Below are 144,179 nucleotides of genomic sequence, written 5' to 3'. Positions count from 1 at the left end.
CTGAATTCAACACAACCGTCCGCGGCATGCTATGGTTCGAGTATAGCCAACCTTCAGCACTCTCACAAAACTTACGCTACCATCTTCACATATCCGGATCTTGGACAAGCAACATCACTTTGTCAATCGTGTGTCCTCCACGGCACCTCCATGGCATTCATGGATCTCGCCTACTTATCTCTTCAATGCACCCTCACGTCAACGTACCTCTAAAGTGAAGCTCTACAATACTTAGGCCTTCACAATTCACCAAGGTTTGACATCATCCCTACTAAGAGTAGAACCACCTAACCAACGCCCAAATTTGGACTTGGTAGAACCTACTTCTGTAGCATCTACACAGGAACAAGTAAGACATCTACACCCAGGTTACTCAAACTTTTGCCTGCCATTAAGTGCGGACATACTACGTCCTTTAGCAACCATCCTTGCAAGAAAGACTCCGGAATCCACCTTTGGAACCCTCCATCATTCCGAATATTAATTAGCAACCTTATGTCAAACATTGTGCATCACACACACGTACTCCACAATTGTAAGAGCAACCACTCAAAGTGACTCCTTCAATAAAGCCTAGTCTGTCAGCAACTTACTCCCTCAATGGAGCCTAGCCCATTAGTGACTTATTCTTTTTGAAGATTTCACCCTTTCGGTCATTTGCCCTCACAAGTCTTCCCTGAACAAAGGTCTTGCACCATTTGTTCAACACTTGTCACCAACTGAGTTTGACACAACCGTCAATGGTATGCCATGGTTCGAGTGTTAGAAATGTGCCCTAAGAGCCAATACATTTGATGTAATCTCCTTAGAATACATTTCGTATATGATATATAAAGGGCAAACTTATTTGTTATCTTTTACATCGTGTAAAGAAACAAATGTCCCGGGTATGCTAAATAAGAGATAAAGTAATCTAAAGAAGATTAGATTCGGGAGACCTTTAATCTCTAACTGTAGCATCCCAAAATGTTCCTAATCATAGGTTATCAAATGGGCATTGATAAACCGTCAAGATTAGCACATATTATGTATGCTTAATTGGGAGGATGGTTAGTCTCAAACCATTTGTGTAGTTGACACTAATACAAGTATGTGGGTGCTCATTAGTGAATGAGTACACTGAACGCGATCAACCGTAGTTCTCATATGGAGTATTTATCTACATGCCAAATGAGAACTCATAGTTGCAATAATGCAAATTAGTCCTTAGACCTGAGGCATCATGGTTGTCTTGTGATGCGTTATTGATCTTTGATAGCTCTTAAAGGCAAGCCGTAAAAGATTTGTCTTAAGTGTTGTTGGGATCTCTTAATCCATCATAGGGGCATGTGAATGTACAATAAGGAATCTCTACTTTCGATAAAGAAGGAGAATGTTTCAAGATGTGATTCAGTAAATCTTTGGCCAAAGTATTTTGAGCTTGATTTAGAAAGTTGTTCTTAATCATGTTCTTTTGAATCACATGAGGTTATAAATCATATTAGGGGTTTGACATAAACAATCCGTACCCTAATAATATGATTTGAAACATTGTATAAGAGAAGGACCGTATTGCATTGCAATTCCAACTGAATAGGTTCTTCATCTATTCTGGTTAGCTTGGGTAGCCTTGATATATTGCTAGATGTCACTCTTGGCTTGTGGAAGTCCTAGGATTGATTGTGATCGATCCAAATAAAGGAAGAATTAAAAAGAGGGTTTTAATTCCAGTTGGTTAGAAAGAGTTCTAATATTTTCCCACTGCCTTGCTAATTAGAACCTAATGGATCGCACACCTTAAATGGTTAACTTTGAGTAATACAAATGAGAATGAGGAAATCAATTTGATTGATTTGATGTGGATGATTTACTACGTGTAAAAACGTATTTGGGCCTCGGTAATAGTTAAGGAAAGTCCAAATGGTTGGGTATCAAGCCCAAGGGCTTAAGACAACTAAATATTATGGTTTAAGTGTCATAAGGCCCAATTTTGGAAGCCCAATGGGTTTTGGCCGAAAATGCTTAAGTGAATGTGTATGGGAATTGTTTCCATAAGCTCATTAACACACAAACACAATCCAACATCAACCAAATGGGTTTGGGAGATCAAAGAGAGAAAAATGATAGTTTTCAAGAGTGAAACACTTTCATCTTTCAAAGTGGTTTAGATTGAAACCAATCTTGAGAATCTTGCACTAGCATCCAAGTATTGTCAAGATACTTATTCTCATCTCAAGGTTCCATTAGTGTGGAGACTTAGAGGCCATATACTTTTGTGGCTCACATGGAGGAGAAAGATCAAGGAGCAAAGAGGAGATCAACAAAGAGGAAATCATCAAGAGAAGACCAAACACAAATTGGTTCATATAATTGCTTCAAGGGTAATTAGATCTTATCCTTTCTCTTGAATTTTCATTTATGAAAAACATATCAATGTTCATGGCTTAAGATACTTGGAAGAAGTTTTGTTTTTGGATTTAAACAACCACCTTAGACTTCCGCTGCGATTAATTTGATTAAATGCATGTTTAATATTCAAATGAACTTTGGAAAAATATTTTGAAAATCCTACATCGAGTGTAAGCCAATCTTCAACACTCTCACCAAACTCGCGCTCCCATCCTCCCCACATCCTGAATTGAACAAGCAACATCACTTCGTCACAAGTCAGAACCCCTGCCTACTCAACTTTTGGGGGCTTGGTGCACGGCAACCAAACAGGAAAACCAACCATCATCCCACATGTCATCCTGCTTGATGTCTTCTCAAAACTTCAAGTCAAACTTTTGGATAACTTCACCCATTAATAGGATCTAGCACCAAGACAGGTTTGCATCAACCGTCACACAACCTGATTCCAACAATCATCTACAGTGACATTGGGGTCTTCATCCAACTTCACAGGACCACTACCCATCTCAGGCAATGACTTGCTACATAATTTCCTCCATCACCAATCCCTCCTAGGTGCGAATCCCTCACACAAAAACCACTTTATGGATTGATCGGTTCTGATACGATATGTCATGGGATGAGCGAGCAGTGCGGGGCGGCGAAAACAAAACACACATTTCACTCGCTAAAGCACAACTCGTGCGGTTCAGGATCCCTTCGAATCCCAGTCAGCCTTCTCCCATCTTCATGATATTCATTACTCTCATAACTCCGTGAGAGGTTCACCATTAAGTGTCACCGCCCATGGGCACCACGCCCCATGGTTAGACAACATATCACACTACCTTGTGACAATACAATCACCCCGCATCCGGCAACGAACCCTCGATGCCCATACATCAAGCATTGCACTTGTGGCTCGCTCATGTCCAAGTCAAGACATAGCGATCCAACACACCATCGGTTTACCCACACTTTTGTCGGTCATTCCGTTAGCAACCAAGATAGGTGTAACAGGGGTGAAAAACGCCTCTAATTTTTCGACCCTTGTTCGACACTTAGACTCCTCCTAAGTCAGCCTTCTCTTCACCTCCAAACTTGTGAGGCTTCAGAGTACAAGCAATGGAGCAAGTGACACCAACACTCACACAAGCAAGACTTGCTTCACGCAAGAAATTCTAACACACACACATATACGGGAAAGTTTCCAACCTTCTATTCACAAATAGCAAAGGATTACAAGCTCTCACTTTCAGTTGGATTACCACATCACTTGGTATCTCAACCACACCATCACAAGGTATTTATAGGCCTACACTATGTAGATGACACCCCCATCTACTTAGGACACCATGCCAACAGTTAGATTAGGCACCTAGACATGTTTCCTTACTCAAAAACCTGTGTAGCATTCACAAGCCACCACCTTGCAGCCCACTCTTATCATGGAACATATTTTTCTCCTTAAAAATCTCCCCCACTCCCTGGAACATGCTGTCACTCTCTAGTAACCGCCCACTCTTACTCTAAGATCAGCCACAACTCGAGTTTTAAGCATACAACAACTCTAGCCACATCCAACTACCCATGGATTGCTCAAAAACCGTTTTGCCACATCCTAGACCCACTCCAGCACGTTTTCAGCCAACTGCCACGAACTGCCTACGATCTGCCTACGTGCGTTGCGCATCCTGCGCGCACACTGCGCACCAGCGTAACTGCCTTTCGCTTCCAGACTTGTGCCAGTTTCTATCAACCATCGTTGCGCAGCGTCTGTCGACAGCTTCTTTCGGCATTTGTTGCGCAGTCTGCGTGCATTGCTTGTCGATAGCTCCTGTCCCAATCTGTCAACAGTACCAATGCCAATCTCTCGACAACGTCAATGCTAATGTCACCAAGTCTGCTGTGCTGCCATGTCTTAGCTGCCAACTCTCAGCCCAAAACACTTGTCTTCTGATGTTGCCTTGCTTCACGAGTGCACCTCCCATGCACCTTTGGCTTGCTTTGGCATGGTGCAAAACATCAAAACCATGCCATGGCCTATGCCAACTTGTAAGGGTCTTACAATAGGCCACTTCCTCAAGCTGTCACACTCGCATGTCGTCCAAGCCTTAGCGACATATGTATTCCTAATTGTTGCGTCGATTCAGCTGCACCAAAATGGATTCAACTGCATCTTCAACTTGTGATACTCGCAAGTGCACAAGCCGTTCGGTAGTATAACATATGTAAGTGCGAGGTCGATTCCACAGGGATTGGTGATTGAATAATCCAATTCAGTTTTCCTACACAAAACAGAAGAACAAGAAAGGAAATAAATAAAACAATAAAGAAAGAAAATAACTCAAGCAAATAAGTTCCCAAGTTCAATTAGATTAACGGATTGATTCTAGCTAAAGTATGATTAAGCCATGGTGTTTGGTCATAACCTTGTGTTCATAATTCCCTAATTTGATCATTTGTTGTCTAACCTAAAATTAAGCATTAGGAACCCATTAAGCATAGAAGAACAATTTAAACAACCAAGTATGTATCTAATCCCTGTTGTCGAATGTCCATACATACTCTTCCTATCCATAGTTCAATTCGAATTAAAGCATGGTGTCTACTCTTAATTCAAACCAAGATAGCTAACATGCAAGCCTAAATGGTGATCAATCATTCAAACTAGCATATTAACTTATAAGCATAATGAATAAGAACAAAAACCATAATTGAAACTTGGAAACTAATTAAACTTGAATACTTAAGAAAGAATGTACATTACAAATAAAAGTAAAGTGGAACTAAGAAAACTTGAAGGAAAATTTAGTAAACTCATTTTGTTACAACAATTGACAACTTGAAAGGAAACTAAGAGAATTTGAGGGAGAGAAGGGAAGGGAGCTCTAGAGAAGTGTTTGAGAGCTCCCCCCCCTTGGGGTGTGTTTTGAAGCTTGAAGGCTTCTCTATTTATAGGGCTAAGAGGGAGGAACAGCATGATGAAATCCAACACCACCATTCCTCTTTTAATACAACCCATAACTCACACTTCATCTTGTCTATGTTAGTGTGGTTGGAATCAATCTCATCCCATACTTCTTTTGCTGCACCTCAAGCTTTCTTCACATGGGATCAAAGGTGATCAATTGTGGCTGCCTTTTGCTGCCAACCCATGTGGTCTTCTTTTGGTTGTTGAACAAAAACGAGTCTTCTGAACCAGACTTGGTGTAGGAAGGCCAGAGGTTTCAAAACTTATCCAATGGGGCTCAAATTTGGATATGTTATAGTAGACACTCATTGGAACAACTTCTATGAAGAAAGTATTCCCATCGGAGCAGTAGAAGTGTGCGTTTTGGGCCTTATAAGTTGGCTGCCGAACAGAGACTGGAATTGACTTCATTTCATTTCATTTCTTTCTTTTTGCTTCACATGCATGCACATGCTTTCTCTATAATAACTCCAGCATGTACCAACTTGATCCTTTAGACTTTCATAGCTGGAATGCCTCCCCACTTCACTCATTATGTTGGATCCAAAGTCAGTTGCAGCATGGGTGAGGCACATGGCTTAAAGGAGGAGACAAGGCTCAAAGCTGGCAGCTGCAAATCCTCCTGAGCATGGTTCAGTGTTGGATGGGCTAAGGACTCCAAATATGTTCAATTGGGCTGAATTGTGGATATGTTATACTAGAAACCCAATTGAACAACTTCTATGAAGAATGTCTCCTCATCCGAGTTGTGCAGATTGCTGAAATGAGACCTGCAAGGTGACTTACGAAACTGGACTGACAAGAAGTGTGGCCCAACTTTGGTTTTGTCTTTAAGCTCTTGCTCTTATCCCAATCAGCCCTTAACATGCATGGATTGCATCAAATGTGATATCTTGCTATCTTAACCTACAAAACACACAAACAGAGGTAAGTGACTCAAAATAAAGAGAAACTAAGCAAAATAACCAAGTAAAGAAGGCAAGCAAGTGTATGAAATTATGGACTTATCAAAACAGAAAATGGATTAAAAGCACAAGTTTAACTCAATAACATAACCAAATCATAAGCTAGAAGGGTACAAAATGATATACAATTATGAACCGATCACTAATGTCCCACTTGCCGGCCGCATAGTGAATGCCTCACTTGCCGGCAGCATAGCGAATGCCAACCTTACTCTTCACAACGATGTGAAATATAAATGGCCTCGCGTGTTCGTATTGTCCTCGGGAAGTCTTTTCCCTCGGAGATAGGGACTGTCCTTCAACAATCTTATGTCCGCCCCTATGACTACCTCCAATGTTGTAAAGATGCTCGCTTAGTGTCACAAGGGTGAAAGCACCAGGGGTGGTGGAGAGCATGACACCATGTCACCCCCTATATAGCATTTTATGCATTTTAGCCTTCTATCAAGAGGAAACATCACCTATGCACGAGGAGTCATAATTTGGCATAACTCCTTCGTACGAACTTTGAATGTTGAACCATCAGTTGCATTGCATGCGTCTCCATATCACAAACGTCTCAGTATTCTTAGCTTCCTCATATTCCTCCCGTAACCTTTCAAAATACCCTTCACAAGTGCAACCCGGCCAACACAAACCATTCTAGCTCTTAAGCTCTCGCCCTTCCACATTTAGACTACCTTATAAGCGCATAAATGTCCCAATGGAGTCACGATTGCACTCACTAATGTGCGATCCGTGACACTAGGCATAGCGAGGCACCAACACTCACTCTTATTAGGTTATGGGACGGACAATCCTCTCTCCTTAATAAGAAGGATTTGTTCTTTTCAAACCCTCTATAAATACCCTTCACCAATACTAGGATCAAGATTATAAATGCTTATACCTAGACACCCTCCTCAAATACTCTCCAATCTCTCCCAACTTTGGTTTAATTTTGGCATCATAGAGGGCTTGGACGGTAGGTGGAATCAGGAATTTTTCAACAGGTGGGCTAGCTAAAGTTATTAACTTAAAATCTAATGATCAATTTTTTTTGTACTTACCTTTTTTATATTCGTTCTATAAATAAAAGTATACATTTGAAATTGGTAAATAGGTGAGGGGCTAAATTAAAACCCCAATTGGAAAGATCAATGACAACAATGATCGAATAATCTTGGAGACAATATGACTAGTCAAATACTAGTCATAGACTTATGAATAAACAAGCAAAGTAAAAATTCATCACAAATCAAATATAAAAACATGCAAGCCTAGAAGATAACTACGTGACAACATAGGCACTCAAAAGCACCCGTCAAAGTTTGGCTAGTAACAACTAGAGTGATAGGTGTGTGAATATTCATAAACCTTCCAGAGATAATAGATACAGTATGGCTAGTCATAAAATCAAGAACACCACACCAGAAATGTCTACCCAGAAACCCACTATTGGGAAAAACTGGGTGTCATCACTCTAACTAGGCAATCCACCAAGTCAAGAAGATTCTTACAGAAAAAGTAATCACAAGCTTAACCAATCATAGGTCTTTTAGGAAAAGAGTACTACCTCCCTGTGCAACCTTATCCAAACTTAGTTATTCAAAATGTACGAGAAAATTTGGGAATATTTCCAATATTCGTCCACATTATAGAGGTTTTGCAGCATCTCGAGATATCCTCACTGGTTCCTTTGGAACAATAAACAACGTGGTGTACTCCATCAATGCACGTGAAGGTGAAGACTTATTGCTCCCTAATGAGTATCGCGGCTTATTAGCGGATGAGCTTGTCTCAATTCACGTTGTAGCTTGTTGGCAATTGGCAAACGCGTGGTGTCTATTATCAGTAATGTGCAATTCAAAATATGTTCTTGAACCAAAGCTCATACATAAAGTTGACAATGGATAGATATTGGTGTTCACTCGTAGTGTTGACTGTTCATTAGAACAGTGGTGGGATGATAATGGTCCCTTGGTGGATTCCCTGGGATTTATAATTCCTCAGCTATGATTCGTTTGTAGGTGAGAGTGTAACTAAATATTTTTTCTAAATAGTTGTTTTTTATGTCCTTATTTTGTTTTTGTGTGCTTTTTTCAGGGATATTTCTGCAACTTTGCTGCATGTGGTGGATCATATAGGAAGGTGTCATGGTAACGTAACCTGTCATTCTATCAAAACGATTGATGGGAACGCTTTTGTCGTGTCCTTTGGCTGATTGGATGAGCACGAGTATAGGGACACCAGAACAATCTGAAGAGGTGACCTATTTCATCCAAGGCCTCAATCCAAAGAGACGATTTCTTGGAAAAAGTTTTAGTCCAGTATCGAGCTGTGCCAACAAATGTCTGGTAGTCTTTAAGATACTGCAATATCGACACAAGGAAACTAACTTAGAATGAGAGAAAATTTTGATAAATAAATACATAAAGGCATCATGAAGACAAGACTAGCAGCAATCAGTTGTAAGTCTGATACTCACTAAGTACAGCACATTCACAAAACATAATCGAACATCAATTGAAAGACAAAATTTTTGCTAAAGCAGAATCATTGGATAAAGGACAAAAGCAGGTTTAGACCTGTTGTGCCACCATAGCATCTTGAGGATCATATGGTTGAGGAGCAGAAAGTAATGCTTATACAGAAAGAGGTGTTGTTTTCAATGTGAGAACTGGGCTCCATTGGTCCTTCAAAATATCCAGACAAATTTCCCCGCTTTGACTGCTGATATTAGGATGTCTTTAACAGGTGACATACATACACAGTAGAAAATTCTACATTAATGATCCCAATGCATATCATTTCTTCAAGTATACAAATTCATCTGCCCCCAGCTTCTTAGACACTGTCACCGATTTATTTTATCTCTATTTTACAAACTATTATTACTAACAATATAAAGTTCAAGAAACAGGGTATAGTAAGAACCAAATTATCGACCTCTAAGCCAAATCAAGAAAGTTCCATCAATGTCTCGATCTTGCAGTCCACGATGATCAAGGACTACTAAATACTTGAATTCAACCCACGGTACATGCAATGGGTTGTCAGTTTACTTCAATCTCCCTTGACTACATAAAGACTTAAAAGGAAGAAAATTCTAATTCCCAATGGTGCTAAAATACTCTTATATGCAATATAATCGAAACTACTATGTATGACAACATCCCATAATATGCCTCATTGTATGGTCAATGAACCAGCAGAGTCCAAAAAAAAAAAACAAGAGGAAGAGATATGAACAGAAATTCGCCCTACCAAACTTTGGTCGTAAACCGCATTTTGGGAGGATCAAAGGGGTATTCATCTGCACGAAGAAATCCAACAGTTGACAGCCATGTCAGTAGGAATTTTAACATACTCCATCAGCTTCTTCACCACATGGCACCGCAACTCAGCTCCGGATCATCACTGATGAATGAAATATAGATTCTAGAATGAAATGGTCGATTTCTTCAAGAAACCATCCTCTTGAAGAAATCAACAGAGAATCTGCTCTAGCTAGGAAGATGAAGTGTTTAAACTAAACCCTAGATGCAGATTTCGAAAACCAATTTTCAAAATCTCATAATGAAAATCCAAATCTCACCAAGTCGAAATTGCAAAGTAAAAGTTTTGCTCTAAAAAATTCTCAATGGGTGAAGTGGATTTCGAAGATCAAAGCAGATTTTAAAAACCAATTTTAAAACCTCATAATGAAAAATGGAGACTTTCCTCAGAGAAGAAGATGCAAAGTAAAAACAAAACTATCATAATCCACATGGCGGCTAATAATTGAAGCTATAATGAGACAAAAATCATTAGGACAAAAACCCTACACCTGGCCAAGTGTGAGTCTCTCGTGAGAATTTAAATGAGTTGGCAATGAGCTAGTAGTAACGGATGACTAGTCATCACGTTGACTCGATATGTCCTAATATATATGCAATGCATGATTTACCTTTGAAGATCTTAATTGAATCGTGTCATTGTTGATCTCAGCCAGGGAGCCACCTTAGGGCCTGCCATGGCTAGGGCCCTGTATTGGATTATATAGTTGCAGCTCATATTTTGAAGAATAAGATACCATATAACCATTGTAGTGGCCTCCCAAATGCAATTACTATTGGGTGGTTGAATGCAAACCCTATACTTCATAATAATTTCATTGACAATTATATATCACATGTTTATAGTCACAATTAATATAGAGTAAAGAAAGGAAAGTAACGCCATATTAGCCGATTAATCCTCCAATAATACTCTAAATCAATGCCCTTTCCATAGTCTATTATTTATTGTTGCTTGTTGCAGGATTGAATTTTTCTTTTAAAAAACTTGTGTTATGGTTTCTCCCCCCCCCCCCCCCCCCCCCCCCCAACACATACAATTCTAGCTCTATCTCTGATCTCAGCCACAGTAATCATCTTCAACTAGACTATCCTAGTCTAATTAACCTAGAGCTTGATGAATTATATGTGCAACTACAAAGTTGTCAAGGAAAGCTAAAAACCTTAGCTAAACAGAACCTAGCAACATTAAATCATACAAACCACGCTAGTTTATAACTTCATTTTGACAAATTTTTAATAAACTTTAAATATAAAACAAATACATATTAAATGCGACAAAAAAATAAATATTGTCAAAATTAAAATATGCTCAACAACATAATTAAAGTGTACATATTCAAGTTGTGGCTTGCAATTCTTTGCGAGAATTGATATTTGGGAGATTCACTATTATTCGCAATATATGGGCTCAAATTATAAAAAAACCATATATAAAATATATTTTAGAAACACACCCAAAGCCCATTTACAACATAACAAAGAGGCTTCAAAATTCCTATAAATTACAAAACTGCCATCAATTTCTTAAAACAAACCCAATCCCAAAACCTCATAAATAAAAAACTCAAAACATTCTATAGGGCATCAAAGTAATTTAATAATCAAAATTAAATTCAATAGGACCAGCTGTCATTTTTTGGGTTTGTTAATAAAAATTAAATGTTGTAGAGTTTATCTATATCACTAATGCTAAAATTGGGTATATAACTAAATATCTCTTGATATTTTTTATTATTGCTTCTAAATCAGTAAGCAATTTTTTGTAAATATAGACAATCATATAATTCACTAGAAACTTGTTCACCATCTTGTTGCCAAGACTGTTTTAACAAGTGGGTGAGTTAGGGCTAAGGACTTTACCATTTAGTTGAAGTCGAAGGGCTTGTTTGGTACACCGTGCAAGCTTGGACTGGATTGGCTAAAGTTTTATCCCATGTTTGTTTCACCCGGTTCTAATTTTAAGTGGGATTAACTAATACTGGGCCCACCAAAAACACCTTCTTAGGTGTTCTTAGCTAAACCCGTCTGGAGAGGAGGGACTAACAGTCCCGACCAAGCAACCAACCAACAACCACACCCAATCGCCCCACAACCAACGACCCACCAAGCGTCAGCCACAACCACAATCCCCAACCACCAGACACGACCACCCGCCACCCACAGCCACCACCCACAGCCACCCAAGAAGGAGAAGACAGAATAGAAGAGGAAGAGGAGAGAACAGAAAATTTTCGAAAAACAAAACAGAGAAGAGGAGAGAAAATGGAGAAGAAGAGATGAGAGAAATTTTTCGCAAAAAACAGAGAAGAAGAAAGAAAATGGAGAATAAGAGGAAAGAAATTGGAGAAGAAGAAGAGAGAAAATTTTAGAAAAAAAAAAGGGGGAGAAGAAGAGAGAAAATTTTTGAAAAAAAAGAAAAGAAAAGAGAAGTAGACAGAAGAAGAAGAAAGAGATGCAGAGAGGAAGAAAGAGATGGAGAGAGAAGAAAAGTCAAAAAAAATATAAAAAAATCTTACTTTTCAAAAAAAAAAAAAAAGTCATAGTCCAATCAAACATACACCAAACGCTGTACAAGTGTTATCCAACTTATGCCAGGCCAAGCCAATCCAAGACAGTACCAATATTTAATCCAGTCCATGACAGTCCCCCGTACCAAACGAGCCCGAAGTGTTTTGGTTGGGATTGAGAAAACAAAGTCGTGATCTCTGTAAGGGGAGAGGGTTGTCAAACTGATAAGTTCTTTTATTCTAATGTGTATATTTATTGTTGCCCTACAACTACATTCATAAAGAATTAGACTTTTTTTAACTTTAATAGGTTAATACATATTGGACTATATTTAAAATAACTCATTTATAGGCTATATTTTTTTCCCCCAAAAACTTCCGTGGGCTGTAGCCCACCACAGCCATTGAAGTAGTTAATTTAATCGACATGCAGTGCAGCCTCCGTAATATTATATACTGTGTAGATATATATATATATATATATATATATAGGGGGCGGATCCGTGGCACTACGTTTTTGACACAAGTTTTGACACAATTTTTGGGCCATTAGATTACTCCACTTTCAATGGTTGAGATTAAATGTTACATGGCAAGCAGTTTTAATTTTTTTAAATAGACAATCATTAATTTTATTTTCTCTCTCTTAAAAATAAAAGAAAATCTTTCTCTCTCCAACCTTTTTGCTGGAAGACGTGATATCTCTTACCTTTTTAATCTCAAATATTTATTAGGGTCTATCCCCAAATAGATAATCCATCAATTCTCTCTCTCTCTCTCTCTCTCTCTCTCTCTCTCAATTTTTGCCTTCTTCGCTGGGAAGAAAGCTTTGCTCCACAGGTACATATTTCAATTTTCGATTTTCATCAGATTTGGTTTATCTTTATTTTATTTTTTGTTGGAATTAAACTAGGATCTTTAGATTAGGAATTTAAAGAATTAATAGTGTCCAAGGGGATTAAGTGTATTTCTTAGGTATCTATGATTAAGCTATTCATTTCAATTTGTTTCAAACTGTTGGTAGGATTTCTTACTGTTTTTTTTTTCTTTCCGATTAATAGGGACAGAATACAAGGAGAAAATTTGATGGCACACCACTTGCTTCAACCTCCTCCCTCTTTGGGGTTGGTTCTAGAAATTGATGGATTATGGAATTACAGTTTATGAATTGTTTTTTTTCTTTCTTCTAGCTAGTGTCTTTGCTGGGCTGTCCAAAATGAATGTTTCTTCAAATGGCCTCAACACCTTGGTTCTACTCTGCTCCCCTGTGGTCCTATGTATTATGTTTGGTTGTTAGTTTTGGGATTTTTGCCCACGGGTGGCTTTTATGAAAGTTTGTTTTTCTGATTTTGCTGTGGTTGCCACTGGGAAGAAAGAGTTGCTTGTGTTTACAACCCAAGCTTTTTTCCTGATGTGATTTCACCTATGGAAGGTGATATGCTGTAGAACATTATTTGATGAGGAAGATTTCATTGGTCTACGTGTTATATGTGTATGAAAAACAAAAATTATTTATTCACTATAATAAAGTGATTAATTTCATTAATTAGAATAAAATGTTTTACACAAGTTCATTGCAAAGTCCATCCATTGATTTTTTGCCCTTTTTTTCCTGAACACAAAGAATGTCATCTGAAATCATTTAAGTGGGCATCTACAATATTTTCCTATCATGAAACACCCATAAACAACGGATTAAGAACAATTTTGAAACACATTATGTATCATATAGTACGTAAATATTCCTGATACAAGATATCATAATCCAAAAAGCGTAGATTCATATCATTTGTCTATGTAATGCCACATATATGGAGATAACAAGACCAATGATCACCACTGAGACAAGAGCTTCCCCCTAATGAACATAATAGACTATTCCTGATGCAAGACAATGTCAAAGATACACAAGAGCTTCCCCCTGATTAACAATATTCTTGGTCATCACTCTCCATATCTTGGCACAAGTCTTCTGACTCTTCATTGCCTGAATTTAGATTCATAATAATCAAATTAAACATAAGCTTTTGACCTTACTATTAGAAATATAAAAAAATAAAATAAAAACAAAGTGAACCAACTTACATAGATTCGTTGATTCATTCTTTCTTCTTTTCAGATTTGATGGACAATTTCTTTTGTCATGTTGTGCTATCTTTTTGCATAATGCACACTTTCTTTTCTTCTTGTTTTGAGCCAACTCAATACCACTTTTTATCCTTTTTGAACCGCTAATATTGTCCTTCTTTCTACCCTTAGTTTGTGAGATATTAGGGTCCAAAAGCAACAATTGAGAGGAATCAATATTAGTACTACATGGATCACCTATTGTTGAGGAAGGAATTGTTGCATGCTGAGTAGAATTGTCTGACAGTTTCTTGGACAATTCATTTATAGCTTCCATAAACGTTGTGTATGCCTCATTTGAAGATGCTGCAATGCAAGCCAACTTTGTTGCTTGATGACACATATGGCTAAGTCGTAAAGCCTCTGATTCTTCTTTACCATCATTTGTCACCAAACTTTTAAAATCCATTATCCTAAATTTGTTTGCTTCTTGTCTCCATCTTGGAAGAATAAAATGGTCAGGTAGTGTATCTATATCAAGGCGAACAAATACTTTCAACAAATGTCGACAAAGTATTCCAACAAACTCAAAATTTTGGCATTCACACATACCTTTGTATGTTTGTAAATTTAACTTCACCACAAACTCTTCATGCTCTCCAAGTTTTGTTTTCACTAGGTATGCATGATATTCGTTGTCACATGGAATTTCTTCAACTTTGTAGAGAGTAACTTTACTCCATTCATCCTTAAACTTGTTGAAAACATTTCTAGTGTAAAACTTCGCTGCGTGTTTCAAAAGGAATTCTCCTTCATTCACAATGCGATACTTGTGTTCTGATTCAAAATCTTCATCACTTTCTCTATCCATGATCCTCTTTAATGCTTGCTCATATTTGACAACAAACTCTCTAAGATTTATTGTCGGTGTAACGAATCCATCAAAAAAAGAATTAATACCCTCACTACGTCCAGTAGTGTTCATTCCTGCAAAAAATATGTCACGATTATAAACAGGAACCCAAGAAGAACGTATATCATATAAACTATTCAACCAGTCATCATTAGCCAATTCACATTCTTTCATCAATTCCTTCCACTTTTCTTCAAATTCCTCTATCTTGTATGTTGACCGAATACATTCCTTCCACTTTTACCCGTTCTCTTCATATTCTCAATCTCACTTAAGTTTCTCTCATCATTCTCTTCTGAAGCCTTCTGTGATGTATTTTTGGGCACGTATTTTCCTTCATGTGCACAAACAAATTGTCTACTCGTTACCTCATCTAAACGCCTTCTTGTCTTGGAGGAAGATCGAGTTCTAATCCAGAATCCTTCTTGCCGGCCATACTCTTCATAATAGTTTCTTGCTTCTTCCATTGTGTTAAATACCATCCCTGCATATGGTGCTTTTAATTGTGTCACTTTCTTTTTTGGAGTACTTGTTTCACCATTCTCCACTTGAATTATCTCCTCTACCTATTGAACATATCGATCATTCTTAACGATGCAACTTAATAAGATATATATGAAAATAAAGAATATGATTCTCTCTGTATCAGAATATTAACGCAAGATGAAATATAATGGAATAAAATTTCATACTGATTTTAAAAAATAATTCTTACGTTAAAAGATTATTGTTTGTCAATCATATAACACCATATTTATAAAACAAAAAAAAAAAATTCAGCAATCCTAATTGTCTACAGGAAGAGCTACAACAAAGATAAACAAAAAGAAAAAAGAATAAAAATCTTAGATGAAGGTAACATACCAAAGATACGCACTGAGAGTTGGAGGAAATGTCTTGTGTGTGCTCCAACATTTTGATGAGGCAATATTGTATTAAGATATGAGAAATTGCTTTGACATAAAAAAACTATACTGAAGATGAATTCATGGTTGCGTATATGCTGTGCGCTGTGCATGAAGAAGGATAAACTGAAAAGAGTCCTTATTAGACTTTAATAAATATTTGAGATTAAAGAGGAGAGAGAGAGAGAGAGAGGCGTGCGAATGTGGGATTGTATTTGGGCATTTAGTTTTTGGTGATCAGATTCTTTATTTATTAGACCATAATATAAATATTTGAGATTAAAAAGGCAAGAGATATCACGTCTTCCAGCAAAAAGGTTGGAGAGAGAAAGATTTTCTTTTATTTTTAAGAGAGAGAAAATAAAATGAATGATTGTCTATTTAAAAAAATTAAAACTACTTGCCATGTAATATTTAATCTCAACCATTGAAAGTGGAGTAATCTAACGGCCCAAAAATTGTGTCAAAACTTGTGTCAAAAATATAGTGCCACGGATCCGCCCCCATATATATATATATATATATATATATGGTGGACTGTAAAGTCGTCAAGACTTTGCCTCCTAACGCATATTAAATTTGTCATTGCTGTCCTATTTCTAGATCTGTTTTACATACTTCATTAAGGCTCCTATATATATCATCATTAATGCTCCTATGCAACAGCCTGAAAAGAAGAAATTAGACGTATATGGCTAAGCCACAAAGCTCCTACCTTGTGTGCCTAGCATTTTCTTTAGTTTTCAATCTATTATTGATCTCTAAACTATATGTGGGTAGAGAGTGGGAACTGAGTTGGAGCAGAAGGGCAGCAGAAGAAGCTGAGTATGTGGCAGCCATCTCTTGCTCAGGGCATGGAAGAGCCTACTTGGATGGGTTAACTCTTGATGGCAAGGAGCCTGTTTGTGAATGCAATTCTTGCTATGGAGGCCCTCACTGCTCTGAGTTTTTGACTGGTTGTGCAGCAAATGCTGACAGGTCTCTCTCTCTCTCTCTCACACACACACACAATAAACACACTATTCTTAGCTAGTTTGGGAGCTTGGGAAATTCGGAGGGCAGAAAGGTTGTACTGAAAAGAAAAAAATTAGCCTAGAAGTTGTTAATTCAGAAAATTTGAACTAGGAAGCTTAGGAAAGTCCAGCAATAAAAATAAAAATAAAAACAATACATAACTGAAAAGTCTAGGGGATGTGAAAAGCAATGTTTAGTTTAATTATTAACATATTTAGTGCATTTCTAGGGACTTGGTTTTTTCCTTTTATTATGGAATTTGGAGCCGTAAAAGATTCCAAAAACAAAATTCACATGACATATATTAGTAATGTAATGTTTTAAAATAAGGGTCTTTTAGATCATCACGAGGGTTATTCCTAATAAACTCTAATACTTTTGGATTTATATCTAATTTTCTAATTTATATTTAGGATAAAATATTCCCTCATATATACAATGGACAAAGAGTAGTGGATGGTAGCTATACGTATTTCTCTAAAAAGAATTATACCATTCATCAACAAGGGATCTTTTTTGGCACCATCTCCTCGTCATGCTTCTTAGGGCTAGTTTCTAGATATGAGTAAATAGTCCATGTCAGTTGTTTAGTATCAACTTGTATTATTTAATTACCTGACTATTTTAAATGGGTTGGGCTTTTAATACTCTCCTTACCTGACTAACTAATACAACTCACACACTCCAGTTTAGATAATACACACTTAATTATACGGTTAGGATAAAAAAACACACACGTTCACGTGAAAAATTCTATTTTCATCTTCTTCTCCCTAGGGTTCTTCTCTACTATCTTCTCCACATGTTATTCTTTTCACTCCTCTCCAGGTGTCCATCTCTCTCTCTGTCTCTCTCTCCAACTTGCTTCTTCTCTCTTATCATGTGTTCATCTTCTCTTTCTTTATATATTTCCTCTTTTATTAAATCTTGTGGAAATTAGGTTATGAGTTTTTATTTTTGTGGAAATTAGGTTAGGAATGTAATTGCATCATGGAATTATTTATTTGTCTATGTTTTGCATTGAATTGAAACTCAATGTTTCAGAGAGCAACCAAAAAGCTTGGGTTTGTTTGCTGGGGAGTGGATGAGTTTGGATGAGTTTGGTTCATAATCAGTTTTCCAAAATTCAAACTTCAGTTTGGTGGATGAGTGGATTGTTCGATTTAATTTGGTGAATGCTGGAAATTAAATTTTAGTTAACTAAAACGTATTTAGGCAAATTCATGATTATGGATGGATATATGGGATTAATGGCAAGAAGCAGTGAGTAAATTAAAAGCCCTTTTAACTTCCCATTAAATTACTTCATTTCCCTATGAATTTAAATTTTCATTAAATTATCAAAGAATTTTTTTTAAAAAATAGTCTTATCTGATGCTATCCGGAACAGCACCAAACACAATATAACTTAGTTAGACTATTTATCCGGAACAACACCAAAAGCCTTATAATATTATGGATAAACAGTTAGTACTCTCCGGAAAATATTAATACTATCCTACAGAAATTAGTTAGTACAGTCCGACGTACCAAACGAGCCCTTAAATGCTTCTACTAGCTTTCAAATGAACTATTGCTCTTCAGTCTATGTCAAGTCAGTCATACAACACTACGTACTGTGTAAGGATAATGTTTCAGTGTAGTATTTTTTTCTTTATACAAATGATATCGAGGGAAAGGAATTCAAACACAAAATCTCACATGCAAAGGACTATGGAGCCAAAAAAATTTGGTAGGACGGGTTCATATTTCTTTTTTCTTTTTACTGGATATATTAGTTACTTCCATAAGTGACCACCAAGATTTCTGTCACCATGTCAAGAATAGGGTAATACAAACTTTATGATCATCATCATCAGCTCATGTGTGTTGTTGGATGCAGTGGGGATCCATATTTCTTGGAGCCATTTTGGATGCAACATGCATCAAAAAGTGCACTTGTAGTAGCAGGTTGGCATCGAATGAGCTATACCTTTGCTGATCAATCTTACATCTCAGCAGAGCTTGAGAGGCACATTCGCAAACTTCATGCCATCGTTGGAAATGCCGTGACTGGAGGAAAATACATTGTTTTTGGTGCTGGCTCAACCCAACTTCTCAATGCTGCAGTTCATGCACTTTCTTCCCATAATTCAAGCTCCTCCTCCTCGCCTGCAAGTGTTGTAGCTTCAATTCCTTATTATAATGTGGGATCCTAACCTACTGCTTACATATTTTACGTACAAAGAATAAATAAATAAACTTGTATCATCTCAAGAAATCATCTTCTGTATTATCTCTCTATAGTATATAGATAGTATTAACATGTGTAAGTGTGTGTACCTACTACATACAAATATACTGCTGACTGATATATACGGTTTTGATGTTGGATTTTCCCAGCTTTACCAAATGCAAACGGAGTTTTTTCGATCGACGGACTATGTATTTCGTGGAGATGCATCCTTGTTGCAGAACATCTCAGATGCTACTAATGTTATTGAGTTTGTTACCTCACCAAACAATCCTGATGGCCAGCTGAATAAGGCAAATGTTCAAGGTCCAAATGCCAAAGCAATCTATGATCGTGTCTATTACTGGCCACATTTTACAGCAATTCCTACTCCAGCAAATGATGATATCATGATATTTTCAATTTCTAAGCTCACTGGCCATGCTGGCAGCAGATTCGGGTACGTAACGACCTAACCATCATTTTCTTGCATATCTTTTCACTTCTATTTATTTTATTTTATTTATTAACTTTATCACCTTGCTATTATTGGGGACTTCTTTCCCTTCTATATCACATATATCCAGAACGAAAAATACAGAAAATGCACTACATCTACGACGCTTTTTGACATTTTTATTGAGTTACTATAGCATAGAGTCGGCTTCATCCAAAAAGACTGAAAACACGGACACCATTAAAAGGAGAAATATCATTAGTCCAAGAGCTACTTGGTACAATTTTTCCAACTACATATGTAAATTTAGTTACAAAAGTTGAAATGCACTACTAACAAGCTATCTCAAAGTACATGTTACAAAAACTTGCACATTAAATAACGTTGATTATTGTGCAACTTAAAGGATAATTAGTAAGAAAAATAAATATGTTTTTTTTTTTTGGTGACCTTTTCTATTGATTGGGGTCATATATAATATACTAAACTTACACACACTACACGGATGTCAGGACTCGAACCCATGACCTTTCGTGGAGGGAGCAATTGCTCCAAACCACTACGCTAGTGGGTCCTTTGCTAGTATATGTTCTATACAAAAAGACAAAGCCCCTATTCAATTTTCCATTTAGTCATCGAGTTGAAAATAAAACCCTTTGCGGTAGCTATATTTGTTCTTGTGGCTCTTGCGTACAGGTGGGCAGTGGTAAAGGATGAGTCTGTGTTCCAAAAGATGACCATGTATACGCTCATAAATAGCATGGGTATTTCTCGAGATGCTCAGCTGAGAGCTTTGAAGGTTTTGAACGTAGTCCTTGAAGGGGGAGGAAAGGATATTTTTGAATTCGGATATAACACTTTGAGAAAGCGTTGGGAAAAATTGAGCAACATCCTCTCTGTATCAAATCGCTTTAGTCTGCAAAAATTTGCACCCAAATACTGCACCTTTTTCAAGAAAACCAGAGGACCTTCACCAGGTAACATCCTCATCACTATTATTGTTGTGTATTTTTTGTAACATACATTTCTTTCATCATGGAATAATTGTTAACCCTTTTGTTCACTTACGACCTAGATTTGCAAGGTCGTGTATTTAGGTGGTATTTTTGTCATTTTTGTGAGATTACGGGCGTGCCACTATTTTTACAATATTACAAACATAGAGAGAGTGGCAGAGCTAGAAGCTAATTAATATGTGGGGGGCCCAGTACTATAAATTCAAAATTATATAGAGTTATATTTTAACTAATATTGCATATAATACTTCAGAAATAATGGGATTTGTTGAGAATTAATGACTAACTCACTGCCCTTTTAAGATCTTGTTGTTGATGGACTTTGGACAAAGAACTCAATGATGGATGAGTCTTACACACACACACAGAAATTAACCAAGCACAAATGACACAAGTGTTTATAGAGGTTCAGCAAATTGCCTACATCCTCTTTGGTGATCACCTTGAGAAATTTCACTAATGAAGATAGGTTACAACTTTGGTTTACAAAGGAAACCCCCTTAGAACACTACCCTCACAATCTGTTTCTCTCACACCCTTGCTCAACACCTTGATACACTTAGAGAACTCTCTTGCTCTCACCTTGGTTTTTCTGAACAAAGCTCTCTCAAGAAACTCTAACTTGTTTCCAGCTTTTGCCACTACATTTGTTCAACATTCTTTCTCCCTTGTGTTATCTTACTTCATCCCATTACCTACACAGGCCAATGGACAAGAGATAGGATATCTGATTGTCCTCCACGTTCTTTCCTTTTAGTCACCACTTAGACTAAGGGTCAGATTAGGTAGGTAATACAATCCCACTCAGCCACCTCCATTAAACCAGAAAATGGAGAGGAGATTAATCAAAATAGGATAACCAATTAGCCATGAGTGCTCTCCCAACTATCCAGCAGGTAGTCAACCCTCTTTTACCTCAGAAGTGATCCATTAAGCACCTGCAAACTCGTGGAAAGCGATAGCCATTGAAAAGACAGTTGAAAATACGTAAGCAAAGCATCACAGCACGACTGGAGCGACCGGTCGTCAGGAATGGGCGACCGGTCGCCAGAATTTTTCCCTCCAGACTTTGAATCTGCTTCTAAGCGACCGGTCGCAAATGTCCAGCGACCGGTCGCTCGTGTGCCTGCGACCGGTCGCAAAGAACTAGCGACCGGTCGCTCTTCAGTTTTGCTTCCAGACTTCGAATCTGCTTCAAAACGACCGGTCGCAAATGTCCAGCGACCGGTCGCTTTTAGGCAGATTCAAAATCATCCTTTGAGCGCCAAAAAACTTTGTATCCTTTTAGGTGAGCCATTTTTTCCAACAATCTCCACCATGGCGAGCCTAATACTCCTTGTGGACATCATTGCCTTCCAGGACATCTGTAATGTCTTGAGAATCGCCCTGATAACTCTCAAGAACTCCACCTCAATCTTTAGCATGTAACAAGATTGAGCAAGCTCAAACAATGCTTGAACTTTGCTGCTGTGACTGGCTTTGTTAGGCAATCTGAAGCGTTCTCATTTGTATGAACCTTCATTATTGTGATGTCTCCATCATTCACCCAATCCCTTATCCGGTGGTATCTCACATCAATGTGTTTGGACCTCCCATGGAACACTTGATTCTTCACTAAGCAAATAGCACTTTGACTGTCACTTAGAATCACCACCAAGTCTTGAGCTATCCCGAATTCCTTTGCCAATCTCTTCAGCCATACCACTTCTTTTGAAGCTTCCGTTAACGCCATATACTCCGCTTCCGTAGTAGACAAGGCACTAACCGATTGTAACACTGCTCTCCAACTAATCGGTCCTCCACCACAAGTGAAGACATATCCTGTGGTGGATCTCCTCTTGTCTAAATCTCCTGCATAATCAGAATCTACATACCCCGACACACATGCATTTCCTTGTTGTCTTTCAAACAATATCCCAAGCCTTTTGGTGCCCTTCAAGTACCTGAGAATCCATTTTGCTGCTGTCCAATGTTGCCTTCCAGGATTCGCCATATACCTTGACACCACACTAACGGCTTGGGCTAAGTCGGGGCGTGTGCACACCATTGCATACATGAGACACCCTACCAAGCTTGCATATGGAACTTTACTCATTTCTTCCTTCTCCACATTCGTAGAAGGACATTCTTTTGCACTTAACTTAAAATGCTCCGCCAAAGGAGTAGACACCGGTTTGCAATCCATCATATTAAACCTTTCAAGTACCTTGGAAATGTACTTGCTTTGTGACAGCCACAACTTGCCTTCCTTTCTGTCTCTCCTTATCTCCATTCCTAGGATCTTTTGTGCAGCACCAAGATCCTTCATGTCAAACTCCCTTCCAAGCAATGTCTTCAAATTCTGGATTTTTGACATGTCCTTACATGCAATTAGCATGTCATCAACATAAAGAAGCAAAAGGATGAAGTTACCATCCTTGAATGCATGAGAGTAAACACAACAATCAGATTCACATCTTCTATACCCAATCTTCATCATGAAAGAATCAAAGCACTTGTTCCACTGCCTTGGAGATTGCTTCAGCCCATACAAAGACTTCTTCAACCTGCAAACCAGATTTTCCTTCCCTGCTTCAATGAACCCTTGAGGTTGGCTCATGTAGATGTCTTCCTCCAATTCACCATGAAGGAAAGCAGTCTTCACATCCATTTGCTCCACCTCCATGTCCTCTTGTGCTACTATGGAGAGTAGTAGTCGTATAGAAGTATGTTTCACCACCGGAGAGAAGATTTCATCATAATCAACTCCCTCCTTTTGTAAGAATCCTTTTGCCACCAACCGAGCTTTGAATAAGGTGGCACCCTTCTCATGCATTTCTTCTTTCTTCCTAAACACCCATTTGCAGCCAATAACCTTGCGACCTTTGGGTTTAGGAACTAACTCCCAAACTGAGTTTTGGTGTAGAGATTCCATCTCTTGCATCATAGCTTCCATCCAACTTTCCCGTTCCTTGTTCTCAACAGCTTCTTGGAACGTGGTTGGTTCTTCTTCACTAGCATTTAGGGCATAGTGAACTGCATCCGTCTCCCAACCAAACCTTTGAGGTGGTTTGATGGTTCTCTTGGGCCTGGACCGAGCTATAGATGATGGCTCCACCTGTTCTTGAGCCTCTTCTTCTTCTTGAGTGTGTTGTTGATGCTGCCCAGCTTCTTCCTCTTCAATGTCAGACTCCACCTCCTCCTGAACGTCTTCAGTTGGCTGTTTCCGTGAAGTCTTTCTTGACACCTTCTTGAGTGGAACTTCAATGGTTGTTTCTTTCTCAACAACATCCTCCTTTGCCTCTGAATTCTTGACTTTGTTCATAGGTATGGTCTTCTCATCAAACACAACATTTCTGCTGAGTATCTTCTTGTGGTTCACTGGATCCCACAGCTTGTAGCCCTTCACACCACTCTCAAATCCAATGAAAATACATTCAAGAGACTTTGGCTTCAACTTGGATCTTTCATCACTAGGAATAAGTGCATATGCACTGCACCCAAACACCTTAAGATTCGAATAATCGATTGACCTTTTAGACCATACCTCCTCTGCACACTTGAACTCAAGATTTCTTGAAGGCGATCGGTTAACCAAATAGGCAGCGTGGTTAACCGTTTCTGCCCAAAAAGATTCGGGCAACCCTGCATGAATTCTCATACATCTCTCACGCTCCATGAGAGTTCGGTTCATCCTCTCCGCAGCTCCATTTTGTTGGGGTGTCTTCTTCACGGTAAAGTGCCTCTTAATGCCTTCACTTTTGCAAAACTCAAGGAACTTGCTGTCCTTATATTCACCACCATTGTCACTCTTTAGGATCTTGATCTTTCTTCCGGTTAGGTTCTCTACTTCCGCCTTCCACTCTTTGAATTTGGTGAAGACCTCAGATTTCTCCTTCATGAAGTAGACCCAAACCTTCCTGGAAAAATCATCCAAGAAAGTCACAAAATAGCGAGCTCCACCCTTCGATTTAACCGGTGATGGCCCCCATACATCCGTGTGAATATAATCTAGCACACCCGTGCTTTCTTCCTCTTTGTTTCGCTGCTTGAAAGCTATTTTTGATTGCTTTCCCATGGTACAAAATCTGCAGAACTCAAGCTTGCAACTTTGAACACCTTTCAACAATTTTCTGTTGTGTAGTTCCTGCATGCCCCTCTCACTCATGTGCCCTAGCCTCAAATGCCAAAGCTGAGTTTCATCTTCCGAGTCCTTGCTTGTAGATACAGCTGCTCCACCTATGATTGTTGTACCACACAACCTATATAGACAATTAGGTTGAATCTCTCCCTTCATAATCACAAGTGAACCTTTTGAGACTATGAGTTTCCCTCCATTTGCTTTGAATGAATAACCATTCTTATCAAGAGTTCCAAGGGAAATGAGATTCTTACGCAACTTTGGAATGTGCCTTACCATTCCAAGCGTCCTAACAGCCCCATCATGCATCTTTACCTTGATTGTACCGGTTCCTTTGACTCTACACATTGAGCCATCCCCCATCATCACTTCACTGCTATCTTCTTTCTCATACGTGTCAAACCACTCCTTGTTTGAGCACATATGATATGAGCATCCGGAATCCAAAATCCAATCGGAAGAGGAACACCTTGAAGAATTAGCCAATGCATTTGTTTTAACATTGCTATTAACACACAAAAGCTCACCATCACTTTCCGTGACATCCTCCGCTGTGTTTGCTGCATTCTTCCCTTTGTTCTTCTTCTCCTTCCATATGGGGCAATTCTTTTTCCAATGCTCCTTTGACCCACACTCGAAACAACCATCTTTCGCCTTGGATTTGGACCTTCCTCTATTGCCTTTCTTGCCTTCACGCCTCTTTGAACGACCTCTCTCTCCGGTCTTTGCAACTAGACCTTCACCTTGAGAGTTTTCTCCCGAACGTTGAGTCATCCTATGGTGTGTCATGATGTCTTGCACCACAGGCTCAAAATCAAGAGTAACCTTTCCGAACATAAGAGTGGTTCGGAAGTGTTTATAGGACGAAGGTAAGGATGTCAACAACATGAGAGCCTTATCCTCCGGACTATAATTCACATCCATTCTCTGCAAGTCAGCAACACATCTATTGAAACTACTTAGATGTTCCATTAGATTTCCTCCCTCCTCCATCTTAAGATTCAGGAGTTCTTCCTTGAGGAAGAGTTTGTTGGACAACGATTTCCCTGCAAACATCTCTTCGAGCTTCTCCCATGTTTGCTTCGCTGTATCCTTTATCACGTTGATGAGCACCTCATCGGAGAGATAGTTTTCGATAGCTCCTCTGGCTAACTCGTCAAGAACTCCCCACTCATCATCCGTCATGCTTGCTGGCTTCTTCTCCTTGCCAACCAACACTACATGGAGCTGTTGTTGTGTAAGAGCTGACTTCATCCTTCGTTGCCAAAGAGTGAAGTTCTCCTTCCCTGTGAAAGGCTTTAACTCCACCTTCATACTTGCTGCCTGTGGTGGCTTCATATGCTGTGAACTGCTACCACTCTCAGCTTCCATGTCACTTGCCATCTTCAACACACTAGCACTCCAAGAGAAGAACTAGCTCCAGCTGCCAAACACAGCTCTGATACCACTTGTTGAGAATTAATGACTAACTCACTGCCCTTTTAAGATCTTGTTGTTGATGGACTTTGGACAAAGAACTCAATGATGGATGAGTCTTACACACACACACAGAAATTAACCAAGCACAAATGACACAAGTGTTTATAGAGGTTCAGCAAATTGCCTACATCCTCTTTGGTGATCACCTTGAGAAATTTCACTAATGAAGATAGGTTACAACTTTGGTTTACAAAGGAAACCCCCTTAGAACACTACCCTCACAATCTGTTTCTCTCACACCCTTGCTCAACACCTTGATACACTTAGAGAACTCTCTTGCTCTCACCTTGGTTTTTCTGAACAAAGCTCTCTCAAGAAACTCTAACTTGTTTCCAGCTTTTGCCACTACATTTGTTCAACATTCTTTCTCCCTTGTGTTATCTTACTTCATCCCATTACCTACACAGGCCAATGGACAAGAGATAGGATATCTGATTGTCCTCCACGTTCTTTCCTTTTAGTCACCACTTAGACTAAGGGTCAGATTAGGTAGGTAATACAATCCCACTCAGCCACCTCCATTAAACCAGAAAATGGAGAGGAGATTAATCAAAATAGGATAACCAATTAGCCATGAGTGCTCTCCCAACTATCCAGCAGGTAGTCAACCCTCTTTTACCTCAGAAGTGATCCATTAAGCACCTGCAAACTCGTGGAAAGCGATAGCCATTGAAAAGACAGTTGAAAATACGTAAGCAAAGCATCACAGCACGACTGGAGCGACCGGTCGTCAGGAATGGGCGACCGGTCGCCAGAATTTTTCCCTCCAGACTTTGAATCTGCTTCTAAGCGACCGGTCGCAAATGTCCAGCGACCGGTCGCTCGTGTGCTTGCGACCGGTCGCAAAGAACTAGCGACCGGTCGCTCTTCAGTTTTGCTTCCAGACTTCGAATCTGCTTCAAAACGACCGGTCGCAAATGTCCAGCGACCGGTCGCTTTTAGGCAGATTCAAAATCATCCTTTGAGCGCCAAAAAACTTTGTATCCTTTTAGGTGAGCCATTTTTTCCAACAGGATTTTCATGGAGTTTTGGGGGGCCACGGCCATAGCAAGCTTGCATGTGACTCAATACGACTATTGATTAATTGAATGCGTCAAATACTAACTGTAATCAAACAATTGAACAACTACTTGTGTATGTTCTTTTATCAAAATAAAGCAATCAAGAACAACATAAAAAAATTAAATTAGTTTCAGTCGTCAAAGGACTTCACCACTCAAAGCCTTATCGTTGGGGGATCTTCACGGTTGCAAGCATATATATCATTTACCAGTGAAGCATTTTTCTCTCCTTGATCTAAATTTCATTGCTCATTTCATGTTGAAGCATTTATAATTTCCTTTTAGCTAATATATATTCATACTATTCAACACTACTATGATTCTGACCAATTGTGGCTGTTGGATGCTCCCATGATCACATAATTCTGATAATATTATTACCTCTGAAAATTAAATTAATTAAGTGATCAAAAGAGCTCATTTATGAAAAATTAATAAATTTCCTCACTGCAGCTTATGCATGGGTGAAGTGCGAGAGGGAAGAGGATAAAGATTGCTATGCAGTCCTCCAAGAAGAAGCCAACGTTTACGGGCGTAGAGGTTCTCATTTTGGTGCTGAAGATCGATTTGTGCGTCTCACCCTCTTAAGGAGCCAAGATGATTTTGATTTATTGCTTCAACGACTCAACCAATTAGTCTTGGAAGAAAGTCATCGCAACGCTATTTTGTCCACGATTTGAAGACAAATTAGCCACATGTTTATTAGAAGCCAATTATATTCAACACTTCTCTTCAAGTACGGACAATATATATGTATTTGAACTACTACAGAAAATAAATAATAATAAAAATCTAAAAATTGGGAAGCGCTACTCATGCAATCCCTTAGGATTTCTCCAACTATAATGGGGCTAAAACTAAATTTACAAGTTCTAAAAATACAACTATTAATGTATTCCCCGAGTTCAATCGGTTTCACTTGAGCTCTAATAGTTCTCCTTCCAATAAGCAAGGAGTTTCTCCAATAGAGACATTCTTCGCATGGTTGGATGGACTAGAAGGTTGCACTTGCACACAATATATAGGACATGAGCATGACACATTCTTCAGAATAGGACATTCTTCATTGGATTTCTTTATCCTCCTTCAATTATTTTTTGAACCCTTACCCATCATCACTTGTCTTCTTCAATTATTTTCTAAACCATTACTCATCTCCTATTGTCTTGATTCAATCATGTTCTGAACTCTTGTCCATCTATCTTTATATCTTTATTGGATTCCCTCACTTTTCCCTATTTTTTCTTATCTTCATTCAATTATGATAAGACATATAGGCCATCTCATTTTTTCATCTTAAGGAAGAAGCCGTGAAGCAGAGAGAGAAGTGAAGAATACCATCTGACAAGCCATCAGCAATTCCACTCTAATATTGTGAGAGTGAGAGAGAGTTAATTGTGTACCACTCTAAGTGTGTGAGTGAGGTAAAAGAGGGAGAGTATAGTGTGGTGTCATTGTACTTTCTCTGTGTGTATCATCAAGCCCTAGGCATTGGCTTGGTAAGATCTTTCCTGTTGTACCCATTATTTTGTTATAGTGGAAGAAGTTTATACTGCTGCCCCGTGGACGTAGGCATTGCCGAACCACGTTAATTCCTGGTGTTCTTTATTTTTCTGCTTATATTTGTTGTTTGAGTTGTGAAGATTTTCATTCTAGCACTAATCGATCCTAACAGGAGGAACCTGTTGGGTTTATATAAAACCTAAACATCATTCTTAAAACAAACCGTCGTGACTGTTTCCAATATATGCAACTTCTTATCATAATTATATGGTATTTTCTGAAAATACCAAACGGTGGCTTGTTCAAATGACAACCAACACTTGCAATGGCTTGGTTACAATAACCACAACGCAACCTAAGATTTTTCATTCAATAATAAAATTAAATATTATAATATAAACTATTATATTATTAAATTTCCAACACACTTCACTAGCTTTATATTGGAAGAGATGGATATTTGGTGGGTAGCCGCACAGTTGGAGACAAGGTTTCCTTCTGATCAGCAAGGAGAGATAATTTTGATACAGTTGATTAAATTTCCAACACACTTCACTAGCTTTGTATTTGGTGTGCTAGCAATTTTGTGAGCAACAAGAAGAGTTTGTAAGTTTCTCCTTTTCTGTTATAGTTTGCTATTTTGTTTATGAGTTGCTTCACATGATTTGTATGTGAAGCAAAGAAAAGAAAATGGAAAACCAAATCCCATGTGAAAAGAAAATTAAATTACATAAACATGGGTGGATGAACACAAATCCCATATCAATCTGGTATCAGAGCATGTTGCGGGTGATTTGAGTATGATTCTTCCTTCTTCGATGTTTGCTTACCAATTCTGAACTAAGTTAATTTTTTTTGGGTAGAAATGTACTTATATTTTGTCATACATCACTATTCCAAATAGGTACGTGGAACTTATTAGAAGTCAAATAAAACGTTTCTAATAAACTTTAATCCCTTCTATCCCAATACTACATTAACTTTAATACCCCCTTATCTACATCAGCTAGCCTCAATTGTTTTGGGGAGGCAGGGCGACAGTGTAAACTTTCTAACAAAGTTTATAGGGAGTACTGCTGAAAGCTTGGGTGCCACGACAACTTCAAGTGTACCTCAGCCAGTAGATTTATTAATTGTCATTATCCCCACCAAAAGCAACCATAAGTAGCATGAGCCATTTTAGATATTAATTCATCAACAAGTAAATATAAAACAAAATTAGACAAAAGATTCACAGAATCAGCAATGTCTTTTAGCTTGCTTTGTCAACAAAAAGATATTTTGAATTTGCTGGGCATCCTCTTGCCAAAAATCCTAGCTCAGCAATTGGCTTCAATCATTGGCTATTTAAAACAAAGTGGTATATAAATGTAATATGACTAGCATTTTTGAAGAATTTAAGGTATGATCACACGAGCGAGAGATTAATTGAATTCCAAAAAAATACCCTACCATATATTTTATTTATCCTTATATTGAAAAGCCCTAAATTAAAATGAGAAATAACCTAAGAAGCACGGACACGGATACGGATACGGCGATACGATACGACACGATACGGGGATACGGCAAATTTCCAAAAACTAGGATACGATACGTCATGGATACGGCAATTAAAAATTTATATTAAAATATAATAATAACAATATATATAATTTAAAACATATTTTAATTAATATAAAAATTCAAATTCATATACCAAATTCAAATTTAAACTCTAGAAAAATAAAAAAACAAAAGTTTCAATCAACTACAATATCTGTAATGTCTTCTCCGGTAAATAAAGCAACCTCCAATGATGGTTCATCTAGAGAAAGGTTAGCAATTTCAAGCATCCCAACACCATCTTCACCCAAGCTATCAAATCCATCTCCTCCAATATCCCACATTTGAGTAACACCTTCTTTGTAGCTTGGGCTCTTCCTTGATAAAAGACGAAGATTATTATGCACAAATACCAAGTCTTCAGCTCTTTGGGGTGTTAACTTGTTTCTTCAGATTATTATGTAATAGATGACATGACATGTTTCACATGTGATAGCTACAAGTTCACATACAAGGTATCAGACATGAAATATAATAATATATATGTGTTGGTTAACTTACATATAATATAATAATATATGTCTGTATGTGATAAGGACAAAAAAAAAGCTGTACCAAAACACATAGAGAGAGAACCGTGAACATACCGATGGACAAACCAGAAACACAGATCAGAGAGAGAAGCTTGACTTGAGAAACAGAACCAAAATTCGCTACAAATCCCACCACCACGACCACACCAGACTTGAATTCGAACCTGGGCTTTGTTATTTATATATGCGTGAAGAAGAAGAAGAAGAATTGATGAAGAAGAAGAAGAAGAATTGATGGGTGGCTGGCTGTCGGCTTTGCTTGTTTATTTATATGAAGAAGAAGAAGATCTACAGGAAAAGATCTTCCAAGTTTCAAAAGAGGTAAGGCGATCCCGTGTTGTTCAAGACTTCGAATTCTTGTCGAATTCTAATTTATCCCGCAATTTTTTCCTAAAACGTGTCCAAAAATTGGGATACTCGTATCTGTCTTATCAGATACGCGTATCCTTTCATCCAAAACCGTATCCTTTGACTCGGATACGTATCCCGAGCGTATCCGCGCGTATCTTATGCGTATCGTATCCTGGACCGTATCAGACACGGGATACGCTGGTCATGCTGCGTATCCGTGCTTCCCAGGAAATAACTCAGATCCTAAAGGAAATATGATTATAAATTTCTCAATTACGAAGAAACTGAGCAATACCAAAATGCACCCACCATATGGTATAGTGCACACAGGCAAACTTTTTATTCAGTTACACACATTGACAAACATTATTGCTTCGGCTTACACAAATTGACACACTTTTTTTATATTTTTCATACAAGCGATTCTGGAGAGCGAGAAATCAAACACAAGACTTCGGATTCAGGGATATATACCCTTAATTACTTAAGCTACAGCCTCCATGAACTCTGCATCGTCCATCATAGTTTGTATAGTCTCAGGCAAAAGGCAAGCTTCAAAGTCTATGCTTCCTTCTTCAGCCCCAGGAAACACTGTTAACTTCCCATCCATTTTGTTGCCAGCTCCACTTCGAACAGCAAGTGGTCTCCCCGACCCAAAATCATTACCATACACATTGAACCGAGGAGAGCTTCCTGTAAATAATCTGGCCAACAATGTTGGGTTCCTCATATTCGGAATAAGTGTAGGTTTTTTAACCCAATCCACCAAGTGATTCCTCGCTTGTTCAGGTGTCAGGGAGGAAATTTTTTTGTTTATTTGGGAAGCTGCCCAGCCAAGTCCATTTTGTAGCAGCTCACTTGCAATGGCGGTCACATTAACGCCTATAACCGCAGTCCCGAGGTACTCTTTTGGCAACGGTTCAGGCTCCCATCTTTGCCTCAACCCTATTGCAAACCGATAGTTAACCTGCTGATCAGGTTGGAGATGCCTGGCACGTGTCGTCGCTTGCCAAAGATGAGCCATGAGTGCCTGAAGAGATGAGATGTTACTGGTTGTGCCCATCTCAGCATTGGCCTTTGCTTTGAGCTTTGCTATTTTTTCTTTGGGAAAGTGAAACACTACCCTTCGTAAGAACAACTCGGATCAGGTGAGAACGCTTATGTGAGAACATTATATAAGAATAAATCGCAGCCATTGAAATGCATCTGAACGGTTGAAGAGAAAAGCGAGCTTACGGTGCATTAGCGTAGGCTGCAGTTTCCCCTTAGCAGAGGTGTCAGGTCGCGCCTGGTTCGAAAAAATCGCGCCTTTCTTATTCCTGACAGTGGCGCCTTTCTTGTCAATGGAGTTATGAATGAACCCTAGTCATAACACCCAAATACCTACCAGACATCAAGTTCTCTATTCCTCATCTCTTCTCACAGAAACTCCTTTGTGTACTGTTTCTTTTTGACTTGCTCTTCTGTCGTGGCAGAACCTCCGTGATCGAGTAATTCTCATCTGAACGTCTGAATCGGTACGTTTCTGTCGAATTTCCTCCCTCTCTTTGATATTAAAGTTTGCATGTTATACTGCATTCACTTAATTGAAATTGCATTAGGACTTTAGGGAGGATTTGAGGGCTTTGATTTTCTGGGTAAGAGTAGTCTGTCTCTGTACGGAGTGTTTGCAAAAATATAAATTGGCCTGAGTAATTTGTGTTGTGTGTTGTAGTTCGTATTTTTGTTTGCATTCTGGTTGTTTGTTGTGTTTTCGTAAAATTCGAGGAATCTTCATCTGTTCCTCATTGTAATCCTGCTTTGGGCATGTAGTGGTGTGAGTGTTGGGCATAATTTTAGGGATTTAATGGGGCTTGGCAAACAAATAATAATAAGTACCAGTTGAAGTAGAACGCATAAGAGAAAATTGAATCTTAACTCTAAATATGAGATGATTTGGGATGCATAAGGAGTAATGCATCTTGTAGTAGGTATCAATTTTGTATCTGAATTTGTTGAAATTAGTGTTTGTAGGTGACATTATGTATCTTAATGTGTTGAAAATAGTGTATCAGTTTTGTAACTTGATATGTTGAAGATTCTGTTAGTAGGTATCAATTATGTAATGTGTTGAAAATAGTGTTTGTAGGTTTAAAAATGTGTAGATAATATTGTGAGTAGGTATCACTTCTGTATGTTAATGTGGTCATAATATTGTCAGCACGTATCAGTTCTATTTCTTAAGCAAAAGGTGTCTTTTGGAGGTATAAAATGGATTGTGGGTTTGAGCTTTGTTTCCCGGAGTCAGAGGTCTATTCTGCGCGGGTGAATAATCTGTGTGTGGCGCAAACAGTCCTGTGTAATTTTGGGGCGCATTTCAGTGAGTCGCTTATGGAAAGATTTAGAGAGAGCTGTTTTGGCCACCTGTTGGGACTCCATAAAATTGCATTTAGTGGTCAAATTGTGCATGGTCTGGCACTCCGGCGAGTCGGAGGACTTGGTATGAAGGACATGATGGGCCTTAGTTATGCAATAGGGTCCAATGTTGCTCAATTCAGTGTAAAGGATTTTTGTTTGATAAGTGGTCTAAAATGTGGAAGCGAGCCTAACATAACGTCTGCTGGGGAAGATCATGAGCGATTTATGAAAGCGCATTTTACCAACAGGAATCACATTACTGGCCAGGACTTAGAAAATGCATTCCGAAAGTCTGAAAGAGGAAGCGAGGACTCGTTCAAATTGGGACTGCTGTATTTTGTGGAGTCTGTGATAATGGGCAGACCCCAAAATGTAAAGATAAATGAGGACTAATTACATTTGGTTCATAAAATGGATGAATTCAACAAATATCCGTGGGGATCTATATCGTTTGAGTGTCTGCAAGATTCTCTGATGTTTGTCCCGGGAAGAAAGAGAGAGATGAAGACAAGGATGGGCAGGGGAAAGGGGAGAAAAAGCGAAAAAAGGCGGTGCGGAGTTCAGTGAGAAAAGGGAAGAAAAACGTGGAGGATGAGAAGCCTAAAAGAATTAACAGACCTGCATGGAATATAAAGGGATTGAGCTATGCTTTCCAGGTATGATTTAGTTCAAAATTAGTGTTTGTAAAATTTAAGTTCGTAACTAAGTACTGACTTTGATAATCTATTTGTTGCAGATTTGGGCGTATGAATTAATTGCTAAATTGGGAATTCCCCCCCTTAGATATTGTAGGCGGATCGAGGAAACTGCATTAGTCCCTCGAATTTGCCGGTGGGAATCCACAGATAAAGTGCCTGAGTTTAGAAAGCTGAACGCTTATATATTTCAAAGCAAACAGGTGTGTAGTTAATAATTGATTTCAATAGTATGTTGGTTTCATGAGGAAAGCTGTTTACTATTGTATATGACCTGTTAACTGTATATGTTTGACAGCCTGTTATACTGCGGCTCTTACGACCACGTGAATTGGAGATGAGGCAACCATATTGGAGTTGGGGATCAGTTGTTCCTGAATATGATGCACCTAGTGCAGGCCCGCGGGTATGTAAGGACCTTGATGAATTAAACTCTGTTGTGCAGTAGTTGAGGAATGAGGTTGCACTATTGCACCGTGAGAAGGGTGAGCTGGAGGAGAGAGTTTTACGCTTGGAAAAGTGTACCAGTCATGCAGACGCCAAGAAGAGTGAGGATGATGGAGAGGAGAGACTTAAGACTGAGGATGCTGGAGAGGAGAGACATAAGACTGAGGATGCTGGAGAGGAAAGTGATAAAACCGAGGAAGGTGGAGTACCCGAATCGAGAGAGGAGAGTGATAAAACCGAGGAAGGTGGAGTAGCCGAATCGAGAGAGGAGTGTGTACAAAATGCGAAAGAAGAGGTGCAATATACAACCCCGGATATAAATTGGGATGATCCAGATGTGGTGTGTGTCACCCTTGTTAAATTCCTTACGAATCCTCCTCGAAAGATTGACATGTCCACTGCGGAGAGTGAATGTGGCGAAGATGTTATAGTTGGGGTGGGGCGAAAGAGGGGTCGGGGAAGGAGTCGGACGGTTGGTCCTGTGACGAAGAGGTCAAGGGCAGTGGTAAGGGAAACTCCATGGCAAGGTCGGGAGATTCCCAATATTTCGAAGGACCCAATTGCTAACCCCCTAAGGCCTGTTCCTCGTGATTCCCTTCTGGAGGTGGCAAAATTCTGCTGGGAATGGGGACAAGAAGTAAAGTAAGTTCCCTTTGCCCGTCCTTAGTGAAATGTAAATGGTTTATTATGATTACCTATTGAGTCACTGGTGAAACGGAATTGCTAATAACAATAATTGACAAATATAGTTCACATGTGCGGTTATGTGGAGACGAAGCTATGGAAGGTTCGCATAACTTCTTTGTTCGGTTGTTGACCAAGGACGGTTGGTTGGATGACTCGGTAAGCATTGATTGATTTGGGATTTTGTCGATAAGCCCTTGCTATGTAGTAATTGATTGATTTAATAATGGAAACAACCCTTTTATGTAGAACATTGACATGGCCTTGCATTTGCTACGGGAGCGGCACAACAGGTCTGGCAAGTGGGCGAGTTTTGACTGGACGATACTGGACACCACTTTTCAGGTCTGTATTATTTCATAAGCATTGTTTGTTTTGAAATTCCGTATCCATTATGATGCATAACTGGTGTGCCACTATGCAGAAATATGCTGCCTTAGATTACACGCAAATGAAGTCGTATATTGGAAAGGAGGAGAGGAAGCACAGCAACGGTCTAGTGGGAATGGTGAAGGGCGAAGGGCATAAGTTGGCTAAATCATGGGAGTTTGTGAATCAAGTTTTTTTGCCCTTCAACCTAGAAAGGCAGAAGCACTGGATCTTACTTGTTCTCGATTTAAAAGAGTGTGAGATAAGGGTATATAATTCAAAAGTAGATCTGTGCAGAACTCAAGCCATCCAACGGGCTGTGCAGTCGGTGTCCAAAATACTGCCCCGGTTGTTACTCAAAGCTGGATATACTGGCGACGGTCTACTTAAAACTGAGTGGTCAGTTAGTCGCGTTTTGGATGCACCCCCCAACAAGTAGGCGGGTGAGTCATATTCGACCTAAACACATTGTGTTATGAAAGTGCGCTTTTGTTGTACAATGAATGTCAGCTGCTTCGCTATGTTTCAGGGGCGACTGTGGGATGTACATTTTAAAATACTGCGAGTTTCTGACCTCCAATGTAGAACTAGCCAATATTTCCCATCATGCCATGCCCTTGTATCAGTTGAAGCTCGCTGTGCAGTTGTTGCAGGGATATTAACGCGTGTGCTTAATTAGGAGAGGCAATATGACATAACTGGGTGGGTGTAGTATAAAAAACTTGCAAACTTCTTTTCACTGGGTGGGCGGTTTGTAATTATGTAGGTGACTGTAGTTTAACTGAAGAAATTCATATAGCTTGGTATTGGCTCAATTCGCGAGATAGAGAACTAACCTTTCTATCATATAAGGGAAGCTCGAAGAGCTTTCTTCGCATGCTTGAGGGCATCCTTCCCGTTTGTACGAAGGTTTTGAAAAGGAAGTTTTGAGTCTTACTTGTTAATGAACAAACTCTTCTTTATGATCCAACTACCCCTTTTGACTTAAAATTAAAGAATAAGTTATTTTTATTGGGTTCAAATACAACCTGTACGAAACCGTCAACACATGTTGTTGATACTATGTTGAACCATAAACCGTAGGACCTGCGACACTGTGTTTTCAAATGTGGAATAAATAGGAATGTTTCTTGTTTCCGGCAAACAAGATTGTGAAGGTCAAGATGCAGGCATATCAAACGTTCAAAAATTCATTTCCTAATTATGCTCAATGATTAATTCATAATAGTAGATTTGCAAACACTTCTTCATATTTCATAGCTATCCGGATTAGAAAATTACAAAATATATACTTGAAAAGCCAAAACAGAACACAATTTATAAATATATACTTGAAATTGCTTGAAGATTTCCAGACGCAAAAAGTTTCTTACTTCTTCATCACTTGAACTGCCAAATTCAGAAATGATAGAACTAACAACAGTAGAAGGATGTTTTTAATGCCATTCACCATACAGATGACTTCAGCATATGCATTAAGTTCCTTCACATCCAGTTGGTTTTCAATTTGAGATTCAGTTGGCATGTTGCCTCCAGTCACCCATTCATAGCCACTACACCTTGTAGCTCCCTAAAAAAACATAAGAAAGTTACATTTTTCATTTTCGGATTACAATGTCAGACCCAATTCTTCTACTTTGTAGCAGTTTTCGTTGGCTTAGGCAATGGCCGATCTGTGGCTTAGGGAAGATAATACTTACATACGTTGTGAAGCACTTCCAATACGGTCTGCCCATATTCCTTTCAGATTTGGAAATTAGCATAACCATCTCAGCATTGCAGTGCCGACACCACTTTCCTTGAGTGTTTGTTGAAGAATTCGACATGGCTTTGGCCAGAAGGGAAAATGAAGATAACAGAAGATGACAACCCCTCCAAAAATTTGCTCAAAACCCCCAATTAATTTTCCTTAAAATCAGAAAAGGAATGGTATTTTGTTTTTTGGGGAGAACTAATATGGAGTTTCAAGTTTCAATTGTCCTGTTTTGGTCGTAACAATCCGTGACTATGAGCGGCAAATTCAAAATTTACAAGAATGTTTTTTTTTTGTTAACCCTAACCCATGAGCGGGAAAGAAAAGCATTGGTTTAATATTTTTTAACCCTAAGCATTCGACAGTAAACCCTAAACCGTAGGCGAAAAGCCCCTACACCCTTGAAGTCGTTTAAAAATTGAATATTTAAGTGGAAACGATTAGAAAATAGAAAAACTAGCGAGTGGCGGCATGGGATTGGGCCGCGTGGCGGTCAGGCTTGCAGCTCCGCACTCCAGCGCCTCCACTTGGCATTTCTTGTATATTTTATTCAGTTTTTTTCCCAAAAATCGTTAAAAACACAGGAAAATTAAGGAAAAAATTGGGAAATTTCCTAACTCTGTGTGGGGATGAATACTTCATACGGAAAGTACAAACCCTGGTTTAGGAGGGAGTGTAAAAAAATATTTGGGAACCAACCCTACATTCGGATGACGCAAATGAAAACCCTAATACACTTTGTAAACCCCACACTCTCATATGTTCGATCACATTAATCCCGTATCCAAATTTGTTTGTCCCACCCTTTTTCCGGATATGTCATCGAAGGAAATCCCGTCCCGATCGCTGAGGAATTTTTCGGGATTTTTTCACATTCAATTTCGATTTTTAATTGAATATTTAAGTGGAAACGATTAAAAAATATTAAAACTGGCGTGTGGCAAAATGGGAGCGCGCCGTGTGGCGGTCAGGCTTGCAGCTCCCCACTCCAGCGCCTCCACTTGGCATTTCTTGTATATTTTATTCAGTTTTTTTCCCAAAAATCGTTAAAAATGCAGGAAAATTAAGGAAAAAATTGGGAAATTTCCTAACTCTGTGTGGGGATGAATACTTCATACGGAAAGTACAAACCCTGGTTTAGGAGGGAGTGAAAAAAAAAATTTGGGAACCAACCCTACATTCGGATGATGCAAATGAAAACCCTTTGTAAACCCCACACTCTCATATGTTCGATCACATTAATCCCGTATCCAAATTTGTTTGTCCTACCCTTTTTCCGGATATGTCATCAAAGGAAATCCCGTCCCGATCGCTGAGGAATTTTTCGGGATTTTTTCACCTTGAATTTCGATTTTTAATTGAATATTTACGTGGAAACGATTAGAAAATACTAAAACTGGCATGTGGCGGCATGGGATTGCGCCGCGTGGCGGTCAGGCTTGCAGCTCCCCACTCCAGCGCCTCCACTTGGCATTTCTTGTATATTTTATTCAGTTTTTTTCCCAAAAATCGTTAAAAATGCAGGAAAATTAAGGAAAAAATTGAGAAATTTCCTAACTCTGTGTGGGGATGAATACTTCATACGGGATCATCAGAGTTCGGGTATTTATGGGATCATCAGAGTATCTTAGATGATCAAGGATGTGTCAGACATCCACTTGTCAACGAAGTGAGTGAAAGGATAATCCCTTTCCGGGTTGACAACACACAACCTCCCTGCCATATGCCTGTCTGTCATCTTTAGCGAATGACTCTTTGGGGGATATGAACCAATAATTCCACATGTGAGACCACTTCCTGAAACGATATAGGACCCAAACCATAAACAGACTTCAAATAAAAACAATACAAAGTTCACACAGTTTCACCTTTACATAAAAACACTAAAAACCAAAACAACAATTTATTAATAAAACACATATCATACCATGTATATACACCTTAAACCCACCCAGTGATCAACTGGAGTTCGCGCTGGATGCAGAACAGCTCCCTCTTCCATTTGCAGGGTTCACAGCAGTTCCAAGCATCTACGTTGTGCCAGTCGTCGCCCCAACGGGCCCATAACTGATACTACTCCCGATTACCCTCACAGTGAATGCAGTCTTGTAAAAATCATTTGTCTGCAGTAAATTTTTGAAGCATAGGAGGAGTCACGGTGCCACACATTGTATACCGACGCAGTCGATTGCTTATTGAACCCCTGCAAGCTTGCCTATTCAGTTTCTTCGTTTTGCTGAGATGGCACAAAAACTCCATCACATTCTCCTTGCCCTCGCTAGGGTTCAACAGCCCTAGCAAGCCAACAAGGTAGGAGGCTTCCTTATGCCCTGCCATAGCTGCCACCCGCAGGTTCTTCAGCGCCTCATCATCATTCTTCACGAAGAACTCCTGAATAGCTTCTCTGTAAATGATTTCTGGATTGTTATGTTCTTTGCACTTTTGCAAGAACTCAACAATTTCCCCTTCATCTTTACCGTACCAGTCCTGATGCCACTGGTACTTATCCACTGACACGGTTGTCTAAACCTTAGGACCATTCAGTATTTATTGAAATAACTTGCATGTTCCCGCAATGCTATACAGATCTTCAGAGGAGTTCTTTGCAACCGCGAGCAGCACCTTAAACCATGCCAAATGTGGAATATCCATCTTGGTTGTTGGAGAAGAGGACTGAAAAGGGTCTGTGGAGAAGAGGACTGAAAAGGGTGTGTGGAGAAGAGGGACTGAAAAGGGTGTGTGGAGGTTTTAAAAATCAAGGTGTCGTTTGGGGACGAAGAAGGAAGTGCCGCATATAAACCCAACCGGCGTGACCCACTTGACAATTGACGAAGACAAGGGTTTAGATCAGTTTCAATTATATTATTCGTTTCCCAAGCGCTGTGACTGAAACGACAATTGACACTTATCGCTGAAGCTGGAGGGACTCAATTGGTTTCGCGCGCTCCCATATTGAGAGCATTTATGATACCATTTGTCACCGGCAGCAGTCACAAAATTATAAATGCTTTTCGTCATAATTATTATGCTAAAATCACATCACCACTTTTGAAGCAAATGTGATACTTAATTTGTCTGCTTATCACCTGTAAAGAAAATGAAACAACTGTGTCTGATACTAATAATGCAAATATGACATCACCACGGAAATTAGGTATCTCAAGTGGCGGCTCCCCAGTCCAAGTGAACAAATTCATGTTGGCGGGAAAATTAGTAAGGGGACTGCTGTATAAATAACAAAGTTATATATTCTACCTCACATTGCACCACCAGTTGGTCCAAACAACCCTCAACTCACCATGGGTTCACCTACGAAAATCCCCCCCCATACTTATAACAACTCCACCCAAAAATGCAGACCCTATCTCACAGAAGAATAAGAACGCTGAAGATGTTCCTGTTGGACTTGCGAAATCCATCAACTTTTCATCTGAGGACCACGATGATGCAGGTCGTATCGGCCAGAAGCGGTACGATGCGTTGTTGACCGAAATAAAACGTCAGAAGAGACGTCTAAGATGGTATGAAGAAACATTGGGGAAGGAGAAAAGTCAAGCGAAATTACACCTTCGATCAGTCAAAGTAATGAAACTGAGGGTTAGGCTTGCGAAAGGTAAAGGTTGTCGAAGGTTCAGGGGGTCGAATGAGGCAGTGCAGATGAGGGAAGCAGAAGCACGTAAAGGATTTAACCTGTTCCGAGAGTATGCAAAATGTGTTGTCCCAAGCTACAACTGGGACGGAATCACCATGGAGTAAACCGTCGCTGGACAACGTTCATTTTCGTTATTTTCAGTAAGTTTGTTTGGAAAAAATGCGTAAACGTTCATTTTGACTGCTTTTGTTCCAAGTTTGTGTGCGCTCCTGAAGGTGTAACCATTTTGCTTTGGACACTTCAGATGGTATCTTGTATGTATCCAAGCTGTAAGACATGAAGAAAGAGCGAGTGAAAAATATGGGAAACTGCTTTTGGTTGATTATGGGTACTTTTGTAAAGCTAAATGGGTATGCTTTAATTGAAGTATGTTTACATTATTTTCTGTCAACATATTTAATTTCTCTTTACAAAATGCCTAAAAGGAATGGGATAGTTTTTAGCATTGATTGGATCTCCCTCACAGGAGTTGTTGTTCCTAAAATGGTAATATGAGGTTTGCTTATTCGTGTGAAATATATAATTTGACCAAGGAAATAACAATAATAATATTTTGTGTGTCATTTGAAAGGATAAAATAAGACTAATTTTTCCCAAAATTTAGATACGAAAAGTGAATTTTCCCAGTGAACAAACTCTTGTTTATGATGCAACTCCCCCTTTTGACTTAAAATTAAAGAAAAAGTTATTTTTAGTGGGCAACCTGTACGCAACCGTCAACATATGTTGTTGATACTATGCTGAACCATAAACCGTAAATGGTGCCACACTGTGTTTTCAAATGTGGTATAGGTACCATTTAATTAGTTATTTCATGATATATTGTTATTTTCTTATTTAGGTAGTTTTAGGATATCTTTTATTATTTATGTGTGATTTTATAATTAATGAGTTTACTTTTGGACCAAGTCACGATGGTGCCCAAGTCTTGTAAAGCCTATAAATAAGGCTAATGTAATAGTTGTAGGGGAGTTTATGTTGATGATTAATGAAATAGTTTATTTGTGGCATGGATTTGCTACGATATATGTGAGTTCGCACTAGCCCTAGATTTCGGTGCTCGTGTCGTGTGTGTGGTTGGTGACCTATGTCCCGACCCCGATTCCCATCAGTATGGGGGGGATTTTCGTAGGTGACCCCACGGTGAGTGAGGGTTGTTTGGACCAACTGGTGGTGCAATGTGAGGTTAAATATATCACTTTGTTATTTATACAGCAATCCCCTTACTAATTTACCCGCCAAAATTAATTTGTTCACTTTGACTGGGTAGCGGCCACTTTAGATACCTACTTTCCGTGGTGATGTCATATTTGCATTATTAGTATCAGATACACTAGTTTCATTTTCTTTATAGGTGATAATCAGACAAATTAAGTATCATATTTGCGGAGATTTAAGTGTTCGCGCAGCGTGGTTGAAATGTAAGTTACCTTGAGAACGTGTGCTGTCAAATTTGCATTATCAGTATCATAAACACAGTTTTCTTTTTCTGTACTGGTGATACGCGTTCATATTTAGTTCCATATTTGGCAAGAAGCAACTGCTTAGTTGTTAATGTTAAAATGCAAGTTACCTTCACTCGTTCTAATGTCATTTTTGCATTATTAGTATCATATACAATGTGATCATTTACTTTATTGTTAATGGTGCGTTGATATTTAGTTTCAAGGTTGGCAAAATGAAACTGATTACTTGGTCATGTTCAAATGTAACTAAGTCATTTGCTTCAAAAGTGGTGATGTGATTTTAGCATAATAATTATGACGAAAAGCATTTATAATTTTGTGACTGCTGCCGGTGACAACTGGTATCATAAATGCTCTCAATATGGGAGCGCGCGAAACCAATTGAGTCCCTCCAGCTACAGCGATAAGTGTCAATTGTCGTTTCAGTCACAGCGCTTGGGAAACGAATAATATAATTGAAACTGATAAACCCTTGTCTTCGTCCATTGTCAAGTGGGTCACGCCATTTGGGTTTATATGCAGCACTTCCTTCTTCGTCCCCAAACGACACATTGATTATTAAAACCTCCACACACCCTTTTCAGTCCTCTTCTCCACAGACCCTTTTCAGTCCTGTACTCCACAGACCCTTTTCAGTCCTCTTCTCCACAGACCATTTTCAGTCCCTCTTCTCCAACAACCAAGATGGATATTCCACATTTGGCATGGTTTAAGGTGCTGCTCGTGGTTGCAAAGAAGTCCTCTGAAGATCTGTACAACATGGCGGCAACCTGCAAGTTATTTAAAGAAATGCTCAACGATCCTGAGGTTTGGACAACGGTGTCAGTGGATAAGTACCAGTGGCATCAGGACCAGTACCCAAGTGAGGAAGGCAAAATTGTTGAGTTCTTGCAAAAGTGCAAAGAACATAACAATCCAGAAATGATTTACAGATAAGCTATTCATGACTTCTTCCTATTGAAAGATGATGACGGCATGAAGAACCTGCGGGTGGCGGCTACGGCAGGGCATGAGGAAGCCTCCTACCTTGTTGGCTTGCTAGGGCTGTTGAACCCTAGCGAGGGCAAGGAGAATGCGCTGGAGTTTTTGTGCCATCTCAGCAAAACGAAGAAACTGAACATAAAAGCTTGCAGGGATTCAATAAGCTTGCGACTGGGTCGATATACAATGTCTGGCACCAAAACTCCTCCTCTGCTTGAAAAGTTTACTACAGACCAAAATGTTTTTGAAGACTGCATTGACTGTGAGGGTAATCGGAAGTGGTATGAGTTCGGGGACTGCAGTGCCGACGACTGGGACAACGTAGATGCTTGGAACTGCTGTGAACCCTGCAAATGGAAGAGGGAGCTGTACTGCATCCAGCGCAAACTCCACTTCATGACTGCGTTTGATATATAAGTCTATATACATGGTATGATAGGTGTTTTATTAATCAATTGTTGTTTTGGTTTTTTGTGTTTTTATGTAAAGGTGAAACTGTGTGTGTCTGTGCCTAATAAATCACGGCCATGAGCTGGCCGAAGGAGCCCCTTTTCTCGGCCCTGGCACTTGCTCGTAAAACTGAAACGCAGCGTTTCAACAGGGTGCTTCGCCTTCCTGAAGACAAAAGAGAAATACTAAGGCATGATCATCTCGGCCTCGAGTGCAGGCCGAGACCGAGGCCGAGCAAAATCACGACCAAAGGCATTAAATACGAATCATCACGTGACAGCAGGGCCCCTTGCTTCATTTAATGAAGTAGTGCCTGTTTAATGCAGCAAACCCACTGGCAACGAATAAGCATTTAATGCATGAGGGAAGGTGGGAAGTGACTGAAGTCAGGTTCTGGCGACAGAGGGCAGAGTGATTAGACGTAGACATTCTCACAAGAATTCTTGCAGCTTGAGAGATTAGGTCACCAGCTATCAGAGCAATAAATGCGTCTCCACGGCCAGAAGCTCAGAACCTACGATCAAGAGCGGCGGCCGAGATTCACCAGGATTTCAGGGGGTCACAACACCATACTTCACGATCCCAAATGTCAATTAGATTGCCCACTTGCTCTAATCAGGCTCCACCATGCAGATTTTCAGCCTCGATTACTCCTCCAAGAACTCTTCCTATAAATACAAGGCTCAAACTACATTCAAAGGGTTCAAACACCAAACAAAAGCCTCCCACGGAGCAACTTATATTTTCCTGTAATGCACTTTCAATATTTTACTTGCTTTCCTAGGAGTAGTGATAGTTTGTAAGGAAGATTCATCCATCAATATATCATACGACCCTTGATTTTCAAGGCGCCGGAGCACCATCCTTGTTATTCGCTCACTCACCCCATATATCATACGACCGTCGCTCCCTGAGCAGCGCGCCGGAGCACCGGCCAAAAACCCACCAACACCACCACTCAACGGCCTTGTAGTTCAGGCCGTGAACCTAAACAGCCGAGACTAGTTCCTCTCTCGGCTACAATCGTTTGATTAGAAGACGAGTTCAAACAAGCGCACCACTTAACCATTCTATCCCCGTCAACCAAACTCGACGCACGGTAGACCGTGCTGGCACGCCCGCGCACAACCGCACCGCACCCAAAAGCAGGAAACCGCGTGTCAACGCATATCCCCTCGTCCCGGAACTCCAGGCCGTGAGATTTGCGCGGCAGACAGTGTGAACTTTGTATTGTTTTTATTTGAAGTATGTTTATGGTTTTGGGTCCTATATCGTTTCAATAACTGGTCTCAAATGTGGAATTGCTGGTTCATATCCCCCAAAGAGTCATTCGTTAAAGATGACAGACAGGCATATGGCAGGGAGGTTGCATGTTGTCAATCCGGAAAGGGATTATCCTTTCACTCACTTCGTTGACAAGTGGATGTCTGACACATCCTTGATCTTCTAAGATACTCTGATGATCCCATAAATACCCCAAAAAAATCCCCCTAATTTCCTGATTTGTCCTGCATTTGAAACTATATTTGCAACAAAACAGAAGTGTAATTAAGTCATCTGGTAATCCCTTTTCACTAACATAATTATTTCAATATCGCAAAGTGGATCTACGAATTAAGTGGAGGGTTTTTCCCAATTTGATTATAACCATGTACGACACTTCCCCATTATTTTCGGATTTGTCCAGCAATTTTTAGGATTTCTGCACCCAAAAAAAAATATATTGAATCCCATAGTACGGAAATCCCTCTTCACTAACATCAAGAATTACATATCAATTTTCACAAAAAACATTTTGCCAAATATTAACCCAAAACTCCTGACGAAGCATTCATCCCCACACAGAGTCAGGAAATTTCCCAAGTTTTTCCTTAATTTTCCTGCATTTTTAACGATTTTTGGGAAAAAAAACTGAATAAAATATACAAGAAATGCCAAGTGGAGGCGCTGGAGTGGGGAGCTGCAAGCCTGACCGCCACGCAGCGCAATCCCATGCCGCCACACGCCAGTTTTAGCATTTTCTAATCGTTTACACGTAAATATTCAATTAAAAATCGAAATTGAAGGTGACAAAATCCTGAAAAATTCCTCAGCGATCAGGACGGGATTTCCTTCAATGACATATCCAGAAAAAGGGCAAGACAAACAAATTTGGATACGGGATTAATGTGATCGAACATATGAGAGTGTGGGGTTTACAAAGTGTATTAGGGTTTTCATTTGCATCATCCGAATGTAGGGTTGGTTCCCAAATTTTTTTTTTCACTCCCTCCTAAACCAAGGTTTGTACTTTCTGTATGAAGTATTCATCCCCACACAGAGTTAGGAAATTTCCCAATTTTTTCCTTAATTTTCCTGCATTTTTAACGATTTTTAGGAAAAAAAAACTGAATAAAATATGCAAGAAATGCCAAGTGGAGGCGCTGGAGTGGGGAGCTGCAAGCCTGACCGCCACGCGGTGCGCTCCCATTTTGCCACACGCCAGTTTTAATATTTTCTAATCGTTTCCACTTAAATATTCAATTAAAAATCGAAATTGAAGGTGAAAAAATCCCGAAAAATTCCTCAGCGATCGGGACGGGATTTCCTTCGATGACATATCCGGAAAAAGGGCAGGACAAACAAATTTGGATACGGGATTAATGTGATCGAACATATGAGAGTGTGGGGTTTACAAAGTGTATTAGGGTTTTCATTAGCATCATCCGAATGTAGGGTTGGTTCCCAAATTTTTTTTTTAAACTCCCTCCTAAACCAGGGTTTGTACTTTCCGTATGAAGTATTCATCCCCACACAGAGTTAGGAAATTTCCCAATTTTTTCCTTCATTTTCCTGTAATTTTAACGATTTTTGGGAAAAAAATGAATAAAATATACAAGAAATGCCAAGTGGAGGCGCTGGAGTGGGGAGCTGCAAGCCTGACTGCCACGCGGCGCAATCCCATGCCGCCACTCGCCAGTTTTTCTATTTTCTAATCGTTGCCACTTAAATATTCAATTTTTAAACGACTTCAAGGGTGTAGGGGCTTGCCGCCTACGGTTTAGGGTTTACTGTCGAATGCTTAGGGTTAAAAAATATTAAACCAATGCTTTTCTTTCCCGCTCATGGGTTAGGGTTAACAAAATAAAAAACATTCCTGCAAATTTTGAATTTGCCGCTCACAGACACGGATTGTTACGACCAAAACAGGACAATTCAAACTTGAAACTCCATATTAGTTCTCCCCAAAAAATAAATTACAATTCCTTTTCAGATTTTAAGGAAAATGAATTGGGGGTTTTGAGCAAATTTTTGGCAGGGTTGTCATCTTCTGTTATCTTCATTTTCCCTTCTGGCCAAAGCCATGTCGAATTCTTCAACAAATACTCAAGGAAAGAGGTGTCGGCACTGCAATGCTGAGATGGTTATGCTAATTTCCAAATCTGAAAGGAATATGGGCAGACCGTATTGGAAGTGCTTCACAACATATGTAAGTATTATCTTCCCTAAGCCAATAACACTAACTCAGATCGGCCATTGCCTAAGCCAACGAAAACTGCTACAGAGTAGAAGAATTGGGTCTGACATTGTAATCCGAAAATGAAAAATGTAACTTTCTTATGTTTTTTTAGGGAGCTACAAGGTGTAGTGGCTATGAATGGGTGACTGGAGGCAACATGCCAACTGAATCTCAAATTGAAAACCAGCTGGATGTGAAGGAACTTAATGTATATGCTAAAGTCATCCGTATAGTGAAGGGCATTAAAAACATCCTCCTACTGTTGTTAGTTCTATCATTTCTGAATTTGGCAGTTCAAGTGATGAAGAAGTAAGAAACTTTTTGCGTCTGGAAATCTTCCAGCTATTTCAAGTATATATTTATAAATTGTGTTCTGTTTTGGCTTTTCAAGTATATATTTTGTAATTTTCTAATCCGGACAGCTATGAAATATGAAGAAGTGTTTGCAAATCTACTATAATGAATTAATCATTGAGCATAAACCCTGAACCCTAAACCCATAAACCGTAAATGGTGCCACACAAGAATAAGAACGCTGAAGATGTTCCTGTAGGACCTGCGAAATCCATCAACTTTTCATCTGAGGACCACGATGATGCAGGTCGTATCGGCCAGATGCCGTACGATGCGTTGAAGACTGAAATAAAACGTCAGAAGATACGTCTAAGATGGTATGAAGAAACATTGGGGATGGGTAAAAGTTAAGCGAAATTACACCTTCGATCAGTCAAACTAATGAAACTGAGGGTTAGACTTGCGAAAGGAAAAGGTTGTCGAAGGTTCTGGGGGTCGAATGAGGCAGTGCAGATGAGGGAAGCAGAAGCACGTAAAGGATTTGACCTGTTCCGAGAGTATGCAAAATGTGTTGTCCCAAGCTACAACTGGGACGGAATCACCATGGAGTAAACCGTCGCTGGACAACGTTCATTTTCGTTATTTTCAGTAAGTTTGTTTGGAAAAAATGCGTAAACGTTCATTTTGACTGCTTTTGTTCCAAGTTTGTGTGCGCTCCTGAAGGTGTAACCATTTTTCTTTGGACACTTCAGATGGTATCTTATATGTATCCAAGCTGTAAGACGTGAAGAAAGAGCGAGTGAAAAATATGGGAAACTGCTTTTGGTTGATTATGGGTACTTTTGTAAAGCTAAATGGGTATGCTTTAATTGAAGTATGTTTACATTATTTTTTGCCAACATATTTAATTTCTCTTTACAAAATGCCTAAAAGGAATGGGATAGTTTTTAGCATTGATTGGATCTCCCTCACAGGAGTTGTTGTTCCTAAAATGGTAATATGAGGTGTGCTTATTCGTGTGAAATATATAATATATGACCAATGAAATAACAATAATAATATTGTGTGTCATTTGAAAGGAGAAAATAAGACTAATTTTTCCCAAAAATTACATACGAAGCAAATGTAACTGATAGTTGTGTTATTTTAAATTAGATAATGAACATGAAGGAAATAGACGGAAAAGGTTTGCAAAACATAATGTTACGGTTGAAACGAAAGCGAGTTCAAACCATATTCCGAAGATGAAGTGTACACTCTGTATTATCACATCTTATGAAATTGAGTACGAAAGTGAGTTGAAAAAATACTTTCGACGATTTATACCTTCCCCCAGTTGTGTAATGCCACAAGGAGCTGGTATCAATTTTGGGGCATTTTTTCCGATTTTTCTCCTTGTTATTACCATGTCTTCAATAATTTTCCCCTAGTTGTGTAATGAAAATAACGAAATACAACACATGGCGGGACCTGACCGCATCAACCTTGGGTAGGTGCACACGTGCCATCAATGACCATTCTCTCACCCTTCCTTTGCAAACATCGGGATAATAATTCGACAAATGCTACCACCTCATTGAAAGTTGAAAATTCAAAATTCATGTGTATGCTATCTGTGATTAATACGAGGCTTTAATCCGAACTCAACCTAAATCAAATACTCTCATTACTGAACCAAAAAACAAAACTGATGTGATAGATGGGGAAAACAGATAAAACAAACTGCGGAATACTCCAGGACATTATATATAAACGGTGTCGTATGGCTATGGGATACTCATTGCCGTACATCAACATCTTGTTTTCTTCCAGACTCTTCTTTGGAGTTGTGTTTTGTGCATACAACGAATCCCCCAATCTGAAGAAACTGAAGATTTGTCAACATGTCAACCAGTTCAGACGGCAATGCAAATCAGGGGGACTCCGATGGGTCATGGGAATATGCCCCCAATTATCTCAGGTCCCCTCTACCACCGCTGCCACTTCCAACCTCCTCGGCAAGCGAGGGCGACTCCGATGATCCTGCTCTGGAAATAAATGATATGAAGAACAAACTGGAACACGACTCCTCCTTGGTCCATTATTGGACTCAAAAGTGTGTCGGAGCTGAGCAGAAGTTGGCGTATTTGACGCGCCAAGTGAACAAAGCGCGTTACAGAAAAGAGAAGCACAGAATTCGTGGCCAAAGAAGAAAGCTCAAAGTAGAGGATTTGCAAATGACCCTGGAGGATGCTACGTACGAATCTTTGAGCATCCACAAAGGAGGCGACAAGCATGGGCAGGCAATGTCTGTGGCTTTCAACGAAGGTTTTGAGCAATTCCGACGGTTCGCTGCAGATGTCCACAAACATATTGACTGGGACGCCATAACTCCGTCTGCTGCACAGCAAATCATCTCCGACGGTGTACACCCACCAGAGCTAGGCCACCAACCAGCAAAAGCCAATGATAATGACGGCTGGTAGCCATATCAATCGCTAGGCAATCGTTATTCACTTGTTTGTTTTTTGTTAATGCCAGATCTGGGTTTGTGTTTACATGTTTATGCCTGATCTGACTTACGTGCAGCTTATTAAGGTTTAAATCTGCTATCACAGCCTTGGGTTCTATGTTCTTACCAGAGTTCAATCTTATTTCTTCGATCACTAACTACTGGATTAGTAGAGTTCAGTTACTAATAGTGCTCAAATTTTTGGTTTAAAAAATTGTCGGTGGGTCGATAAATTTTTTCAAGATTATCTGACATAGATATTCGGTTCTTTGACACATTACTGGCACATAGTGATGGTTTCAAGATTCCCTTGCTGACACACAGTGATGGTTTCAAGATTCCCTTACCTACATATTTCATTTTCCTTGCAACCGTTGCAAAGGTGTATAAAACGTTACCCACATTGCATGAATCCCAAACGAATCCTTTCAAACACTAGCTCCATGTTCTGAAAACACCAAAGCCCCAGGATGGACATCCACCTTCAACCAAAGATGGATCCGAAAGTTCGAGTTGCGCATAATTATTGCAAGCATGGTGACGTTCACGACCATCCTTGTGGGACGTGCAGGGATCTATTCGACGTAGGTCCAGACAATGTTCAATACTATCGGTCCCCGACCCCTTCTCCCCCAAAGCCCCCATCTCCCATTGTTTGCATTACTCTCAGAGTGGTGAGAGGATTGCTACAAGGACAAACGCATTCTAGATTGGGAGGAACGTGGCCGCTTTGAGTCAAGTGATGACTTTGATGCTGATAACTAAGTGGCTCTTCAAATAACTTATTGTTGACTTTAATGTACTTTTTTTTATTTTATTTTTCCAGGGGGTCGAATGTAAGTCATGCGATACGTGTGTGACACTTAATAATTATCGAATACAAAAGTTACTTTGTTTTTGGGCAGTTTCACTGTTGCTTTTCACATACCTTAGTTCAGTATCAACATGAGGCACTTACATAAGATTCACTAACGGTTCCAGATGGTTTCTGATCGGTGCATATTTACATATCATTTTGTACCCTTCTAGCTTATGATTTGGTTATGTTTTTGAGTTAAACTTGTGCTTTTAATCCTTTTTGTGTTTATCTTTCAGTTCATTGAGCTTTAGGTAATAATGAGGGCTTTGGATAGTAAATGATGCAATCCATGCATGTTAGGGCCTAATTTGGATGAATGGATGAAGAGCTTAAAGACAAACTCAATTTTGGCTACAGTCCCCTGCCAGCCCAGTTTCTTAGGTCATATTGCAAGCTTTGTTTCAGCAACCTACATAGCTCGGATGAGGCCACATTCTTCATGAACGTTGTTCCAATGGGTGTATACTATAACATATCCGAAATTCAGCCCCATTGGATAATTGTGGAGTCTGTTACCTAGCAAACACAGAGCCATGCTCAGGATGGATTTTATCAGCGCGCAAAATGAGTTAGCAATTTGTTTTGGCCTTAACTTCCTCCTCCGACCTTGGATTGGCCCAAATGATATATGGCTGGAAAGAAGACATTCTGAACTTCAAGTTTGAGTGCTTAAAGTCATAATTTGCTTAAGGGAAGCCCAATTCGTAAGCCCTTGAAGTTGCTGGTCATGCTGACCTCAGGATGAGCTATTATTTCTGGTTGGAAGCTTGGTCATGGTGACATGAAGATGAGCTAGGGCTGCTGGTGGGATTTATTAGTGAAGTGCATCAACCATTTCAGATTTTATAATGGAAGTGTTGTATGCATTAGTGAAGTGCATCAACCATTTCAGATTTTATAAAACAAAGTGTTGTATGCATTAGCCATACTTAATTCAGATTTTCAGCTTCCTTAGGCCTATATATAGTGAGGTTTCCCAAGCTTGTAAACACACCCCAAGGGGGGGAGCTCTCAAACACTTCTCTAGAGCTCCCTTCCCTTCTCTCCCTCAAATTCTCTTAGTTTCTCTTTCTAGTTTTCAATTGTTATAATGAGATCTTTGTGCTGAAATTCTCCTTAAGTTTTTCCAAGTTCTACTTAATTTTCATTGTTATGTAAATTCTTTTCTTTAGTTTCAAGTTTGATTAGTTTCCAAGTTTCAATTATGATTTTTGTTCTTATTCATTATGCTTATAAGTTAATATGCTAGTTTGAATGATTGATCACCATTTAGGCTTGCATGTTAGCTATCTTGGTTTGAATTAAGAGTAGACACCATGCTTTAATTCGAATTGAACTATGAATAGGAAGAGTATGTATGGACATTCGACAACAGGGATTAGATACATGCTTGGTTGTTTAAAATGTTCTTCTATGCTTAATGGGTTCCTAATGCTTAATTTTAGGTTAGACAACAAATGATCAAATTAGGGAATTAGGAACACAAGGTTATGACCAAACACCATGGCTTAATCATACATTAGCTAGAATCAATCCGTTAATCTAATTGAACTTGGGAACTTATCTACTTGAGTTAGTTATTTTCTTTCTTCCTTGTTTTATTTATTTCCTTTCTTTTTCATTTCTGTTTTGTATAGGGAAACTAAATTGGATCATTCAATCACCAATCCCTGTGGAATCGACCTCGCACTTACATACGCTAAACTACCAACGGTTCGTGCACTTGCGAGTATCACAAGTTGAGGATGCAGCTTAATCCATTTTGGTGCAGCTGTATCTACACAACAAGTTTTTGGCGCCGTTGCCGGGGATTGGCAACATAGTTTGGTTCTATTTCTTTTCCCTACTTGTTTTATTTTTATTTTTCATTTTCATGTTTTTCTAGACAATTTCAAGTTTTAAAGTTAATGACGTTAATGGACAAGTTGTGTTTGTAGTCCAACAGAAAAGGACAATTGCCCAACAAGCAAGAGAACTGGGTTTAAGTCCCAGCTTACACAACCCATTGGTGCTTGTTGCTTTGAAGCATGGAATTGGATGTGTGTTGATTTTCCTTTTCATTTTAGTTTTTATTTCCTAATCCTTTTAATTCCATTTCAAGTTTGTGTGTTTGTTTTAGCAATTTATGATAGCTTAATAAAAATGGAGAGAGATGGCAACCTCAATCATAAGAATGGGAAGTGTGGAGCAATGGGAGAAGTCGCGACCTCCAAGTGCATCACATTCGACCTAATCGCTTCAAGGGGGAGCATTTCAATCCTTTCTCTTCTTTGAATTATGTTTATTTCCGTCATTGTTTTTACCTTTTGGTCCGCGTTGAGTTCTTTGTTTTTCTGTGCTGAATCCAACCATATAAAGAACGTGAAATTTGGACTTACGGTTGGAAAGTTATAGCCTAAACACTGAACACAGGTCGAAGCTGAAAAATAGAGAAACGAATCTGTCCAAATGGTGATAAACGGGTGATAGAAAGTGCTGTTTGTGTTTTTCTTTGGTTTATTGGTTTGTTTCTTTTAGTACAACAATTTATGTTGTTTGTTTGAATTTGTTTAGAGTACTTAGTTCATTTTCATTTATGGTTTGTTGTTCCATTTTATCTTAATTTTTTTTTGTTTCTTATCTTAAAAATTTTAAAAAGATTTTTCATATGAGCTGACTTATGGTAACTCCAGTGAGCACTTCCGTCAATACAGTGTCTAGGAGTTCTATAGGCGACACCTTCGGTGTCTAAGAAGTTTGGGTTTTAAGCGGGACCATTGTGACCCCTCCAACCTTCCCGGATCCCCTGGCTGTGTTTTCTGAGGCCCTTAACTGGTCATCCGTGAGTTGCTTGTATATTGTGTGTTTTTAAATTAAGTTTTTTTTATTTTCTTTGTTTTCTTTTTTGTTGAGTCTTTGTTTTTGTTTTGTTTTTGTTTTTGTGTTGTTATGTTAGTTTATTTATTTATTTACGTGGTATGGTTAGTTAGTTTATTTCTGAGTGTTAAAACACATTTTTATTTCAAACATTGCATAAAAACAAAACAAAAAAAAACAAAACAAAACAAAACAAAAAAAAAAACAATAAATAAAAAAAAACATCATCATCATCATCTTCTTCATCTTCTTCATCATCTTCATCTTCATGGCATGCCTCTGTTTTCTCTTACTTGCAGAATCTGCAGCAACTCCACATGGTCCTCATTTTTTCTCTGCAGTGCTTCCACGTGCTGATTGGCACAATAGAGCCGCTTCTGCAAGTCCGCCACCATAGCCTTCAAGGAAGCTATTTCCTCGCTCATCGCGGCACACTCCCTTGTCCTCGCCAGTAATCGCATGCCCAAATTGGTAGCAGAGACTGCGTGGAGCACAGTTAAATTGTGGGACTCCTCTACCGCTGCCTTATCAGACCTCTGTGCCACATGCAGATGATCTGTCGGAGTGAGCTTGTTGCTAATCATGCCTCCTAGCAGCACTGCTCTGTTCGACAGTGCCTCAGAAAAGTTCGGTATTGCCTCAGCAAAGTTTGAGGCCGTGCCATGATGATATGAAGAGTTTGGAAAGACAGTGTTTGAAGGAGCCCTTGTCTGGGCATTCGGTGGTGCAAGTGAGAGCTCAAGGTTGAGATCATCAAGGTGAGTGCATGAGGATGCCATTTTTTTTTTCTGTTTCTGGATTTTTTGATGTTTTTCCTTGAGTTTGCAGGAAGAAATGCTGGGTATCATCCGCTTGTAGAGGCGTGCTTTAAATAGACATATGCTGATGAAGGTGCCAACACCATTTCGGATTTCCCGAGCATGCTCGACCTAATCGCTTCAAGGGGGAGCACCTTTACTTTTACTTTACTTTTCTTTTTTCCATGTTTTCTGGTGTTTAATGTTTTTGCCCGTTACTTTCATTTTCTAGAGCTTTGTGTTTTTGCTTTTCCCTTTCGGCTATCATCTTTATCTTATTTTAGTTAGGGAAATGTGTTTTCTTTTCCGTTTGTCGTCTTTATTTTATTTAAGTTTGGGAAGTGTGCTTTCTTTTCCGTTTTTTTTTTCTTCTGCAACTTTACTATTTTATTTCCGAAACAAAATAACGAAAATACAAAAACAACAATAATGCAGTAGGAAATCATTTCTTCTCGGTGCTTGGTGTCTCGACCATTGGAGCTTTGAGTTTGGCCCTCTGGCTGTCCTCTTCCGGGGCTTCACGCACAGCTTCTTGGGGCTCATCACTTGAGCTCCCAAAGATCGCAATCTTAGCTTGAGCGTAACTACTCTCGCGATCTGCTTGTTTGCGTTTACCCGGTCGGTCTAGGTCTTCCAGCTGTTTTCGCATGTCGCGAGAGTACAACTCTACCATCTTTGATAGGTTTCTATTCTCGTCCCGCAATACTTCTAGCTGGTGTCGATTCACCTCCACTATCCTTGACCTCTCCCTTTTCAAGCTTTTTATAGCAGTCTGACACTCCTCAACCATACTTCGCTCCGCCGCCAACTGACCTTTCAGCACCTCTACCTCATGGGACTTCGCAAGTAGGCGATGACCCAAACTTGCGACTGTTGCCGTACTCTGCACGCTCAGTGCTAGGGCATCGCTCACGACCCGGTTGTCATCCCTTGTCCCCAGAACACGTATATCTTTAGGAGTCACTAAATTTCTAGCCACTCCAATAGCAACATCGTTGTCCAGGAGTATTGAGTCAGTTACTGTCACAGGCCCCCGTGCGGAAGCAAAGTAGGGCATCCATACTGGTGCCGCTGCTTGGCCTCGTGTCTGAGTCGGTGGAGCTAGGTTGAGATCCAACGAAAATGGGTAGTTAGAGGCCATTTGATTTCTCACTCTCTTTTCTTCTTTCTTTCTTTTCTCTTTTGTGTGTTTCTGAGTTTGTGTTTTTTTTTACCCTTTCTTTTTACCTTTTATAGACTTAGTCTGCTAACCCTAGCCGCTGCGGTTCTGAGTTCTGTGCGGCCCTTATGGCTTCTCTCTATATGTCGCCGCACCCGTTTCCCAACCCCCCTTAATTGCATTTTCACCTTTCACCACCTTCTAGTGAAAAAGTCGTCCCGCTTCACCCAAGAAGCCAATAATTCTGGCTTGGGGGATGTGACAGCTGCTTCTGCGCGGCGACACGTCCCTCACCCCTTTCACCCGTGACTTCCCAGGAACCAAGGCATCAGGGACCACACACTTTCTTTTCAGAAATCCCGCCTTTGCGCTCCCAATTCAAGTTTCATTTTATTTAAAAAAAAATAATAATAATAATAATAACAAACGTGTGGGCTTCAGATTTCATTGTGGGTTAGGTTTTCACCGTTGTTAGGTTTCAAGGTGGGTTAACTTTCTTTTGGGTTGGGCTTTCAATCGTTTGGGTTTTAGTTTGCGTAAGACTGTCTGTTTAGGGCTTACTGTTTTGAGTGTTTTACTGTTTCGTTATTTATTTATTTGTTTGTTTGTTTGTTTTGTAATTTTTATTTTTATTTATTTTATTTTATTTTATTTGTGTATTTTAATTCAAGTGTGTTTTGTGATTTATATTTACTTTAGTACCTTTCATTTCTTGTTATGACATTGTTTGTGGCTAATTTTTAAACATTGAGGACAATGCTCATTTCTAGGTTTGGGGGTATTGGAGTTTAGCAAGTAAACTTGGTTTTTCTTAAAATTAAAAAAAAAATTAATAATAAATTTTAAATTTCTTTCTTATTTTGAATCTTGTTTTGTTTAGTCACTTTCCGAACACATTTGATGAGATTGTGATAAATGTTTGCATGACTTAAATGAAAATTGAATTTTATTTATTATTTATTTTTTTTCCTTGTAAATTTTTATTGTAAAAAAAAATTAATTAATTGATTAATTTGGCATCGTTCTAGCATGATATGTTCGAAACCTTCTTTGCACTTGCCATTTGTTTCATAATTCTCCAATTAAAGGATTTGCATGACCCAAAGAATTGTATCAAGCATAAATTAGACTTATATAACCATAAATGTGAGCTTTTGAGCCTTGTGCTTCATTTCATGAGTGTTATACACATACTCTTATTTTCTTGTCATCAAAGTTGTTGTTTGATCTCATTATTCATTGATTTGGTTGAATACTTAAAAGTCATTCATTCTTTTGCAATTCGATTTCATGACATTTAAGAAATGATATTAGGCCCTCTTTGGATCGTTTGTACCTTTCAAGCTAACCTTATGCATGCTTAAAGCATGATTTTCCATTGTTAACCATATTGAGCCTACATGTAAACCTTTTCTTTCATTTACCAATTATATTTCCTCGCCTTAGCCCGAAAAACAAATATTTACCTTTCTAAGGAACTCATAGGGAATGGGTGTTACATTTTGAAAGAAAAATATATATATATATATATATATATATATATATATATATATATATATATCACACAATTGGTGAAAGAAAAGAGAAAAGTTGTGATTAAGTGGTGGTTGAATGAAATTTCATTTTTGGGTTTCATTTTTGGGCCTTCAAAATAAATTGGTGGTTGTTCAGGAAAGGAGTGAATCAATGTAAATGAAGGTATAAGGAGTTTTGATCATGTAAAAGAAAAATAAATTCTCATTGTGATGATTCGAAGTCTTGTAAACAATTGTTTTATGCTCTTATATTTTGAGTTCCTTGGACTTTGTTTTATCCATACCTTTCATTTCTTACTCACCTTACACCCTTGGCCCCATTACAACCTATGTTAAAGACCTAAATTGATCTTAAATGTCATGTGGTTGAATTGCATTCATTTTTCTACTTTTAAGTGTTTGGCATCCTTCTTGAGATCATATTAATGCAAGTTCTTCATCTTTCTATTTCGAGTTAAGTCTTTATGGTTTAACTCTAATCTCATGTTTATAACTGAGTGTTGCATTATAGCCCTCTTCCGAGTGATTCATTTGTGAGAGGACAACTTTGGTGAGATTTGAAGTTGAACTTGTGCTTTGTATGATTTTTGAAATTGTGTGAAAACTAAGATTGGGGAATTTGTTGCATTTGGCTATCACACTACCACACTTTGAGCATATTATGTTTTGAACTTTGCCGCTTTGTGAATAATGTTTAAAATTGAGCTTTTATTGTTAAAACTTTTGAGTCATGTGCATGAGTCATTTCTCTTCAGAAAATGTTCGGAAAGATTGTTTTGAGTTCTTTTTTTTTTTGTAATTTTAATTTTTTTTTTTTTTTGGTTTTGTTTTGTTTTGTTCTGTTTTTGTTAATGTAATTATTTTTTTTTTTTTTTTTGTTTTTTATTTTGCTTAAGGACTAACAATCTTTTAAGTTTTCTAATTACCTTGTTTTACAGAGTCAGTAAAACGTTTGTGGGTATCGTATCTGTTAAACCCTCAGGAGACACAACTCCTCCTACTAGGGATGCCTAGAGGTTTAAAGGCTTGTTGCATATGCTCAATGCAATCGAGTTACCTACGAAAGTGGTCTAGTTAACTTCTTGTTTGTTTTTATCTTTGTTTTCCTTTTGTTTTGCTTGAGGACTAGCAAAATCTAGGTTTGGGGGTATTTGATCGGTGCATATTTACATATCATTTTGTACCCTTCTAGCTTATGATTTGGTTATGTTTTTGAGTTAAACTTGTGCTTTTAATCCTTTTTGTGTTTATCTTTCAGTTCATTGAGCTTTAGGTAATAATGAGGGCTTTGGATAGTAAATGATGCAATCCATGCATGTTAGGGCCTAATTTGGATGAATGGATGAAGAGCTTAAAGACAAACTCAATTTTGGCTACAGTCCCCTGCCAGCCCAGTTTCTTAGGTCATATTACAAGCTTAGTTTCAGCAACCTACATAGCTCAGATGAGGCCACATTCTTCATGAAAGTTGTTCCAATGGGTGTATACTATAACATATCCGAAATTCAGCCCCATTGGATAATTGTGGAGTCTGTTACCTAGCAAACACAGAGCCATGCTCAGGATGGATTTTATCAGCGCGCAAAATGAGTTAGCAATTTGTTTTGGCCTTAACTTCCTCCTCCGACCTTGGATTGGCCCAAATGATATATGGCTGGAAAGAAGACATTCTGAACTTCAAGTTTGAGTGCTTAAAGTCTTAATTTGCTTAAGGGAAGCCCAATTCGTAAGCCCTTGAAGTTGCTGGTCATGCTGACCTCAGGATGAGCTATTATTTCTGGTTGGAAGCTTGGTCATGGTGACATGAAGATGAGCTAGGGCTGTGTTGCGTAGATTTAGCTCCACCAAAATGGATTAAGCTGCATCCTCAACTTGTGATACTCGCAAGTGCACGAACCGTTGGTAGTATAGCATATGTAAGTGCGAGGTCGATTCCACAGGGATTGGTGATTGAATGATCCAATTTAGTTTCCCTACACAAAATAGAAACAAAAACAAAGAACATAAAACAAGGAAGAAAGAAATAAGTAACTCAAGCAAATAAGTTCCCAAGTTCAATTTAGATTAATGGATTGATTCTAGCTAAAGTATGATTAAGCCATGGTGTGTGGTCATAACCTTGTGTTCCTAATTCCCTAATTTGATCATTTGTTGTCTAACCTAAAATTAAGCATTAGGAACCCATTAAGCATAGAAGAACATTTTAAACAACCAAGTATGTATCTAATCCCTGTTGTCGAATGTCCATACATACTCTTCCTATTCATAGTTCAATTCGAATTAAAGCATGGTGTATACTCTTAATTCAAACCAAGATAGCTAACATGCAAGCCTAAATGGTGATCAATCATTCAAACTAGCATATTAACTTATAAGCATAATGAATAAGAACAAAAACCATAATTGAAACTTGGAAACTAATTCAACTTGAAAACTTAAGAAAAGAATTTACATAACAAAGAAAAATAAATTACAACTAAGAAAACATTAAGGAAACTAAGAGAACTTTGAGGAAGAAAGGAAGTGTTTGAGAACTTTGAGGAAGGAGAAGAAAGTGTTTGGGAACTTTAGAGAATTTGGAAGAGAGTGGTTGAGAACTTGGAGGGTGTTTGTGAACTTGGAGAATTTGAGAACTTAGGGAAGGAAGAGAAATGTGTTTGTGAAGTGTTTGAGACATGGAGACTTTTGGAAGAGAAGGGAAGTAGAGAGATGTTTGAGAACTTTGAGGATTTTGGAAGAACATGTGTTTGAAAGCTTTAGAGAATTAGAAGAAGAGAAAGGAAAAGTGTTTGATATTTAGTACAAAGAAAATTTAATAGAATGATCTTATTACAACAATTGAGAACTACAAAGGGAAACTAAGAGAATTTGAGGGAGAGAAGGGAAGGGAGCTCTAGAGAAGTGCTTGAGAGCTCCCCCCCTTGGGGTGTTTTTACAAGCTTGGGAAACCTCACTATATATAGGCCTAAGGAAGCTGAAAATCTGAATTAAGTATGGCTAATGCATACAACACTTGTTTTATAAAATCTGAAATGGTTGATGCACTTCACTAATGCATACAACACTTCCATTATAAAATCTGAAATGGTTGATGCACTTCACTAATAAATCCCACCAGCAGCCCTAGCTCATCTTCATGTCACCATGACCAAGCTTCCAACCAGAAATAATAGCTCATCCTGAGGTCAGCATGACCAGCAACTTCAAGGGCTTACGAATTGGGCTTCCCTTAAGCAAATTAAGACTTTAAGCACTCAACCTTGAAGTTCAGAATGTCTTCTTTCCAGCCATATATCATTTGGGCCAATCCAAGGTCGGAGGAGGAAGTTAAGGCCAAAACAAATTGCTAACTCATTTTGCGCGCTGATAAAATCCATCCTGAGCATGGCTCTGTGTTTGCTAGGTAACAGACTCCATATTTATCCAATGGGGCTGAATTTGGAATATGTTATAGTACACACCCATTGGAACAACTTTCATGAAGAATGTGGCCTTATCCGAGCTATGTAGGTTGCTGAAACAAAGCTTGCAATATGACCTACGAAACTGAGCTGGCAGGGGACTGTAGCCAAAATTGAGTTTGTCTTTAAGCTCTTCATCCATTCATCCAAATTAGGCCCTAACATGCATGGATTGCATCATTTACTATCCAAAGCCCTCATTATTACCTAAAGCTCAATGAACTGAAAGATAAACACAAAAAGGATTAAAAGCACAAGTTTAACTCAAAAACATAACCAAATCATAAGCTAGAAGGGTACAAAATGATATGTAAATATGCACCGATCAAATACCCCCAAACCTAGATTTTGCTAGTCCTCGAGCAAAACAACACAAAACAAAGTTTAAAACAAAACAAGAAGTTAACTAGACCACTTTCGTAGGTAACTCGATTGCATTGAGCGAATGCAACAAGCCTTTAAACCTCTAGGCATCCCTAGTAGGAGGAGTTGTGTCTCCTGAGGGTTTAACAGATACGATACCCACAAACGTTTTTCTAACTCTACAAAACAAAATGGTTAGAAAACTTAATAGATTTGTTAGTCCTTAAGCAAAAACAAAAACAAAAACCAAAACAAAAATAATTACAAAAACAAAAACAAAAATAAAAGAAATAAAAATACAACTCAAAACAATCTTTCCGAACATTTTCTGAAGAGAAATGACTCATGCACATGACTCAAAAATTTTAACAATAAAAACTCAATTTTAGAAATTATTTACAAGGCGGCAAAGTTCAAAACACAACATGCTCAAAGTGTGGTAGTGTGATAGCCAAATGTAACAAATTCCCCAATCTTAGTTTTCACACAATTTCAAAAATCATACAAAGCACAAATTCAACTTCAAATCTCACCAAAGTTGTCCTCTCACAAATGAATCACTCAGAAGAGGGCTATAATGCAACACTCAGTTATAAACATGAGATTAGAGTTAAACCATAAAGACTTAACTCGAAATAGAAAGATGAAGAACTTGCATTAATATGATCTCAAGAAGGATGCCAAACACTTAAAAGTAAGAAAATGCATGCAATTCAACCATATGACATTTAAGATCAATTTAGGTCTTTAGCATAGGTTGTAATGGGGCCAAGGGTGTAAGGTGAGTAAGAAATGAAGGGTATGGATAAAACAAAGTCCAAGAAACTCAAAATATAAGAGCATAAAACAATTGTTTACAAGACTTCGAATCATCACAATGAGAATTTATTTTTCTTTTACATGATCAAAACTCCTTATACCTTCATTTACATTGATTCACTCCTTTCCTTAAACACCAATTTATTTTGAAGGCCCAAAAATGAAACCCAAAAATGAAATTTCATTCAACCACCACTTAATCACAACTTTTCTCTTTTCTTTCACCAATTGTGTGATTTTTTTTTTTTTCCTTCAAAATGTAACACCAATTCCTAAACTTAGTATGAAAAACACATCCCAATTAAAGCTCATGAGTTCCTTAGAAAGGTAAATATTTGTTTTTCAGGCTAAGGCGAGGAAATATAATTGGTAAATGAAAGAAAAGGTTTACATGTAGGCTCAAAATGGTTAACAATGGAAAATCATGCTTAAGCATGCATAAGGTTAGCTTGAAAGGTACAAACGATCCAAAGAGGGCCTAATATCATTTCTTAAATGTCATGAAATCGAATTGCAAAAGAATGAATGACTTTTAAGTATTCAACCAAATCAATGAATAATGAGATCAAACAACAACTTTGATGACAAGAAAATAAGAGTATGTGTATAACACTCATGAAATGAAGCACAAGGCTCAAAAGCTCACATTTATGGTTATATAAGTCTAATTTATGCTTGATACAATTCTTTGGGTCATGCAAATCCTTTAATTGGAGAATTATGAAACAAATGGCAAGTGCAAAGAAGGTTTCGAACATATCATGCTAGAACGATGCCAAATTAATCAATTAATTAAATATTTTTTTTTTTTTACAATAAAAATTTACAAGGAAAAAAAATAAATAATAAATAAAATTCAATTTTCATTTAAGTCATGCAAACATTTATCACAATCTCATCAAATGTGTTCGGAAAGTGAATAAAATCAAAATCAAAATAAAAGCAAGACTTAACAAAATAAAATAAAAATAAAAACAAGCAAATAAAAAAAAAATTAAATAAAATTAAGGAAAAACCAATTTTACATGCTAAACTCCAATACCCCCAAACCTAGAAATGAACATTGTCCTCAATGTTTAAAAATTAGGAACAAGCAATGTCATAATAAGAAATGAAAGGTACTAAAGTAAATATAAACCACACCAAAAAAAAAAAAAAAAAACACAAATAAAATAATTACAAAAATAAAAATTACAAAACAAACAAACAAATAAACAAAAAAGAAAAAAAATGAAACAGTAAAACACTCGAAACAGAAAGCCCTAAACAGACAAAACAGTAAGCCCTAAACAGACAGTCTTACGCAAACCAAAACCCAACCCAAAAGAAAGTTAACCCACCTTGAAACCTAAACAACGGTGAAAACCCGACCCACAATGAAATCCGAAGCCCACACGTTTTTTTATTATTATTTTTTATTTTTAAGAGAACATGGGTCATGATGTCTCGGTTCAGTGTAAGGGACCAACTGACAGGGCGAGACACGTGTTGACGCGTAGAGGCGCCGCAGACTCCACAAGCAAAAATTACGGGCTCATGGAAAGGCGCGAAGACTTTACTGAACGCGTTCGTACAGAAAAGACACGTCGTGATAAATGAGTTGGGTATGGTTGGAAGGCGAGAAGGTTGTGGGACTCAAGGAATGCTGGAGATTCAGAAAATGCTCAGATGCTGTAATGGCTAGGGTTTGTCAAAGACTAAGTCTATAAGAAAGGGTGAAAAAAAACGCAAACTCAGAAACACACAAAAGAGAAAAGAAAGAAAGAAGAAAAGAGAGTGAGAAATCAAATGGCCTCTAACTACCCATTTTCGTTGGATCTCAACCTAGCTCCACCGACTCAGACACGAGGCCAAGCAGCGGCACCAGTATGGATGCCCTACTTTGCTTCCGCACGGGGGCCTGTGACAGTAACTGACTCAATACTCCTGGACAACGATGTTGCCATTGGAGTGGGCAGAAATCTGGTGACTCCTAAAGATATACATGTTCTGGGGACAAGGGATGACAACCGGGTTGTGAGCGATGCCCTGGCACTGAGCGTGCAGAGTACGGCAACAGTTGCAAGTTTGGGTCATCGCCTACTTGCGAAGTCCCATGAGGTAGAGGTGCTGAAAGGTCAGTTGGCGGCGGAGCGAAGTATGGTTGAGGAGTGTCAGACTGCTATAAAAAGCTTGAAAAGGGAGAGGTCAAGGATAGTGGAGGTGAATCGACACCAGCTAGAAGTATTGCGGGACGAGAATAGAAACCTATCAAAGATGGTAGAGTTGTACTCTCGCGACATGCGAAAACAGCTGGAAGACCTAGACCGACCGGGTAAACGCAAGCAAGCAGATCGTGAGAGTAGTTACGCTCAAGCTAAGATTGCGATCTTTGGGAGCTCAAGTGGTGAGCCCCAAGAGGCTGTGCATGAAGCCCAGGAACAGGACAGCCAGAGGGCCAAACTCAAAGCTCCAATGGTCGAGACACCGAGCACTGTGAAGAAATGACTTCTACTGCATTATTGATGTTTTTATTTTAATTTATTTTATTTTTTTGGTTGTTTTTGTCTTTATTTTGTTTTGGAAATAAAAGAGTAAATTTGCAGAAGGAAAAAGAAAACGAAAAAGAAAGCACACTTTCCAAACTTAAATCAAACGAAGACGACAAATGGAAATGGAAGCACAGTTCCCTAACTAAAATAAGATAAAGATGATAGCCGAAAGGGAAAAGCAAAAACACAAAGCTCTAGAAAATGAAAGTAACGGGCAAAAACATTAAACACCAGAAAACACGGAAAAAAGAAAAGTAAAGTAAAAGTAAAGGTGCTCCCCCTTGAAGCGATTAGGTCGAGCATGCCCGGGAAATCCGAAATGGTGTTGGCTCTCTCTCATCAGCATATGTCTATTTAAACCACACCTCTGCAAGCGGATGATACCCAGCATTTCTTCCTGCAAACTCAAGGAAAAACATCAAAAAATTCAGAAGCAAAACAAATGGCATCCTCATGCACTCACCTTGATGATCTCAACCTTGAGCTCTCACTTGCACCACCGAATGCCCAGACAAGGGCTCCTCCAAACACTGTCTTTCCAAACTCTACATATCATCACGGCACGGCCTCAAACTTTGCTGAGGCAATACCGAACTTTTCTGAGGCAATGCCGAATAGAGCAGCGCTGCTGGGAGGCATGATTGGCAGCAAGCTCACACCGACAGATCATCTGCATGTGGCACAGAGGTCTGACAAGGCAGCGGTGGAGGAGTCCCACAATTTAACTGTGCTCCATGCGGTCTCCGCTACCAATTTGGGCATGCGCCTACTAGCGAGGACAAGGGAGTGTGCCGCGATGAGCGAGGAAATAGCTTCCTTGAAGGCTATGGTGGCGGACTTGCAGAAGCGGCTCTATTGTGCCAATCAGCACATGGAAGCACTGCAGAGAAAAAATGAGGACCATGTGGAGCTGCTGCAGATTCTGCAAGTAAGAGAAAACAGAGGCATGCCATGAAGATGAAGATGAAGATGAAGAAGTTGTTTTTATTTTTAATTTACTTGAATGTTTTTTTTTTTTTGTTTTTTTTGTTTTTTTTAAACTTTTTATCTTTTTGAATGCAATGTTTGAATAAAAATGTGTTTTTAACACTCAGAAATAAACTAATTAACCACACCACGTAAATAAATAAACTAACCTAATAAAACAACAAAAAAACATAAAAGAAAACAAAGAAGTTCCAAATTGCAATTTACAAGGAAAAATAAAAACCCAATTTTCAATTTTCAATTTTTTTTTTTTTATATTTATTATTATTGTTTTTAAAACACACAAATATACAAGCAACTCACGGATGACCAGTTAAGGGCCTCAGAAAACACAGCCAGGGGATCCGGGAAGGTTGGAGGGGTCACAATGGTCCCGCTTAAAACCCAAACTTCTTAGACACCGAAGGTGTCGCCTATAGAACTCCTAGACACTGTATTGACGGAAGTGCTCACTGGAGTTACCATAAGTCAGCTCATATGAAAAATCTTTTTAAAATTTTTAAGATAAGAAACAAAAACAAATTAAGATAAAATGGAACAACAAACCATAAACGAAAATGAACTAAGTACTCTAAACAAATTCAAACAAACAACATAAATTGTTGTACTAAAAGAAACAAACCAAGAAACCAAAGAAAAAAAAAACAAACAGCACTTGCTATCACCCGTTTATCACCATTTGGACAGATTCGTTTCTATGTTTTTCAGCTTCGACCTCTGTTCAGTGTTTAGGCTATAACTTTCCAACCGTAAGTCCAAATTTTACGTTCTTTATATAGTTGGATTCAGCATAGAAAAACAAAGAACTCAACGCGGACCAAAAGGCAAAAACAACTACGAAAATAAACAGAATTCAAAGAAGAGAAAGGATTGAAATGCTCCCCCTTGAAGCGATTAGCTGGAGAGTGGTTGGCCATAGCAGCTGGAGGTCGACTTCTCCGCTACTCCATACTCCATGTCTCTATGGATTGGGTTGTCTCCTCTCTCTCCCTCTATCTTATTGAGCTACTTCAGAAATGCTTAAAGAAAGACAAGGAAACTTGAAACAGATTTTTAGATTTATTGGATTAGGAAACCATAACTTAAATGAAAAGGATAAACTAAACTAAAACATCAAGATTAGGGATCTTGACCACAAACATCTAATTCCATGCTTCAAAGTAATAAGCACCAATGGGTTGTGTAAGCTGGGACTTAAACCCAGTTCTCTTGCTTGTTGGGCAATTGTCCTTTTCTGTTGGACTACAAACACAACTTGTCCATCAATGGCATTAACTTTAAAACAAGAAATTGTCTAGAAAAACATGAAACTGAAAAATAAAAATAAAACAAGGGAAAAGAAATAGAACCAAACTATGTTGCCAATCCCCGGCAACGGCGCCAAAAACTTGTTGTGTAGATACAGCTGCACCAAAATGGATTCAGTTGCATCCTCAACTTGTGATACTCGCAAGTGCACGAGCCGTTGGTAGTTTAGCATATGTAAGTGCGAGGTCGATCCCACGAGGATTGGTGATTGAATGATTCAATTCATTTTCCCTACACAAAACAGAAATGAAAAAGAAATGAAATAAATAAAACAAGGAAGAAAGAAATAACTAACTCAAGCAGATTAGTTTCCAAGTTTCAATTATGGTTTTTGTTCTTATTCATTATGCTTATAAGTTAATATGCTAGTTTGAATGATTGATCACCATTTAGGCTTGCATGTTAGCTATCTTGGTTTGAATTAAGAGTAGACACCATGCTTTAATTCGAATTGAACTATGAATAGGAAGAGTATGTATGGACATTCGACAACAGGGATTAGATACATGCTTGGTTGTTTAATGTGAAAGCATACAAAAGATGATTGAGAACAAACAAATGATAAAGGGAAAAGTTTAGAAGAAGGTTTAGGAAAAATAAAAAATAAAAAAAATGAATATATAAGCAACTCATGGATGACCAGTTAAGGGCCTCAGAAAACACAGCCAGGGGATCCGGGAAGGTTGGAGGGGTCACAATGGTCCCGCTTAAAACCCAAACTTCTTAGACACCGAAGGTGTCGCCTAAAGAACTCCTAGACACTGTATTGACGGAAGTGCTCACTGGAGTTACCATAAGTTAGCTCATATGAAAAATCTTTTTAAATTTTTAATTTTTAAATTTTTTTTTAAATTTTTATAAAAAAAAAAACAGAAATTTAAAATAATAACAAGTAAAGAGAAAGGATTGAAATGCTCCCCCTTGATGCGATTAGGTCGATTGCTACCAAGCACCTTCTTCTTGAACACATGGGTTGCCTCCCAAGAAGCGCCTTAGTTACTGTCTTGGCAAGACATTGTGCAATCAGCTAAGTTGATGGTACGAAGGGAAGTTGATCTACCACATGGCCAGTTTGGATGCCAGCTGAAACTCCCTCATAGAATGGCTTTAAACGTTGTCCATTTACTTTGAAAGTCGAGCCATCTTTAGGGTTTTGAATCTCCACAGCTCCATAGGGAGAAACATTGACCACGGTGAATGGGCCTTGCCATCTAGACTTCAATTTTCCTGGAAAGAGACGCAAACGTGAGTTAAACAAAAGAACTGACATACCTTTGGAGAACTCTTTCCGTTGAATGTTTCTGTCATGGTAACTCTTGGTTCGTTCTTTGTAAAGCTTTGCATTCTCATAAGACTCATGTCTAATTTCTTCCAATTCATTCAGCTGAAACTTTCTTGCATGGCCTGCCTTGTCTAGATCAAAATTTAACTTCTTGATGGCCCAAAAAGCATTGTGTTCAAGCTCCATTGGCAGGTGACAAGCTTTCCCAAACACAAGACGATAAGGGCTCATTCCAATGGGAGTCTTATATGATGTCCTATAAGCCCATAATGCATCATTGAGCTTGGCTGCCCAATCTTTCCTTGTATTGTTCACCACCTTCTCCAGGATGTGCTTAATTTCTCTATTGCTTATTTCCACTTGACCAGAAGTTTGCGGATGATATGGTGTAGAGACTCGATGGGTGATGTTGTACTTCTTCATGAGTGCTTCGAATGGCTTGTTACAGAAGTGGCTGCCTCCATCACTAATGACAGCCCTTGGAGTACCAAACCTTGTGAAAATATTATCCTTCAAGAACTTCAGCACCACCTTATAATCATTGGTTTTGGTGGCTATGGCTTCCACCCATTTAGACACATAATCAACAGCAACAAGTATGTAAGTATAACCAAAGGAAGATGGGAATGGTCCCATGAAATCAATACCCCACACATCGAAGAGCTCCACAACAAGTATGTTATTCAATGGCATTTCATTCCTGCGACTTATGTTCCCCATCCTTTGGCACCTATCACACTTAACACAAAAATTAAATGCATCTTTAAATAGAGTGGGCCAAAAGAAACCAGATTGCAGAATTTTAAGTGCTGTTTTCTTAGCTCCAAAGTGACCTCCACAGGCCAATTCGTGGCTATGCCTAAGTATGCTTTCTTGCTCTTCTTCTGGAACACATCTTCTGATGAGTTGATCCGGGCAATGCTTGAATAAGAAAGGTTCATCCCATACATAATGTTTCACCATGGAAAAGAACTTCTTCTTATCCTGAGAAGTTAGATCATTTCTAAGAACACCACAAGCAAGATAATTAACAAAATCAGCATACCATGGCTCTTTGACTTGGGCAGCATATAGTTGTTCATCAGGGAAAGTCTCATTCAAGGGTAGCATAGCTCCTCCTTTTTCTTCAACCACAATTCTGCTCAAATGATCAGCTACCACATTCTCACATCCCTTCTTATCTCGAATCTCCAAATCGAATTCTTGCAGCAAGAGAATCCATCTAATCAAGCGTGGTTTGGCATCCTTCTTAGTGAGCAAGTATCTAAGGGCTGCATGGTCAGAATAAACAATTACTTTAGAACCAACAAGGTAAGAACGAAATTTTTCTAAAGCAAAAACCACAGCAAGCAACTCCTTCTCTGTTGTGGAGTAGTTGATTTGAGCATCATTCAAGGTCCGGCTAGCATAATGAATCACATGGGGCAGCTTGTTCTTTTTTTGACCTAAAACTGCACCAATAGCAAAGTCAGAGGCATCACACATTATTTCAAATGGTAAAGACCAATCCGGAGCTATGATAATAGGGGCTGAAGTTAGCTCCCTCTTCAAGGTAGAAAAAGCTTCCATGCAAGCTTCATTAAACTCAAAAACAGCATCCTTAGCAAGGAGATTACACAATGGCCTTGTAATGCTTGAGAAATTTTTGATGAACCTTCTATAGAATCCAGCATGACCTAGAAAGCTTCTAATTCCTTTAACAGAGGTAGGGGGTGGAAGATTTGAGATGAGGTCGATCTTGGCTTTATCCACTTCGATTCCCTTGCTTGAAATCACATGGCCTAGTACAATGCCTTGTCTCACCATGAAGTGACACTTCTCCCAATTCAAAATCAGATTTGTTTCCTGGCATCTTTTAAGCACTAGAGACAAGTGGTGAAGACAATTATCAAAAGAGGAACCAAAAACTGAAAAATCATCCATAAATACCTCAATGAATCGTTCCACCATATCTGAAAAGATTGACATCATGCATCTTTGGAAAGTTGCTGGGGCATTGCATAAACCGAATGGCATCTGGTTGGAAGCTTGGTCATGGTGACATGAAGATGAGCTAGGGCTGCTGGTGGGATTTATTAGTGAAGTGCATCAACCATTTCAGATTTTATAATGGAAGTGTTGTATGCATTAGTGAAGTGCATCAACCATTTCAGATTTTATAAAACAAGTGTTGTATGCATTAGCCATACTTAATTCAGATTTTCAGCTTCCTTAGGCCTATATATAGTGAGGTTTCCCAAGCTTGTAAACACACCCCAAGGGGGGGAGCTCTCAAACACTTCTCTAGAGCTCCCTTCCCTTCTCTCCCTCAAATTCTCTTAGTTTTCCTTTCTAGTTTTCAATTGTTATAATGAGATCTTTGTGCTGAAATTCTCCTTAAGTTTTTCTTAGTTCCACTTTACTTTTCATTATGTAAATTCTTTTCTTTAGTTTCAAGTTTGATTAGTTTCCAAGTTTCAATTATGGTTTTTGTTCTTATTCATTATGCTTATAAGTTAATATGCTAGTTTGAATGATTGATCACCATTTAGGCTTGCATGTTAGCTATCTTGGTTTGAATTAAGAGTAGACACCATGCTTTAATTCGAATTGAACTATGAATAGGAAGAGTATGTATGGACATTCGACAACAGGGATTAGATACATGCTTGGTTGTTTAAATTGTTCTTCTATGCTTAATGGGTTCCTAATGCTTAATTTTAGGTTAGACAACAAATGATCAAATTAGGGAATTAGGAACACAAGGTTATGACCACCCACCATGGCTTGAATGATCCAATTTAGTTTCCCTACACAAAATAGAAACAAAAACAAAGAACATAAAACAAGGAAGAAAGAAATAAGTAACTCAAGCAAATAAGTTCCCAAGTTCAATTTAGATTAATGGATTGATTCTAGCTAAAGTATGATTAAGCCATGGTGTGTGGTCATAACCTTGTGTTCCTAATTCCCTAATTTGATCATTTGTTGTCTAACCTAAAATTAAGCATTAGGAACCCATTAAGCATAGAAGAACATTTTAAACAACCAAGTATGTATCTAATCCCTGTTGTCGAATGTCCATACATACTCTTCCTATTCATAGTTCAATTCGAATTAAAGCATGGTGTATACTCTTAATTCAAACCAAGATAGCTAACATGCAAGCCTAAATGGTGATCAATCATTCAAACTAGCATATTAACTTATAAGCATAATGAATAAGAACAAAAACCATAATTGAAACTTGGAAACTAATTCAACTTGAAAACTTAAGAAAAGAATTTACATAACAAAGAAAAATAAATTACAACTAAGAAAACATTAAGGAAACTAAGAGAACTTTGAGGAAGAAAGGAAGTGTTTGAGAACTTTGAGGAAGGAGAAGAAAGTGTTTGGGAACTTTAGAGAATTTGGAAGAGAGTGGTTGAGAACTTGGAGGGTGTTTGTGAACTTGGAGAATTTGAGAACTTAGGGAAGGAAGAGAAATGTGTTTGTGAAGTGTTTGAGACATGGAGACTTTTGGAAGAGAAGGGAAGTAGAGAGATGTTTGAGAACTTTGAGGATTTTGGAAGAACATGTGTTTGAAAGCTTTAGAGAATTAGAAGAAGAGAAAGGAAAAGTGTTTGATATTTAGTACAAAGAAAATTTAATAGAATGATCTTATTACAACAATTGAGAACTACAAAGGGAAACTAAGAGAATTTGAGGGAGAGAAGGGAAGGGAGCTCTAGAGAAGTGCTTGAGAGCTCCCCCCCCTTGGGGTGTTTTTACAAGCTTGGGAAACCTCACTATATATAGGCCTAAGGAAGCTGAAAATCTGAATTAAGTATGGCTAATGCATACAACACTTGTTTTATAAAATCTGAAATGGTTGATGCACTTCACTAATGCATACAACACTTCCATTATAAAATCTGAAATGGTTGATGCACTTCACTAATAAATCCCACCAGCAGCCCTAGCTCATCTTCATGTCACCATGACCAAGCTTCCAACCAGAAATAATAGCTCATCCTGAGGTCAGCATGACCAGCAACTTCAAGGGCTTACGAATTGGACTTCCCTTAAGCAAATTAAGACTTTAAGCACTCAACCTTGAAGTTCAGAATGTCTTCTTTCCAGCCATATATCATTTGGGCCAATCCAAGGTCGGAGGAGGAAGTTAAGGCCAAAACAAATTGCTAACTCATTTTGCGCGCTGATAAAATCCATCCTGAGCATGGCTCTGTGTTTGCTAGGTAACAGACTCCATATTTATCCAATGGGGCTGAATTTGGAATATGTTATAGTACACACCCATTGGAAAAACTTTCATGAAGAATGTGGCCTCATCCGAGCTATGTAGGTTGCTGAAACAAAGCTTGCAATATGACCTACGAAACTGAGCTGGCAGGGGACTGTAGCCAAAATTGAGTTTGTCTTTAAGCTCTTCATCCATTCATCCAAATTAGGCCCTAACATGCATGGATTGCATCATTTACTATCCAAAGCCCTCATTATTACCTAAAGCTCAATGAACTGAAAGATAAACACAAAAAGGATTAAAAGCACAAGTTTAACTCAAAAACATAACCAAATCATAAGCTAGAAGGGTACAAAATGATATGTAAATATGCACCGATCAGGCTGCTGGTGGGATTTATTAGTGAAGTGCATCAACCATTTCAGATTTTATAATGGAAGTGTTGTATGCATTAGTGAAGTGCATCAACCATTTCAGATTTTATAAAACAAAGTGTTGTATGCATTAGCCATACTTAATTCAGATTTTCAGCTTCCTTAGGCCTATATATAGTGAGGTTTCCCAAGCTTGTAAACACACCCCAAGGGGGGGAGCTCTCAAACACTTCTCTAGAGCTCCCTTCCCTTCTCTCCCTCAAATTCTCTTAGTTTCTCTTTCTAGTTTTCAATTGTTATAATGAGATCTTTGTGCTGAAATTCTCCTTAAGTTTTTCCAAGTTCTACTTAATTTTCATTGTTATGTAAATTCTTTTCTTTAGTTTCAAGTTTGATTAGTTTCCAAGTTTCAATTATGATTTTTGTTCTTATTCATTATGCTTATAAGTTAATATGCTAGTTTGAATGATTGATCACCATTTAGGCTTGCATGTTAGCTATCTTGGTTTGAATTAAGAGTAGACACCATGCTTTAATTCGAATTGAACTATGAATAGGAAGAGTATGTATGGACATTCGACAACAGGGATTAGATACATGCTTGGTTGTTTAAAATGTTCTTCTATGCTTAATGGGTTCCTAATGCTTAATTTTAGGTTAGACAACAAATGATCAAATTAGGGAATTAGGAACACAAGGTTATGACCAAACACCATGGCTTAATCATACATTAGCTAGAATCAATCCGTTAATCTAATTGAACTTGGGAACTTATCTACTTGAGTTAGTTATTTTCTTTCTTCCTTGTTTTATTTATTTCCTTTCTTTTTCATTTCTGTTTTGTGTAGGGAAACTAAATTGGATCATTCAATCACCAATCCCTGTGGAATCGACCTCGCACTTACATACGCTAAACTACCAACGGTTCGTGCACTTGCGAGTATCACAAGTTGAGGATGCAGCTTAATCCATTTTGGTGCAGCTGTATCTACACAACAGTTTCCAAAAAGACGCAAATTGGTATCAACAAATATTCAAACTCCGGGACCATAAATGAAATCAAACTCTTGCAGAAATGACTCTGTCATAGTAGGTTCCCTGTCCTGCGTGCTCTGACTGGGCTGCAAATTCTCATCAACTGCAGCACCAACTTCTGCGTCAGAAGATGAAAAGCTGCAACATCGAAACAAAGAAACAAGTCAACAGCATTTCTTGTACAAAATTCAAACCCAGACAATTACATATTCACTTACCCGCTCACAAGTTTTGGACAACTCCGTCTATCATGATCAGTCTTCCTACATTCACTGCACCGCCGTTTATGTCCTTCCACTGCCTTCTCTTTTTGTCCTTTCACTCTTCTCGCACGCCCTTTTGCTTTTACTCGATGGGGATCCTTAATTCTGACTTGGGAAGAACTAGTTCCGACCTCTCCATTGGGTTCTTCTTCGACACGAGCTCTTGATGACAACAACCTTGTAAGCTTCCCACGAATGTCGTCAAATGAATTTTCCAGCAACTCAAAACCTTCATCACACAACAAAGCAGAATCTATCAACTCACCTGCAACTTTGCCAAGTTTCGATCTCTTAACCAAAACCAAACCGTCCACGCAATCTTTAACTTCTTTGTCATTCTTATCATATACTACACCGCACTTTGCACTTTGAAGCCATCGTTTCACTATGTAATTGTCTAGCAAGTGCTCCACCTGCTTCATTCTTAAAAATGCTAGGATGTGTCGGCACGGAATACCCCAAAATTCAAATCCTTTGCAGCTGCAATAAGCTTTATCGGCATCTTTATCATGCACAAGCTCCTTCATCCGTGTCACCCCCGGATTTACCCGCTCACTTACTTTGTACCTGCACTGGGTCTCATCTTGCTCTACAAGTTCGAACAAGCATAAAAGGCTTCGGAAGTCTTCCCTTTCAAACATATCAAGAATTTCCCGAGTGTAAATGCGTGCCATTTGATGTAAATGCGTGTTCGAAATGGCAGTGGAGGTTTTTCATTGGTATCAACATGATCAGCCATTAACTCCTTGTGCCTCTATGAACCCAGAGCTTTTTCAAAACATACAATGAATTCCATCAATGTGTTTTTCCGGTTAATATATTGTTTGAAAAATGCATGACAGCTTTCAGCATGTTGACTACTTGACATCCAAGCCGAAAACACATGTTTTACATATGATGGAACCCAATTTTCCCGCAAAGCATGAATCGAGCTCAGCCACGGATGGTCTTTCAGCCCATTGCTTGTGACGATTTCATCCCATTTCGCATCAAATTCATCTTTCGTGTCCATACCCCATATGCATTTGCACATTTCCGAAAAACATTCCCCAATGCCGGGTTTCTCCATAAACTTATTCAAGATATGCCATATGCAATATCTATGGAATGTTGTTGGGAGAGTTAAAGCAATTGCCTTTGATATGGCTGCATCTTGATCAGTGATGATCATTTTGGGTGGCTCACCTGGCATGGCTTTCTTGAATTCTTCCAACAACCATACAAATGAATCCGTGGTTTCACTAGTTAGGAATGCACAACCAAACAACACTGTCTGCCTATGGTTATTAACGCCTAACAAAGGCGCAAAGACCATCCCATAGCAGTTTGTGTTGAACGTCGTATCAAATACCACCACATCCCCAAAAAACTCATAAGCTCGTCTTGATCTTGCATCTGCCCAGAAAATATTTCTCATCCTTCCTTCCGAATCTACCTCCATATTGAAATAAAATGATTCATTTTTTCCTTGCTCAACCAAAAAATGCTCCTTCAGCAGCTCTGCATCATGCCCAATCACCTCCCCACGCACGTCCCTTGCATAATTATACACATCTCTCCTAACAAACCCAACATTTTCCAATCCCCCTACTTGCACCTCAAGAAGGCTTACCTATTTATGTACAGGGATATTAACTTTGCTCATATGTGCACTATAGGCCTTTGTAGACTCTGTTAAGTTATGGTGAGATCTCAATAGATGGACTTTATCAACTGTGGTCATGTCATGGTTGTGTACCTCATTGAATCCTACAACAATGTACTTATTCTTCTCGTTTACCTTCAAAATCGCAAGTTTAGCCTTGCACCCAGTTCGAGTACAACCTCATTGTCTTCTCTTACGACTAACAGTGCTTGTCAACGCATACCCTTGTTTACAGCATACATATTCTTTCCTTGTTACCTCTCCTGTGAATGTGCAAGTTCTCGTTGTAGAACACCAAATGCCGAATCCAGCTTTCGTGGCATACATATTATAGAAATTGAACACATCCTCATAGCAATCAAATTCAAGTCCCAATTTTGGTTTCAATTCCGAACTAACTTCCGGTGTCACCTGTCCTTCGCACTCCATTTCACAGTTCTTGCAATTTAACCCTGAATATCACATCACCACCATCATATATGACATTAAAATCACTATCTGTGAAACATTAAAGACCTACATATACACTAACGTAACTCGTGCTGATGCCCAATATTTGGCACAGGCTTTCAAAGAGCTTTAAAATATATATCAACTAACATATGACATCCAAATGACTCTCTGGTGAAACATTAAAGACATACATACAACCTAATCTGACTCATGCTGATGCCCAATATTTGGCACATGCTTTCAAACAGAAGGACAATATATATTAACTAACATATGACATGCAAATGACTCTCCGCTGAAACATTAAAGACATACATACAACCTAATCTGACTCATGCTGATGCCCAATAATGAAATTCACAAATACACTATATGGCTTACCTCGTAACTGATTTCCAACTTCAAATTTTCAACAACTATGACAACGTAACGTAGCCCTTTTAGATATGGACGTCAACCCCAAAAACTTTTCTTCTTCCTCAACCCCTGTTTCGCCCCCGCTCAAGGATTTCAAAACCAACAGAGCAGAACCACAACGGTACGGTCAGCACTTTCCAACTCAACGCCAGTTTCGACGTTGCTCAAGGATTGACGTATGTCCCGACCCCAAAAACCCAACCACAAAGATGAAATTTTAAAATCCAAGACTCCTTTGTTTCTTTCGCCTGAATGGGAAACCCAAAAAAATGAGGGTGCTCTCTCTTCAATGTTACAGTTCTTCCTCAATCAAAGCTGATAAAAAAATGGCCTCCTCATTGAACTGAGCGAACAGCTGGTTTGGAGGGGACTTCTATTTTGGAGGGGACGTTTTGGAGGGAGAAGAGAGAAGAAGGCCTCGTTCTAATACAACACTTACACTTACAATTGCTTTTCATACAGCCGTTAGATTGGATCCAACGGTGTTCTCATGTTATGTTCTCACATAAGCGTTCTCACTAGATCCTGACCCTCGTAAGAAAGCATCGAAAGAAGACGATTTGATTATAGGCTTACCAATGATTTCACTGTAGGAGTGTTTGTACCCAATTTTGGTCAATGGACCAAAAGTGGTTACCTCCCCAAAAAAGGAGCACGGCAAGGGCCCAAGCCCAATAGTTGTCTATGGATTATATTTTTCAGGAAGACTTTTCTTGTTTAAAATAAACACCAAGACAAAAACCAAAGCCCAAGAGCAGAGGGCCCAAAGCGATTGGACTACTGAAAAATGGGAAATCAGAAGTTGTTCCAAACCCACGCGAAGGTGAAAAGGACCATCAACATTTAATGACGATTTGACTTTTCCCTCTTCCATTAAGAAAAGCCAGCCGCCTAAGGAAGCCACCAAACCAAGTAAGAAGCCAACTTGCACATCAAATCGCCAAGTACGAAAACGCTTCAAACCAGGAAACTGATTCGAGGGACTCGCGGTTCTCATCAGAAAGATCAATCTCCCCCTCTATGGACCAATTCAGGACGTCAAGTCAGCAAGCTGACTTTGGGCAATAGCCAAATATCCTTGCTCAATCATCATCACTTAAGACCTCTTCTGCTCCTATAAATAGAGAGCTTCCAGCACAGAAGAAGGGGACACTCTCTCCAAAACCAGACGCAACGTCTTGTAAAACACTCAAAAAAGCACTCAAGGCATTCCAATTATCTCGTTCCGACTTCAGATAGCCAGACGATCTTTGTGTTCATCTTTTTATTTCTCTGCCATTTCCATGGTATGATTAACTTCTGAAAATGTTCAGTTTGAATTTGTATAATTTAGTCGGCTATGAACCTTAGATCATCGTGATAATGTATTTCATAGTTTGGAACTAATAAGCATGGATCTCTACTGTTTCTGTCATTAATTTAAGAATTGAGTAAATGAGAAAGATGGAAACCATATCTAAAGAGCTCTGTTATGCTTATGTCTGTTTCCATTTCCATATCTGCAATATTTAAGCCATTTCCCGCTTTCATTTTATTTGAACTGAAAATATCACGAAAGGTTTCTAGCCCGAATCGGGCCACATAGGCTTGAGGGATACAAACCAAGTGGGCCCGAAAGTCACACAGTTGGGCCCGAAATTGTGGTTAAATTATATATATATATTTAAATTCAGATTTAGGTCTGTAAACCCGCACGAGGTGTTTGCTGACCAAGAACTTTGTCTTTTTCCCCTGCTTGGATAGGTGTTGCTCGCACCAACCATAGCCGACATATACACGAGAGAAAGAATTTTGAAGTCCTCTTAACTGGGGCATAGAAAAGAACCAAGCCAGGCCAGTACCCCACCTGGTGCATAATGGCTTGAACAGAGGTTCAGGAAGAAGGCGCAGACTCCACGAAATACTAACCACACTCGCTCATACCAGGTCTGTTGGACTGGTCATACATCCAACAGTGGCACGCCTATAAAGCAGAACTCATGAACCAGAAGAAGTTCAGAGGCTAGGCCCAAGATAGGGCTGGACTGGATTTCTTATCAACCTGATTCAACTTTCAATCTCGCTGAATATTGAAATAACATCTGCGTGGGCCAAAAAGAGACAATCGGGGCATTGGTGTAGGTCTAACAGTTCCTGTGTTCTTCCGAGCAGGCCTACTACGACATTAGGCGAAAAGAATACTCAACAGGAAAAGGGACCAACAAGGAGAAGGGTAAGTGAACTGGGATATCAATTACCCCGCTAAGAAATTGTCGCCAAAAATGGGACGAGGTTGCAAAATTTTATGGGAGCCAGAACAAGAGATTTCTGCCCAAGTATTAAAGAAATGCCAAAAAGAAGTACCGTCGGCAACCACGTGGTTTAGGCTGCAACCGATAAAGATGCCATCAACAAGCTCAGTCACTTTTGCTGATAGAAGTGGTTTCGAAACTCCTTCGTAGTTTTGAACTTCATTTAAGGAAAAGAGGTTGAAGACGACGTGATCAGGAATGTAAGGGTTAAGGATATCAGCCACCTTGACGCCGTCAGCAACTGCAACTCGGCTCCTGCATCGTTACACTTGATGGAGATAGAAACAGTGATGTCTTCAGCATTTTCAGATACAACCAGGCGGCCAGCAAGCAGGTAAAAGATGTTCAAGGTGCGGGAAAGAGAGTCTTTTAGGCGTTGTACCAAGCTGACATTGCTGTCTTCTGTCTCTGCTGATTTGTGGAAGAGAATCCCCTTTTGAATGTAATCAACTTGAATTAGTCTCAGATCCCATGGAGTTAACTCAATTTTAGGAGCTGTTAATTGATCGTTCTGAGTTGTTGGTCTGACCGTGGTTGTGGAGATATGCAAGATCTGAGTCATTTTTCCCTGATTGATTGAAGTTGATGGAACAAAGTTATATAGACTGTGCATTATCTTTATCTTTTTTATGGAATACAACTAAACATTTTCTTTTTTAATTCTAAAATAAATTTAAATTTTAAAAAGAAAAAACCTCTCGCTTGCGCGAAAACGCATGCGAAAATACTAATACAAATGAAGGAAGTAAAGGAGGTGTTTAATAATTCCCTTGCAGCTTGCAACAATCACATAATATCTCTCGTGCATGAATAAGAACAATATTTTCCGACAATTATTTCATTTTGTGTTCACTGCGACACGGTAATTAAGCTATCGCTATCCACCGCATGTGCAAAGCATATCGCAGGTCCTAATTTAGTTGGGCAAACAGTTTGGACCTAATTTAGTTGGACGTATACATCTGCTCTGCGTGTTTTAGTTTACTCGGCCTTTAGGAAGCCACGTGGGTCAAATTGTAATGGCTGTTTTAAGCCTTTCCTTTATTTTGGAAGGTGAGCAGCAGACCAGGGCATTAAAACCCTTTACTAAAAAAGGAAAGTGTTGCTCTCTCTAGTCGAATCAATCAAAAACAAAGGAAACAAGTCAGCTTCAAAAACAGTTGTATTTGTAGAGACGTTGGCCGGGCTTCTTTAAAACCAAAACAAGTTGGCTCTCCTTTAGACCATCTCCAACCCGGGGCTAAACCCAAATTTTCCCCCTCCAAAAAGTGATTATTTGGGTTTTGCCCGGACTCAAATCGTTTTTTCTCCCAACCCTCCGAACCCAAATTTTAAGTCCGCAACTTTATTAAATTGTTTAAAAATGGTTTAAGTCTAATTTTTTTTTTATTTTATGGATAACTTTTCTTCATTCAATCTTTTTAAATAACTTCATAATTAAATTTTTTGAACAATTTGACCTAAAAAAATTAAAATTCCACAAATATAATTTTATTTCAAAAGAAAACACACAACATAATTCTAAAAGAAAACACACAATACTTCAAATTCACCATACATGAATGCCAATAGGAATAAACTAATAACCACCATCGTGGGGGCTTGGATAATAGTCCCCTGAGTTGTTTTCAGGATTAACGGTAGACTGTTGACCCTCTGCATATTCTTGCATAATTTCATCTTGTTTATCCCCCTAATACTTCTTCTTTCTTGGAGTAAATTTGGACACGTCCATGGACATTATTTTTTGTTCTTGGGCTTCCTTATCTTGTTGCTTCTGATACGCATAAGCTTCAGCTTGATCTTGGACAAACTTGTCCAATGTGTTGAGCTTTCATCTCCTATCCTCCTCGAAAGCAGTACCTTGCTCCACCAATGTTTCCAAGTACTTATCCCTTTTTTGTTGAGAAGTGTCAGCCATCTTCCCTTTTTTTTTTGCAGTCTTTTGTTTATCTCGCCCCTCAAGCCTTGGACTAGGCATGGTGATTTCATCTGCATCGTTATCCAAATTCACCATACTTGCACTAGCTCCAAAAGAACGTTGCGTGGGAGGCTCATTTATATCGTTCTACTTTGGGCAATCTTTTAAGATTTCCCAAGCATAGTACAACTTGAAAGGCCTATTTGGAGGCTTATTATCATTAAGATTCCCCATCTTCACAGACAGAAACCCACCCTTTGCACAATGCCTCATCTTCTTCAGGCCTCCAATTCACACCTCTTTAAGATTTTGTGGACATCTTCAACAAGAATGAAAAGAGATTGATGAGATTGACAAAGGAAAAATAAATTGAGAAATAGAAAAAATGTTTTTGGTAGATTAATTGAGAAATGGATGGGTATTTATAGAGTTTGGAGTGAGTTTTGGGGTTGGATTTGATTTGGATTAATTTAAAATATTATTTTGACCGTTGGATTTAAATTTTAGCCGTTGGATCTTTTTTTTTTTGCCGTTAAAATAACTTAGATTTAATCTAGATCATTAATTTAAAGTTACTATTAGAATTTAAATATAAAAAAAAAGGGAATAGTTGATTTGCAACGGCACTTTTAAGGTTGGAATGAGCCAACAGCGGGCCCAACCTTTTTAAAGTTACTTCAGATTTGTTTATAAATAAAAAATAAAAAAAAGTAGCCATTTGAATTGCAACGGCTACAAAACCAGGCGCCGACACGTGGCATGGGCAGCAGACAAACCCATTAGAGCTTGCCCCAGCGCGGGTCCCACCAATTTTCAGAATCACATGGCCTCAGCCACCTCAGCGTGGGGTCCAGCAAACAGTATTGGGTCCAGGCAATACTTGGACTCATATTTGGGTCCAAATTTGGGTTTTCCCAAATTTTGGGTCCTTCATTTTGTTGGGTTGGGAGAGATTTTGGGGGATAATTTGGGTTTGAGTCCTTGCATTGGAGATGGCCTTATGGAGCTGAACTAGTAGGGGTCATCTGGTATGGCGGACTGTTATGGACTGGACTAAATCTTGTGACTATCTTAGATGAGCTCGGATTGGCTTAAACTGGATTAAGTACTGACCTACATTTGGTGCTGCGTCGGACTAAGAAGTTGGGTTGTAAAAATAGAGAAGGCCTATGTTTGGTGCTGTGTCGGATTAAAAAATAATAATTTTAATGTTTAAAAATAATAATTTTTAAATAATTAAATGTAAGTTTTTTTGTTATTATAATTACCAAATTGACATGTATATTTATTTTCCCCCAAAACCAAAGGCTTTTTGTTGTTGTTAAAGTTATAAATTCCACTGAGTTTATGTATAATTGACTCTTTATTTGTATGCAAACACAAAGAATTTGATTAATATCAATAACAACCACCTACCTCAACTCATGCTTCAAGAATTTCAAAAGATGCATATATGCAAAACTTAGAATTTACATGTTGATATCAATGTCAGAATTTCTTCATATATGCAAAAGGTTAGAAATTCTTCCTCTATGCCAAAGTTAGAAATTCTTCCTCTATACTATTTGTTCTTTCTTATGTGAACCAACACCTAATTGCTAATTCAAATAGCAAACGCAAGATTTCTCAAGCATAACAATTCTCCTAATACTTACTCAATACAACAATAAGTGACTGGATCCTTTATTAGTCTTTATTGTGATTGAATTGAACACCACTTAGATTAGATGGGGTTCTCTTCTCTCTTTGGCTACTTTCATACCTTATATTTATGGGGTAGGAGTGGGTCTCATGTAGGCCTCATTTTTTGGCCCGTGGGCTCATGGGCCAATGGGGGCCCGCCCGGCCCATTGAAAAAAAGCTCGGCCTAGTCCATTATGGGCTTTGAGATGGTCTGGCCCGGTTAAGCCCAAGAAAGCCTAGCCCGGGCCGTTAGGCCCATTTACATATATAATTATGTATAAATAAGAGTTTAGGATTATGATTATATCACTTAAATCACATATATAATTTGTTTCATTTCATTTACTTTTCTTTACTCATTCCTAGTTTATAATTGGATGATTAGCACATTAATTTGTGTCAATTATTAATACAACAATTATATATATATATATAAATAAATAAGATGAACAACATATCATATCACCAAATATAATCATATCACGAAACATAATCGTACCACCAAATATAATCATGCTTTTCTTGAACACATCACCAAATATTTGAATATTTATTCATACCATCCTTTAAAAATATATTTTTTTGATACTTATTATTTTTTAAAATTATTTCTTAAAACATAATACGGTCTAATTATGTAATAACCTCAAAAATAATACTTGGTTTTATTATTTTTGTGGAAAATCGTATTAAGTTATGTGACTTTATTAGGTGTTTTATGAATTTGGTTTGATGTGAAAATATTGAAATTAAGTGAGTTTAATCTCAAATTTGGACTAAAATGCCCTTATGATTAAGTTTATGATATTTTTCAATTGAAGTAGGCCCGTTTCGGCCCGGCCTGGCCCGATGGGCTTTCTCAAGCCCGGCCCATGAGTCGGGCTTGAGCTTTGAATTTTCTAAAAAAACCCAGCCCGACTCGGCCCGATATTTTCTCTCTCCTCTTTAAAGCCCGGCCCGGCCCAAGTCCATTAAATTTGGGCCGGGCCCATTGACGAGCCTCAATCTCATGCAAGGTAGGGGTTGGCACAATATGAGATGACATGGGATGGAGGTCATCCCGGTGTCAATCCCGAATAGGAGAATCGGTATGGAATGACACGGGATGTGAGTTTTTGAAAACACGTTCAAATCATACCAGACCCAAGCGGGATCGATATGGTTAACTTTTCATAAATCAAGTGTAATACAACAAAATAAACAATCAAGAGTCTTGATTCAAGACCAACCAAGAAATGGAAATCTCATACAAAGTTCAAGTGAAATGGAAATCAAATCTCATATAGGCTTTTACACTAAATCAAGCCTAATAACAAACAAAACAAACAATCAATCAAGAGTTCAAGTTCAAGACATGTCAAATTACAAAGCAAGAAATGGAAATCTCTCACATAGACTTTTACAAAACAAAATATATGTGGAGTCAGAGTAGGGTAGAACTGAAATTAAATTAGGATTAATAAAACTCATATACTATTCAGTACGGTATGACACCAACCGGGATGACACGGTATCATCCCGTTTACACATCAACACCAAACGGGACGGCACGAGATTGGCACGGTTTCGGTATTCCGGTTATATCGATAATATCGCGATATGAAACTGAAAAATAAATGAAAATGGTTGAGAAATTGCGCTTTTGCACACAAGAGGGGATTTGAACCCCTCTCTTTCTCATCCAACTACTCAGCCTTATCCAACACACTGCGACTCAATTTGTTAACAAAAGCTACGACGTGTAATATTTATATGGTCTTTAAAATTTCTGCAAGCTAATATTATCTAGGATAAATTTCCATAAAAAAAGAAAAACAAATCCCTATAATGATAAATTTAGGCATATGTTTAATGTTATTTATTATTTTATTATGGAGTTGTATTTTTTTTTTTTTTGGGTTATATATTATGGAGTTGTAATATTATTCACTATTGAGTTTTAATATTGTTCATTATATGTGAAGTTTTAACTTTAATAGGAATTCTTTCTATGTGGTACTAAGTTGCTCTTTTTTTTTTTTTTTCTTTTTTTTTTTTGTCAAGCTCATATATCTTATCATATGTAATATATTGTAGTAAATTATTATAACTAAAAAATTATGGTGTGTCTAATTTTCTTTCACTAATTACTACATATTTTATAAAGACAGTGTTTGTCAAGTCGCTACATAATCAACTTAAATCACTCAAACCCACCATGCCATGCATTTTATTCCAATTTTTTGTGATAAAATAATAGACAATTGACTAAATAAACATCCTCTAAAGTTTCAATAAAAATTTCCAAGTTTTTCTCACAATTTCTGTGATTTTTATTGATATCGATATTTTTTCGATATTTCCATCGATATTTCCGTATTTTTGGACCACCGATATTTCCGAAACTCTTGATATTTTAGACTTTGGTCTCATGTACCTTAGAATGTGACCTTGTACCTACCCACTTTGAATAGAGTTTTCCACAAATAGAGAGAGAAATGTGTGAATTGGTCATACAGAAACATGCCACTTATTCAAAATCTTAGCAAGCTCGTGCTCACATGTTAATGAGACAATTGGTGCTATTAGTTTGACTTGCAGAGAAAAGATTGCATAGCTTTAGTCCTAATAAAAATAAACCAGAGGACTACCTGGAACAGGTAACAGTGCTAACAACACGAATTGCCAGACAGAACTAAAACAAAACAGTGGAGACAACAGCTCGGTTCCAAATTTTCCAATGGTGGTAGATGAGGTTCATACAACACTACAATTTATTACAGATAATTACCATTATTTCATGAGCGGGAAGTTTTGTTTACCCTACACCTTACCCCTTTAATAGGCAGGCATTGCTTTGGTTCTGTCTACCGCGCAAATCTCACAGCCTGGAGTTCCGGGCCGAGGGGATATGCGTTGACACGCGGCTTCCTGCTTTTGAATGCGGTGCGGTTGTGCGCGGACATGCCAGCACGGTCTACCGTGCGTCGAGATATTGATGTGGATGGAAATGGTTAAGTGGTGCGCCTGTTTGAACTCGTCTTCTGATCAAACGATTGTAGCCGAGAGAGGAACTAATCTCGGCTGTCAGGTTCACGGCCTGAGCTACAAGGCCGTTTAGTGGTGGTGTTGATGGTGGGTTTCGGGCGGTGCTCCGGCGCGCTGCTCAGTGAGCGGCGGTCGTATGATATATGGGGTGAATGAGCGAATAACAAAGATGGTGCTCCGACGCCTTGAAAATCAAGGGTCGTATAATATATTGATGAATGGATTTTCCTTACAGTCTAACACTACTCCTAGGAAAGCAAGTAAAGATATTGAAAGTGCATTACAGGAAAATATAAGTTGCTCCGTGGGAGGCTTTGGTTTGGTGTTTGAACCATTTGAATGTAGTCTTGAGCCTTGTATTTATAGGAAGAGTTCTTGGAGGAGTAATCGAGGCTGAAAATCTGCATGGTGGAGCCTGATTAGAGCAAGTGGGTAGTCCAATTGACATTTGGGATCGTGAAGTATGGTGGTGTGACCCCATAAATCCTGGTGAATCTCGGCCGCCGCCCTGATCGTGGGTTCTGCGCTTCTGGCCGTGGGGACGCATTTATTGCTCTGATAGCTGGTCACCTAATCTCTCAAGCTGCAAGAACCCTTGTGAGAATGTCTGCGTCTAATCACTCTGTTTTATGTCGCCAAATTCTGACTTCAGTCACTTCCCACCTTCCCTCGTGCATTAAATGCTTATTCGTGGCCAGTGGGTTTGCTGCAATAAATAGAGGCATTGCTTCATTAAATGAAGCGTGGGACCCTGCTGTCACGTGATGATCTGACTTTAATACCTTTGGCCGTGATTTTATTCGGCCTCGGCCTCAGCACCCTGCTGTCACGTGATGATCTGACTTTAATACCTTTGGCCGTGATTTTATTCGGCCTCGGCCTCGGCCTATAGTCGAGGCCGAGATGATCGTGCCTTGGCAACTTTTCTTCTTTTGTTTTCAGGAAGGCCAAACATCTTGGCGAAACGCCGCGTTTTAGTTTCTCGAGTAAGTGCTAGGGCCGAGAAAGAGGGGGCTCCTTCGGTCAGTTCATGGCCGTGATTTATTAGGCACAAACAGGTTCTTGTGGCAGGCAGCTTATTAGTGGGTGAAGTATGAGAGGGAAGAGGATGAAGATTGCTATGCAAATGCTCCAAGAAGAAGCAAATGTTTATGCGCGTAGAGGTAGTAGTTCTACCAATTAATCTTGAAAGTAAGAACAGGCACAGCCCTAAGACTATGCAAATGATTTGATGAGAAATGATCCCCTGTTTATTAGACGCCAATTATCCACACTCTTTTCGAGTAGGGCTATGTATGTACATAGAAACATTTTGAAAATACAGGAGCGCTACTATGTGCTTCATTGTATCCCCATGTTCAAAATAATTAACTTTTTAGTATAGTGGTATTTCTTTTTCCAGTGTTAGAAGAAGGCTTTTCTTTGTTATTGTCTTTTTATGATCGTCCGGTTTCTTTCTTCTTAACGAAAATGAAGCTTCCTTCCGACTACCAAAAATAAAGGACATCCATACAAGTTGAAAATCAATCCTCAAACCACAACTGGCCTTTTTGGTCCTACCAACTGCCTAATCGGCTGTATGTCCTCCTCTTGCATAAAAAGCAAAAGGAATCCTACAATAACAATCAAAAGCAAGTATACTTCCAAAGGGGTATCCCAAATGACACTCCTGGTGCCCCATCTGCATCCTCATGCGCTTCGAAGTGGAATTCCTCTTCGATTGGCATTAGGGTCAAGAACAAAATCTACATTTGTGCCTGCTTTGTCCAACCAGATACCTGTTGTCTTTGATTTGTACCCAGGGGCAGTAGCTGTGACTGCACGCAGCCAGTAAAACCAAAAGAAAAATCAGGCATCAAATAGCCATCTTAAGATGGGCAACCACAATAGAATTACAATTACACGCATACATCCATAAAAACTTGTTTCAAAAAGTCCTTAGAGTCCTCATGTGTCAATTGGTCAAATAGCTCTTGGCCTTTACCAAAGAGAGCCGTAGCCGCAATTACACCCAGAAAAAAAATAAAAACATCCACCCCACATCCTCTCATTTCATACCCCAATAATAAGGAGGCACAAGCAATTCACTACATATGGTAAAGAATTCTTCAAGAAAAGAAGGTGAAACCTGATGCCATTGGGACATGATCTAGTTATTAGCATCTACATTAGCAGGTGGGAATGATTACAATCATGCATAATTTGATTAAGGGATTCAAATATTAGGAATATTAATAAGCCGTGACAGACAGACAATCACGTGTATTCAACTAATTTTGTAGAAGGTGGGGATTTCATGCCAAAAGGGAAAATCCTTGATGCTTTAGCAAAAAATTTATATTATTGATTGAACCTGAGGGAAATATCAAGTAACTTCCTTTTCTCACACCAAGAATAAAATAAAATAAAAAATTCACACCGCACCAAGAATAAAAATAAATAATTGGACCGATAGTCAACAGAACTTGTCTGACATGAAGTTGGTTTCTTGGCTGATCTTAAGAAGTTGCATTTTTGTGAGTTTGTGGTTGACTTGCTGGTCTTGTGGTTGTCGTCTTACCAATTTTCTCTGGATTTGTAACATTAAGCTAAAGCTGCTGCCTTGCTTCGTCTCCATTTCGCAATTGCTTTGTTCAGGTAACATTAAGATAAAACATTTGCAGTTTTTGTTTCTTTAGAGTTGTGCTCATATCATATGTGCAGTTTTTGTTTCTTTAGAGTTGAATTTCTCTGTTTCTCTCTGCTGAATTGGAAGTACAAAGTAACATGTTCTCTTGTTAGATATTTGTTATCTTTTGTTACATGGACCATACATTGAAAGTATGATGACATAACATATAAGATGATCCAAATTAACATGCTTGCTAAGATGATCCAAATTAACACCATGACAAAATACATGTTCGAGACTATCTAAATTTCCCCGAAACTTGTTTTGTTGCTTATATTCCTTCAACGCCATATTTTTCCTCAGGTTTATTAAACTTCATTTACCAACTAAAAAAGAAAATCTCTTCAAATTTCAATCCTTTTCAGTTTTCAAGCCATTTATGATCGTCTTTGTATTTATTCAGTTGAGTGTTTGAATTAGTGAAGTTCTTTTTTCATTGAGTAGTGTTTGCGGCAGCAGCAGCAGATTACCAATGGCCTTGAGCACCCAAAGAGCATCTGCTTTTCTTCCTTCAGGTGATCAGTCGGCTCCTCGTCAATGGAACTACGATGTGTTTTTGAGTTTCAGGGGTGTAGACACTCGAAAAAGCTTTGTGTCCCATTTATACCACGAATTGCAGCACAGGGGCATTAAAACATTCAAGGATGATCCAAAGCTTGAAAGAGGGACAGCCATTTCTTCAGAGCTCCTTAATGCAATCCAAGAATCAAGGCTTGCTATCGTTGTTCTCTCGCCAAACTATGCTTCTTCTTCCTGGTGCTTGGATGAACTTACAAATATTCTCCAATGCATGAAATCCAAGGGCACGGTTCTGCCTGTGTTTTATAATGTGGATCCCTCGGATGTACGAAAACAAGTGGCAGTTTTGCAGGCGCCCTTACTGAGCATGAGAAAAGGTTTAGGGAAGACATAGAAAAGGTGAAGCGCTGGAGAGCTACTTTAACAGAAGTTGCCAATTTATCTGGGTTGGATTCAAACAATGAGTAAGCAACTTTTATGTACCTTTAGACCTTGTTATATCTATGGCTTTTACTTTTGATTTAATCATTGTTCTTCCTTGTAGGTGTGAAAGAAAGCTCATTGAAAAGAATGTTGAATGGGTGTGGGGGAAAGTGCATCGCACATTCAAATTGTTAGATTCCACAGAGTTAGTGGGAAATTAAGTTTACACGTGAGCAAATGGATTTGCTTTTAGATCCTACAGATGATGTTCGCTTTGTAGGGATATGGGGGATGGCAGGCATTGGCAAGACAACCATTGCTAGGCTTGTTTATGAAAGCATTTCTATTCATTTTGAAGTTAGCTGCTTTCTTGCTAATGTTAGAGAGGCTTTTGAAGGTAATCGTCTTGTTGATCTACAAAGACAGCTTCTTTTCCCTATCTTGAAGGAACAAATTACTCAAGTTTTGAATGAAGACTGGGGGACCCATTTCATTAAGAATTGCTTATGTAATAAAAAGGTTCTTCTCATTCTTGATGATGTGAATGCATCAAGCCAACTAGAGAAATTTGCTAAGGAAAAGGATTGGTTTGGTAAGGGGAGTATAATCATCATTACAACTAGAGATGAACGGTTGGTTAAAAAGCATGATATGGAGATATCATATAAGCTTGAGGGATTAGGTGATGATGAGGCTCTTGAGCTCTTCAGTCTGAATGCCTTTAAAAAATTTGAGCCTGACGAAGGTTTTTGGGAATTGTCCAAGTGCTTTGTAAATTATGCTGGAGGCCTTCCATTAGCTCTTAAAATTTTGGGATGCTCTGTGTATAAGAGAGATCGAGATGAATGGGAAAATGAATTGGATAAGCTACGGAAAATTCCTAAGACAGAAATTTTCGATTTGCTCAAAATCAGTTTTGATAGACTAGATGAGATGAACAAGAATATATTTCTTGATGTTTCTTTTTTCCTTAAGGGGAAGGACAAGAATAAAGTAATTGGAATACTAGACAGTTGTGACCGTTGTGGTGGGATAAATACTCTGGTTGAGAAGTCGCTCTTAACTATTGATATTTCAAACAACGGTTACATTGTTGGGATGCATGATTTGATACAAGAAATGGCATTTGAAATTGTTCGTCAAGAGTCTCCTGAAGAGCCCGGTAGACGTAGTCGATTGTGTCATCCTAATGACATCATTCATGTATTAATAAACAATACGGTAAGAAGTTATGTAGAAAATACCTTCTTCTTTTTTTAACGAAAATATGATTTCTTTTTAACTCAATATTAGACTTAATTGTGGAATTAACTTTTCCTTTTTCTACTCTTTATTACAGGCAACTAACAAAATTCAAGGCATTGCCTTAAGCATGGCAGAACTTGAAAAGGCGGATTGGAATTGTGAAGCATTCTCTAAGATGATTAACCTGAAATTTCTTGAAGTTGATAATGTGATCATTTCCTTAATGTCAATCCCCAGAATTCTTCCTAATTCCTTAAGAATTCTGAAATGGAATTGGTATTCTTCCAAATATCTCCCATCAAATTTTCAACCGAATAAACTTGTTTCACTTGAGATGCGGGACAGCAAACTAGTTGGGCTCTGGGATGAAAGAATTGTAAGATTACTGACCATATGCCATCTTACGAAATTTTTTGAAAAACAAGACTAAAAGTTTAAGTGTTTCTGTTGCTAATTATATATTCTACTATTTTTCATGTAATATTGTACAGGACTTGCCCAATTTGAAATACATAGACCTTAGTTTCTCTCGAAACTTGGCAACAACCCCAGATGTCACTGGCATTCCAAAACTCCAGGTGTTGTATCTTCAATGGTGTGGGAATTTAGTTGAGATTCACCCGTCCGTTGCAGATCTCAAATGTCTTACAAAATTAATACTAGATGGATGCGAAAGTGTTAAGAGTCTTCCAAGTGAGGTAAAAATGGATTCTCTTGTGTCTTTCAGTCTTAGCGGTTGCTCAAAACTGAAAAAGATTCCAGAATTTTCAAGACAAATGGAAAATTTGTCAACTCTTAATTTAAGAGGGACGCCCATTGAGAAATTACCTTCATCAATTGGACGTCTTGTTGGCCTTACTTTTCTGGATGTAAGAAATTGTAAAAATCTCCTGGGTCTTCCAAGCGAAATTTGTAATTTGAAGTCTCTTGAACAGCTCTATGTTGGATGCTCAGAAAAGTCGTGGGAGATGGACCGTCCTAATAAATCAAGGTTTTGGTGGGGCCTCCAAAGAATGGCTTTTGTGTTGGGTTCGCTACATGGTTTATGGTCTTTGAAGTATTTGGATGTGAGTGATTGTGGTCTTTGTGAAGGGGATATTCCCTTTCATATTGGCTGCTTGTCCTCTTTAGAAGAATTATACCTTAGTCGAAACAATTTTGTTAGCCTTCCGCAAGCATTGGATGTCTTCCTAAGCTTATGTCACTTAGGGTGGATGGGTGCCAGAGGCTTCAACAATTGCCCCATCTCCGCTTTGGATTGGCGGCTGATAATGAAGGCTTCGGGCCTTTTGAAATATACACAGACGATTGCACTTCCTTAAAAATGTTGCCAAAGTTGAGCATAAAAAAAGGAAGTTATGTTACGTTGAGTTGTTTGAATTGCTCTGGATTGGTTGAGATTGAGAATGATGGCTGCGATGATAGTATAATACTTCAAATCCTCTGGATTGCTCTGGATTGGAGTTTCTTTAAGGTTCTCTCTATGTCTCTTTGTCTCTCTTTGTTTGCTATAACAATAATAAATAATCATGTTACTAATCTATAAATGGTACAGGTACCTGAACTGATTCGGCATCTTCTCCCTTTTGAAATTTTAATACCTGGAAGTAAAATTCCAGAGTGGTTCAATAATCAAAGTGTAGGAGATTCCTTAATTGTGGAGATACCTCCATGGTTGATGAACGATTTTTGGATTGCTTTTTGTGCTGTCTTTGAAAATCCACCTCATGACGCTTCTACCCATTTTCAAATTGAATGTCGCCCAGGAGAAGGTGCCCCTGTGAAAAGTAAACCCATTGATAAAGGCCATCTTGTGTCACCTCACCTTTGGGTATCTTGTGTATATCATTATGTACTCGTCAGAGAATGGAGTCAAATAATGAAGATTTCATTCCATATGTATGACTTTTTTTCTAAGCTCTCAGACAGAATATATTGCTCGGGTATAAAGAAGTGTGGGTTCCGTTTGATGCGCAAGCAAGACGTGAAAGGACTCGACCAAATCATGATGATGAACTACTCCATCAACATCAGCACAAAAGCTACTTCTCCTCACAATTCAGCTGATACAAGTGGAAGTGCAAGTGGAAGCTCTCACCAAAAATCTCTCTGCCGCAAAAGCTATGCTCTTTCCAAATGGTTTTTAACAGAACTTGTAAAGATTTTCTCCCTCTTTTTAACAACTGCAGTTTTTATGAAATCTTTCAACAATAGCAAACAATGGGGCTGCATAGGACTTTTGATTTGGTGGGTTACCACTTTGATTTCCCACTTAGGCCTTGCACCCTCTTATTTTTCGCTATTGTTGAAAAGTTTAATAAAAACTGTGATTCCTAAAAGAGCAGCTAAATTTTTGCGACCTTTGTTAAAAACGCCTCCTCAAATGTATGCACATAAATACTTGAAAAGCTAATGACGGTCTTCTCACAATTGGTATTAGTAAGTTCCCACCACTATCTTTTCTAGCCATACATTTACCATTAGATTCATCACTTATTGTTTCGTGGATGACAATTTTCTCTCTCTCTCTCTTCATGTGCTTTTGTCATGAATACATTTCTGTTTAAACTACTGCAGAGCATTTGATCAACTCATGTAGTATATACATGTATACATGTATGCAAGAGCTGCATATTTTATGCATTTGAACAAAGTATCTATTAACATACTGCAAATCAATAAGTAATTACATTCTGCAATCAATAAGTATGTTCAGAAAGACTGAATTGTTTATTATTAGACCTAGCTAATCAAAAGTAGTCAACTCAAATTTGGGGTCTTGATACAGGATTTGGAGCTGATCAAAAGTAGTTGCGTGCTTATTGGCCAGGTTCGCATGAAATTTGCACCTGAATAGCTACAAGCTCATTAGACCTAGCTTTGTTATAATGGTTTGATTCTTATTGACACAACTTACGTGACTATTTCAACTGCTCTATTCTGTTGTGTGCAGGATGGAATAAGCCAACAAGAATTTTCAATCATAAGCTTGGCATTGAGAATTGATCATATCTACAACCGATCAATTGCTTTGTCGGGATTCCTACTTTGTCTGCTTCACTTCATCTCCTTGATAGTTTGTGCAATCTCCTTCAATTATGCAATCTTCTCTTATATTAGCATATCTGAGTTTTAAATTACCTTATATAACATAATGGAATTCTTAGAGGTTCATTAAACCGTCGTATAAGTGAGCATCGTCTGAGACGACAATTTTTCACAGTGGTCAATATGTTGAGTAGAATTGGGCAGTGCTAGTTGTATCTTGAAATAAACAAACTAAAACAACTTTTTTTAAAAATATTTAGAGAACTGGATTTATGAGGTACCACATGATTTATGAATGAGTAGTAGGTGTCAATCTAGTCAGAATGTATGTACTCACATTTCCACGAAAGCAGAGGATAGCATTTTCACGCTTGGGAAATCATTTTGGAGCTATAAGAAGACTGACATTACTACATATGCTATAGTGTATATTAAAGTCACAAAAAATTAAGGGGGTGTATTCAATTAGGATTATAAAGTGTTTAAAAAAAAATTTAAAATCCGGATATATTCAATTTGGATTTATACGAACTTTAAAAGAGGTTTTACAAGTCTGGGTGTATTCAATTCCGACTTGTATGAACTTTTAAAAAGTCCATTCAAATATGGGTGTATTCAATTAGGATAATAAAAAAGTTGAATCAAATCTAGGTGTATTCAAAAGGTCATATATTTGGAAGGATTTCATTAAGTGTTAAATTTTTGTAGGTTTTAAGGTGAGAGCTATAAATAACAAAGACCATAATAAATCAAACCTCCCCCCCAAGTATTTCATAGACACTAGTTTTTCTCTCGCCCTAACTTTTCTCTCTGCAACAAAAGATGAACAACCTCCCTCCATCTGTGAAGGTATGCTTTCTATTTTTTCTTTAATCAATACCTCGTTAGGTTTTCTTTTTCCATGATTTTTCTTCATCATGTTTTTCTTGTTACTAGGGTTTATGCTTGTTTTTCTTCTGAAATATCTATATATGACTGTATAATAATTGTTCATTGAATCACTGGATAGGAAATTGAAATATAGTAATTGACAACCTTTCTATAATCGAACAAAAAAACTGAGATAAACAGTAATTAAAAAAAAAACCAAAAGCCGAAAATTAACTACAACTTTTAAACGTTGTTTTGGAAGCCTAAACGACCTCGAAAGCCCAAAATCCACCTTATGTCACAGAAAGGAGTGTGTTTGACTCGTGGCATCGTTCCCTTTTCGGAAAGGTATCATATGCCCCAATCGGAGCTCGGACGCAAAATCTGTAAATTCCTACTTTGACAGGACCCAACCCGAATTCTCCTTTAGAATTAGAACTCATGTGGAATCCTGTTACCCGACCGGCACCCGAACGATGCCAGACCCACTACTAACTTTACACCTCTCACCCATACTTTTAAGAGAAAAAAAGGGTCGAGACTTCTACCGAAATTTCGGCAAAGTCTCCTATGTAAAATGGACTATTCCCAAATTAACACCTGCAAATAACGACAGTCTAATCATCCCAACTGGCAGCACACACAAGTTTCACATGACCTCCGGTCTTAAATTCAGTCCTAAGTGGGAAATATCATAGCAACTACTAGAGTTACATTTACAGAGTTAGTTTCCAAATAAATGAAAACGGAAAATAAAGTTTCCTAGGTATAACTATAAGGACTTCACCGATGTTTATTTGGAACTCTGAGCTATCTAATTCTTGGGGGCGTAAAACAGTAAAAGCGTGAGTGGACAAAAAGAAAGTTTTTCTTGAAACTAATTATACAGAACATACTAACCCCTCTGTTTTCGCAAACCTTTGAAAACTCACTAACACAAGCAAATATACGTACAACCAGGCTAAAAGGCAGTGTGCAACAAACACAGCCCAATTGCACAACTGAGAGCCGAACAAACATCCAACGTAATTCAAACCAGCAGTTATGATTTTCCATCCAATGAAAAAAATGTTATTTTTTATGGATCCAAAAGTTGACAATGATTTTAATGCCATTGTCTTTTATATATATATATATATATATATATATATATACATACACAACTAAGAACCAAAATAGAGATCCAAATAGGATTGTATTGTGGAAGAGCATAAAACTTCAAACATTAAAGATTGAGGCAGATTTAGCTAACATGTACTTGAATCAAACTACCAAGAGAACAAAAAAGCTAGCACTAATTATGTTATTTTATTAAGTCCTATAAGCTAAAGGCATTTAAGGCATCAAGTAGCAGAAACATATTTCACAATACCACTATATACATAGAAAAAAAAATTGAAAAATAATGTAACGATTTATAAACCAGTTAATTGACCGTCTGTATGCATCATCGGTTGATAATGGCCTATTTATTAATCTATTGTTCCAAATCTTAATGCTGCAACAAGATGATCTTAGGAATGTTGTTTCCAAGGTTTGGTATTTTAGACCCAATTTAAGTGCGTTGCTAATCAATTTATCTTTCAGTTCAGCTTGTCGTCAATTACAGCTATGACGACGTCCAGATGAGCGTCACTTGCTTTATCGTCAAAATTCAATTGATAATGAATCAAATTCTTTTTAACAAAATTTGAGAAACAAAAAGGCCTTATTACAAGGGAAAGCATCAATGGCGCCTTTCAACCAACCATACTTTTTCAGCAAATTAATCTCTGGTTCTCTTCCTCATTCGAGTAAAAACTCTTACCACCAGAGAAATGATCCACGGAGGAAAATTCCCACCAGAAATGTTCAATTTGGACCCACTGTGGAGGATCCCTCAGAACCAAGGTTATTAGGACGGTTATAACAGCTACTCCAAGCAAGCTTTTTGTCACCAGTTAGATCAAGGAATCCTGCATTTAGAGAAGAATTCAGTACCAAAACTACCACCAAAAGACGCATCACATCACATCTCAATGCTAAATTCCGCTGTCTGCAATACAATGCACATCAAAGAAACTTGTGGCAAATAAATTGTAAAAGAGTCCACCTGCAGAGCATTCCCTTAAATGGGAGAAAATCAATTTGTTTGCCCCTTAGAAGGAAATGCGAGGGTAGAAAGACAAAAGGTACAGGAGATCCTCCTGACAGACTGCTCATGCATGAATCACAGGGCATTCTCTAGTCTCTAGCCTCACATGCCTGTGATCTCTCAACCCCCCTGTGATCACATGCATGTGATCTTCTGTTCTCTGTCTTTACTTGATTACAAATGTTTGCCCGTTGTCATTTATAACAAGGGAGCAAGGCATTAGACCAATTCCAGCTTCTTGCATGCTAGAAATGGCAAGCCAACACTTCCAATCAACCCATGGAGCTCCCCCACTTGAGACATAATAATTGTTGGGAAAATGGCTCACCTAAGGATACAAGGTTGGTTTTGGCGCTGAAAGGAAGATTTTGAATCTGCCTAAAAGCGACCGGTCGCTAGGCATTTGCGACCGGTCGTTTTGAAGCAGATTCGAAGTCTGGAGCAACATCAACGAGCGACCGGTCGCCAGTTCTTTGCGACCGGTCGCAGGAAGCTAGCGACCGGTCGCTTAGCATTTGCGACCGGTCGTTTAGAAGCAGATTCAAGGTCTGGAGGAAAAACCAAAAGCGACCGGTCGCCAGCAGTCGTGCTGTGACGATTTCTTACGCGTTTTCAACAGTGTTTTCAATGGCTATCGCTTTCCACAAGATTTCAGAGGCTTAGTGGGTCACTTCTGAGTTAAATGAACGTTGACTACCTGCTGGATAGTTGGGAGAGCACTCATGGCTAATTGGTTATCTTATTTCAAAGATATCACTCTCCATTTTCTGGTGTAAGTGGGAGGTGGCTGAGTTGGATTCTATTTACCTACTTGATCTGACATTTAGTCTAAGTGGTGACTAAAGGGAAGAACGTGGAGGACAAGCTGATATCTTATCTCTTGTCTATTGGCTTGTGTAGGAAATGGGGTGAAGTAAGATAACACAAGAGGAGAAAACAAGTTGAATAATTGTAAGTGGAAGAAGCTGGTATTCCAAGTTGAGTTTGAGCTGAAGTTTTAGTTGTGTGTTCAGAAAAACTAAGGGGAGAGAAAGAGAGTTCTCAAAGTGTATCAAGGTGTTGAGCAAGGGTGTGATAGAAACAGATTGTGAGGGTAGTGTTCTAAGGGGGTTTCCTTTTGTAAACCAAAGTTGTAACCTATCTTCATTAGTGAAATTTCTCAAGGTGATCACCAAAGAGGATGTAGGCAATTTGCTGAACCTCTATAAACACTTGTGTCATTTGTGCTTGGTTAATTTCTGTGTGTGTGTGTGTAAGACTCATCCATCATTGAGTTCTTTGTCTAAAGTCCATCAACAACAAGATCTTTAAGGGCAGTGAGTTAGTCATTAATTCACAACAAGTGGTATCAGAGCTGTGTTTGGCAGCTGGAGCTAGTTCTTCTCTTGGAGTGCTAGTGTGTTGAAGATGGCAAGTGACATGGAAGCTGAGAGTGGTAGCAGTTCACAGCATCTGAAGCCACCACAGGCAGCAAGCATGAAGGTGGAGTTAAAGCCTTTCACAGGGAAGGAGAACTTCACTCTTTGGCAACGAAGGATGAAGTCAGCTCTTACACAACAACAACTCCATGTTGTGTTGGTTGGCAAGGAGAAGAAGCCAGCAAGCATGACGGATGATGAGTGGGGAGTTCTTGACGAGTTAGCCAGAGGAGCTATCGAAAACTATCTCTCCGATGAGGTGCTCATCAACGTGATAAAGGATACGGCGAAGCAAACATGGGAGAAGCTCGAAGAGATGTTTGCAGGGAAGTCGTTGTCCAACAAACTCTTCCTCAAGGAAGAACTCCTGAATCTTAAGATGGAGGAGGGAGGAAATCTAATGGAACATCTAAGTAGTTTCAATAGATGTGTTGCTGACTTGCAGAGAATGGATGTGAATTATAGTCCGGAGGATAAGGCTCTCATGTTGTTGACATCCTTACCTTCGTCCTATAAACACTTCCGAACCACTCTTATGTTCGGAAAGGTTACTCTTGATTTTGAGCCTGTGGTGCAAGACATCATGACACACCATAGGATGACTCAACGTTCGGGAGAAAACTCTCAAGGCGAAGGTCTAGTTGCAAAGACCGGAGAGAGAGGCCGTTCAAAGAGGCGTGAAGGCAAGAAAGGCAATAGAGGAAGGTCCAAATCCAAGGCAAAGGAAGGTTGTTTCGAGTGTGGGTCAAAGGAGCATTGGAAAAAGAATTGCCCCATATGGAAGGAGAAGAAGAACAAAGGGAAGAATGCAGCTAACACAGCGGAGGATGTCACGGAAAGTGATGGTGAGCTTTTGTGTGTTGAAAGCAATGTTAAAACAAATGCATTGGCTAATTCTTCAAGGTGTTCCTCTTCCGATTGGATTTTGGATTCCGGATGCTCATATCATATGTGCTCAAACAAGGAGTGGTTTGACACGTATGAGAAAGAAGATAGCAGTGAAGTGATGATGGGGGATGGCTCAATGTGTAGAGTCAAAGGCACTGGTACAATCAAGGTGAAGATGCATGATGGGGCTATTAGGACGCTTGGAATGGTAAGGCACATTCCAAAGTTGCGTAAGAATCTCATTTCCCTTGGAACTCTTGATAAGAATGGTTATTCATTCAAAGCAAATGGAGGGAAACTCATAGTCTCAAAAGGTTCACTTGTGATTATGAAGGGGGAGATTCAACCTAATTGTCTATATAGGTTGTGTGGTACAACAATCATAGGTGGAGCAGCTGTATCTACAAGCAAGGACTCGGAAGATGAAACTCAGCTTTGGCATTTGAGGCTAGGGCACATGAGTGAGAGGGGCATGCAGGAACTACACAACAGAAAATTGTTGAAAGGTGTTCAAAGTTGCAAGCTTGAGTTCTGCAGATTTTGTACCATGGGAAAGCAATCAAAAATAGCTTTCAAGCAGCGAAACAAAGAGGAAGAAAGCACGGGTGTGCTAGATTATATTCACACGGATGTATGGGGGCCATCACCGGTTAAATCGAAGGGTGGAGCTCGCTATTTTGTGACTTTCTTGGATGATTTTTCCAGGAAGGTTTGGGTCTACTTCATGAAGGAGAAATCTGAGGTCTTCACCAAATTCAAAGATTGGAAGGCGGAAGTAGAGAACCTAACCGGAAGAAAGATCAAGATCCTAAAGAGTGACAATGGTGGTGAATATAAGGACAGCAAGTTCCTTGAGTTTTGCAAAAGTGAAGGCATTAAGAGGCACTTTACCGTGAAGAAGACACCCCAACAAAATGGAGCTGCGGAGAGGATGAACCGAACTCTCATGGAGCGTGAGAGATGTATGAGAATTCATGCAGGGTTGCCCGAATCTTTTTGGGCAGAAACGGTTAACCACGCTGCCTATTTGGTTAACCGATCGCCTTCAAGAAATCTTGAGTTCAAGTGTGCAAAGGAGGTATGGTCTAATAAGTCAATCGATTATTCGAATCTTAAGGTGTTTGGGTGCAGTGCATATGCACTTATTCCTAGTGATGAAAGATCCAAGTTGAAGCCAAAGTCTCTTGAATGTATTTTCATTGGATTTGAGAGTGGTGTGAAGGGCTACAAGCTGTGGGATCCAGTGAACCACAAGAAGATACTCAGCAGAAATGTTGTGTTTGATGAGAAGACCATACCTATGAACAAAGTCAAGAATTCAGAGGCAAAGGAGGATGTTGTTGAGAAAGAAACAACCATTGAAGTTCCACTCAAGAAGGTGTCAAGAAAGACTACTCAGAAACAGCCAACTGAAGACGTTCAGGAGGAGGTGGAGTCCGACATTGAAGAGGAAGAAGCTGGGCAGCATCAACAACACACTCAAGAAGAAGAAGAGGCTCAAGAACAGGTGGAGCCATCATCTATAGCTCGGTCCAGGCCCAAGAGAACCATCAAACCACCTCAAAGGTTTGGATGGGAGATGGATGCAGTTCACTATGCCCTAAATGCTAGTGAAGAAGAACCAACCACGTTCCAAGAAGCTGTTGAGAACAAGGAACGGGAAAGTTGGATGGAAGCTATGATGCAAGAGATGGAATCTCTACACCAAAACTCAGTTTGGGAGTTAGTTCCTAAACCCAAAGGTCGCAAGGTTATTGGCTGCAAATGGGTGTTTAGGAAGAAAGAAGAAATGCATGAGAAGGGTGCCACCTTATTCAAAGCTCGGTTGGTGGCAAAAGGATTCTTGCAAAAGGAGGGAGTTGATTATGATGAAATCTTCTCTCCGGTGGTGAAACATACTTCTATACGACTACTACTCTCCATAGTAGCACAAGAGGACATGGAGGTGGAGCAAATGGATGTGAAGACTGCTTTCCTTCATGGTGAATTGGAGGAAGACATCTACATGAGCCAACCTCAAGGGTTCATTGAAGCAGGGAAGGAAAATCTGGTTTGCAGGTTGAAGAAGTCTTTGTATGGACTGAAGCAATCTCCAAGGCAGTGGAACAAGTGCTTCGATTCTTACATGATGAAGATTGGGTATAGAAGATGTGAATCTGATTGTTGTGTGTACTCTCATGCATTCAAGGATGGTAACTTCATCCTTTTGCTTCTTTATGTTGATGACATGCTAATTGCATGTAAGGACATGTCAAAAATCCAGAATTTGAAGACATTACTTGGAAGGGAGTTTGACATGAAGGATCTTGGTGCTGCACAAAAGATCCTAGGAATGGAGATAAGGAGAGACAGAAAGGAAGGCAAGTTGTGGCTGTCACAAAGCAAGTATATTTCCAAGGTACTTGAAAGGTTTAATATGATGGATTGCAAACCGGTGTCTACTCCTTTGGCGGAGCATTTTAAGTTAAGTGCAAAAGAATGTCCTTCTACGAATGTGGAGAAGGAGGAAATGAGTAAAGTTCCATATGCAAGCTTGGTAGGGTGTCTCATGTATGCAATGGTGTGCACACGCCCCGACTTAGCCCAAGCCGTTAGTGTGGTGTCAAGGTATATGGCGAATCCTGGAAGGCAACATTGGACAGCAGCAAAATGGATTCTCAGGTACTTGAAGGGCACCAAAAGGCTTGGGATATCGTTTGAAAGACAACAAGAAAGGCATGTGTGTCGGGGTATGTAGATTCTGATTATGCAGGAGATCTAGACAAGAGGAGATCCACCACAGGATATGTCTTCACTTGTGGTGGAGGACCGATTAGTTGGAGAGCAGTGTTACAATCGGTTAGTGCCTTGTCTACTACGGAAGCGGAGTATATGGCTTTAACGGAAGCTTCAAAAGAAGCGGTATGGCTGAAGAGATTGGCAAAGGAATTCGGGATAGCTCAAGACTTGGTGGTGATTCTAAGTGACAGTCAAAGTGCTATTTGCTTAGTGAAGAATCAAGTGTTCCATGGGAGGTCCAAACACATTGATGTGAGATACCACCGGATAAGGGATTGGGTGAATGATGGAGACATCACAATAATGAAGGTTCATACAAATGAGAACGCTTCAGATTGCCTAACAAAGCCAGTCACAACAGCTAAGTTCAAGCATTGTTTGAGCTTGCTCAATCTTGTTACATGCTAAAGATTGAGGTGGAGTTCTTGAGAGTTATTAGGACGATTCTCAAGACATTACAGATGTCCTAGAAGGCAATGATGTCCACAAGGAGTATTAGGCTCGCCATGGTGGAGATTGTTGGGAAAATGGCTCACCTAAGGATACAAGGTTGGTTTTGGCGCTGAAAGGAAGATTTTGAATCTGCCTAAAAGCGACCGGTCGCTAGGCATTTGCGACCGGTCGTTTTGAAGCAGATTCGAAGTCTGGAGCAACATCAACGAGCGACCGGTCGCCAGTTCTTTGCGACCGGTCGCAGGAAGCTAGCGACCGGTCGCTTAGCATTTGCGACCGGTCGTTTAGAAGCAGATTCAAGGTCTGGAGGAAAAACCAAAAGCGACCGGTCGCCAGCAGTCGTGCTGTGACGATTTCTTACGCGTTTTCAACAGTGTTTTCAATGGCTATCGCTTTCCACAAGATTTCAGAGGCTTAGTGGGTCACTTCTGAGTTAAATGAACGTTGACTACCTGCTGGATAGTTGGGAGAGCACTCATGGCTAATTGGTTATCTTATTTCAAAGATATCACTCTCCATTTTCTGGTGTAAGTGGGAGGTGGCTGAGTTGGATTCTATTTACCTACTTGATCTGACATTTAGTCTAAGTGGTGACTAAAGGGAAGAACGTGGAGGACAAGCTGATATCTTATCTCTTGTCTATTGGCTTGTGTAGGAAATGGGGTGAAGTAAGATAACACAAGAGGAGAAAACAAGTTGAATAATTGTAAGTGGAAGAAGCTGGTATTCCAAGTTGAGTTTGAGCTGAAGTTTTAGTTGTGTGTTCAGAAAAACTAAGGGGAGAGAAAGAGAGTTCTCAAAGTGTATCAAGGTGTTGAGCAAGGGTGTGATAGAAACAGATTGTGAGGGTAGTGTTCTAAGGGGGTTTCCTTTTGTAAACCAAAGTTGTAACCTATCTTCATTAGTGAAATTTCTCAAGGTGATCACCAAAGAGGATGTAGGCAATTTGCTGAACCTCTATAAACACTTGTGTCATTTGTGCTTGGTTAATTTCTGTGTGTGTGTGTGTGTAAGACTCATCCATCATTGAGTTCTTTGTCTAAAGTCCATCAACAACAAGATCTTTAAGGGCAGTGAGTTAGTCATTAATTCACAACAATAATCTTCCAAAAGCACCAGAGACAATATACAATTCTTCATCCAGATATGACAAAAAATTTACTTGTACTTTCTGAGAAGTTTATCTTGAAAATTATTATAAGCAAGCAACATCAACAAACATTTCCCAACCCATGCAATGTATCCTACCCACTTATAGCACCTTGAGAATCTTCAGCCACCTCCAAGAACCATACACGAATCAGATGGGGGAAATAAACAAGAAGTACTAGTAAAAAAATGCAAATTAATTCAATCTTAATAAAAGAGAAAGCCAAATCATGAAAAAAAGAGTCCAACTTCCCTCTTTTATGATCAGTAACATTCAGTAGCCAAAACAAATGAAGGAAAAAGGGTGGTCTGTCCTCGGTGGTTCAGTTGGAGAGAGTGTAGAAGTGAAGAAGACGATGAAGCAGAGTGCGACGAGTGATACATGAGAGGGAGACAATAGGGAAGATCAAGTAGCTGATGCAGAGAGACAAAGTGTTAAAAAGGTGATATGTGACCAATAGGGAGTATTTTTTGGAAGACATTTTACCAAGATTTTCAAAAAGAGATTAGGCAAGCTGAGGTCAAAGCCACCAATTTCCCTTTTAATTTTAGGAAGGTATTTTAACTTCCAAACTACATATAAACTTTTGTGTAAGACTGTCACTGTGTCCCAGCACTCTGTTTTCTAGCCATACATTTATCATAAGATTCATCTCTTATTGTTTGATTACAATTTACAATTCATAACTTTGTCATAAGGATCCGTTTGGGTGCACCAGTTTAATTGTAATTTGTGTTTAGTCTTGGAAGAAAGTCATCGGCAAAGCTATTTTGTCCACGATTTGAAGACAAATTAGCCACATGTTTACTCGAAGCCAATTATATTCACACTTCTCTTCAAGTAGGGACAATATATACGTGATTAGAACTACTACAGAAAATAAATAATAAAAATCTAAAAGTAGAGAAGCGCTACTCATGCTTCCTTAGGCTATCTCCAACTATAATGGGACTAAACCTAAATTTCCAAGTTCCAAAATACAACTATTAATGTATTTCCCGAACTCAATCAGTTTCACAAGGCCTCTAATAGTTGGTTCTCCTCCCAATAAGCAAGGAGTTTCTCCAATAGACATTCTTCGCACGGTTGAACAGACTAGGAGGTTGCACTTGTACACAATAGGACATGACACGTTCTTCACAATAGGACATTCTTCATAGGATTCATTTATCCTCCTTCAATTATTTTATGAACCCTTACCCATCTTTACTTGTCTTCTTCAATTATTTTCTAAACCATTACCCATCTCCTATTGTCTTGTTTCAATCATGTTCTGAATCATTGTCCATCCATCTTTATATCACTTTATTGGATTCCCTCACTTTTGTCTATCTTTTCTTATCTTTATTCAATTATGATCAAACATATAGGTCATCTCGTTTTGTCATCTTGCCATTATTTCTTGAATGGGAATTTTTGTTCACCCCACACCTTACCCCTTTGAAGAGGCAGGCATTGCTTTGGTTCTTGTGGCAGGCTGTTTATTAGTGGGTGAAGTATGAGAGGGAAGAGGATGAAGATTGCTATGCAAGTGCTCCAAGAAGAAGCAAATGTTTATGCGCGAAGAGGTAGTAGCTCTACCAATTAATCTTGGAAAGTTAGGTACAGGCTCAGCCTCAAGACTATGCAAATGATTTGATCCCCTGTTTACTATACGCCAATTATCCACTCTTTTCGAGTAGGCCTATGCATGTACACATGAATATTTTGAAAATACGGGAGCGCTACTAGTGCTTCATTGTATCCCCATGTTCAAAATAATTAACTTTTTAGTATAGTGGTATTTCTTTTCCCAGTGTTTGAAGAAAGCGTAAGTTTGAATCTAAAATTACATGATGGTGTTCAATATCAATTCGAAGTTCTACAATCTTATGCATCAATCAGATATTATAGAGTGCGAATCATTATATTTAGTATCTAATTTTACATACTGAGATTTTTATGTGATTTTCCATCAGTCTAGTGATACACATGGCCATGTAAATTGTGTTTCATATATAGAATACACTAATTATTTCAGTACAGCATATGAAATGAATCACTTAGAGAGATCACTCATTTTTTTGCTCTGAAAATACTTCATTAAAGGCCAACAAAGAGACCAAAAGGGCAGCCAACGCCCATACAGAAAAGAGCGAAGAAAGAGACACTAGCCGAAAGACAGCATAGTGCATAAACTTTCACGACTACATGAGAGACTAAAAATTTGGTGGGCTGGGAAGTCATCTGAAACCAGCACACGAACAGGGGATGGTGGTGGCTGTGCAGCCCAGGTCTCCCTATACACCGTCCCAACTCCTATCAACGCTGCTACATGAGCTGCTTGATTCTTCTTACGAGGGATCCAACTCCACTCAACTTCATCAAAATCCAATGTGAACTAGATAAAAGGAAAATACAAAGTCTAAGAACATATGTTGGTGCAACCTCTCTAAAAATGTGCAACAAATTTGAGAAATAACATTTACAAAACAGGGCATCTTATTAAACAAAAAATAAGATCCAAGATCATGTCAGTCCACAATAGAAAACAAAAACCCCAAAAAAAAACACAAAATTATTCCAAGATCATGAGCAAGACCTCCATGTAAAGGTCAAATATTGCTAACAGGATATGTATGGATAATAACCAAGAACCTTGAGATACAATAAGTACAATGAGAGTTTCTAGTCTTCCTAATGGAAAATACATCCAAATAATACACAACTATCATCTACACAAGTAATAGAAGCTGGACCTTGCCTCATGCTTATGTACAAAAATGAGGTGCTTTAAGAACTGCCGTTGCAAAGTTGCAAATTTGCTGCGTTGAGTTTGCAAAGGTATGCTTTTCTTTGTTAGTCTTTTTATGATCGTCCGGTTTCTTTCTTCTTAATGAATGAAGCTTCCTTCTGACTCCCAAAAATAAAGGGCATCCATACAAGTAGAAAATCAATCCTCAAACCACAACTGGCCTTTTTGGTCCTGCCAACTGCCTCTGTTTTAATCGGCTGTATGTCCTCCTCTTGCATAAAAACAAAAGGAATCCTACAATAACAATCAAAAGCAAGTATACTTCCAAATGGGTATCCCAAATGACACTCCTAGTGCCCCATCTGCATTCACATGCGCTTCGAAGTGGAATTCCTCTGCGATTGACATTAGGGTCGAGAACAAAATCTACATTTGTGCCTGCTTTGTCCAACCAGATACCTGTTGTCTTTGATTTGTACCCAGGGGCAGTAGCTGTGACTGCATGCAGCCAGTAAAACCAAAAGAAAAATCGGGCATCAAATAGCCATCTTAAGATGGGCAACCATAATAGAATTACAATTACACGCATACATCCATAAAAACTTGTTTCCAAAAGTACTTATAGTCCTCATGTGTCAATTGGTCAAATAGCTCTTGGCCTTTACTTATTAGCGCAGAAAATTCCTTCTATGATCCCCCTTCTTTGTAAGAAAATAAGTTCTCTTACCAAAGAGAGCTGTAGCCGCAATTACACCCAGAAAAAAGAAATTACAGATTCAAGGTAAAAACATCCACACCACATCCTCTCATTTCATACCCCAATAATGAGGCACAAGCAATTCACTAAAATCGCTAGGCATTCTTTGGAAGGAGAAAATATTTGATGTTGAATGCCATGACAAATATTAATTTTTTGCCCACCAAATAACGATTACCAGATGGCACATGTGAAAATTGTATCAGCTGTACAACTAAATAAGTGTGGTCCATAAAATGACACTAGTAGCTTTACATCTTACGTTGTAATCATATTTCCTCTTGTTCTTTTTTAAAGCAGCAAGCTCAGTATGAACAAACCATGTAATATGTAAATACCTTCGTATCTGCCACCAGAGGCAAGCAAGCGATGGTAATCCGCAATTCCTCTGCTAGCTTGAACCTGTCAGTCAAAATACATGGGTCATTGGTTTACATGTAGTCCACTTAAGTTTATCATGTAATGTCAAAAAGTTCAACAGACTGACCAAAAAGGTGTAATAAACTCTGATTTAATCAAAAGGTATAACAAGTCAAAGGAGGCATTGGCACTGCATATAAGCATGCAACTATCAATTTGTTGTCTATTTGACAAATTTGGATGTGGGCAACACAATTCATATTGTTGCATCAATTTGTTCTCCGTCAGTATGGTTTTTTGTTAGGGGTGTATTTAGTGAACGCCAATATAAGAGGTTTTGTGAAGTTGGAATAGTGAGACACCACACTATTATGGAGACACCACATGACATTGCAGAACATGTATGCAGAACCCTCTTGGAGAAGACACTTTGTATGCTTTCTAACTTCGGTTTGTCTATGGACTTTTGGGCTAAATTTTTTAGTTCCTGTTATTTGGTTGTCTTTTGGACGGTTGGTGCAAGTTTAGACCATGGTGTTTGTGTGCAGGTGGAGCTTGAGATTCAAGTGCTTGGTGCCTTTATTCAGCTTTGTCAGGATATGCTTGGTTTTGTTGGTGATATAGAAGATTTTCAGTTTCTTCATCAAAATCATTTTTGTTTTGATCAAGCCAGTTCCTGTTTGCAAGTTCAAGCATTGCTTGGACTTGATTGATATTTGCAACTTGTGTGTTGCGCGTAAGGGATTTGGAGAAGATGAAGGAAGGACGTTTCCACTTTGAAGGCTCGAGTAAAATGTAAGCCAAGGTGGAAATTTGTCGTTAAGTGGCTTAAACTTGAAGCCAACTACTTCGCCTTTTTGGTCCCAATTGCACATTAAGATTATTATTTACTCTTTGTGGCTTTGTTTTTCATTTCTTGTCCGACAAGGATTCCTTTTTGGTTTCTGATCCCATTTGGCTAAGTCATGAGTAGTATATAATAGGCACATAGGCTTCTCTGTGGTTGTATGTTGAGAGTGGGATAGCAAACCATGAAGAGTTTGGACGATTTTCTCTTATTTGGTTTAGGATTTTTTTCGTTACTCTTTTGTGAGAGAGTGCTTTGGGTGTATTGGGATTTTGATTTGTGAGAGTTAAACACTCTTTTGTAATTCTCCTTTTGGTTATTAGTGGAATTTCCTCACCGTCTTCACCCGTGAATATAGTCTTATGGATCACACATGCTTGCCACATCAATAAACTAACAGAAATCCTAATGAAGTAAACGTCTACGACTATTGGTATCTATTTTAAAATTTTCAAGGACTAATGGATCAAAGAATTATAGTTGACGACCAAATTGAAGCTAGAGTCCAAGTTTAGGGACTAATGCTCCAATTTACGCTTTTTTATATGTTAGATCATTAGAGTTTTGGTACATCAGAACTTGGGAATCAATGCCCTAAGTAGATTAGCATCATCTGTCTAACTATTTATATATTTTAGAACTATAGTAGGGTCCAAAATAAGCTTCAATGCTTCTACCTAAATCATTGTAACTTGAAATGCTTCACTGCTTAAATGTTTCTCGATCACTTCATATTTTAATTTTATTGGACGGGATTTAGATTGGACTGAATTACATCCTGTGTTTGGTGCAATTTGGGATTGGACTATTATTGAACTTCACTATAATAGCCCAGCACATGTTTCTACATGAGATTTATCTCACATTATTCTGGAACTCCAATATAATTGTAATAGCCCAACAGAACTTTAGGCCACCGAGCCAAGTATGGGTTTTGAACCATCTCAAAATGAGCCCTTATTGTGCAATCACAATAGGAAAAAGGTATACTTAAATTTGAAGAATAAATGAATGTTTGTGAGCATACCGTGTAATTTATTCCCTTGATTACAATAAAGCCTGGCAACGGCCTCCCACCATCTGATGAAAAGATTCTTCCATGTACTCCTGTCTGAAGAGTACAAGTTGAGTGTAGTTAAACAATATCGCACCCATTTAAAATTCAACTTCGACAAATCCGAAATGGCTTCATGAGAATTTTCACTATTATTCTCAAATGTTTCACCAGGGTAAATTATTTAGGAAAATACTTTAGAGAAAATGGAGCACACTTGTGATTAAGACAATGTGTGAAGCACCATGAACATAATCCACAGATTGCAAGCTAAACGAAATTAAATTTAGTTCCAGTTGAGGACCATGTAAGAACATGTTAATAGCCAACCATAATATACCTTGATTAGGCTTGCAACAAGATTAAGCATGCTCATTTTGTTGTATTCCCAAAGAGTGAGAAGCTGCACATGATACATGCATTAAGGACAGCACATCAAACAGAAAAATGATAGCAAGTTCAAAAGAAGGGGAACTAATTGTCTATGTGAAAGGCAAAAATCACTGGTGCCAATTAAAGACTCAAGACCTGCCTCCAACATAGGACAGGATGGAAACAAAGGTCCATGAGACTTCCTAACTAAATGGATATAAAACTAACATATTCCTATATAACAAATCAACTGGAGAATGTAAAACAAGCCAGGACACAATAAAACCTACTGTCTAAAAAGCTGAAGCTAATAAGAAACAAGGAACATGAGGATTAACCTACATTCCTCCTGGCGTATAGTCAATAACTACACCAACATCAAAAAAGAAACATAACATGATATTAGAATAATATCAAGACTTCAATCGAGGATTAGAAAGACAATTATAAGCCACGTTAGGATACCAATTACCCGAAGTTGTTAAACCAATAAAAGAAAGGGCACAACAATCAATTTGCAGCCTAACATGCACACAGATACACTCCAGTAGAGTATTTTTCCTAAGAAGCTTAGAAAGGAGACACTGAAAAGTCTTTCTTCTCCAAGAAGCACAGAATTCCCGGGAATGGGAAGAAAGCCAATGTTTTACGGGGTTGTAGTGTATTGGCTGTTCTTTGGGTGGTTTGGTTAGAACAAAACAGATTAATTTTGAGGACCAAGCAGGTTGCAAAACAGAGGAATTATGGAAGAAAGTAAGACTATGTTCTTCACTATGGACCTCGACTTCATCAGTCTTTAGAGATATGTCCTTTAGGGTTATTTGGCTGGATTGGAATGCAGCCATTTCCTAGCTACAGGTTGTGTGTGCGCTACTGGGGTTCTTTTCCTAGTAGCTTAGGGTTTTGTTCAGTCTAGTTACTCTTTCTTTGTTTCTGTTTTTTTGTGGCCACCTTGATCATCTCTGTATTTTGTTGTCTATTGCAATAAAATTTGTTTCCTTTTAAAATAAAATAGTGTTGAGTGAAGCTTCTCTTTAAACACACAATAGTGTATACTTGGAAGGCAGGAATCCCCACCTAAAAACCTTCAATGTGATGAGAATTTGGACCTTGAAATTAGAGCCCCTCCTGTTTTGAAGGGAGTGATGTAAGTCCATTAACTCTCTGACAATGTAAAGCCACACTGACAAGATTGTTGGATCTCCATTAATGTAAGACACAATGTTATCAGTTTGAAGTGACTACGTCATGACATTTCGTGCCTACAATTTTGAACCTGAAGGATAAAAGGCCAATACATAAAAAGAAAGGGTTCCCATTCAAGTGATCTGAGATAAAGTTTGAAGGAAGAGCCTTTCTGGCTAAATGAATACTTACAGATTTCCATTCCATTGTAAATGTAGCATGAACAAGGTCAAAAGATTTTGTTAATACTTAATTTCCACTTCTACCACAAAGGAAACCTATCGTTTCAGTATTTAAAAGGGAACTGACAGCACCATTCAAAATTCTGCCCCCGCCCCGCTAAGACCCATTAGACCTATGGGCTACACAAACGGTGTAACAGTCTCTTAAATCATGCTAAAATGCCTAAAGAAGATGGTATTATATATCAAGGTTGCAAAAAATCACACAAGCTGATGCCTGACCTCATTAGCAATAGGCCATTTGTTGTCACTAATCTCTAATGTCAATTCGAAACAGCCCGCATGTATGTAGTTCCAGTCTTGCATGCCTCCATATATAGGATACCTGCAACAGGTGTCTTAAGAAACAATTGATGAACATCAAAAGAAAAGAAAATATATCTATGGTAAGTCGTAATGTTTCAAGCTGTCATACCAGGAAGCTCCATTTGTAATCCCTCCTTCAAATTCCTTGCTCAAGGACATGTTATGGTGAGAGCCACTATAGACACTTGCCAAGAACCGAAATGTTTCGTCATCGGGACATGCAAAGTAATTTTTCCTGCAAATTAATTTGGATCAAAAGACGAACATGTGCAGAAGAAAAACTATAAAATGAAAAGAAGCTTCAGCATGTATTCTGGGATAGTGCTATTATAACATACAAATATTGTTAGGCATCATTTGAAAATTCATAAATTATATTAGATGTAATCGGCAATCTTCAAATAGTGACGCTCTAAGACCTACTATTGACATCCATTTCTGTGAGACATTTTCACAAAATGAAAATGAGAAAACAAATTTGTAGTTTCAAGATCCGAGAATGCGTCTGGCTTAATTTGAAAACAGTTTCTGAGAACAAAAACAGTGAAAATGTGTCTGGTGCTAAGGTGTGAAAAAGGACAAAACAGTGAATATGTGTTTAAACTATTTTGTTTAAATATTATCATAAGTCAAATAATAACATATTTCCATTAGGCTTGTTAAACTTGTCAGACATATTCTTCCACAAAAATAATTACTCAGATCAAGTATCATCAGTAACATTATAATTTTAATGGTATAAATTTTTCTTGGTTGGACGAGCCCCTGCCTCAGCAAATGGACAAAGTGGAGCAGCCTGCTGTTTCACTGATCCTCTACTTCTCATTCGGGTTGGGTTGACCCAATAAATTAACAATGAAGAGCAATTTTTATCCCACCGAAAAATGAAGAAGATAGGTTTTTAGAGTGAAATGTAAAGAAAATCATTTAGAGAGACAAATAGTGGAAACTAAAAAAAAGAAACTGAATACCCACATAGAAAGAAGGCACCAGGGGTCCCATGTTTTTCTTCTTCAAAGCCTTTGATTTTCCCCGTTTTGCGTGTTTTCAATTTTACCTTGTAATTGATGAAAAGAAAATTTTGTTGTTTTCTAACTCAAAGCACAAATTTAAAAATATTTCCACAATTCCATTCTCCGTGTTTTCAGAAGCTACTGGCTGAACGCATTTTGTGGTTGTTTTTTATCTAAAAAAACAGAAACAAGGTTCCAAAATATTAACGAATGGGCCCTAAAAACACAAAACCATTCAGTTTTAAGGACTTGAGTGTGGTGAGTATCTTTGGCATCATATGCAAATTGAATTATGATCAAAACCAACACTGAGGCCAAAATACAGCAAAAACAAGCCTAATAGAAAGGCATACTTCAAACACACGTTACAATGAGAAACCCACATCACAAGTTTAGCACTAATAACTAGTCAATACACAGATGTTCGACAAACAAATCCTTTTTTCTTTCTTCTCTTTTCCTGTCAAAGATGTTCCAAGAGAGCTAAAGGTTGGCAGGTTATTTTCCACGGAGAAGACAGGATTTCCAGCTTATAAAGACAAAAGAACGGGAAATATACAAGAGGAAATCAAGAAAGTAAGGGTGCACTATCAAGTCATCAATCAGCAGGGTGCAACGGAGAATTGTTATGAATGTAAAATTAGTACCTTTTATCCTGAGTGCCATCCCATGGATAATTTGCAACAAGTGCACCCTGTGAGTAACAATATAATTAGTAACGACTAATTTATTCACCTCTTGATCAAAGAATTCATTACCTAAGACAGAGAATAGAATGTTGGAATTAAACCCTATCAACAGTATGCATGTTTTGGATGGATCTATTTGAATGAGTGAAGAAAATAAACTCAATAAATAAATAAATTGGACGTGGATGAAAGCTAAGGAGCTACATTATATAATGTAATCTTACAGAACGATTGAACATCCTTCTTTCCTAGAAGTCTTTTTAGTAACCAAATTTGAAACAAGGACCTCATGGGTAGCATGCACTAATGCAGTTACTTTTAGCTTGGTAAAGACTATATGTTGTAGCTTGTATCGTATATGCAAATGCATTTCCTTATCTCAGAAGAGACTTGTCCATAAGTTTGACAAAAACAAAAAGTATCTTTCCAACATGCAGATCTCCGTTATAGCAAAGAATTCTAAATGATTCTTTCTGCAAGTTCACATTGATTGCTAAAACAACCTAAGTAAAGGTATGATATCAAGTGGCATGGGTATGTTTATGCACTACACTGAAAGTAATGATCATAGCAGGAAATATGAGAAGATGTATTACCCCATGCAAGCTGGCAGATGCAGTAAATTGTATCTCTCTCAACCACTTCATTATTGCTCTTGTTTCAGGTTGTCGCCCATTCACATAATCATTAAACGGAAAGAACTGTAATTCATGTCAATGTCTCTTGTTAAAAAGTGACCAATGTAATTTATTAATGATAAGTAAAACTATAATTTAAACAAATACCAAACTAATGATGCTCAGATATCCCATTACATAGCGTGTTGAATTTTGGGATCTACACTGAATTTTGATCACGAGGTTTGAAACCTTTTCAACTAAATTAAGTAGAATTTAATAAAATTACAACCAATTCTCCAAGCATTTATTTGACCGAGATATTCATCAAATTCATATGGTGTATATTTATTACCAAATTTGAGTATTTCTCTTAACAATTAAGATTTCAATCTTTGTTACAATATTGATATCAGTAGATACGTCAGTAGTTCAAATTTACAGAAATATCGGTGAAAAATAAAATTTGACAAAATTTTGCTTTTTAAACATGAAGATTTTGAATGAAGCTTTAAGAAATGTTATAAAAACCCATAATGCATAAATTAGGCGTCTAAATTGCATAAAATATTGTATGCATGCTAAGTATATAGTCAAAACAATTTACGCAAATGACCTATACTTTCATAATAAAAATACATATTCTAAATTTGATCTATATCAATCCTATTTCTTTTGTAAGGAACAGCTTTAAATAAATTTTATAATATTTTTTTTTTCTAACCAGAAATCGCCCCCAATCCACTTTGCAGATCAGATTTGAAATTGGGGCCCCTTGCCGAACCCTTCAATCTTTCGGAGGCAGGAAACAATAGCAAATAGCTAGGCAGGTATCTATGGGGGTTTCGAACCCCAGACCAAATGGGAGCAAACCATGGGCCTGACCAATTCCACTAACCCCTCTTGGTTAGTAAGGGTTATATATATTGTTCATGTGCCGCATTTAATTAGTTGTAAGTTACAAAGCCTAGCCCGAAGCTTTCATCAGAATTCGAAGTCTATTAGTCTGCTCAGTCTACTGTTCTTTGAAGTCAAGGCTAATTAGGCTAATTAGTTGACAAAGCTAACGAATTAAAAAGAAAAGTCACATGGGTTGGGAAAACAAAAGGCCTTTAGCACATGGTTACTGGGTCTAACTATATTTTATTTGCCATTGATTTTCTTTTGGGCCACAAGTCATTGACTCTTCCTATCGATGATGGTTCAATTGGATCATGTCACCAAAAATATACCTGGTCTGGAAAATCTCGATTAAGATCAATATTATTTGCATTACCACGCCTCCTTAATAAAAACCCATCGGGATTCATAGACGGCAGTATATGAAGATGCACACCGTCAACAATCGATGTTGCCTGTAGTGACCAATAGACATTTGTGAGAAGGTTAAATGTGGTAAATAATACAACCATGCAGAACTAATACAACTTGTCATATGAAAAGAGAAGTGCTAACTTTAAAAGATACAAAGCACAAGTTATCAGAAATTACATTAGTTTTATCAAACCAAAGCACAAGTTTATGTTAGGCAGGATAAAAGATTCAAAGTTAATACAGATGGTCAGAGGAAGAGATGGATGCAAGGATTTCTTTCTTCTACCCTATTACGATGTAATCTTATTTGGCTGGACTATTATTTTTCTTTTGTATTACGGAAAACATGCATTCATTAATATATATATATACATACAGGGAAAAAAATCAACTATTTATTGTGACAACTTTGAGAAAACAAGGGTTCAGAAGTTCTTGAGCACACTAAGTGAGAACTTTGAGGAGTGTCTTTAAATAAAGTAAATAGAAAAGAAAACGAAAAAGGATTGTAGAACTTCAATAACCCAATAATTAAATGATGGGTCTAGGGGTTAACAAATAAAACTCCAATGTTATGAGTTCCAAAACACATTTCTGGGGATCATTCCTGTTTTCATTTCCTATAGTCCACTAAAAACCCCTAATCACAATTGAAGTGTAAAAAATTCACGAGCACAAACATCCACGAAAAGAAGAACATAGAAACCACCAGGAGTAGTTTAGAAATATTTTGATATACAGTTCAGATATCTCAAGACATGCCAAGTTCTACAAAATAGACCAAAATCATTTAAAGGGAGGAAAAAAGGAAAACATTTAAGGATCAAGTCAACTTAAAAGGAAAGAAAAATACCAAGGGATCTTTCAAATAGTTGTCACATATCCAATTTGCTAGTAGCATTAGAAGCTCACGACCTACAGGTTCATCTCCATGCACATTTCCAATGTACTGCAACACCCAGCAATTCATGAACAAATGCTCAAAGTAGTATTAATGGATTCAGGAAAACAGAACAAGTGAGTTTCATTCTGGGGAGTGAAGAGGTATATAGGAAAGGGCTTTCAAGTAGTGCACCAAATACAAAGATACAACAAGGTCACTGTATGCAAACATTCAAAAACTGAAAACCAGTTGGACCATAAATTTGTATACAAAAAGTGAGATTCATGATTTCAGTTTGCAAATGCTCCACACTCTTGGTGGGGAAAGGAGATTATTGGATAATAGCTAATACCAACTTCATATTGAACATCACAAATTATTTTGGGAAAAATAAAAAGTGATCACATAATTGTGGGAAAATCATCCAAAACAATTAACAGCATACTAATAAAGGTCAGGATGCAAGAGTTGAAAGAAATAAAAGCACAAATATGGTCGATGGAGAATGGGCTAATCAAGAGTCCAATATACTAATAATTAATTAGTATCGCATAGATTTCAGAAACAATGAACCGTAAGGAAGAAGAAGAGGGCAAAAAAATTTCTCCAGTTGAACAGCAGCGGAATATAAAGTTGTGAATTTTTGGCATTATCATTGTCATATTACAGCATCTCATATTCATCATAAGTTTCTTGTGGCTCTAAATGGCTCATCACTATTTCCTTTATTCCTTCACCAGAAAAGAAAAGGGTAAGAAAAGGATTATGACTGGAACTGCCTTCCAAACAGCTATAAAACGCAGGAAGTCTCTGCTCAGGGGCAGCTAATATAACTTGAACTAGTGAAATGAGTAAAACTTTTTAAAAAGAGATAGATGGACATTCTGTAATACCAGAATCAACTAAATTTGGTGGTGAATAGGTATCTAACCTTTTCTACATCTAAAGGTCCAATAAGCTAGAGACATGATACACTAACTCATTTTTAACTTCCAGTGATATGCTACCAATGGCAAACTTCCTATTACTTAAGTTGCTGACCACTATTGACAGTTATAGTTGTCGAAAGATTCCAGATACTGGTGTCTACATCTCATTACACAGCTCTATGGTTAAATATAGTTCCAACCAGCTGCAAGAACAAATTTTTGCTAATCCTGACAGAACCAAAGCAGTTTCCTGCTTTGTGAATTTTTTTTTTTTTTTTTTTCCTACCTTAAGCAAATACAATTTCTACATTATCATTTTTGGAGAGGAAGGTGGTGAGACCAATGCATTTTCAATCAGAAATCCTGCCATGTTCAAAAGATTGATTGTATATAGGACACATTAGAAATTTAGGATAGGAGGTTTAGAATTTTTCACCAAATAACAGCTTAGACATAATCTCAATAAAATTAATATTAAAAAACAAATATTTTGTTTAAGTTTTTGTAAATAACAGATCATTCACCTTAAATGCAGGTTCAGGCTCTTCCTCCCCAGGCTTATCAGAAATTTCTATTACCCACTACAAGCAATAACAAATCAAACAACACCCACTTTATAAGATGTGAGTCAAGAGATTATTTTAACAAATGAAAATAAGACAACCAAAAACAAAAATGGAACTCCAGTTAAATAATTACCAGAGGAACCCCATTCACACTCTCCCCGATACTGATAATCCAATCGAAAAATCCCTCAATGAGAGAATAAAAAGAATAAGTAAGCATAATCATCATAAGATGCCTAAACAGCAGCACAAATACTAAATTCAAATTCAGCATTATCCAACTAAACTACTACTCAGAAATATCAATTATTAATTTGTATATACCGACAGGTGGTAAAACTTTAATCCAGTACATGTTCAAGAAAAGAGCACACGTCCAAGTAATCACCTGTACACCCTAGAAATGTTACTGCATCTTTGGCCGAATGCCTTAATGGCCCGTTCCAGCTCAGTATTGGTCATGTAGCCTTGAGCTACATCCACACTGACAAAAAAAAAATTCACATTTTCAGAAAACACATCACATAATTCATCTGTAGCTACTAAAATTCAACTTTAGTAAAAAAAAAAAAAATTACCGTGTCTCAGATTCGTCATCCTCAAACAAGTGCCTTCCGGAACCAGTGCCAGGACCATATTCGAGGCCTATCAACATACAACTTACAATTAGCTAAACTTTAAAGCGTATAGCTAAAGGTTATTTACTTATTCGTAGCTCTAATTCACCAAAAACTGTAAAATTTATGAAAACAATTGGCATGATAATCTAATCTGATCATAATATGTAGATTAACTACCGTTTGGTTCCTGGTAAATCAATGCAAAAAATTCCAAAACACAGAATCTAAGCTGTAGCCTTAGTTTGAGTTCAGACTTTAGTTTCTCAACTTCCAAAGAAAAACCCAGAGAGAAAAAAGCACGCACATGCTCGTACAGACATACATACATACAAGAACATGTATAATATATATATGTAAGACACTTAGACAGACGAAGAGATGAGCAACCTGGAGGATTAGAGTTATTAAGGCCGCCTCTGGCAATGGCAAGAGGAAGAAAAGTAGAAAAACTGACAGAGAGGAATAGGATGGAAAAGACAAGCTTCATTCTCTGATTTTGGATGATGATGGTGATTATGGTAATTACAGAGCTTCAGCATCAGATTCAGGAAGGCATTGTTGGAAGTTGGAACAAGGCTATACAGAAGAAGTGAAAACGTGACGAATAAGATCGGGGATTGCGGATTTGTGGGAAATTGTGCTGTCAATGCCAATGAAAGAAAACGTTACAAGACTTGGGGCTATGGGCTTCAAATGGAAGACATGAAGGTCGTTCGGCCCATTTCTGATATTTCTTTCCCTCTGGGCCAAAATAAGCCAGACAAAGGAGCTTTGGTTTACACTCAATAGAAAGTTTATTATTGTGGTAGATGGTAACTCAATTTCACCTAATTTAAATAACATCAATGACTTAAATATAGCATCTAATTTTATAATAATATAATATAAAAATCTCAAAATTACACATAATGTCATTATTTCTATATTTTATAAATTTATTTAAAGTCACTCTAATGGCATGTTTACTGATCTATAATTGGATTTGGAGGAATTGAATTGATGATGAATTAAATTGAGAAGGAGTTGGATTGAGAAAAATTAGATGTCCGAATTCCTATTGAAATTGTTTACTAAACCATATGGATTCGGGAGAGTTAGATTCCGAATTCATATTGAAGTTGTTTACTAAATCATATAAAATTGGGGTGTGAGTTGTACTAATTACTAAAATGTTCTCATTGTTGGGTTAAAATAGATGGCAAATTTGAAATTTTAAAAATTATGTGAGGATATAATGAGTAAAACGATAAATTCCTAATGGGTTAGTTATTTAGAAATTAGAATATCACCTCCCACTTAAGAATTTCTCCAAAATCAGGAATTCAATTTCTAATTTTTTGTGGGCTCTACTTACAAGGAATTAAGTAAACACATGAATTCTTCACAGATGGAATTCAATTCTTGATAAAAGTTTCAATTCCTAAGTTTATTTCTCTTCCCACATGGCCAACCATTCCATCTTCCCTAGGCGTAAAAAATATTGGGCCTTGTGTTCCCATTCTCTCCCTTCCGTTTTCTAAATATTTTATTTTTCATTATTCAAGTTTGTTGGTTAGGTTTTCATTTTGTACCTTTTATTTTAATTTTTTCCTCTGTCAGTGGTTCCTTTGCAACTTTATCTCTTTGTAGCTCACGCTTCCCTTCTCTGGTTTTGTTTTTCTTCTTCTTCTACTAGTCTCCTCCTTTGCTCAAATGTCATTTAAAATGTATTTGTTTGTAGTCTTTTCTTACATATATATATATGCATATATAAAACTAATGATGTGCAATACAAAGTATACAATGAATAGAAGCTACAAACCAGCTTCTATTTTACGTTATTCTAATATTGGTAACTTTTAGATTCATAAAATAAAAACTGCAACGCCTTTTGTATTTTTATATTATTATGATATTTGTATTTTTAGGCTTATTTAATAGAAACTGCAACGCAATTTGTAGTTTTATGTTACTCTTATATTGCTATGTTTTAGGTTTATAGAATATAAATTGCAACTCAGTTTGTATTTTTATATTGCTCTTGCATTGATATTTTTTTAGGTTTAAAAAATAGAAACTGCAACGCATTGTGTATTTTTATATTACTTTTATATTGGCATTTTTAGAATTATAGAATATAACATTTACTAATAAATATCGGTATTTTAAGGTTTATAAAATAGAAACTACAACGCAATGTGTAAATTTTTTACTCTTATATTTGTATTTTTAGGCTTGTAAACAGAAACTACAAAAAAAAATTAATTATATTACTATAATGAAATAGGTTAATAGTCCATATCCTTGGATGTTTTGATTAGAAACGCCTAGGACTTCAATTTGGGTCCCAAATCAAGCCATCTCTCCATTGTCGACAGCAAAATTAAATTTTCTTTGTTTCATCAAGAATAGGAAGATAATAAAAGGGTAATGATTTTCCCACTCCCATTTTGACCACTTACACTCCTTTTTCAGTTATAAAATAGAGTGTAAGTGGACAAAATTGGAGCGGGGAAATCACCACTCTAATAAAAAGCCTTACATGCTTATTGTATCTGCAACTTCAACATAAAAACACACAAAAAAGGAAGACGCCAAAAATGGACTCCTTTTGAAAGTTAATGCCCGTAATATTAATCTTTGCTGAGGTGATTATGCGGGGAAGGTTTTCAATCCCTTGTCAATCTACAGCTCGTAATGATCCAAATGCAAACGAGTTTTAGGTATAGAAGAAAGGGAAATGAGCAGATTCCGAGAAAAAATGATGGCAGGGTTTACTGCAAAGCGTCTTTTTTTAGCTTTAATAATGTTCTTGGGATGATAAAGGGTCAAAATGGTACTTGAAATTAGAGCAATACGTGGCAGCCCATTTTTGCTGTCTTGAAACACTACACCACGTGTAACATGACTGTGAATAGCAGTAGAAAGTAGGACGCAGCGCAGCCAACGGTGAAAAAGAAAAACAGGAAAGGGCAATAATGTAAATGTAACTTTCATATTAATCATGTCTACAGGCAATAACGTAAAATGCAACTTTCACATTACTCATTGACTTTAACAAAACAAAATTACCATAATCGTAGGGTACTTAGACAGATGAGGTACCTGTATTTCTAGCTATGAAATGAAGCACAAACACGGATGTGAATAGAGGTGTCAAATGGGACGGGCCGGCCCAGCACGGCACGAGCCCAGCCCGTTTAAATGAGGCACGACACGGCACGAGCACGAATACTAATGGGCCGTGCTCGGCACGGCACAAAAACTTGGGCCGGGCCGGGATCAAAAAATAGGTCCAATGGACCGGGCCGGGCCATGGCCCGATATGGGCCGGGTTTGGCCCAAGCCCGCTTCAAGCACGGCACGAGCCCAAGCACGGCCCATTTAGCATTTTTTTTCTTCTCAAAAAGTCAAAATGCAATAATTTGACATCTAATGTCATTGTTTATATGTTTTTTTTTTATAAAAAAAATCATATCCATATATTTGATGTCTTTCATTTTAGGGAAACTAGCCTCTCCGCACGCGCTTCCGCGCTTGCGAAAGGCATTTTTTTTAAAATTTTAAAATTTATTTTAGAATTAAAAAAGATAATGGGTAGTTGTGTTCCATAAAAATAGGATCTATTATCTGATTTTTCTTTTAATTTTAATTTTATTTAAATATGAAAAAGCGTGAATTTACCATATTATCCTTATTTAATTAATAAATTGAATTCTTAATGTTTGCATTAACAAAGGGCATATTTGGGGTTTTTGAATGTTTCACCATTCTCTGCCTTTTGCTTTATATATATAGATTACTCGGGTCCTTAGTTAATTAAACATATCAACTACAAATTAATTAAACAACATTGGACTTGATATCTAATCAATACATATGACATATACGCTTCTCTTATAATCAAAGCAAAACATTTCTTCACATATAAAATAATAAGTTGTTTAAAGATGAAAAGTTCAAGTGGACTTTGTGGAGTTGGACACTTTTTGCCATCCGCCTTTCATATTGTTTGGATGTTTGATTGATTAATGTTTTCAAATAGTTTATAATTTCTTGCCTCTAATTATATTTTTAATGTTTATAATTTGAATTATCTAGTGGAAAAAAAAAAATTCAAGCGAAAAAAATTCAAATTAAATGGGTTGGTTCTTGGGCCCGAGTATGGCACGAGCACGAGCACGGGCACGTCATGAGCACGAGCACGGGCACGGCACGAGCCCGGCCCGGCCCGTTTAAATATGGACATGGGCTTTGGGCCGGGCCGGGATTAATGATTTTATTAAATGGGCCGGCACGGCACGGCCCGATAAATTAAATCGCCCGGCCCGGCACGGCACGAAAATATTAAAAGCACGAGTTTAAATGGGACGGGCCGGCCCGCACGGCCCGTTTGACACCTCTAGATGTGAATACGGCGACACGATATGACACAATATATGGTAAATCTTCAAAAATTATGATACGATATGTCATGAATACGATAATTAAAATATAATAATAACAATATATATAATTTAAAACATATTTTAAATAACATAAAATTTCAAATTTCAAATTTAAACTCTAGAAAAATAAAATAAAAACAGAAGTCTCAATCAACTACAATATTTGTAATGTCTTCCCAAATAAATAAAGCAACCTCCAATGATGGTTTATTAAGAGAAAGGTTAGTAATTTCAAGCATCCCAACACCTTCTTCACCCAAGCTATCAAATCCATCTCCTCCAACATCTCACACTTGAGTAACACCTTCTTTGTAGCTTGAGCTCTTCCTTGATAAAAGACGAAGATTATTATGAACAAATACTAAATCTTCAGCTATTTGGGGTGTTAACTTGTTTCTTCTTAAAGAGTGAATGAAACTATATGTACTCCAATTTCTTTCACAACACGAAGAGAAACAAGATTATCCAAGTAGCTTCAAAGCTATGGATTGGAGAGTTGGTGTTGAAGCTCCATGAACAATCCACCACACCATTGGTTCCATGTGAAACCTATCATTCATAGCATCAATAGCTCCAAAGTCATCTAAGAACATTGAAAAAGAGGCATACTCCACAATGATATCTCTTCTAGCCCAATCATCCAAAAAGTATTTCTCAAGACACTTTTTTCTTTCCCTTGTAATCTCAGCATCTTGGTGTGGAGCAACACGGCTAAGATCCTCTTATAGCCATTCTGGACTATAAAACCTAAAACTAAAGTGTGATATTATTTTATAAAATCATCACAATATGAAAAGTAAATTTTAAATACTTTAAAAGGAAAGAAGCACATAATACTTACCTAGGATTTAAAGAATGTGCCAAACAATGGAGTGGTGTGCTACTCTTAGTCTACTCTTAGTCCATCACTCCACTAAAATGTGATAGACCACATCAAAGAAGTTGCTTTGTTCATGTAGTTGCTTGTGCTCTATCCTATAGATAGTTGCCTTCACCTTCTGTATTATGGTATCCCACTACTCATAAATCAAGTGAAGAAAAGGTTTATCTATGTCAGCCATCCTAATCATCTCATATATAGAAGTTGTAAAGGAAAATATATAATCAATCTCATCCCAAAAGTATTCATCCAATATCATTTCCTTCACTGCTCTTGCTTTGCCAACATCATCCTCTTTATATAAAGACCAGTTTGGACTAATCACCATTTGTTGTAGACATTCCTTTACTTCCTTAAATCTTCTCATCTTCACAAGTGTAGAGCGAAACCTTGTTTCAGCAATAGAGAGCATCTTCAATTTGTAATGGTCGTTATACATAGCCAATCTGATATTATGGTTCACAATTTAAAAAAAAAAATTATGAACCAAACATCATGAACAATGTCTAAATTCCAACTACATTTATCATACCAATCATCATTTTGTTTTGGTGAACATATGCTCTTCAAACCAAGATTGAGAGTGTGAACCACATATGGTGTCCAAAAGATATTGGGATGTCTAGCCTCAACAAGTAATCCAGCAGCTCTACAAACTGGCACATTGTCAGTGATTACTTGAACCACATTTTGATAACCAATTTCCTTAATAGAGTCGATAAGAAAGTTGGCAATACAATGTTTGTCCTTATACTCTCTGTCACAATTAATTCCCTTCAAGAACATAAGCTTGCTCTCACAAGTTGCCATAATGTTAATAAGTGGTCTTCTTTGCGAATATGTCCACCCATCATTACACACACTTACACCGTTAGTGCTCTATGTACCCTTGATTGGTTGTATACACCGCTCAATGTGGCTCTTCTCTTGTTGCAAAAGAGTAGTGTTAGAAATGTGCCCTAAGAGCCAATACATTTGATGTAATCTCCTTAGAATACATTTCGTATATGATAAATAAAGGGCAATATTATTTTGTTATCTTTTATGTCGCATAAAGAAACAAAAGTCCAGGGTATACTAAATAAGAGATAAAGTAATCTAAAGAAGTTTAGATTCGGGAGACCTTTAATCTCTAACTGTAGTATCCCAAAATGTTCCTAATCATAGGGTTATCAAATGGGCATTGATAAACCGTCAAGATTGGCACATACTATGTATGCTCAATAATGAGGATGGTTGGTCTCAAACCATTTGTGTAGTTGACACTAATACAAGTATGTGGGTGCTCATTAGTGAATGAGTACACTGAACGCGATCAACCGCAGTTCTCGTATGGAGTATTTATCTATATGTCAAACGAGAACTTATAGTTGCAATAATGCAAATTAGTCCTTAGACCTGAGGCATCATGATTGTCTTGTGATGCGTTATTGATCTTTGATAGCTCACAAAGGCAAGTCGTAAAAGATTTTCCTTATGTGTTATTAGGATCTCTTAATTCATCATGGAGACATGTGAATGTACAATAAGGAATCTCTACCTTTGATAAGAAAAGGAGAATGTTTCAAGATATGATTCAGTGAATCTTCGGCCGAAGTACTTGAACATGATTTAGAAAGTGTTTTAATTATGTTCTATTGAATCATATGAGGTTAATCATATTAGGGGTTTGACATTATCAATCTGTACCCTAATAATATGATTGGAAACATTGTATAAGAGAAGGATCGTATTGCATTTCAATTCCAACTGAATAGGTTCTTCATCTATTCTAATTAGCTTGGGTAGTCATGATATATTGCTAGATGTCACTCTTGACTTATGGAAGTCCTAGGATTGATTGTGATCGATCCAAATAAAGGAAGAATTAAAAGGGGGTTTTAATTCCAGTTGGTTAGAAAGAGTTCTAATGTTTTCCCACTGCCTTGCTAAATTAGAACCTAATGGATCGCACACCTTAAATGGTTAACTTTGAGTAATACAAATGAGAATGAGGAAATCAATTTGATTGATTTGATGTGGATGATTTACTACGTGTAAAAATATATTTGGGCCTCGGTAATAGTTAATGAGAAGCCCAAATGGTTGGGTATCAAGCCCATGGACTTAAGACACCTAAATTATGGCTTAAGTGTCATAAGGCCCAATTTTGGAAGCCCAATGGGGTTTGGCCGAAAATGCTTAAGTAAAGGTGTATGGGAATTGTTTCCATAAGCTAATTAACACAACAAACACAATCCAACATCAACCAAATAGGTTTGGGAGATCAAAGAGAGATAGTTGTGAGTTTTCAAGAGTGAAACACTATCTTCTTTCAAAGGGGTTTAGATTGAAACCAATCTTGAGAATCTTGCACTAGCATCCAAGTATTCTCAAGATACTTCTTCTCATCTCAAGGTTCCATTGGTGTGGAGACTTAGAGGCCATATACTTTTGTGGCTCACAAGGAGGAGAAAGATCAAGAGAAGATCAACAAAGGGAAATCATCAAGAGAAGACCAAAACACAACTTGGTTCATATTATAGCTTCAAGGGTAATTAGAACTTATCCTTTCTCTTGAATTTTCATTTATGAAAAACATATCAATGTTCATGGCTTAAGATACTTGGAAGAAGTTTTGTTTTGAATTTAAACAACCACAATATTCTTCCGCTGCGATTAATTTGATTAATAGTATGTTTAATGTTCAAAAGAACTTCTTAAAAATGTTTTAAAACCAACAATTGGTATCAGAGCCATAGGTCATGAACTTGATATATTTCTAGGGTTTAGAGATGCATATGTGGGTTGTGAATTCATTTAAAAGTATAATAGTTATACTTGATTTATTTTGATTTGATTGAATAAAAATCAAATGGAGTGAAAGGGGTTGTTTGGGATTTTGAATTTCCGGATTTGTGTTTTGATGATTGATGCTCTCTTTGAATGCATATATGTATGTATAAACATTAGAGCATAGTTGCATTAAAACCCCCATGATTTTAACTTCATGAAATATATGATATTAAGAACATGAGATGGTTAAAATGGAATATGGATTTTTCCGGAAATAGCATGAACATTCATATAAGTTCATATGCATGTTCTTGGTGTTCTTGATGTTCTTGTTATGGGATCCTTTTGATCCATAAGTTAGGTGGCTAATCTTGATGATTGTGTTTAGTGGAATTTTCCACCAAAATAGGTCAAAAGATGATGATGGTGTTTTATTATAAAATTAAAAGTTTTTCAAAAATGTTTCCACTCAATAAACATTTACCCACCACACTAAAATTAATAAGATTACTTTGGTGAGTGTGTGGGGCTTTCTAGGTATAAATGTTGGTGATTTGATATAAAATGCAAAAGTTGATCAATTTATTCATATCACTAATTATTTACCTACCACACTAAAATTATTTTTGATTACTTTGGTGAGTGTGGTTGGCCTACCTAGTCACATTCATGATTATTCACCTTGTTGGAATAATCATGATCACCACTTTGTGTTAAACAAATGCATGCTTTAACCCCACACCTTAGTGGATCAACATTTGATCCATTATTAATTGATGAATAATTTTGGACTTGCAATATATGATAAGTGTAACTATGTCCAAAAGATTTCCACAATTACTTTTGCTATTGTAGTAAAACGTTTTCACTCCATGGTAAATTTATTTTGAATATGGTTACCACTTGAATTAAACCCACATATGTATGCAACCCAAGAGCATGTTTTTACATTGCTAGTTTAATTGTTTAAAGCGTTTAAATAATTAAAGGATGGTTATGGACTTAGACCAAACAATTGAGCTATGTGATTGGCCGCTTATTGGATATGTATTCGATTTTGATTGGCTATGTATTAATGAAATGGCTTTCATGCCTAATTTATTTGGCTATGTAATAATGAAATGGCTTTCATGCCTAATTTATTGTTATGCGCGCGTAATTAAAATGAATCACCTTCCAAGACCATGATCCAACATGGTGGCTCGTGTTGGATCAACAAGAAAGTCCATAATCATCCTATAAGCCCAATGCAATTGGAATGTTCGGTAATGACAATAATTAACCAATTAGTAGCACCATGTATTCTCGCTATCTTAAGCAAATGGTTTCTAAAATAATTAGTGGGAGTATTATGTGCTACTAATATGTTGCATTGGGAACCATTTAATGAGATTAGATAGGTAATTTTAACAGGATTAAAATTGGATTAAAATGAGACCAAATTAACTACCCTCAAAGCAATATTAAGTTGACAAGCGAAATGGCATTTTGAATGCTATTTTGTGGCCTTCCACCGTGGTAGTCTCTTATTGGGTGGCACATTTACACTTTGTTGTACCTCAGTGAGGCAACATCCAGTACTTGTAACCATCCAAGGGAAGCCTATTACACATACTTGATGTAGTGCGGATAGATAACGAGTGTGGCCAACAAATCGTTAGTTTGAGGTCATGCTTGAAACCCTATACCCACAAGCATGGTGGGAATAACTTAACTAAGACGAACGAAACCAACAAACTGTTAGGTTGAGGTCTAGTTCTCTAGAGGCCATAGTGATGGGTATTCACATGAATGATGTGATTGGATAAGAGTATCCTCTCATTAGTAAGATAGCAATCCAACAAACTGTTAGGTTGAGGAAAACTATTTGAAATTGAGACTCCCATCCCCACTAAGAGTTTCAACGGAAACTCTCGGATTTCAAGAGGGATATGAAATTTGCCAAAAATAGTGGGAGCTACCATCATGACTTAAAGACCCTAAGTTTTTGGTAGAAGATTAATCTAAACTAAAATTTGTTTACGTTGTTGCAGAATTTTCAAATGGCCGTTAAAAACCCAATCTCATCGATACTTAACAATTACATCCTTGATGGCACGAACTATCCGGGTTGGCTTCGCAAAATGAAACTTGTCCTTAAAATGGATGAGATTGATTATGTGTTGACACAAGCCCCACCACATATTGCTCCTGACGAAGAAGCTACTCAGGAAGAGATAACTGCTTATGAGAAGCATGTTAAGGATGATAGTAGAGGTAAATGTTACTTACTAGCATCCATGAATGATGAGCTACTTAAACAACATGAAGATATGGATGATTGTGCTTCCATATTGCTTCACCTTAAAGAGCTTTATGGTGAAGCTACTCGTAGCTTGCGATTCAATACAATATGTGAACTTGTCAACACAAAGATGACAAGAGGGACTCCGGTTAATCTGCATGGTCTCAAGATAATATCATTGCTTGAGAAATTGGAAAAATTGGATTGTCCATTTAATGCTGAAGTTCAACAAGATTTTTTTCTTTCGTCCCTCTCATCAGATTTTTCCCAATTTGTTATGAACTATAATATGGGAGTTATCTCAAGTAAGGAATTGGGAGTAATTGGGAAAAATCTGATGAGAGGGACGAAAGAAAAAAATCTTGTTGAACTTCAGCATTAAATGGACAATCCAATTTTTCCAATTTCTCAAGCAATGATATTATCTTGAGACCATGCAGATTAACCGGAGTCCCTCTTGTCATCTTTGTGTTGACAAGTTCACATATTGTATTGAATCGCAAGCTACGAGTAGCTTCACCATAAAGCTCTTTAAGGTGAAGCAATATGGAAGCACAATCATCCATATCTTCATGTTGTTTAAGTAGCTCATCATTCATGGATGCTAGTAAGTAACATTTACCTCTACTATCATCCTTAACATGCTTCTCATAAGCAGTTATCTCTTCCTGAGTAGCTTCTTCGTCAGGAGCAATATGTGGTGGGGCTTGTGTCAACACATAATCAATCTCATCCATTTTAAGGACAAGTTTCATTTTGCGAAGCCAACCCGGATAGTTCGTGCCATCAAGGATGTAATTGTTAAGTATCGATGAGATTGGGTTTTTAACGGCCATTTGAAAATTCTGCAACAACGTAAACAAATTTTAGTTTAGATTAATCTTCTACCAAAAACTTAGGGTCTTTAAGTCATGATGGTAGCTCCCACTATTTTTGGCAAATTTCATATCCCTCTTGAAATCCGAGAGTTTCCGTTGAAACTCTTAGTGGGGATGGGAGTCTCAATTTCAAATAGTTTTCCTCAACCTAACAGTTTGTTGGATTGCTATCTTACTAATGAGAGGATACTCTTATCCAATCACATCATTCATGTGAATACCCATCACTATGGCCTCTAGAGAACTAGACCTCAACCTAACAGTTTGTTGGTTTCGTTCGTCTTAGTTAAGTTATTCCCACCATGCTTGTGGGTATAGGGTTTCAAGCATGACCTCAAACTAACGATTTGTTGGCCACACTCGTTATCTATCCGCACTACATCAAGTATGTGTAATAGGCTTCCCTTGGATGGTTACAAGTACTGGATGTTGCCTCACTGAGGTACAACAAAGTGTAAATGTGCCACCCAATAAGAGACTACCACGGTGGAAGGCCACAAAATAGCATTCAAAATGCCATTTCGCTTGTCAACTTAATATTGCTTTGAGGGTAGTTAATTTGGTCTCATTTTAATCCAATTTTAATCCTGTTAAAATTACCTATCTAATCTCATTAAATGGTTCCCAATGCAACATATTAGTAGCACATAATACTCCCACTAATTATTTTAGAAACCATTTGCTTAAGATAGCGAGAATACATGGTGCTACTAATTGGTTAATTATTGTCATTACCGAACATTCCAATTGCATTGGGCTTATAGGATGATTATGGACTTTCTTGTTGATCCAACACGAGCCACCATGTTGGATCATGGTCTTGGAAGGTGATTCATTTTAATTACGCGCGCATAACAATAAATTAGGCATGAAAGCCATTTCATTATTACATAGCCAAATAAATTAGGCATGAAAGCCATTTCATTAATACATAGCCAATCAAAATCGAATACATATCCAATAAGCGGCCAATCACATAGCTCAATTGTTTGGTCTAAGTCCATAACCATCCTTTAATTATTTAAACGCTTTAAACAATTAAACTAGCAATGTAAAAACATGCTCTTGGGTTGCATACATATGTGGGTTTAATTCAAGTGGTAACCATATTCAAAATAAATTTACCATGGAGTGAAAACGTTTTACTACAATAGCAAAAGTAATTGTGGAAATCTTTTGGACATAGTTACACTTATCATATATTGCAAGTCCAAAATTATTCATCAATTAATAATGGATCAAATGTTGATCCACTAAGGTGTGGGGTTAAAGCATGCATTTGTTTAACACAAAGTGGTGATCATGATTATTCCAACAAGGTGAATAATCATGAATGTGACTAGGTAGGCCAACCACACTCACCAAAGTAATCAAAAATAATTTTAGTGTGGTAGGTAAATAATTAGTGATATGAATAAATTGATCAACTTTTGCATTTTATATCAAATCACCAACATTTATACCTAGAAAGCCCCACACACTCACCAAAGTAATCTTATTAATTTTAGTGTGGTGGGTAAATGTTTATTGAGTGGAAACATTTTTGAAAAACTTTTAATTTTATAATAAAACACCATCATCATCTTTTGACCTATTTTGGTGGAAAATTCCACTAAACACAATCATCAAGATTAGCCACCTAACTTATGGATCAAAAGGATCCCATAACAAGAACATCAAGAACACCAAGAACATGCATATGAACTTATATGAATGTTCATGCTATTTCCGGAAAAATCCATATTCCATTTTAACCATCTCATGTTCTTAATATCATATATTTCATGAAGTTAAAATCATGGGGGTTTTAATGCAACTATGCTCTAATGTTTATACATACATATATGCATTCAAAGAGAGCATCAATCATCAAAACACAAATCCGGAAATTCAAAATCCCAAACAACCCCTTTCACTCCATTTGATTTTTATTCAATCAAATCAAAATAAATCAAGTATAACTATTATACTTTTAAATGAATTCACAACCCACATATGCATCTCTAAACCCTAGAAACATATCAAGTTCATGACCTATGGCTCTGATACCAATTGTTGGTTTTAAAACATTTTTAAGAAGTTCTTTTGAACATTAAACATACAATTAATCAAATTAATCGCAGCGGAAGAATATGGTGGTTGTTTAAATTCAAAACAAAACTTCTTCCAAGTATCTTAAGCCATGAACATTGATATGTTTTTCATAAATGAAAATTCAAGAGAAAGGATAAGTTCTAATTACCCTTGAAGCTATAATATGAACCAAGTTGTGTTTTGGTCTTCTCTTGATGATTTCCCTTTGTTGATCTTCTCTTGATCTTTCTCCTCCTTGTGAGCCACAAAAGTATATGGCATCTAAGTCTCCACACCAATGGAACCTTGAGATGAGAAGAAGTATCTTGAGAATACTTGGATGCTAGTGCAAGATTCTCAAGATTGGTTTCAATCTAAACCCCTTTGAAAGAAGATAGTGTTTCACTCTTGAAAACTCACAACTATCTCTCTTTGATCTCCCAAACCTATTTGGTTGATGTTGGATTGTGTTTGTTGTGTTAATTAGCTTATGGAAACAATTCTCATACACCTTTACTTAAGCATTTTCGGCCAAACCCCATTGGGCTTCCAAAATTGGGCCTTATGACACTTAAGCCATAATTTAGGTGTCTTAAGTCCATGGGCTTGATACCCAACCATTTGGGCTTCTCATTAACTATTACCGAGGCCCAAATATATTTTTACACGTAGTAAATCATCCACATCAAATCAATCAAATTGATTTCCTCATTCTCATTTGTATTACTCAAAGTTAACCATTTAAGGTATGCGATCCATTAGGTTCTAATTTAGCAAGTGATCGGTTCATAATTGTATATCATTTTGTACCCTTCTAGCTTATGATTTGGTTACGTTTATGAGTTAAACTTGTGCTTTTAATCCTTTTTGTGTTTATCTTTCAGTTCATTGAGCTTTAGGTAATAATGATGGCTTTAGAGAGCATAATTCATGCAATTCAAGCATGTTAAAGCCTAATTTGGATGAATGGATGAAGAGCTTAAAGACAAACTCATTTTGGCTACAGCCCCCTGCCAGTCCAGTTCCGTAGGTCATATTGCAAGCTTTGTTTCAACAACCTACATAGCTCGAATGAGGCCACATTCTTCATGAAAGGTGTTCCAATTGGTGTGTACTATAACATATCCAAAATTCAGCCCCATTGGATAAAGCTGGAGTCCGTTACCTAGCAAACACAGAACCATGCTCAGGATGGATCTTATCAGCGCGGAAAATGAGTTAGCAATTTGTTTCGGCCTTAACTTCTTCCTCCGACCTTGGATTGGCCCAAATAACATATGGCTGGAAAGAAGACATTCTGAACTTCAATTTCGAGTGCTTAAAGTCCTAATTTGATTAAGGAAAGCCCAAGTTGTAAGCCCTTGAAGTTGCTGGTCATGCTGACCTCAGCATGTGCTGGTTGGATGCTTGGTCATGGTGAGCTAGGTATGAGCTATCATTTCTGGTTGGAAGCTTGGTCATGGTGACATGAAGATGAGCTAGGGCTGCTGGTGGGATCTATTGGTGAAGTGCATCAACCAATTCAAGATTTTCTAATACAAGTGCATCACCCAATTTAGATTTTCTAATACAAGTGCATCAACCATTTCAGATTTTATAAAACAAGTGTTGTATGCATTAGCCATATTGAATTCAGATTTTCACTTCCCCTAGGCCTATAAATAGGGAAGTTCTCTAAGCTTGTAAACACACCCCAAGGGAGGAAGCTCTCAAACACTTCTCTAGAGCTCCCTTCCCTTCTCTTCCTCAAATTCTCTTAGTTTCATTTTCTAGTTTTCAATTGTAGTAATGAAATATTTGTGCTGAAATTCTCCTTAAGTTTTTCTTAGTTCCACTTTACTTTTCATTATGTAAATTCTTTTCTTTAGTTTCAAGTTTGATTAGTTTCCAAGTTTCAATTATGGTTTTTGTTCTTATTCATTATGCTTATAAGTTAATATGCTAGTTTGAATGATTGATCACCATTTAGGCTTGCATGTTAGCTATCTTGGTTTGAATTAAGAGTAGACACCATGCTTTAATTAATTCGAATTGAACTATGAATAGGACGAGTATGTATGGACATTCGACAACAGGGATTAGATACATGCTTGGTTGTTTAAATTGTTCTTCAATGCTTAATGGGTTCCTAATGCTTAATTTTAGGTTAGACAACAAATGATCAAATTAGGGAATTAGGAACACAAGGTTATGACCACACACCATGGCTTAATCATACTTAGGTAGAACCAATCCATTAATCTAATTGAACTTGGGAACTTATCTGCTTGAGTTAGTTATTTCTTTCTTCCTTGTTTTATTTATTTCCTTTCTTTTTCATTTCTGTTTTGTGTAGGAAAAATGAATTGGATCATTCAATCACCAATCCTCGTGGGATCGACCTCGCACTTACATATGCTATACTACCAAACGGCTCGTGCACTTGCGAGTATCACAAGTTGAGGATGCAACTGAATTCATTTTGGTGCAGCTGTATCTACACAACAGCAAGGCAGTGGGAAAACATTAGAACTCTTTCTAACCAACTGGAATTAAAACCCCCTTTTAATTCTTCCTTTATTTGGATCGATCACAATCAATCCTAGGACTTCCACAAGCCAAGAGTGACATCTAGCAATATATCATGACTACCCAAGCTAATTAGAATAGATGAAGAACCTATTCAGTTGGAATTGCAATGCAATACGATCCTTCTCTTATACAATGTTTCCAATCATATTATTAGGGTACGGATTGATAATGTCAAACCCCTAATATGATTAACCTCATATGATTCAATAGAACATAATTAAAACACTTTCTAAATCATGTTCAAGTACTTCGGCCGAAGATTCACTGAATCATATCTTGAAACATTCTCCTTTTCTTATCAAAGGTAGAGATTCCTTATTGTACATTCACATGTCTCCATGATGAATTAAGAGATCCCAATAACACATAAGGAAAATCTTTTACGACTTGCCTTTGTGAGCTATCAAAGATCAATAACGCATCACAAGACAACCATGATGCCTCAGGTCTAAGGACTAATTTGCATTATTGCAACTATAAGTTCTCGTTTGACATATAGATAAATACTCCATACGAGAACTGCGGTTGATCGCGTTCAGTGTACTCATTCACTAATGAGCACCCACATACTTGTATTAGTGTCAACTACACAAATGGTTGGAGACCAACCATCCTCATTATTGAGCATACATAGTATGTGCCAATCTTGACGGTTTATCAATGCCCATTTGATAACCCTATGATTAGGAACATTTTGGGATACTACAGTTAGAGATTAAAGGTCTCCCGAATCTAAACTTCTTTAGATTACTTTATCTCTTATTTAGTATACCCTGGACTTTTGTTTCTTTATGTGACATAAAAGATAACAAAATAATATTGCCCTTTATTTATCATATACGAAATGTATTCTAAGGAGATTACATCAAATGTATTGGCTCTTAGGGCACATTTCTAACACTTCTCTTGTTGCAAAAGAGTAGTTCTTAGTGCATTGTAACCTGGTGGAACATATCCTGGAAGCGCATAAGCATGAAGATAGGAGTTTCGATAATTCCTTGCAAGGTGAAAGGACAATTCACCTGTATAAACATCCTTGCAACTTCAGCATCACATTGAAAAGCTAGATCAAGGGGGCCCATTGATTCCCTTTCTTTTCTTTTGCTCAACATTAGACATAGAAGAACAAAGTAAAGAACCAGTATTAGGAAAAGACACTTTTCTTGGAGCTACACTTTTCAATCGGTATTCATATTCTCTCACAAGTTTTTTCATTTCCGTAAAAACTTCATCAGTAACCTTTTTGCAAGGTGCAATCCCATTTCCCAACATTTTCTACAAATGAAACTTGACTCTAGAGTAGGAGCCTTTGTAAGTACTATGACAATAATTGCATTCGAACATAGTATTTCCTCCTCATTTTCCTTACTTGTGAAGCCTTTTAATATACTTTCACAATAGAGCATGATCATCTACCTCGATTTCAGTATTCTCAGTATGATTAATATTAGCACTTGCATTATTATCTGGATGACTCATATTCCTAAACACAAAGAAAAGTCAACGTATTGAATATAATATTATTAAATTGCCTAAACACAACTTCTTTTTTTTATAAACAAAAGTGCTCTTCACGTGGGGTGGGAGATTTCTTTCAATGACTTGTTGTTTTTTTGCAAGTTCTTATGTAATATATATTATATTTGGTTATAATATTAATACTTTTGATTATAATAATATTATTATTTCTAGGGTGAGAGCGTGAGAGTATTCTAAACAAAAGGATAAGACCAAAAGAGAGAGAGAGAGAGAGAGAGAGAGAGAGAGAGAGAGAGAACATACCCGACGATGAAGAAGAAAAAACAGAAAATTCACGAAAAATCCACCACAGGCACACCAGATTAATTTAAGAATCAAAATATATGAGAGATATTTGATTTAAGGTATGGATGAAGAAGAAGAATTGATGAGTGGGCGGCACTAAGATTTTTTATTTATATAGAAGAAGAAGATATGCATGAGACATTTCCTTGGTTTCAAAACAGGTAAGGACAACCTTCCGTGTTTTTCAAGACTTCAAATCTGTGCCGACTTTAATTTTCCCTCTCATAGCCAAAATTAGACCTAAAACGTATCCTAAAAATAGAATACCCATACCTGTAATGTCATATATGTGTATCCTTTCATCGTTGACTGTATCCATTGACTCGGATACGTATCCATCGTGTATCTGCACGTGTCCAATGTGTATCATATCCCCCAGCCTATCAGACATGGGGTATGCACCTCAACCATCGTATCTATGCTTCATAGATTTCTAGACATTGAATGGAAATAATACATGCATGACTTTTCTTTATAAAAAAAACCCTAGCCCCTTTCTCCCAAAAAAAAAACATTCCTAGAGTCGTTTTCACTTTGAGGGGGGCGGAATCCATTGTTCTTCCTCCCCTCTTCCCTATTCTCTTCCTCCCTTCACTTCTTCCCCCATTTTCAAAGTCAAATGGTTTTCCTTATTTCTCTTCGTTTTCTTATGATTTTCATCTAACTATCACAGGCGGCTGCTTCTCGGCGTCGGATCTCCATCTACGTTTTGGCGTCGGATCTCCACCACTATCCTTTTTGCGGTTTCTTAATGTTTGGAATAAGTTGCAGAGACTCTTTGGGTTCTCTGCGTAGTTTTCACCTCTTCTTTTATCAGAACTTTTCATCTCTCCCTTAGAGCTTTTCATCTCTCCTTTATGAGAGTTTTATTTGTATTGCTATGGCTTGGTTTTTTTTCAAGTTTTATATCTTTTTAATTATTCTAAGTTTCCAATCTTAGTTGGGATGCCTATGCCAGAGTTTCTCCGATCTTACGTGATCGTTAGTAGAGGCACACCAGATAATCTTAATTTTGATGTTAGATCGCTCCGTTATTGTAATGACCCTTTTGTGGTTAGTTTTCATTGGTCATTTGTGGCTAGTGTCTTTTTCGGCTGAATTATGAATGCAAACATAAAATTTCTAAATTTAAAAAAAGATAGATGAGAAACCTAAATTTACAAACAAAACTATATATACATACATTTACGTACTACTTTAAAGTCTTGTGACAACTAATTTTATTTTTTTTTGGCTTATTATCACAAAACGTCCCTGAGGTTTGCGAAACTATCACATTGCGTCCTTTATGTTTTTTTTTTTGTCATTTATGGTCCTTAAGATTAATAAGTGTCCTCACAAATAGTCCTTGCCGTCATCTTCCGTTAAAAAGTCTGTTAAGTTAATGATGTGGCACATATGTGGGTCCCACATATCCAATAATATGACGCCATGTTGATTAAATAAAAAATAATTTCAAATTATAAACCATTTTTAAAAACTTTAAAAAATTATAAACCAAAAAAAAAAAAAATCACCACCTCCTCCATTCACCAAACCCCAACATCCTTCGTCCAAAAAAAAAACCCCCCCATATCCAGCCTCCTCCATATCCCCTCCATTCACCAAATCCCCACATCCTTCGTCCAAAAAAAACCCCCCATATCCAGCCTCCTCCATATCCCAACTTGCTATCCCAAATCAACACCCACAACAGCCAACCCAAACCTTGATATGCCAGGAACCTCACCCACTGCCCGTCTAATCTCCACCACTAAAGACCAAAATTGGATGCTGGTTAGTAAAGGCCAACTGAGTGGGTTGGGTGGGCTTAGTGGTTGTCTGGGTTTGCTTGGAGGGGAGGGGGGTGGAGTTTAGGTTGGTTGCTGTCAAATAAAGACGGCATGGAAGAGACACAAAAATGGAGAGAAAAGGAGGAGGGCGGGGTAGTGGTGCGGAGGGTGGGTGAGGATAGGTGCAGCTGTTGGAGGTGTGAGAGGGGAGAGAGAGAGAGGAGATGCAGGTGGGAGCGAGGAGAAAAAGGGGGAAGGCAGAATGGTGGGGGTAGGGGTTTAGTGTGATGGAGAAGATGGTGATATTGTTTTTTTTTTGTTTTTAATATGTTTTCTTTTAAGTTTTTTTAAATTAAGTTTCAAATGTTTATTTTATTTAATTCACGTGGCGTCATATTATTGGATATGTGGGACCCACATATGTGGCACATCATCAACTTAACAGACTTTTTAACGGAATCTGACGAAAGGACTATTGTGAGAACACTTATTAACCTTAAGGACCATAAATGACAAAAAAAAAAATAATAAATAAAGGACTCAATGTAATAGTTTCGCAAACCTCAGGGACGTTTTGTGATAATAAGCCTTTTTTTTTTCTCTCTTTCTCTCTCTCGTCAACATTAGCAAAGAAAGTACATGTAGATTATGAGCTGAGGTCTCAGGTACACCTTGTGCGTTTGTTGTTGCTAGTGAACTTTTGCGTATTGAGATTAACCCCTTTTGGTTGTCATAAGGCAAAACCAAGAATTTATATTGGGGTGGGCTAATTTTTTTTGCGTGGACGTGGCCCTTACTCAAACAAACTGCGAGCATGCGAAAAGATTACAATTTGTTTGAAAAGGAAATATAAGTCATGTTTGAATCGAGGAAGGCCGATGATAAAGAATTAAAGGAGAAACAAGACCAGTTTCAGGCGGTGAAGGAGGCCTTCAACGAGTCCTTCACTAAGTTTAGAGTTGAGCATAAAATTGTTGTGGGGAATGAGGATGATGCAGCTGACTTATGTGATTTGGTGAGATTAAAATATTGGAAGGTCAAACTGTTGGTGCATGACTCCACCCCTGGCCCAGTTAAATCTCTTATATGGGTTGAGGCTCAAAAAGTTGGAGTTACGATGAAACGGGTCAAAGATAATGTAATGCTGGAGCACTGATAGAATTGGGGGCACAGGGTGACTCTCCAAAGCTTCTTTAAAACTTGTTGGATCAACCTCATCTCCAGTGTCAAAATCTGCTGATTGTATGTACGCATAATCTGAATTTGTTGTGGATCTTCTTGGTTTGTCAGATCTCCTCAACTACATTGGTTCTGGTGAATTTTGTAGTTGAGGATTTTCTGCAGCTTATCCTTGTTGTTTTTTATCAACTAATTCTTCAAACTGAGAAGGTTCCAATACAGTTTCACTTAAAGGAATCAAGGGTGTAACATCTTGTTCATCATTCTCGATCATAGCTACATCACCTTCTTCTTGGAAAATAAAATTTTCATTCCTAATGGCATTCTCCTCATGCTCTATAAACTTTTCATAGCCAGTCTCAACAATTCAGGTACCATAATTTGGACAGTAAAATCTAAAACCCTTTGACCTTTAAGGATAACCAATAAAATAGCTGCTAATCAGTTTAGAATCAAGCTTCTTCTCTTAAGGGCTATAGATTCTAGTTTTAGCCTTGCAACCCCATACATGAAGATGTCACAAGCTATGCTTTCTGGTGGTCCAAATTTCACAAGGTGTCTTAGGCACAGACTAGCTGGGCACACTATTATTTTTGCCTTTTATTTATTTATTTCGTAAGTTTCTTTTACTGGCTCGAACCTAGGACCTCTTGGGCGGTAAGAGTAGATCCCAACCATCGGGCTAACACTTTATCGGCTTGGAAGTGTTTCTGCTTGACACACTCTTTTTCTTGTTTTGAGGGGAAACGAAAAAGTGCTTGACACTTCTAGTTGTTGGTTTCTTGGGGTTTATCCCCCTGCTTCATCAAATCACAAAAATGAAGAAGAAGAAAAAAAAAGTGTTTGACACTTTACATTAAGATAAAAGCACACTATTAAACATGTAGTTTGTTGTTTTGATCGTCTCTTTGCTGTTTTCGAAAGGTGTCTTACTGACTAGCTGGTCCAAATTCTGACTCAAACATCGCAACTTTCAAGAACCGTCAACACCAACTAATGCCTTACTTGATCTGAAAACTCTCCATCTCCTTTGCAACAATGAAAAAGGTATATCCTCTTCCGTTTCTTTCTTGTCTTTGAGCGTATGGGTTAGTCTGTGTCGGTATGGGTTCAGGTGGGTGTAGGTGGGTCCGGGTCCTGTTGGTCGTAGGTCACTTTTTTGGATGGATCTAGGTTGGTGGGCTTCATGTTGTAGGGTTAGAGAAAAAGGTTGGGGTTCTGGGTTTTCAATTCTTTTATTTTCTTTTTTCCTTGCTAAAATTCTGACTCAAACATTGCAATTTTCATGAAATATCAACACCAACTAATACCTTACTTGATCTAAAAATTCTCCATCCCCTTTCTCCCACAGGATTCTAGGGCTTTGGTTTCCTTTGTGCCCTACGACATGGCTCGAGAAGACTATCCTACTTATGAGCAGTTTTCATATTTGTACAATATCTCCAGAGCAAAGATCATGGACCAAAAAATGGGTGGATGTTTGTAAACTAATTATCGAAGCATGAAGTAGAGAGGTTACTTTGTTGTTGATATGCCTATGTCACCTAAGTCATGGATAAAGTGTAGTAAGTGTTGTTCGACAATTGCTTAATATATGTGTGTTGGTTTTAATGTCGAATGTGTATCTTTATGTCGAATCTATATAGACTTAAAAATCATTCGTTTAAAAGAAATCTGAAGCAAATAGCTCACTCAAATGAAGAAGAAGACGCATGTGAGAGAGTAAGAGGTATTTTCTACTGGGTCGGAATTGGCGCTGCCTCAAGGGTCATCGAAGATGCAGGTATTGCAGTCTGTTAAGCTGATATTGTTATGCTTACCCTCCCTATGTTATTGTTGATGTTTCTTGATTTTTGGGATTTGGGATCTGATTTTCTGTGTTTTGTTTTCACTGGGTCTGAGTCAGGAACTAAGTTCTTCGATTCTGAGTGCATTGTGGGTTTCTGTGTTGTGTGTGTTGGGGTTCCTTTTTGGGTTTTGAAATTCTTATCTTAATATTATTGTCCTCAATACTCGTTTTCAGGCCTTGTACGCGCTGCAAGACTATGTGTCCTCACGATCCTCAGGTTCCTCACGTTTCAGGGAGGTTTCGGCCGATGAATTTGCTGCTAGGTCAGAATTGGCCCTGCCTCAGGAGTCATCGAAATATTTATTATAATTGAAACAATATAATCAATTTGAGAACAAACTAGTAGCAAGAAAACGGAATTTTGAGATAATGCGAAGCCAACTTTATTGAATTCAAAATCAAAACAAAGTGTTGATAATTTTGAAACAGAAATTAAATTCCTCTTCATTGAGGGCTAAAACTATATCATCCAATTCTAAAAATAAATTTTGAATCAAACTTTAAGTTAACTGCTCCAGTGGCTTCCACATCAACTTGCTCTTCATTTCCTATGAACATCCAAAACTTTTTACAACAATCCTAAGATTGTCCCTTGTAGCCGTGTACTTCCTTATGGCCCATAACTACAACCACTTTGAGTTTGATTACTAACCATTGAATGTGTACTACAACTACTACCACTTTGAGTCGGATTACTAACAAAACATGCCTCATACAACCCATAAAGCTTGAACAAAAGTGCTCTGACACCGGCTGTCTTCGTGGCAACATAACAATCATCTTCCACATACAATTCAGCAATATGCATAGATAAATTGTCCAACTTATACCTAGGATCAAGTACCACAACTACCAACAAGAATTGGTTCACATTATCAAGTGATCCCCAATACTTGTCATACTTCAATTTCATATTTTGTGCCATGTTAGATAATAGAGGATTATCTATTATACTCAATTCTGCAAGTTCACAATCAATTGCAAATAAATCATGAAAAGTAGTATGACATGTGGCATGCAAAGTGGCACTACACCTCAAAGTGAAGTCATAAAAACTTTTCAAAAAGTTAACAAAGATAACAGCATTTGCCCAATCCTCCTCAACTGGTGGCATACTTCCTCTACCAAAGTAAGTTTTAAAATGCCCATCCTCATCTTCCAACCTAGCAAAAGCCTTTTTAAATTTCAAAGCAGCTTCTAGCATCATGTAGGTAGAATTCCACCTAGTTGGCACATCCAACACAACTAGGCCTTTACAATCAATCTTATCTTTTTCAATGCAACATTTAAACATTTCCAACCTTTGTGGGGAGGATCTAACATACATGACAGCATCACGAATATTCTTAACAGAAGAATGTAACTCCTTTAACCCATCAGTAACAATCAGATTAACAATATGCGCACAACATCTCATATGCAAGTGTACACCATCTAACAACAACCCACCATTTGGCCAATCCTTCATCTTATTTTGCAAATAAGATACAGCTTTATCATTTGCAGAAGCATTATCTAAGGTAATTGTGAGTACCTTCTCTATACCCCATTCAATCAAGCACTTCTCAATAAGCCTCCCAATTGTCCTACCTTTATGATTTTGAATTACACAGAAATTCAAAACTCGCTTATGCAACATCCAATCACTATCTAGGAAATGTGCAGTGAGTACCATGTAGTTTATATTTTGAACAGAAGTCCATGTGTCAGTAGTAAGGCATACCCTATATGCCTTTAACTTTGCTTTCAAAAGTTGCTTCTCATCATAATAAAGTGTAAGCAAGTCTCTAGCAAGTGTTCTACGAGATGGTGGTATAAATCTAGGGCATGCAACACTACAAAATTGACGAAAACCTTCTCCTTCTACAAAACTAAATGGTAACTCATCAATTACAACCATCCTAAGACATGCTTTTCTGCATTCTTCCTTACTAAATCCTACTGCCCCAATAGCACTAAAGCCTCCAGAATGGTCCTTTTCAAAAGTTAGAACCTTCTGTTTTGAACTAGGCACTCTATATGGATATTTCTGACATAAAAAATTTATATGAGTCCTCAAACTTGATGTCCCACAATTTCCCGGATCATACTTGTAATCAGCAGTTTTACAATACTTGCATCTAACTCTAATTGGTTCAGAAGGATTACCAGTTTCCAATTTTTCGAAGTGATTCCACACTTCACTTGGCTTCCTAGTCGGTTTTCTCTTTTTCAATGGAGGTAAAGGTGGAAGTTCAGTATCACCACCAGTCTGAGTTTGAGAGCCTTCAACTCCTGCTGCCATAGAAAACATCTTACTTTACTTACAGATATGCAAATATAATATTTAAAAGACTAATGAAAGACATGTTTTTTTAAATGGAAGTACCTGCGTGAGATTGAGAGCCTTGAACCTCTTCTGCAGATTCATCCATAGCTGATGAATTATTAGAAGCAACACCTATATAAAAAACACAATCACATATTTTCTTTTCATCAAATATATATTAATCAAATACCATAATTAAGAATAATATTTTGCACCGTATAGAAAGCTGATGGAAAATTGATGAATTATTATAAGCAACACCTATAGAATATATATATATATATATATATATATATATATATATATATATATATATTAATCAAATACCCATCTTTTCTTTTAACTTCCAGCAAATCCCACACATCATACAATTTGCAAACCACATCGAACAATCAAACATATATTTTAAGAATGATTTATATATTTTATTCCCATTCTGAACAATCAAACATATTCTATTGTGAGACATGGCCCATGAAGATGAAATGAAGACATATTTATAAAACCATCAAGTATACACAGAGAGAGAGAGAGAGAGGTTACAATGGGGAGACGATGAAGAGGCCAAAGGTGATGACATTGTCTGCCAAATGCGATGAAGATGGAGATGAATGATGCGATGAGATGAGAGTAGTGAGTCACTTGGAGGTGCTGAGATTTGGCAGCTGCTCTTTGGGTTTTTTTTTCAGATTAGGTTTTTGAGTTTTAGTCGTAGAGAAGAGAAGAGAGAGGCTTCGAAAGTGTAGTGGAGGGTTTTCTTGATTTTGTTATGTTTTGGGGTCCAATTAGGTGTGAAAGGGTACACAATATGCCTTTTTACTAACCAATTGTTGTTTGACACATGTATATTAAATAAAATTAATATTAAATGGACTTATATCGGTTTGGTTTGGTTTAGGACAGTTTGAAAAATACTCAAACTGCAGCCGAACCAAACCAACCCGGTTCGGATCGGTTTTTCAAACTGTTGACTTTTTCTTTGGTCAAAACCAAACCAAACCAAACCAATATAATCGGTTCGGCCGGTGTAATCGGATCGGCCGGATTGATGCCCACCCCTATGGGTCCTTCATAAAGTCAACATCGTCACTGCACCTCAACCCTTTTTCGCTCCAATTCATCTTCGTTCGGCTTCTTAATTAGCTTCCTTATATTCTTTACTAGAATTCCATTCGTGATAAGTTGACACAAGTGGCACCTATTTAACGCCAGATGCTTCTCATTTTTCCCAAGCTTTTGGAGCTGTACTACAAGATACATAAACGAAAACGGCTAGCTTGAATTAAATATATTCATGAGGGAGATCATAATCGATCTCATTCATTCCAAGAATACCTTTAAAATCAAATTTCCATATTTTGAAGTTCGATCTAGTGAGTGTTTCAATTTGCGAGAAATTGAATGAGAAAGGATTCGATGTTGTAAGGATTTGC

General features: G+C 37.9%; 3 protein-coding genes, 1 long non-coding RNA gene and 2 pseudogenes across 5 annotated transcripts; 3 read left to right on the top strand and 3 right to left on the bottom strand.

The window, feature by feature from the left end:
• The first annotated feature begins 12,800 nt into the window (after window positions 1–12,800).
• Window positions 12,801–13,616, top strand: LOC148291195 (uncharacterized). The gene is made up of 2 exons (XR_015826604.1): window positions 12,801–12,976; window positions 13,198–13,616. It is a non-coding gene; the product is annotated as an uncharacterized LOC148291195 (long non-coding RNA).
• A 194-nt stretch (window positions 13,617–13,810) lies between these two features.
• Window positions 13,811–15,331, bottom strand: LOC148291194 (protein FAR1-RELATED SEQUENCE 5-like). Its single transcript, XM_088246251.1, has 2 exons — window positions 14,222–15,331; window positions 13,811–14,123 (listed from the first exon to the last, which is right to left on the bottom strand). The coding sequence occupies exons 1-2, from the start codon at window positions 15,288–15,290 to the stop codon at window positions 14,062–14,064; spliced, it is 1,131 nt and encodes a 376-aa protein (XP_088102377.1). The 5' UTR covers window positions 15,291–15,331; the 3' UTR covers window positions 13,811–14,061.
• Window positions 15,332–16,636: 1,305 nt separating this feature from the next.
• On the top strand, window positions 16,637–28,188 carry LOC110750696 (tryptophan aminotransferase-related protein 4-like). The gene is made up of 5 exons (XM_021951053.2): window positions 16,637–16,999; window positions 18,918–19,221; window positions 19,418–19,707; window positions 20,401–20,681; window positions 27,834–28,188. The coding sequence occupies exons 1-5, from the start codon at window positions 16,713–16,715 to the stop codon at window positions 28,058–28,060; spliced, it is 1,389 nt and encodes a 462-aa protein (XP_021806745.1). The 5' UTR covers window positions 16,637–16,712; the 3' UTR covers window positions 28,061–28,188.
• Window positions 28,189–30,486: 2,298 nt separating this feature from the next.
• On the bottom strand, window positions 30,487–134,896 carry LOC148291193 (uncharacterized; annotated as a pseudogene).
• On the top strand, window positions 88,961–94,043 carry LOC110760287 (TMV resistance protein N-like; annotated as a pseudogene). The gene is made up of 7 exons (XR_002527242.2): window positions 88,961–89,495; window positions 89,576–90,675; window positions 90,794–91,075; window positions 91,191–92,173; window positions 92,255–93,138; window positions 93,488–93,529; window positions 93,653–94,043. The product of XR_002527242.2 is annotated as a TMV resistance protein N-like (transcript).
• SOL1 (carboxypeptidase D) lies at window positions 105,902–118,568 on the bottom strand. The gene is made up of 15 exons (XM_021962528.2): window positions 118,314–118,568; window positions 117,885–117,951; window positions 117,695–117,790; window positions 117,440–117,470; window positions 117,265–117,321; window positions 115,782–115,877; window positions 114,847–114,969; window positions 113,594–113,698; window positions 112,956–113,002; window positions 111,405–111,530; window positions 111,212–111,314; window positions 109,531–109,593; window positions 109,164–109,247; window positions 107,268–107,331; window positions 105,902–106,670 (listed from the first exon to the last, which is right to left on the bottom strand). The coding sequence occupies exons 1-15, from the start codon at window positions 118,411–118,413 to the stop codon at window positions 106,378–106,380; spliced, it is 1,455 nt and encodes a 484-aa protein (XP_021818220.1). The 5' UTR covers window positions 118,414–118,568; the 3' UTR covers window positions 105,902–106,377.
• Window positions 134,897–144,179: the final 9,283 nt, after the last annotated feature.

The sequence above is a fragment of the Prunus avium genome, chromosome 8 (genome assembly GCF_965620075.1).
Source record: "Prunus avium chromosome 8, drPruAviu1.hap1.1, whole genome shotgun sequence".
Taxonomy (NCBI): Eukaryota; Viridiplantae; Streptophyta; class Magnoliopsida; order Rosales; family Rosaceae; genus Prunus; species Prunus avium.
The sequence above is the reverse complement of the archived record's forward strand: the minus strand, read 5'-3'. Positions and strand labels throughout refer to the sequence as shown.

Excerpts from the sequence above, each read along its gene's own strand:
- LOC148291194 (XM_088246251.1), bottom strand. The coding sequence starts at position 15,290 with ATGAAAGAATGTGAATTGGCTAATGATGACTGGTTGAATAGTTTATAT. Across the intron at positions 14,124-14,221 it reads GAATGAATCAACGAATCTAT|GCAATGAAGAGTCAGAAGAC; the intron begins GTAAGTTGGTTC and ends ATCTAAATTCAG.
- LOC110750696 (XM_021951053.2), top strand. The coding sequence starts at position 16,713 with ATGGCTAAGCCACAAAGCTCCTACCTTGTGTGCCTAGCATTTTCTTTA. Across the intron at positions 17,000-18,917 it reads TGTGCAGCAAATGCTGACAG|TGGGGATCCATATTTCTTGG; the intron begins GTCTCTCTCTCT and ends TGTTGGATGCAG. Across the intron at positions 19,222-19,417 it reads CTTCAATTCCTTATTATAAT|CTTTACCAAATGCAAACGGA; the intron begins GTGGGATCCTAA and ends GGATTTTCCCAG.
- SOL1 (XM_021962528.2), bottom strand. The coding sequence starts at position 118,413 with ATGAAGCTTGTCTTTTCCATCCTATTCCTCTCTGTCAGTTTTTCTACT. Across the intron at positions 111,315-111,404 it reads ATTACAAATGGAGCTTCCTG|GTATCCTATATATGGAGGCA; the intron begins GTATGACAGCTT and ends CACCTGTTGCAG. Across the intron at positions 107,332-109,163 it reads TCAAGGGAATAAATTACACG|GTTCAAGCTAGCAGAGGAAT; the intron begins GTATGCTCACAA and ends TTTGACTGACAG.